At 39.7% G+C, this 144179-nt stretch overlaps 1 protein-coding gene and 1 long non-coding RNA gene across 2 annotated transcripts; one reads left to right on the top strand and one right to left on the bottom strand.

Moving 5' to 3' along the window:
* The first annotated feature begins 38599 nt into the window (after positions 1-38599).
* NETO1 (neuropilin and tolloid like 1) lies at positions 38600-132133 on the top strand. The gene is made up of 11 exons (XM_072152316.1): positions 38600-39357; positions 40142-40195; positions 40291-40428; positions 57946-58194; positions 114713-114754; positions 116047-116174; positions 118392-118620; positions 125136-125249; positions 127383-127932; positions 128828-128902; positions 130591-132133. Exons 1-10 carry the CDS (start codon positions 39330-39332, stop codon positions 128886-128888), a joined length of 1593 nt encoding a protein of 530 aa, XP_072008417.1. The 5' UTR covers positions 38600-39329; the 3' UTR covers positions 128889-128902; positions 130591-132133.
* Positions 78059-87346, bottom strand: LOC140132913 (uncharacterized). Its single transcript, XR_011855743.1, has 3 exons — positions 87272-87346; positions 83709-83850; positions 78059-78254 (listed from the first exon to the last, which is right to left on the bottom strand). It is a non-coding gene; the product is annotated as an uncharacterized lncRNA (long non-coding RNA).
* Positions 132134-144179: the final 12046 nt, after the last annotated feature.

The following is a 144179-nucleotide window of genomic DNA, read 5'->3' as shown; positions in this document are numbered from 1 at the left end:
CTCCTTCTAAAGGCCACACCAATGTCCAGTCATGGAACATACTGATATGTTTTCCCATCCGCTCACCAATACAATTACAACAGTTCGTTTTCATCCAGATACCACTCCACAATAGTGCACTACCTTACCTCTCCTCCCTCATCTCCGTTTCCATCACTGTCTAAGCCTAGAATCTTTTAAAATCTAAATACCATATTCCCTTCGGCACATCTTCTCCCAAGGTGATCTAGTTTTCTGGAATGCACTGCCAGGCACAAATAATAAACATCTGTTTAGATGTATATATAGATCACATTTTACAAGCATAAATTAACCCTACTCTGTACTGAAGAGACCCAACCAGGTCAAAACAGTGCTGACTACAGTTGGGAATCTGTTATTAGAGATGGGTCAAATTTGTTGAAATTCAGTTTGACCCGATTTGCAGAATTTTTTGAAAAAATTTGAGTCGACCCAAATCGAATCATGAAGAATGAAGTTAAAAAACAGGTATTTCCTGGCTGCAGAGAGCCTGTAGGGTGTTGTAGAAGATTGTGCCATGCTCAAATATGCATAGGGAGCATGGTTTGATCTTCAAACAATGCTGTGTTCTAGTATAACACACACATGACAGCCGCCGCTCTTAGAATCGATTCACTCTTCAATTCCATGGGCACTTACAGGGGCCAACTTGACCAAATAAGTGAAGAAGGAACGCAGCCTGACAAGCCAGCTCGAAAGGACTCATCTGAGGGTCAAGATCCCACTATAACATCAAAGAGTGCACTCATTTTACACTGACATCAGATGATTCCATAGATTACGATGATTCCCCTTACTGTGCTGCGACCTGTGCCTGCTCCACCTGCTACCTCTCTGTCTGACATGTGGGGTATAAAGAAACACAAGAACTGACACCCTGGAATAGGAGCAGAAATTACTACAGAAAATATGTGGATTTTACATGCATTTCTTCCTATTCACTTCAGCAACCAAAAAGAACTGCAATTTCTGGTATAAAGATCCCCAAAACGGACACCCTGGGATTGGATCAGAAATCACTCCAGAAAACATGTGGATTTGACACATATTTCTTCCTAATCATTTCAGCAACAAAAGAAGAATTGCTATTTGGGGTATACAGATCCCCCAAAATGGACACCCTGGAATTGGAGCAGAAATCACTCCAGAAACTTTGTGGATTTGACATGTATTTCTTCCTATTCACTTCAGCAACAAAAAATGAACTGCTACTTGGGGTATATAGATCCCCCAAAATGGACACCCTGGGATTGGAGCATAAATCGTTACAGCACAGTACAGTACAGGCAGCTATGAAATACATGTGAAATCCCGCAATTGGAAATGGCTGCCTGCTTTTATAGGGCTATGTGACATCACATAAGCCTGCCGGTCGCTAATTGGCTTACAGGTTTGCACATGTGATCGACAGTGTTCCTTTCTCCTTCCCCGAGTTCTCTGCCCAATGTAACATGTTGTGCTTGCGCCCATTTTGGTAATAAAGGAGAAAAAAGTTCTTTGTTCCCACGAATCACCGTAAACTTCAGATTCATTATGAATAGAATTTTCCCTAAATTTTCCCTGAAATTCGGACCGAATTCCACTTTGTTCGAATCAATTCAATCCTATCCTGGAAAACATACTTACATAAATTAACCTTCTGGGTTTACCATCTCCGCTCCATATTATCCCTCAGGACTTAATGCATTTATCTAAATGTTACCAATAAACTTCAGAGATAATGGGGGTCATTTACGAAGGGCCCGATTCGCGTTTTCCCGACGTGTTACCCGAATATTTCCGATTTGAACTGATTTTACCTGAATTGCCCTGGGTTTTTGGCGCACGCGATCGGATTGTGGTGCATCGGTGCCAGCGTGCACGCGACGGATATCGGGTGGCGTGGCCGAATGAAAACCTGACGGATTCGGAGAATTTAAAAAAAAAAAAGTGTTGCTGGACACGCACTTACCTTCACCAGGAATAGGATCGTGAACTCCGGCGGACCTCGGCAGACTTCAGCGCTGCAGCAACACCTGGTGGACGTCGGAGGAACTGCCTTCGTGAATCGCTGGAAGACCCGAATCCACCGCAGAGAACGCACCGCTGGATCGCGAATGGACCGGGTAAGTAAATCTGCCCTAGTATTGGCCTTATGAGAGACGCATCTTAAAGAGATGTAGAAATGGGACTAGGAGCTGCGACAACAGACACAGCAGTGTTACGCTGCTAGCGCTATCGGAAACCTCTGATAACGCTAGCAAACACTGCCTTGATGTACGCTAGAAATGCCGGACTGCGCTGGAAGCCAAGGTGCTGCTTCTCCCCCGGACCGCCCCTCCTACTCCAAAGGCCGGTGGTGACTGCCGAAATTCATGCAGCAGTGAACCCCCCTTATCCGGTCCTCTCATGCAAACGCCGGATCGCTAGAGACGGAGTTTCTAGTGTACATCACGGCGGTGTCTCCAAGCGTTATCATAGTTTTCCGATAATGCTAGCAGTGTAACACTGCTGCATCTGTTGTAGCACTTGGAGCTGCTTTCTTTAGTAAGCAGCTCCTAGTGCCATTTTTTTACAGGTGACAGGTCCTCTTTAAGTTAACGTATCCATGCAACCCTGGTCAGGTTTAATCAGAAATCATTTGACTGGGTTTCACATGAGTTCACCTTATAATCTGTTTGAGAGTGTAAGAGATATATTCCTCTACAGAGGCCATTGAAATGACCAAAGGGTAGCCATTTTTTTCTGTGAACTGTATTTTATGTGAACCGTTAAAAATTACTGCATCTTCATTTTTTCTACCTTATCTTCTCTGCAGCTTCCGTGCTTGAAGACCATGTTGTGACTTATACAGAGCTAACACAAGAATCATTTCCCAACGATTTCCGATTTGCGTTGAATTGGCGCACGTGATCGGATTGTGGCGACATGCGACATGCGGCATGGCCGTCGGAAAACCGCGGAATGAAAAAAAAAATTGTGTCACTTGACACGCACTTATATACACCGTGACGAAGATGGTGAACTCCGGCGGACCTCGGCACAGCAGTGACACCTGTTGGATATTGGGCGCACCACCTTAGTGAAACCCGGCAGGACGCGAATCCACGTTGGACAACGCGCCGCGGGATCGCGAATGGACCGGGTAAGTAAATGAGCCCCATTCTTTTTATATGAGAACAAGGTCTCTGGAGGCAGCGGTGTATAGTCCATCTACATTTTGGAAGAATGTCTTAAAGAGGATGTCCTGGTATATTCATTATGGCCAATGGCATTGCAGTATTTCATCACCTTTGCACGCCCCTATGAAATTTATCTGCCTTGTTTTATATATGTGACTGCATGTTAATAAAGGTTGGTGTTCTGCAGAGACTGGTGTGTTTTCGTGTGTGCTCTCATCTCGGTACCGGGAGCCATGAAAGGGTTAATACGAAATTCACCTTACAAATGCATGCAGGGCGGTTTAAGCCCTAGATAAAAATCAAAAAAATTGCTACATACGCAGATACCAGCTGGTAACTAGCTCATGTGGTTTTATTTAATTGTTTTCTTTACTGTAAAATGTTTTTTTGGTCCATTGTACAATAATATGTGCATCCTGGGTCACACTTCTTTCTTATAAATTGTAAGCACTTTTGAGCAGGATCCTAATTCCTATTGTTCGTGTTGATGATCAAGTGACTGTGCTGTTCAACAGTGTTCACACTATATACATAAAGATTATTTTGTTTCTACTGATTTCAAGTAAAACATGCAGGTTGCCATATATTAAGGAAATTTGAAATTAGTCAATTAATATACTCCAAGGCTTTGCACAGTTAATTAACATAGAATGAACAATATATTTCTAGTTAAACTGATATGAAGCCTGCAGAGTCCAAACAGTCTCCCCAATGAACATAAATTTAAGTAGCTTAGCTGCTTAGCAAGATACATTCTTAGAGACAGGATTCACTGATATATAAAGAGGGATCTGACTGTGAAAATTCTAAAATGTAACTTTTATTCACAGTTGCATTAAAAATGGACCAATAAATGGTCAAAACCTTAAAATTAGTGTCATTTCCCACAATGCCGCGGAAATTAGTAAAGATTCAGGGTCACTTAGGATAATGTTATACCCTGAAAACAGATAACTGTCGGTGTGCTTTGCAGAAGGGATAACCTAGGGCACAAACCCACACTATGAAGAACCACAGGCTTGCCCCTGATAGAATCAGGCAGCCGGCTAGTCTAAGTGTGTGCATTTGTCCCTCCTCTCCATGACAACACCATTCACTCTTTATTTGACCCAACGCGTTTCTAGTGCTCCTATCATCAGGGGTCACACACATTCACTGTCATTCATGATTTTGTTAAGACAGAGCGGCGTGGGCTCACGCTGTCGCATTGATATCAGCGGCAGCGAATGAGGAAAAACACCCGGTATTTAATGTGGTGTCCCCTCCCATCGGGCGTGCCTCAGATGACCAAACACCCAACCACAGTATGCCCCAGAACCTAACGGTCCACCCACTTGGGCGGGGCCCACGGCTCACCCCCGCTAAGCAGCTGGGGAGAGAACCGCCCCCCATCAGAGATGAGGTGGCCGGGAAAATCCGCCCCTACTGCAGATCACATGTCTCCGGTCATGTGATCGGGCCGACAAGTCATGTGACTTTCGGTCACATGATCACGCCGGAGACCAGCGTCACGTCACCATAGTAACCCCCCGTGTCAAACCCGGAGCATGAGAGAGCTCCAGGAAGACAAACGGCGCCCCGCAGCCCAGAGGGACCAGATCACCACCGTGACAAGCGGCCCCAGAGTATCACCCCAAAGGTGGAAAAAGGGGGTGGAGGGGGTGGGGGGTGGTTAGGGGGCGTACATGGCCAAGGCAGAGCAGAAACTGGGGGACCCAGATCCTGCCTGCATTGTGCCAATGGTTGGTGCGTGTCTCCAAATTATGGAGAAGGATGAGCCAAAACGGTCCATGAGGCCAGTATACCTCAAAAGGACCGAGAGGTCCCAGATTGTCAAAAAAAAGATCGACAATCAGCCCAACTCAAACCTTGGGGACATAGAGGTCCCCCAAGGCTACCCCCCAAAGGATCGAGGTGGGGAGAGAGAAGGAGTGGCCATAGGAAATTAGGGGCAGGAGCTGGAAGTAGGTCACCAGCTTAGGGCCAATGCCTATGGAACATCAAGGGGATCCACGTCGTTATTAAAAAGGGATAGAGGCACTTGTCCATGGTGCCTGACAGGAAATGTGGTACTGACAACCAGTACACTTATAGACAAGACCCAAAAACCTCACACGAATAGGGGGTGAGAGGGGCAAAGTAAGTATGCTCCGAAACTTTAAACAAATAAATAAATAGATGCCTCATACCCTTAGAGAGGAGATACGATACATATTCAAAGAAAGGTTGAGAGGGGGCATATTTAATGGAAATCATGTATCAATGAAACTAGCAAAAGAGAGGATGTCATTGAGACCTCTCGGTGAGACACAGTCCATTCTGAAGATCCACTGTGTCTCCTTGCGTAAAATCAAGTTGTCCCAATCACCTCCCCTTTTAGGCGGTCTCACCCATTCAATCGCCTGGAAGCGCGCCAGATTGTAATCACCATTATGTTGTTCCCTGAAATGTTTGGCGATCGGGGTATCTTTGTTGTTTTTGATATCCCTGATATGTTCCCTGATGCGATTTTTGAAGGGGCGAAAGGTTTTACCCACGTAGTTTAGGGGACAGCTACATGTCAACAGATAGATCACACCCGCTGTGGCACAAGTAACATGGTCCCTGATGTCATAGACCATTACCTGTGCTGACACAATTGAAAGTCGATCCCCTGGTAATATACGGGCAGGCCATACAGCTACCACAGCTGAAAGTTCCCGGTCGTGGTGTACCCAACCAGGTCTGGGGGCGTTGGGTTGGTTCTAAAAAACTGTGGACCAACCTATCCTTTAAATTCTTTCCCCTCCTAAAAGTAACCGTGGCATTCTCAGAGATATGTTCCCTGATATCCTCATCGTGTTGGAGGATGCGCCAGTACTTGTCCAGGATGCATTTGACCGCTCCGTTCTGTGCGTCAAAAGTCCCTACTAGTCTCGTGGTGCCCGGTGCTGTTATCTTTGGCTTCTGAATCAGAAGCGTGTCCCTCACAGTTTCTCTGGCCATAGTTTCCGCCTTTCTAATTACCTGTTTGGGAAAACCTCTGTTTACAAACCGATGGCTCATTTCTTTAGCCTGTACGGTGTAATCAGCGAGATTGCTACAATTCCGGCGTAAGCGCAAGAATTGACCTCGTGGTATTCCACGCTTGAGGGGAGTGGGGTGACAGCTCTCCCACCTCAACAGGCTGTTGGTCGCAGTGTCCTTTCTGTGAACCTTTGTGCGGAGAGAGCCGTCTTCCTCAATGCAGATTGCCAGGTCCAGAAAGGTTAGAGAGGTCTGGTTGATCTCGCTCGTAAAGTGAAGCCCCAGATCGTTCACATTTAGGGCTCCCACAAATTTCTGGAAATCCTGCACCGACGATGTCCAAAGTATAAGGACATCGTCGATGTATCTTAGCCACAAGGCAATCGACGATGACCAGGTAGAGAATTCTTCCGCGAAGACCACAGTTTCCTCCCACCACCCGAGGTACAGATTTGCGTACGTGGGGGCTACTGGGCTCCCCATAGCCGTACCTCGTTGCTGGTGGAGGATGTGGCCGTCAAACGTGAAAAAGTTCTTCTCTAAAACAAAAGTCATCAGACTCAGGACCAGGTCATTGTGGTTTCTATATTGTACTCCCCTCGTGTCTAGATAGAATTTGACAGCTCTTAGACCAAGGTCATGGGGGATCGAGGAATACAACGCCTCAACATCCAGGCTCGCAAGCATGGTCCCTGGTTCCAGGGAGATGCCTTCTAGATGTACATTCTTAGAGACAAACAAGAGTGCCAGCTCATTATGCAAACCATGTTAAATACTTAAGAAATCAAAACATGAGTGCTGCTTTATTCAATGTAGGTTTTGGCACATGGGAAATTCTGACAGAATCTTCAATTTACTTCTTTTACAAACAACCAAGTTTAATTAAGAGTGTATTTACATACAAACATATCACCAGATTGTCAGAGGAATATAACTATGCACAGTCATATGATATATATCTAATCTATAGCTATTTACCATAGACTTCAACTAGTGTTTTCTGATGAATTAGGGAAAGAAAACTTATAACTTATAATAACTTATAACTGAATATGGTCAAAGACCTTCGATGAGGTCATGACCATGTGACTCTTTGTGGGAGCAGCAACAGAAGACCCAGGTAGAGTGTGGTGCCATGTGTGGTGCTGAGGTATGGATTGCAACCTACATGTAATGCGGGGGTGCTGTGCAACATACATGTAATGGGGGGTTGCAGCGTGACATGGATGTTATGTGGGGGTGTTTACCCAGAGGGTAATAAGTACAATTGCTTTCCTGCTCTTATACCCCCAAACCCCTTTAATGATGAAGGCCACTGTATATGTTAGTGGGTCAGTAGCTTAGGGTTGGTGGGGCTGGGTATAGTTGGCTTAGGGTTAGTGGCCACTTTTAGGTTCTTGTTGTGTTCACACACTGCATTTGAATTACATTTAGGAACACAATTCAGGGATGAGCGACTTCCGATCGCATGTGTACAATGCACATTTTTGATCGCAAGTGTTTCACTGTAAATGCAGATGTGATCGGGAGAATCTCCTCCGCACTGCACTGGATTTACCTTCCAAAATGTAATCTTAGTGCAGAGTGTGAACACAGTCAGAGGCCGCATTCTGATTCAAATGCTTTGGGCAAAATGCATCAAACACATCTAAGTTCTGCAAGTAGTAACATGTGTTTTGTCTTTTAACCTCTTCAGGACTCTGAAGGCCCTTTTTCGTTTTTGTGTTTGTTTTTCACTCCCCTCATTCCAGAAGCAATGTCTTTTTTTATTTTTACATTTATAGAGATATGTGAGGGTTTGTTATCTGTGGGACACATTGTACTTTTTAGTGGCGCCATTTAATATTCCATGCAATGCCCTAGAAAAAAATTGCAAGTGCAGTGAAACTGACAAAACAACACATTTGTGGTGTTTTCTTGTGTGCTCTGTTTTTACGGGTTTTATTCTGCGCTTCATATGACACATAATCTTTATTATATTTATATAGGCTTTATTAGATTTTAGTAGATATAAACTCCCATTTTGGGATGCAGCGATAACTATCATTTTTACAGTTTAATTTTATACATATACAAAGCTTTAAAATGTTCCTATTTTTCAGACCCTCCAGGGTACTGGTTGCTTATACTATACTAGAGTATTGCAGTATATAGCAATTTCACTGCTGATCTCTAATAGCCTCCCATCTGATGGCTATTAGAGATCATTACATATGGCAAGCCTACAAGTCTCAATAAGACTGTAGGCTGCCATGGCAACCTATCGCTGGCAAACGATCACAGGAGACAGCAAGCAGCCATACAAGATGTCGGTGCCCATAGAATGCTAGGTTAGGTGCCGCGGTCACGTTCGGCCGTAGCACTTAACAGGTTAACTGTAAGTAAGAGGCAAGAGTCAGCTGTATTATGCTCAGATTTAGTTTCACAAGCTGCTGAGTTCTGATTGGTTGCCATGAACAACTACAACAGTTATGCTCTCAGATTTTTCTGGTAAATCTGCCCCATTGTGTTTAATACTGTACAATGTTATTTGCATGTTTTACATTAGTATTCTTTCTAGTAAAAAGATAGGTGGGGCACCAAAAAGGATTTCCTCTGGTGGGCCCAATGTACTCCAGTCTGACCCTGGCTGGCACTGGCATAGACCATCTTGACACGCATAGACCATCTTGACACTGGCATAGAGGGCAGCGTTAGAATTACTAAGAGGTCTGAAACTCTTAGTAATTCTGATATGTTGCCTTCCATGAACAATGTTTCATAAAGAAAATCTACCACCAGGATCTAGGATTGTAAACCAAGGACACTGACGTACTGGTGTGGACTCATCTGACATGATCCACTATTTTAGCTTGTTAAGCCCTTGTTTAAAGAAAAAAAACAGCTTTAAAAATGATGCAAATGAACTTGTGGGGCTCTGGGCTTCATAGATGTTAATTGAGCCCGGAGCCCTCAGGCTCATTTGCATAATTGTTAAAGCTTGTTTTGTAAAGTCAAGAGCATAAGAAGCTAAAAAAAGAGTGTATCCACCAGAGGGGACACACACCAGTATGTCAGTATGCTCGGTATACAATCCTTCATCCTAGTGGTAGACTGAAGCACAATAATGTTATCTCTACTTACCGTTATTGTCCTTACAAGACATCTACTGAGAAGTGATCTATACAGAACAGAAAACATCATCGGTTCAGATGGAAGAGAAAAATGTTATTATTTTAATTATACTTTTCTAATTTACAATTGATTTAAACAGTACATGGGTCAATCTCTTAAGGTACATTCCCTTTAAGGCCATTTTGCATGGGATATATTTATAGGACAAACTCAGAACACATAATTTTGTTAATGTGAATAAGTTTGTGACTTATTTGTTATATTAACAGATGGGTGCATGTTGCATATGGAGGCCCAATTGAACAAACGAGCTGTCTATGCCAACATTAGTCATCCAGGCATCAACTTAATGTGCTGTCCCATTAATTTCATAATAATTAAAACACATTGTAAAGGCAACAGGAAACAAGAATTATGGTTCTTTGGAGCATGTATCTTGTGTTTGGAACAGATTTTTATAAAGAATACTAATTAATCAGATGTAAGCAGCAGCATCACCTGCTATTATTTAATTTTTGTATTTTGTATATTGGACAATGCATTAATTGTATGAAAGAGAAAAATATAAAAAAAACATCTATGCCCATAGTATTACCTGTAGAAAATAAATAAGAAGCAATAGCTGCTATTACAATTATATCAAATGTGATTGCTCTTACTATCACCACTTACTTTAGTAGAAGTTATGTAGAATATTAATAAAAAACAAAATGGTTACAAATATTTTCTTATTTACAAGCTGACACATTACATTAGACTGAATCATGCAGCGCTTCTTCTCAGATGACAGCATGTTCCATGTGATAAAGTGCCATGTGGTCTCCTGCCTTGGAGCAGCAATGCCTTGGAATGAAATTAGCATGTAAAATATTATAAGACAACTGCTACATTTGTGGAAGGAAAGACACAACTCACAAATACTGTACATTGTCACAATTTGTACAGATTTTTACAGAATTTCTGGTAATTAGGATTTATTTGGAGATTGTGCCTATTTAATAAATATGATGTGGAGATGACTAAAACTACACCAGTACTGGTTGGCTGTGATTGAAAAATTATAACTTACTTCCAACACTAAGAGCCAAAATATTGAATAATAAGAATCAAAATGGACTGATCAGGGGGTATTTATGAGGACTTCCATGTCCCAAAAGTGGAGAAGAAGCTGTGAAATAATCTCAAATGCTATCGTATCCATGCCTAATGTGAAAAGTCACTGGCTGCACTTACTTCTAAGCTGCGCAGCCACATACCGGATACATCAAGAGGCCGGGGCTTTGCCGGAGGGGCGGCAGAACTATCATAGGCCAGAAAACAAGTGCCAGTGGATGATAAATAACCTCCGTAGGCTCTAAGTTCAGGTTATTATATGAAATGAAAGGCCTGATACTGGCAAGAAAGGTTTCTACGTTTAAGTGGAAGGATACAATACTATCTATGGTTTATCAATAAGAATCAAAGAATGAATTTTCCCTACATGAGCAGAGCACCATGAGGCAGTCCTATCCAGTAAGGAACTCAAGTTTAGTATTAGGGATAAGCAGAATGTAGCAGGAGCCACAATCTCTGGTAGATTTGAGTATTTTTATTTCTTTTTTCTCTCCTACATGTTGCTCGGTGAGAAGGATAGGGGAGTAGAATATATATAGAATTAATTATTTACACTCACACTAATCCATATTGTAATATTTACATTTCTGTATGTATATAACGAGTTATAAATGCAATAGCCACGTTGATTTTTCTAGTGTATTCTACAGCCTAAGCTGGTCATACACATAAAAATTACTTTTCAGAAAACACTTGTCTCACAGGCATGCCTTTCTCAGCCAAGTGGCCCATTGCTCCAAAACATTAGAAAAAACTTCAGTCAGATAGATCTGCATAATTTCAGCTGCCCAATCTTCACCTACCCCTGACATCTGGTGTAGGTCAAGAGTCAGGCAAAACTACAAAATTATCCAGTTGGCTGGATACTGAAAACAGCAGACTGGGCTAAGACATATCTAATCCTTTTCTTAATAAACCTGAACATTGGAGAATAAAACACAATTATTGTGTCTCTACAGATGTACAATCATATCTGTATTCCTAACTGTATCAGATCACATACTCCTTAGTGCTCCATTATACTCACCTCATCTTCAATACTTTATAGTATAGGATTTATAACTGCTATAAAACTTATTGCAACACATTTTTATGTTCATCAATCTGATTCTTGAATTTGACAAATACTTTTTATCTTCTCTAGTCATAAAGTACATGATACCTAAAGTGAATTCAGTAGTAATTAAATATTATTGGGAAATGAGGGAGCATAATAAAAGCCAAATAGAGGCGGTTCCCAGACTTAAAGATACCAGACTTGCAGTCAACCCCTAGTCCCACTGTGACTTTAGTCCAAGTCTGCAATGATCAGCTGTAAGGTGTCTGTAATGAAGCTTTGTTCATAATCCCTGCTTCCATGACAAGGAAAAAGCCAAACAATTGCTTACCAGATACAAATTGGGCAAATAATACCGAGGTAGTTAAATATATCTGAAGCACGGGACTTCCATTAATAAAATTTAACGTTTACTTCTTATCATTAAAATTTCAGATATGCATCAAATACAAACAAAAATGTGTATAAAAAGTCTGTGTACCCTTAACACCTGCGCACGGTAAAAAAGGATTACAGTGTTTTGACTCCTCGGGGGGTTAAGCTGTATAACTCCCTCAGCCCATCACCTGGCGACCAGCATTGTAGTTCCCCTGGTCTATCAAACATGGTGGAACAAGTTAATATCGGGTCTCATCTAGTTTTGCTAGACATCTGGGCAATTTACTGCTCGCCAAGCTGATATTTAAATCCCTTGGGCTCCACCTCCTAATTTCACTGAGAACACATGGTGCTGCATCACTCCTACTTCCAGTAACATGTTACCGGTCACGTGACTTTTCCCGCCTTCAGTATAGTCATGTGATTGCGGTCACCCGACTCATCATGTCATGTGACTGGATCCCTGGATTCATGACATCACCCATAGGTGGGTCAACAATCTCTAATGGCTTGTTACAGCTTGTGTTTACAGCTCATCATTGCACTGCCCATGGGGTAGGCTTGAATGAGTCATTTTAACTTCTTAATGGCTGTCATTTGGCTGTCTTTTACCCTCTGCCCGGATGTATGTGTTCACGTCCAAAGAATTAACTATATCGCAGCCTGTTATAATGATGCCTTTTAACCCTTTCTTTTTCTATTTATAGGCATAGCTTCATATTTAGCAAGTTGTATTGCAGTATTTGCTACACAGTCAGCAGGTAGCATTATATAATACTATTCCACCTTACTCCCCGTTTTATCCCACGGTCAGTAGGGGTTAGATCCGGACTAGATAGATACATGTTCAATACAGAATTTTATTACAACTAGGGTGAAAAGTTCGATTAATGTTCATTCAAGACATGTCTAAATCCATTTGTACTTTTACAGAAAACAGCCAAATTCCAATTCCACATTCAGGCCATTGAGGGTCAATGTATTGAGTACAAAGATCCAATAGCTCTCTTTTTGCAACATCAATTTTATCCAATTACCACCTCTTATTAGTTGTTTTACTATATCCATGGCAGTAAATGTCACACATCTTGTACATGTCTGGAGATTGATGTATCTCTTTTGTGTGTGATGTCATTCAGATGTTCTCCCATACGTCTCCGCAAATTGCGGTTTGTTTTACTGACATATTCTTTTTTTGTAAACACATGTTATTTTATAAATAACTCCTACAGTTTTGCAATTTATGAAGTGGTTTATCCCATAATTCAGATGAATATTTTCCCTGTTCTCAATGATCAATGATGTACAAGCCACGCAATTGTCACCACATACATCACCCATTTGTACCACTTCTCTCCAGCCAAGTTTTATTCACCGGTGGAGTGAAGTGGCTGTGTACCACTCTGTCATGTAGGGACTTCCCCTTTCTTAATTTTGTTTGTGGATGGTCCCCTACTACTTCTCTAGAATGTTGTTCCATCATTAGGATATGCCAGTGCTTAAAAATGATTCCTCTAGCTTCCTAATGAAATATTGCAATCTTGCGCATTTGTCTATTTTTCAGTATGTCTTGTAAGATACTCAATCCTTTCTTTGGATTTTGCTAATTGATATGCTTAACTTAAAATATAATCTGGGTAACCTTAAAGGGAACCTGTCACCAGGAGACCCATTTTTAGCACTCCCCCCCCCCCCCACACACACACACACACAGAGCATAGTACATACACTGCCAAAGTGTTTTTGGATTAAAAATTGATTTTACAGAAAAAAAGATATGTTATATTGTACCTTTCATTAGCATCTTCTGTGTAACTAAGCAGTTGCCAATTGAGAGGGCCTGGAAAGGAGCAGCCCCCCCCCCAGCCACCCTTGGGAAACATGTGACCTTTTCAAATATATGAATAATTCCCCTCACTCGGGATTGGCTGCAGAGGAGCAGGGGGTATCACTAAGCCAAGTGATGGGTGTTTTCAGATATTTGAAGCTGTTTCCCAAGGGTGGGTGGGAAACTGCTCCTTTTCACCCCCTCCTATTGGGCAACTGCCTAGTTACACACAGCAAAACCAATTTTTAATACAGAAACTTTGGCAGTGTATGTACTATGCTCTGTGGGGACTGGGGGAGTGCTAAAAAGGGTATCCTGGTGACAGGTTCCCTTTAAGAAGAGAAGTAATCTTGTACATATGGTCATCAAATACCTGTTTCTGTTTCCACCAGCCCAGGAGCAAGTTGGCATATGTTGGTGCACATGAATTACCCATGGCCGTGCCCCTGAGCTGGTGGAAGTGCTTGTGATTAAATAAAAAGAAATTGTATTTCAATAGAAAGGCAATTGAAGTACAAATGCATTGTTTTGGGAGAACTGTATCCCTCGTGTATCCAAAAAGTGTCTTACTCCTCTTAAACCCCACTTATGGGGGATTGCAGAGTACAATGCCCTTACATCAGTTGAACACAAAAGACATTCTTCACCCAGTCTAATTTCTTCAATACTCCTCAATAAGTCAGTGGTGTCTTGTATGTAGGAAGGTAGGGCTGTTACAAATGGACGTAAGACCTTGTCTAGGTATACCGCTATGTTTTGGCATAGACTATTTACATTGGATACAATGGGCCTCCCCTTTAGGGCTGTAAAATGTAGCTTCCAGAAGCTTTTCAAGAAGGAACTCATATTCTTTCTGACTAATCACTATAGATTTTTTTTCCCCAGCAATAAGATCTGTTTCAGCCCTTCTTTCCCCCCACTAGTGGGATTTTTCTCCAATATTTCATAGTTCTAATTTTTTAATGTTAGGCTCCAGGGGTAGTGGACCCACTGGACCACCTCGGACGATGACGTAAGCCAACACCTGGCATAAAGCAAGAAGATAAGGCAGGGAATCCTGGGAGAGGCCAGCTTTTAACCATACCCTGGAATGGCCAGCGCCGGCCCTTTAAGTCTTTGCGAGCCGGCACGCATGCGTGTCACGGGCACCACGCTGGCGGGTAGCGAGAGCCATGGGCGAGCCATGGAGCAGCGATATGGGTTGCGGGGAGCACCTATGACATTTAATAATATATCATAGCACATTTCACATTTTTTGGTAAAGGGGAGTATCCATAATTGCCACGTTCCAGAGGGTGGGTGTGATGTTGGTGTTACACTCCAGTTCCCTAAGGGCCAACATTCCATTCTTAGTGAGATTAAATTGTGTATGGGGTTTGTTTATCTGTTTGAGCTCTATAGTCACCATGTCCACAAAAACGTCAATTGGTGATACACCCGTGGATGGGACCACTTTTACACTTTTATTTTTTAAATCAGTAAATTTTCCCTAATTCTATTGGCAACTCAATACTTAGTTCAAACAGGAGTCTAACATCTTTTAACATATCGAGTGGGATCCCTAAATCTTTACATGTACAGCGGTCCTGTTTTTTTGAAGTGCTTATGCCATTTAAACTTGTGTAAAAATATGTTCCTGTGTGAAGATAATTTCTCATAAATGTAGCTATGTTTTTATTAACATCCAATTGAAGAAATGTTTACATAAGGCAAATGAATTTAATTAAATGTAAATGCCCAGATGGGAATACCCCTTTAATCTAACTTTTCACCCAAGTTTTAAGCAATTCTGTATTGAAAATGTCTATCTAGTCCGGATCTAACCCCCTACTGACCATGTGATAAAACGGGGGTAATGGTGGACTAGTATTATATAATGCTACCTGCTGACTGGTTAGCAAATACTGCAACACAACTTGTTAAATGTGAAGCTATCCCTATAAATACTAAAAGAAAGGGTTAATAATAAAAGTCACCGTTATAAAAGGCTGTGTGAATAATATAGTTATGTGCAATGAATAGCTCCAAACACTGCAGCCATTAGAGATTGTTGGCACCGCCTCTGGGTGATGTCATGAATGGGATCCAGTCACATGATGAGCCGGGTGACCTTAGCCACGCGACTATACTGAAGGCGGGAAAAGTCACGTGACCGGTACCATGTGAGCGGAAGAAGGAGTAATGCCACACTATGTGATCTCAGTGGGAAATTAAGAGGTGGAGCATAAGGGGTTTAAATATCAGCTTTGTGAGCAGTAAATTTCCCAGATGTCTAGCAAAACTAGATGAGGCCCGATATTAACTTGTTCTACCATATTTAATGCCGGTCCATTAGTGTGGACTGGCATTCTTGTTCATATCTTAGCACTCTGTGAAGGTGATGGGCTAAGGGAGTTATGCAGCTTAATCCCCTGATGCGTCAAAATAACACATAAGGAGCGTAGGTATGTTTGCGTTAGGGCCAGAATAGCGACCTACAATGGACGGTACCGTCAACCAAGAATTAGTAGTGAGAGATTTAGGTGTTTATTTTTACCGTCTGCTGTAACCCTGTTTAATAAACTACAAGGCACTAGGTAACGGTATGATATGTATTGTCTGAACAACTTTATTAAATCTGTTTGTATAAATGACACCCAAGGTTTGCATGAGCTATCACTGCTCTGAAGATATGCCCTTTACTTATATGGTCGCTATGGTATTGAGGTGTGACAAGGAGCATGCCTGAAGGAGTCCTCTGGGTATGCCTTTAACCAATATGGCTACCACAGTTTCGGGGTATGCTACGGCACACGTGCCAACTTGTTCAGGAACTGATACATAGGATCTCACTGGTAGGAATGTTGTGATGTAATTAAGTCGTCAGAACACGTGCGCCACAATTCTGTCTGCGCCACAACTCTGCAGCATGAACAGAGAGCACCGAAAAAAAATGGTGCACACTGTCAGAGCAGTGCAGGGCACACCAGGATCGTAAAGAACATGCACCACAATTCATGAATCAAGGGCACCAGTAAGTGTGATAAGTGTGGGCCAGCATATTCTCAGGAAAATGTATGCTTTGAAAATCAGCTAGAATTAGGGCTGGAAGTTTCTGTAATGATTCAGAATTTAGAAATTGTTTCTTAAAATAAACTTAAGGACTGCAGCTATAACACACATGTAGCAACCTTTGTATCCATAGTAACAGACTGCTGTTACCTGGACTTGTGAATACGTTTCCATATTCACATGTTAAAGGGTTAACATTGTTAAACTCCAGACATCATTATGGAGGTACTGTACGTGTAATTTTAATTTCAGACTATTCTATCATGGGTGATGTTATTATTTTGTAAGAATATTTACAAAGTAATGCTATTTATTGCATATGACGCAAATGAATGGCTCAGTTAAGGCAATCTATCTCCTGCACAGACTAGTTTAACATAGGGCACTGTGCCTAGAGGGTTCAATCCTAATATCCCAGTATAATAAGTAGTCAACTGCAAGTGTTCAATTTCCCTGCAGCTCCATCAAAGAAACATAAAGCAGGACACAGTTAATATTGAAATCAATGGGGCTGTTCAGCTGATATATCACTATCCTGGGTTCTTAATAGATGTGTTCAGAGATGAAGTTGCTATATTGTAGATTTCTTTCTATTAAGTCAGGATCCCGAAAATGGGATTTTCAAACACAGACAGCATTTTTGTTGAGGTACAAATACAGTCTGATCTGTGGTCATGATGTATAGAGGAGGCTAAACTAAAAAGTTTGAAATATAGATTTTTGGGAAAAGACTTGATCATAGTTTATTAGACTGTTTTTGCTGTTTTTTTGCGCAGCTAGTAAATTTGTCTCTAATTTGCGACTTTTTTGGATGCAAATAAAAGTCCAGCACTTAGTGGTTTTGAGTCTCAGCACCTTATCTGACATAGTGAATGGCTGTTCTGCAGACATGCGGCAATTCAAAAACTCATTTACTAAGGCAAAACTAGATCAATCATAAATCACAAGCCAAAAAAAGAACAAACCAGGTGCAAAAAATAGGCGAACCTGAGGCACACTATGATTAATATCCTCCCCTGGTTTATCTCTTGTCATTTTTCTTCTTTATAACCAGATATCAAATTATATCACTATCTATTTTTATTTTCCGTTTGTAGATGTTTTAAAATTCCATTTTATGTCCATGATTATGAAGGCTGCCATCTTTCCGAAATTTCTCATCTGCTTTGGTAACAGCATTTAGTGACATGCTTTACAGCAGCAGCCTCATGGTCGTAGGCAGCAAAAGACGGGAGCTAACTCATTGAGATTTATAGGAGAAATTTGTAGACCTGCTCTGCCCTGCATCTACTATCTTGTTTCATAACCCCATGTACATGAGATTGCTGAATTACAAAATTAAAATCAAACAAACAAAGAGCTAACGTTGGGTGCGTTGATGTGGAGATCCACGGATATGCACCAACAATGCCAGTAGGAGAGAGGAGATAAAAGTGCAAGAGATTCAAGTGCAATCTACTGGGAGGGCGATATACATGAAAGAGTGACTCTCACCTTGTCCAGTAGGAAATAGAGCATGTCATAAATAAATTGAGGGAGAGGAGCTGCTGCCGTCAGGACTCCGGTCCGAACAATTAGCAGTGACGGACTTGGCGGTGTAGTGAAGATCCACGAGGTACTGTCCCATTCTGTTGGGCGCTGCTGCACTCAGTGAATGGATCAGACTCTTGTATCCATAAAATGATTTTAATAGAAAGGTAAAACACAACGCGCTTCTTGTATGTAATTTTTCACCTGACGAAGGCTCCAGCCCGGAGCCAAAACGTGTTGCGTTTTACCTTTCTATTAAAATCATTTTATGGATACAAGACTCCAATACATTCACTGAGTGCAGCAGCGCCCACCAGAATGGGACAGTACCTCGCGAATTACAAAATTAGGGAGTGTCAGTCTATTATTAAGTTTAGTGACCAAAACATGGTTTCAATTTTCTGCTGACATATTCCATTTGCTGAGTAATGTTTCCATTACTTCAGCTTTTGTATTCTAATAATTAGATTATATTGGATAATAGTATTTTTTTTTACAATTTTACAATTTTTGGTTACAATTCTCTGTACAAATAGGGGGGGATTTATCAGAAGTGTCTGAGAGCAGAACTGATCTAGTTGCCCAAGGCAACCAACCAGAGCTCAGCTTCCATTTTATAAACAGCGTGGGAAAATGAAAGCTGAGCTCTGACTGGGTAACATGAGCAACTTCAACAGTTCTGCTCTAAGACACTTCTGATATATCTTCCCCAGATGGTTAATTCATACAGTATTTATAATTCACACATTCTTGTCATTTGTGGCTTTCACAGTATATTAATTATGAATATTTTCTAAAAATGCTGAAACAAATTGCAATTCCACTAAAATTATGCATTGAGGAGAGGCTTCTGTTGTCACACTCTGCTATAAAGTCCAGACTGGGGGAGGGCTGCAGTGATAGTTTGTGGAACTTTCCCCCATCTACCTACTGCATCTCTGGAGCTCAGCCACAGTGATCTTGGGCTCCCTCTTTTTCTCTTTCACAAAGGCTCTTCTCCCATAATTTCTTATATTATTTGAACGGCCAGTTCGAGGAAGAGTTGTGGTCATCCCAAACTTCTTCCATTTAAGGATTATGGAGCCTACTGTGTTCTTAGGACCCTTGAGTGCTGCAAAAATTCCTCTGAAGCTTTGGCCAGTTCTGTGCCTTGCCTCAATTCTGTCTCTTAGCTTTTTGGGCAGTCCCTTAATGTGCTCTGACATGCACTGTGAGCTTTGAGGTCTAATATAGACAGGTGTATGCCTTTAAAAAAAATTAGGTAAAATTAAACACAGCTGTACTCTAATGAAGGAGTTAAACCATCTCAAGGAGGATCATAAGGAGATGGGTGGAGGGTCTGAATAGTTATGACCATGTGATATTTTAGTTGTTATTGTTTAATAAATTATAAAAATATCTACATTTCTGTTTCTGCCAAAATGGGGTACACAGTGTACAATAATGATCATAAAAAAATCATTTTTGATCTTACCAATTGGCTGCAATGAAACAAAGAGTGAAACATTTAAGAGGTCTAAATACTTTCCGTACCCACTGTATATTGGACAATTGCATAATTTTTCATCATACAAATGATAGCATAAATTTTCTGAAATGGCAACACCCCTTTAAATATTCTTAGAAGATCATGCATGGAGGATAAGAAATCTTTAACAATGGCCTAAAATATGCAGTCTCTATGAGAAGACATATCACATGCAGAAATTGTAAACCTATTACTATTCTGAAAAATGAAATAATTAGTAAAACATAAAATTGAATCGATATGTAGAAATAAATATTTCAGGTGATTTGACCAGGAATAGACATGTGTGATAGATAGATGATAAATGAATGATTACAACAAATGAGTAAGTTGAAGTTAATGAGTTTCAATGAAGATAATTAAGATGAAAAAGCAAATGAAATGATTAATGAGACATGAAAATCCTGGATATAATCTATTCTGTGTTCATCCAGCTTACAAAATTATATAAGCTAAATTTCACCCATCACGTAGCTCTAGAGAAATCTACACAATACCAACAGTCTCCGAATTAAGGACACGCCACTGACAGACGAGCTAAGTTACAGAGGGACCTCTCTACCCAATGTTAGTACTGATGAAGTTCTTAGGATCCTGGTATTTTAATGAACTTTAACCCCAGGCTGTCAACTGTAAGAGATATCGAAGGTTACTATAATTAATCTTTGTTCAAAAGACAACCAAAAATTTAGAAGATCCAATTGTCACAGAGACAAAAACAATTCTCTTGAGTTACAATTTCAAAGTATAAGACGACCCGAGTATAAGCCAAGGCTCCTAATTTTACCACTAAAAACTGGGAAAACCTATTAACTCGAGTATAAGCCGATGGTGGGAAATGCATTGGTGACAGCCCACCAGTATATAGCCAGCAAGCACCCAGTAGTATACAGCCAGCCCCCTAGTATATAGCCAGACTGGGCAGGTTTTTGTCAGTGATACTGAACATTTTTTTTACTAATGTTAGAGTCCCCTGTCTTCTTCATGCCATCTTCTTTTTTTCCTAAACTTAGATCAGTATTTTGCACCAAAATTGTAGCACAAGCCATATATAAAGTCCATTTTAGAACTCCTCAACAACCCCTTCTATAGTCAGTTTATAAATCTGATCTTTAAGGTGTAAAACACAGAATAAATATCCACACTATATAGCAATTTTCACTAGAAATCTGTCATACTTGGTTATTCTGTTCAGGCTAGATCAAAGAATCATGGAAGCCTTGTGAAAAGCAGACATCCTTCATGCTGTTATGCATTGCTCATTTATTAACAATTTCTTACTCTTTCTATGCCAACAACACATTCAAAATTAAAGGCTAGATAGATGCGTCTATTTTATCTCACTGCAGGTTAGTTTTCTCTGTTGCTGAGAATTCTGTGAGACACAGCCCGTGTGAACTTCTTATTTCTTTCTTTTTAACTGGTTTTCACACTATTATGTTTTTAATATTTGAATTATTATTATTTTATTATTATTATTATTATTATTATTAATATTATGTTTTTAATATTTGAATTATTATTATTTTATTATTATTATTATTAATATTATTGAATAGTAGACATTTTTCTTTTTTTCTCTCTCCATGATCATGGAGGCTGCCATCTTGTCTGAGGTCTAGTAGCAACATATGGTAATATATATTACAGCATGGCCATAATAATCTGGAGATGACTCATTGAGGTCTATGACAAGTTCATTTTCTCTGTGGAGATAGGAAGTGTATTAATCTGTGATATCCCATATTTTTGTAGTGGACGCAAACATGGGGTGTTATCTAAAGGTGTGTTCTATTGGAAACAATTCTGTGATGCTGAACATTTTTCAGCTTAATTTTCTTGCTCTGCCATTGGCCTTCTGGACCTGTTGATATTTAACTGCCCCCATTATTAACCTTTTCTGCACAATGATAATAATTTGAATCAGATATTTATTTTGCTCACCTTCTTCACTTTCTTTTGAACTTGTTCTATGGAATATCAGCTAATATTTTCACTCATAGTGGAGGCCATAAAATCTCAAAGCGACCCCCCAACAAAGCCCAATTTTTGTTAGCCACAAGGTAATTATCATCTTATGTGATAGTGTGCTGACTTTTAGTGTGGATTTCAGTGTATCATTTAGCATTGTTAGGCTAAGTTCACATCTCATTATTTTGCTACTCTCAGCATATATACAAATACGCTTCCTGCGTATACACTGAGCGTGCCAATAGACTTGTACTGGCAGACAGAGGCATAGTGTTTGCCTCCATCTATACAGTATATGTTGTATACTGTGCAAAACACATGATGGAAAACCTGCTGTATTTTTTCCCCTGGTTCCTCGGCAGAGCAATGTATTTGCACAGCAAAGCTCAATGAAGCCTATGGGGGACATATGAACTATTACTGCATCCCCCCCCCCCCCCGTCTCCACTGGGTGTATGCTCAGTGAGGTTCCCTAGTGATGTCGCTGTATATTTAAGGACAGTGACATCACTAGGGAGACACCCAAAGCATTGGAGGAAGCCAATCACAAAATAGGAACAAAATGAGGACTGAATACATCCTTATTGTCAATATTGTTCAGAACCTAGTAAAGTGGGAACTCTCTACCAGAAAAATATTTCCAGATCTATGATATGATGATATTGATGAAGGAGCCTGTTATTCCAAAACTTGTCTTCCACATAGATGGTACCAAGCAATAATCCATACATCCACTAACGATTGCAATTCCTTAAATGAAACTTTTGCTATATATGTTGGTATACAGAGGCTCAATAGCAATGTTGTCTTGACAGTCCACACCAGGTGTGTGCCATTTTTGCTTTTGTTTTAGTACCTCACCTTGAAAAGACATAACTTTTTTATTTTTCCATTTATGGATATGCATGAGGGCTATTTTTCTGCACAACAATTTGTACCTCATAGTTGGTACTGTCAGAATTATCTGAATTTATTTTTGCTGAATTGTTTCTGGGCTTGTTCCTGGGCTATGCTCTGTTTGAGGCTGTGATTGACATCTTGTCTTTGCGTAGTAGTTGTGTCACAGGTGGTACTTGGAATGGTGGATGGTCATATTAATCTGCTCCAGGCAATTCATTTTTACTCCCTTGTCTGTTCATTCAGTGTCTGATATTTGATCATGTGGCTCAGTTGATTCTTCTTGCTCCTGTTTTATTTTGCTTGATACACCTGGTTACCCTGACATTTGTTAATTGACTGACAATTCTTTTTTGTACCTCGCTGCCTTCTTGATTCTGGGCCAGTCACTTTAACATTTAAGTTGTAACCTGCAGTTCAGCGCAGTGCTGGCAAGTAGGTAGGGGAAGAGGTGGGAAAAGCAGGGCTTATACTCTTTTGTGACAGCCAACTACCAAGTGATCTTCTGTAATTTATCAAGAAACTAAAAATAACTAATTGCAATTTAAAATGACAACAACAGTAGCATGTTAAATCATAAAACAGGTAAATATTTTAATTAGGATGTACTCAATATACTGTCCTGCTCTCTTTGCCAGTACATGGACACAGATGCGCTATACTTGGATGACCCTATATCAGTAAGGCATCCCTTGTTCCTGCAAGGCTTGCTTGCTGACTGTTTCCCATGATCCTAATTCTAGTTGTCTCCTTATGCTACTTGTCATATACCTGCTGATTTCCTGTGCTGTTGCCACAAACAATAAATCTTTGCTGCCTTCCGTAATCTACTAAATGAAATCTACGAAATGATGACTCTTTTTCTGATCCCTTTGCACCACTGTCTCTCAGACACTAGAACCACTTTAAAAGCACCTCCGTGCAGCAGAGGTAGGTGGCTGGCATCCTGAATTAGGTGATATAACTTTCTTCTGAAAACACTTTGCTCAAGCAATGGATTCTGCTGAGAATCCTAAGTCAAGCCTCCAAAATGTCGCCAAGAAGTTTAAATAAAAGCACAGTCATCAGGAGAAGTTACTGGCTCTCTGCTTGTTTCTTTTCCTTGAAAGCTCCAGCTGTACTCCAAGCCATGCCTTACCCAGTACAGTGCCCCCATGGTTGCAGCCCCATGTGCCTTTACCACTATGTTTTCATGAAAACTCAAAAACTTGTTGTGATTTCTCAAATCAGTGTCAGATATCCTTTATTTTGAACTAAATGCTTATCAGTTCCCTATAGAATTCACCAAAATTGCCTTAATTGTCTCCCTGCCAACTGGTGTAGCCTTGTCCAGAACAATCCACTGTGAGTAAGAAGGTCGAGGGGGATTGAAATACTCTGCTAAATTGATTATACGCAATACTCATGTGTGCTAAAAATGACAGACTTTTGCATGCTAGGACTGGTTCAATGGGCAATTTAATTAATCTAGCTCAAATTGAATTCATTTAATCCTTACCCTAATCCTAATGAAGTAAAGTAGAAAATGAACAAAGATACAATATGACCTTTTTATTTAAAAATGAACCGTCTTTGAGTGTACTAAAGGGGGTTATGTACTTGTTTCCATTACAATTGGAGCAACATGGGTTTTGTACAAAGCAAATCATAAAAAAAATCGATGCAGTGCCAGAAATTCAGAAGATTCATACTGAATCTACAAATTCACAAATAGATTATTTTTATTATATCCTGAATTTTTTTTTTTTATTCTTTTTCTCATGAATATTAAATAGTTTAGTGAGAGTACATCTGACATTGATTATGTCCTCTCTGGGATTTACAGTTCAATATACCCATATCTGAAAATACTATGGGACCATTCACTAAAAAGCTAATTAACCATAACCTGTTATTGGAGAGGACGACAAAGCCCATTTGAGGAAATGAAAAAATATAAATATAAACATGTAGATATTGTTACGGTTGTTCCAGTACAGTAGTGCTATCATGTATAGTGTATAAAGAATATTGATTCCATTGATGATATTCTCTGGAATTCTCTGGAACACAACATGCTATTTCTTCACTAAGTAGTATCATAATTAGTATTGTTTTATATTTCATATTACTGTAACATTTTATGCTATTTTTATCTTTTACATAAAATAACTGTATGAGACTTCCAAACTCCCAGTACAATAAATATGCTACCCTAACGCTCATTATTTCTTTTCCTTTAGGCAAATATCAATTATTGTTGCCCCTTGGACATGGGGAATTCATTTCCACAGCACAAACAGTGTTGAGTGTTTTTTTACTTAACAAAAATGACCCATGTTTATATAAGATGATCTTCATCACAACATTTCCAAAGCACGGAAGTCAAGGGCTTCCTGAATAGAGGTTTGTCAGCAGTGCTATATTTTCTATCATGATAATAATGCAAGTTATTTTATACGCACAACTAACTGAATATTTTATATATGTAGTTCTATTTTTGAGAATCAGTGTATACATCTATGTTTAAATAACTAGCTGAGCACACAGCACCAGTAGACTGCTTAAGGCATACATAGCCACCAAAAGAAATTGGCCTTGTTAGTACAGTTACTAGGGAAAATTGATCCCATTAACCGCAACCTTACAAAATTCATGTCAACCAGTGATTATCATGGAATCTATTCTTCATGATATTATAATTCAGGGTAATCTGGAGAACTGCATGTGTATACCGATATGCTGTTATGGTAAAAGGTTAGGGACAATACTAATTTTATCTATATTGCCAAAGCATACTATAGTGTAGATGACAAAAGGTAGTGCACAGCACTCTTGATAAAAAAAATGTGCAAGTTATTCGGAAATCTATAAAACAAAAAGTCCACCAATGAAATTCTGCCACGTATATCACAAATTTTAACCCTGTAGTTAAATGGAGGAGCCAGCACAGCTGCCGTCGGTCATACAAAATGTCATGTCATACAGGCTGGCTAAAATAAGAACATTAAATAGGGTACTCAGATCACTAGAAACATCGAAAAAAGACCATAAAAAATATATTTATATATAAGTATTAAAATGGAAATAATGTAATACAAAGGGAAAAGGGAAACACTGTAAGTCCACGGTTCTGCTCTGGATCTAGTACCCCGGTACACGCATCCCCTCCTCCTAGGGTGTGTGCGCACCGGTGCTTGAAGACTTAAAGGGAATGCAATTTCCATGAATTCTATAAAGCCGGCCTCTCCCAGCATTCCCCGCCGGATCATTGTGCTATATGCCTAGTAGAAAGCTTGTTTCGTTGCCTAGTGTCTGTCTGCTGATTTCCCGTTATGTTCCATTTCTGACTTTGACTTCGTGCTGCCCATCCTGATTTTGATCCTGTGCTGCCTGTCTCCACCTCCTACATGTCCCCAACCACGATTCTGCCTCACAACTTTGTACCATGCCTTGGCCACCACCACTGGTGGTACCCTGCCGCAGCCATTCCGTTTTTTGGCAGGCTTTGGTGAAAACCAGGTGCCACTTAGACTCCGTTCCCAGGTGTCGGCTTACGCCATCGCTCACGGTGATACAGAGGATCCACTACTTCAGATCCTGACACTGTATACATACAGTTGTACAAAAAAAACTGATGACATTTATAATCAGATGCATTAGTAGAAATACATAATATCAATTGTCTGATTTAGTCCCACTGGAACTCAGGTTCCTAATCGAAATATCCAAAGTGATTCTTATTTTAACAATATTTTTCGTCACCTCTAGGAGGGTTTACCACACGTTCAATCCCATAATAAGAAAAGTTATTTGTGTCACCCCATGGCATGCCACAAAATGCTGTGATGCACCTGACATACCTTGTAGAGGAGTTTTATCACAATCTCTAAGGTACTCTGCTATACAAGTTTTAAGTTTAGGTATAGTGCAACCCACATATTTAACAAGACAGATTTTACATTCTACTATGTACACAACATAAGTTGTATTACAGTTGATAAATTGTTTGATTGGCTACTTTTTAGTGGATTGGGCGGATGCAAAATTATTTTTATAGGTGGCAAACGGACAGGTTTACATCTCAGAGACCCACATTTGTGGAAACCCTTGGTTTCCAACCATGAATTATGTGTTGTAGAATTGGATTGGAACAAACTGGGGGACAACATGGTACCCAGAGAGGGTGTTTTCTTGGAGACTAAAGAACAACCATCTTCTAAAATATGGTGTAATTTATTATCCTGATTTTTCTTTAGGATGCCTATAATCTGTTGGTATTCCAGACTAAACTCAGTGGAGAATACAACCCTGTTGTGACTGTTATTGTCACAACATTGATTACTGTTTATATACTTGACTATAAGCCGACCCGAGTATAAGCCGAGACCCCTAATTTTAACACAAAAACTGGAAAAACATATTGACTTGAGTATAAGCCGAGGGTGGGAAATGCATTGGTCACAGCCTCTCAGTATATAGCCAGTCCCAGTAGTATACAGCCTGCTAAGCCCTTGCCCATAGTATACAGGCTGCCAAGCCCTTGCCCATTGTATACAGCCTGCCCAGCCCTTGCCCATTGTATACAGCCTGCCCAGCCCCCTGAATATACAGCCTGCCCAGCCCCTGGTGTATACTTAAAGTTCAGCAGCATGGGAACAAAACTTTTTGTAAAATCTCTGATTTTATAAATTATTTCAGTTTTTGTGACTAGCTTTGTTTTTCAAAAAAAGAAAAGTTTCTGTTTTGTTTGTAATAGTTTCAGTTGATTCCAGGAGTTACTGTAGGGGTCAGGAGGGAATGTTTTCCTACTTTGGGCAGTGTGTGGTCTTTTACCCAGGGGAATGAGTTGCAGCATAACCTGCTACTGTGTCCCCATGGCTGTGATGAGTTTCACAGTGCCACCGCAAAAAGTGAGGTCCGCCAATCCTTGGTTGTGAAAATATATGCAGCACCGCTTCTTGCCTAAGGCCCAGACACCAAAAAATTAACCTACAGGGCAGTTAAAGAGATCCAACCCTGCCCTTTTGCTTACTTGTCCACATATCAGTTGTGATGTGCACCTTTCGACTAATGACAGTGCACACCTTATTTTCTCCACAACCTGTTAATGCAGGATTGGATTGTCCTACCCAGAAAAGTAGTGGCAGATCTTAATCCACGTCTCACTGCTGCCCTTTTTGTCGGTCTCCCCATTGCAGGAAGCCACAACAGTTGTCTGCAGAGGTGGAGCAGGTTAAGAAAATCTGTTTGAATTTTAGGCACCCTTTGTGATGTAACTTACCAATGCTTCAACTTTTTCTGACCTCTCCATTCTGAAATCGCTATTGTGGCCTACAAGAATACACAGCAAACCCTGGTGTCTGCTTGCCTCAGAGGAAGTTGTAGCAGATTGCAGAACCAGCTCCATTGCCAGCAGCACAAGCACGTCCCTGTCCCTTATTTGCTGCTATCTTCTTTTTAACACACTCAGAGTTCTTGTCACTGTGCTATAAGAAGGCAAGGGAATAGGCAGGCGTTACTTCAAACATCCTTAAGGAAACTACTTGAACTTTATAGCTGCTACCTCTCCCATGACTAGTGCTAGTGCGGTGCAGGTCCACTCATCACTACCCATACCACTTTCTAGCACAATAATATTACTTAATTTTATTTGTTTTTAATCATTTATTTAATTATTTCTTTATTTCAATTTTTTTTATCTTATTTTATTATTTTTGGCAGGGCAACTGCCCGGTTATCACCCCAATTGTGCAACCCTCTACTTCTTACCACCCCCATTTTACATCCGCAAACCAAACTTTCCTGAGTTTGTAAGAACGCAATGAACCTGAATTTCGATGGACCCGCTCATCACTAAATCTTTGTAGTTTTAGCTTCATAAGTGCTTGCAATGTTTGTGAAAGGATAGTACCAGAACCAGGCTTACTATAAAGATACAACATCAAAATCAAGCTTACTCCATAGAAACAGGACCAGAACCAAGCTTACTCCATACATACACTACCATAAAGAGGCTACATAGATATAGAGTACAGTCAGTCTTGTGCAACTTGTGTAACTGTCCACTGGTTAGAGATTGCTCTAACTCTCAACTCAGGCAGTTCACAGTTGAAGTAAGGGCAGCACATAGAAATGGAGAATGGGTAGAAGCGTGTTCACACTATACAGAGCAAACACCCACGATGTGCACCACCAAAGGATTAAAGTATATATGAAGGGGGGTTTTGGGCGAAGAGGGAAAAGTTGTGAGTGTATCACTTTAAAATGTAACTTTTATTTGTTCTCATATTAAAATTACCAAGACTCGTGTCCGTCTACATTCAGCATGAGGTTCCAGTGTGGTAATGCAAACCACACTTAATCACTGTCACCGTGGCTATATACTGTAAGCCTGGGACAGTAATACAGGAGGAGGTCCCCTTAGTTTAAACAGTCCTCCTGTAATCCAATGTCACGTCCTCTTAATAATTTTTAGAAGAGGACAAGAACAAATAAAAGTTACATTTTAAAGTGATACACTCACAACTTTTCCCTCTTCCCCCAAAACCCCCCTTCATATATACAGCACATAGAAATGGCAGATATGCAATCAGAGTTCTGCTTTTACAAAGTCAATCATTCTACTGCAGATGTCCCCAAATAAAGTTGACATAGCAGCTACACCAAATCCTGAAGCTGTGACTAGATGCCAGCAGTCAGAACAGAAAAGTGTAACCTCAGCAGAACCAACACCCAGCAAAGAACATGTCAAGGAGGTTCACCGCCTAAACTCTTTTCTTTCATGCAATTAGAACAATTTTCGAAAGGGTGAGCAGCTGGACAACTGTTGCCCGATACAGAACACTGTATGCAGAGGCTCTCTTCGCACTTCTTCTCCATTTTCTTTGAACTTTACTGTCTGTAAAAGAACTAATTGTCTAAACTATCCACATATTTAGACTTCCGACATCTATTTACCTAGCCCATAAAGAGAGAAATATTCTTAAGATTGAGTTACCATACTTAATTTTAGTACGTGAGCTTTATATATAAACTCTGTTTGCTTATGGTATGACTATAGCATTTATGTTTACTGTAAAAAATTTTTTATGTTTATCAATATATTTATGATGTGTTATTTTTGTAAGAATTGTATATTTTAAGTACATTGTGAGGTTAGTTAGAATATCTGCAATGTTCGATGGCATTGTGTATATTTTCTTGATGACTAATTTTTCTCCCCTGCCTCCTGACTTCCTTGCAAACATTATGGGGGTCATTTTCAAATGGAAAACAGGCTGAGCTTCTTTTCCTTTCTGCGCCTCTTGCGCCTTAATTTATTAAGTGTCGGCGCTACAATATTGGTGTTTTCTGAGCACTCTCGACTTGTTTTATTTTGGGGCGCTAAATTGTAGCCGCTTGTGAATCCAACAGTTTTCTGGTGCTTCTATTTTTCGTTGTAAAAAGAGAGCTGCTAAGAGCTAGTCTGGGGAGTTCTAAAGCTTTTAGTTGTTGCCCCAATTCATGAATCGTTTTCTCCGCAAACTTACAACCCACTTAAAAGGATAGCAGGTTCCAGCACCAGCCTTCCCCGAATTGATAAATGCCCCTCGATGTGTAGAGTTTCTGGTGTGTGAATAATAGTGCTGTGATTTAAGAATGTTTTTTGTATGGTATGGTTTTGCAATTATTTATGATGACACATTTTCACTGTTTGCATCAGCAACAAAAAAGCTTTATGCACCCTCGGATCCATTTAAAAGATCTTTTAAAAAGGTACAGAATGAATCTTGTATAGATACAGTACCACATCCAAGAATACGTCACAGGTGTCATATTAATAGTAACAGAACTTTCTATGATGTAAAGCCCATTTCTACAGTGACCAGACATGGTATCCAAAAACAGATGTTGTACTGTGCAGTGCCTATATATAAATAGGATATAAGAAGCTGTGCTGTGAAATGCCTATATACTATGTGCAGAATAAGAGCAGGAATATACACAAAGTTCCTCTTTTTAGTGGAGTCTTGTTGATGTACGGGGCATCACCAGCATCCAGTAATCTCACTGTGATGGGCATTATTAGCTCCTACATGTACCAAGGGAAGGCACAGGTGAATAAGCATATGAGCAGGAGAACATGGCTGGAGACTCCCATCACAAATAGGATACTGAGACTTTCCCAACAAGTCCACCTTGCTATGTCTTAAAGGTAAACTATGGCTTCCTAACCATCAAATGTTGTAATTGTAAAAAATGCTTCAAATCATCTACCTTATGTCTGGTAATTGAATTTGCATCATAAATAGTGTTTCATGTTTTCTTCTTTGCACATCAAAAGAGTCTGCAAACAAACAAAAGAGGCCTGAAAAAGTAATGTCATGAGCTTGAACAGTTCACCATAGCAAATCACAAAAAGATTATTAAAACTGAGAAATCATAATTTCAAATGGTATTAATCTTAAATAAACAGATTTAACTTTGATCAAATAATTATTTTACAGAAGGGAAACATTGTGATTTGCTGATTTCTAAGAAATCCTGAGGAATATTACAAAAGCAAAATGCACAAAAGGAACAACATTAGTGATTTTCCTCTATACATTGATAGTAATCAGAAAAAAAGAAATCAATCCCTTTGCAATTCTATAGATTTCTGCATTGATCAGGTGAGCTGATAATAATTGCAGTAAAACTGCCCTATGCATGAACTAAGTTGCACAAAATAATCTTTACCATTTGAAAAGACTCTTACTTTCTCCATGTGACTCTTAGTTCCTCCATGTGACATCTCCTAATTTGTTAATTATGTGAACACCTCAGATATATTGGATACAGAGCTGATGCCAGTCCAGCTCGAGATCTGAGCCGAGACGGCATGGGGATACATGAGGTGCCGGCTGTAACTAACAGCCGACACCCCAGTGTAACACCTGCGGTTGTAGTGGGCGGCATCCGTAAATGCTGCAGTCAGCACGACCAAGGGATTTAAAGGAAACCTACCATTTAGAATGGTAGGGGTAAGCTGTAAGTACCGAGCACCAGCTTAGGGTGAGCTGGTGCCGGTACTTACTTTCGTTAGTGTTATAAACCGCGGTATCGCGGTTTTAACACTTTTTAAACTTTATAGCAGGGGAGGCTTCGGCGCTGTGTGCGCACGATCGTGCGCGCGCCTACATAGGAAATAGCGAAGATGTTGCGCGCGCACGGCCGTGTGCAGCGCCGAAGCCTCTCCTGCTCTAAAGTTTAAAAAGTGTTAAAACCGAGATACCGCGGTTTATAACACTAACGAAAGTAAGTACCGGCACCAGCTCACCCTGAGCTGGTGCTCGGTACTTACAGCTTACCCCTGCCATTCTAAATGGTAGGTTTCCTTTAAACTGCCTTCTGGGGGGTCTTTTCCCCACGATTGCTCCCAGCCTCCCTCCACTGTGCCATCTTTGGGGGGCGCCGATCGTTCCCCTGGCAGCCCTGAGGTCTGATCAGGACCCCAGGGTTATCTGCAGGCCGTCTTTGACGTCATCTTAAAGGCACAGTGGCAGCCTATGTCTGTCACAGCGGACACAGCTAATATTCTGTAGTAAATTTGTATTGTAGAGTATTATCATGAACAAGCAATTAGATGATTGCTTGTTCATGTACCATGGTGGAAATAATAAAAAAGTTTAAAAACGACAAAATAAAATGTTGCAAATTTAGTAAAACGAAAAATATTCAGGTATGTTATCCCCATAATCGTATTGACCCATATAATAAAGATAATATGATTAATAGGCAAAACACCAAAAAAAAGTAAAAAAAATCCAGTATAGAGTTGATGCTTTACTACTCCTGCCCTCAAAAAAAATTCATACATTTTCAATAACAGGGGGCACCAGCCCTACGATTGTAACACTGGAAAATGGGGCCAATGAGATAACTAAAATCCTGGCAGCTGCAGCTCCATCTTTTGGACATGTGTAAATTTTAGGGCTAAATGAGCATTTAACCGACAAAATTTGACCATTCTAAATTTCACCTCCATTTTGATTTAATTACTATGAAGATCTCAAGGGGTTAACCATCTTCCTAAATGTTGTTTGTGATAGTTTGAGGGGTGCAGATTTGAAAATGGGTTGATTATATAGGGGGTTTTAATGCTAAATATTTAAAATGTCATTCAAAACAGTATTTATCCCCAAAATAGTCAATTCTGAAAATAAGGAAAATTGATATTCGATTTGTAAGTCGCGTGACATAAAAATAAATCATCCATACATTTCAAAAATTATGAAAATGTAAAGCAGACATATGGGAAATGTTATTCAGCATCTTATTTAGGTGGTAAATCTATTTGCCTGAAAACACAATGATTGTGAAATTCAAAAATGGCAAATTTTATCGCAAAACTTAGCAACCAAAATTTACCACTCAAATGAAGTACAACATGTGAAGAAAAACAATCTCAGAATCGTTTTGATAAGTAACAGTGTTCAAAAGTTATAACCATATAAAGAAACGCAAGTCAGAATCCAAAAAATGGGGCTGAGCCATAAGCTACAAAATGGCTTCATCCTTAAGCTAATGTGTAAGTATTTGTTATTTAAAATTTTGCTCCCCTTAGCAGAAAAAAGCTGTGGACATACACTGTAGCAAAGAATTAAAATGGTACTTGTCCTTTAATCAGTACGTTAATTTTCTCTGAGTAGAGCAGACACTGGACAGAAGATGGCCGCTGGTCACATGTCCACATCACATGTCCTTCACCTGCTTGATCATATCATGTGATCACCACTATGTCTGGCTGTAGTGGGTTGGTTGCAGTGCATCTGTATGTGTTGTGGTCAGACGTCACTCAGTGAGGTAATGTGAGTGATGGCAGTTGCAACATCCCACACCAGGGCCTAGCCTTTTCCTGTGGGCCTGGAGGCAGCCGGGCCCAGAATACCAGAGTGGCTGGGTTGCGCGGCTTTGGGCACCCTGTGGTCACAGTGCTTGGTATGGGGACTGCAGGGCTGACCTACAGCCCGGCAGGTCTCCAGCAGGTGGTGTATGCAAGTAGTGGAAGCTGCAGTTCTGGGCTTAAGTCTTTGGACTTGCCCAGAGTGCTAGGCAGTAGGCCTGAGGCACTGGAAGTTCCTGGGATTAATGGCTGTGTGCTGCACATATGTACTCATTAAGAGATAACAGCTAAGACCATGTGCTTATGCCCAGCAGGTGTTTTTATACTCCCCCTGGTCAGGTGGTAGCTCCTCTCCAATCCCCATCCGGCTTGCATAACAAACACATGATTGAATAATGACAAACACCAGTTAACTGTTGCCTTACCAGGCAGTATCTACAGCCGCAATTACACTAAGTTCTCCTAGCATTATCTTCTGGATTAGATAGATCCTGATATGGAGAAAGCGCTATTCGCAACCACCACCTTGCCTATGTGATGGCAGGGGTGTTGCACAGTTACACATCATTACTATGATAAAAGAGAAAGAATGTCTGTTAGATCATCACAAGGAGCAGAGCAAAAGAGGTAGGCGGGGTTACTTGTAGTTTTCAGTGGTGGCCTACTTAAAGGGAACCTGTCACCAGGAGACCCATTTTTAGCACTCCCCCAGTCCCCACAGAGCATAGTACATACACTGCCAAAGTGTTTTTGTATTAAAAATAGGTTTTACAGAAAAAAAGATATGTTATATTGTACCTTTCATTAGCATCTGCTGTGTGACTAGGCAGTTGCCAAATGGGAGGAGCTGGAAAGCAGCAGTTTCCCCCCACCCTTGGGGAACAGCTTCTCCATGTGACCTTTTCAAATATATGAAAACACCCATCACTGGGCTTAGCAACGCCCCCTGCTGCTCTACAGCCAATCCCGAGTGTGGGGAGTTATTCATATATTTGAAATGGTCACATGTTTCCCAAGGGTGGGGGGGAAACTGCTCCTTTCCAGTCCCTCCTGTTTGGCAAATGCCTAGTCACACAGCAGATGCTAATGAAATGTACAATATAACATATCTTTTTTTTCTGTAAAACCAATTTTTTATACAAAACACTTTTGCAGTGTATGTACTATGCTCTGTGGGGACTGGGGGAGTGGTAAAAATGGGTCTCCTGGTGACAGGTTCCCTTTAAGAAAACCCATAACATTTTGTGAATCATTAAATCAACTATTTAAACTCCATTTTGTGATTAATGACATTGAGTTTTGTAATATTCATTCATTTATAGCATCATGGGGTTTTGTATCAGACTTCATAAACTCGGAATACCCCTTTAATATTTTATACTCTACAGCTGACTACCCAAGACAAAAATCTCAGAGCTAGTCCTATTTCTTTATACACCTACACAATATGGCTATAATATACTTAGTGGGCTGTTCCCATATAGTTAAGCAACCTACACAAAAAGAAGTTAAGGCCCAAAATATTGTAAAAGTAGTATAATCTTTATTGTAATATAAACAAATTACAAATCACAATAATGATGTGCTGAATCCCTAAAGGGCACAGTTGTTACAATGGAGATACGCCTACAAAAATTACTAAACCTTGACTAAACAAAAAAAATAATGAGGAGGTTACAAACACTGAAAACCTTTATAACAGACCTCCCAAATAGATGGATCTACATATGATAGGACAAAGCACTTGTTCAAATGTCACAATTTCCTCTAACTTACAAAAAATGTGAAAAAGCAGAAGATAAACATGAAGACATGATGCGAGAGCAGAAAAAGACTGATTGATGAACAAATTCAGAAAATGTTTCAGCTATAACCGGCTTTGTCAGGAGGCAAGGCTAAAATGAGCTGCAGTGGATATAAATACTAAATGTTGGGGGAGGCAATGTGGAGATCCATGTGATGATGCATATACTCGGTGATAGTGGGTCATACGATTAGATACTGTGAGAAAGTGAGAGGTGTTGTGTGGGAAAACCGCTATCTGTCTTACAGGCAGATGAAATGCTGGTGGTAAAAGCCCTGGGTTTGTCTGCAGTAACCCAAGGGTTAATGCAGACATGATAAGCAGGAATAGTCTGTTTTGTCTGTGTTGGCCTAGCTAACACAGACACATTTGTAATGTCCGTACTGGGCCTGCTTATTATGGAGTAGGGGTAGGCTGGTAGTGGGACTCCTACTCCACCCGGGCTTCGGTCCTGGGCTTTTGTATAGCCCACAGGTGCAGGTCACAGGCCTCGTTAGGGTCTGATTTAGTCTGCAGGCCAGAAGCAGTAGGGGAGGCCCTACCTGGAGAGCTGAAAGCGAGATTGCATTCTCACAGCAAAGGTAACTGAGGGTCTCCTGTCTTGCTGCTGGCCAAGAGCGTGTGCCAGGCAGCCTGGTACCCGGATAGCTAGGGTCCTCCAAATGTATTAGACAGCGCCTAGCCGGGCAGGAATTACTTTTATAATGTTTTTGCATGTGCCTAAGCCAAGGCTGAATTTGTGTTCTGTTTTGCAAGTGTGAATAAACACTTAAGTTGGACTTTTAAACCTGCGTGTGTCACTGCTTCCTGCACTGCTACCTGTCAACTACCAGAGCAATTCCCCACAATACGCAATGTGGTCCAGAATTAATGTGTACCAGGTATGCAAGATGTGTTCCCCAGTGCCAGCAAAAAGGTAAGTATGCATAGCTACAAAAGAGACACTCCCAGAAAAAAAAATTCTACCGACCACCAGCTTGTAATTATAGGATATAGAATGGTATATAGCAGGGGTAGGGAACTTAAGGTCCGGGAGCCAGATGTGGCTCTTTTGTTTGCTGCATCTGGCTCTCAGACAGATCTTTAATAAAAAGTGATGGCTGCCGTGTGTCTTAGACTGATCACTGGACACAGGCAGCGATGTTACCATTGCCTACGTCCTTTGTGCAACCCAGGCACCATTGTCTAAGCCTGGTTCAAAAAGAAGAGTGTGGGAGCAATGAGGAGCTGGCTGCAGGGAGCACAGCTAGGTTAATATTCTTTTTTTTTAACCTTTCTATTGGGAAGCATGTGCTGTGGCTACCTATATATTCTGGGGCCATGTGCTGTGGCTACCTATATACTGGGGGGCATGTGCTGTGGCTAGCTAACTACTGGAGGCATGTGCTGAAGCTACCTATCTACTGGGGGTATGTGCTGGGGCTACCTATCTACTGGGGGGGCATGTGCATATTGTAGGGCTCTTACAAAATAACATTTTAAACGATGTGTCGTTCATGGCTCTCTCAGCCAAAAAGGTTCCTGACCCCTGCTATATAGAATAGTTGGCGGCTCAGGAAGTCTTTCCTATTGTTATCCACAGGTTAGCTCTTCTGCACACACACGGTGCGAACAAGGAACATCAAGCTCTTGTTTGTGGCCTGTGATGCAAGAGGCCTGGATGTATTGTCTATAGCAAACAGAGGGACTATGACAATGTTTTGCATTAAAGTCTGAGAGGGATCTTTTAAAATATTTTTTTCTTGATTTGGGTGTTATCTAAGATTGTTTTTTAGCTATGCTTATATGTGAGTGTTTTATCTAAATGTTGTACATGTTTCGCTATATTGAAACCTTTCTGCAAGTGCATTCGCTAACTCTTTGATAAAGCTCCTTTTTATCCAGATCCTATCAGTATTTTTTATGTCCCTTTTGAATTCATAAAATACATTTATACTCATACTTTTTCATTTACTTATTTATTAATCGAATGGTGTATCATTTTACATGCACCCTTTAGGGGCAGGAGTCACCATTGTCCAAGCTTAATTTGTGCCAAATACAATTTACCCTGAGTACATTACTTGTTGGGATTTCAAGGTTGCATAGAAATTCAGTAAGTGTGAATTCACACAGGCATCTAGACGGTTAACTTCTTACGTGAATGGATCAATACATATATTAATTGCAACAGCACACATATAGTCAATGCCATTATTGTGAGTTGTGTCATATCCAATATGTGGGCTGTACCTCGGGCCCTTTGAGTGGACAGTGCCCATTCATATTTCTGAATTATCAGGCCATTTTACTTCTGTTGACAGGAGGAGCCATCTGATTTCATCTTCCATGGCATACAAAGGGTGAATTAATGAGAAGGTGAAACCATATACATAATCTGTAATATCAAGAGACCTTCCTGATTTGTTAATATAGTATAGTCACTAGTGAAGGTTTAAAATATAGACAGGCTAATATGATATCATTTAGCATTATTAAACTACATTGTTTAATTGTATCTTTCCCTTATTATCTTGTATTATGTCACCATACATATTTTGGGAGCTATATTTTCACCTGTATATAAAATACTAAAAGTAATTCCCTCCTTCATTTCTAGATCTTATATATTCTATTGTCATATTTCTATCACAATAGATTGATTCATTTATGATGCATTAAAATTTGATGCCAATATAATTTGATGGATAAACATACTAAGTACTAATATAAAGGTTTAACAAAGCAATATACTGAAAATAATTTGGGTTTTCCAGAAGCAATAATGTGTTTGCTATATTTCTGGGGTATTGTGATATTACTATTTCCTCTTATATTGAAACTTATTTGAAAATGCATTAATTTATATCCATTATGGCGTCATTTAGTTTTATATCATCTGTAGATATTGATTCAATATTTTTATTAATTGAGCAGTGGGTTATTCTATGTAATTATTAATTGTAATGTATTAATGTTATGTATTCTATGTAAGTATTACTTATTCTATGTAATGGATGCACAAGTCATCCTGAAAGCTATGTGTATGTAATAAAGCTCCTTTTCATCCAGCCCTTGTCTTGGTGAGCCCTATGCTTTCAGCTGATGGGGGGAGGTGCTGCTGTTGGTTCTGGCTATTGAGGGTCTGCACCACCTGTGTAAGGACCTGACTATATAATGTGTCAATATTTTTCTGCTTTATAGTAATTGTCTCTTTTGTTGATATTGTGATCCTACAGCTAGAAAAGCACAAGCAGCAAGTTCTCCATCTCTTGATGGAGGCAGGGAGTGAGGACTTGGCTTCTCTTCTGCAGATAGTGAGGAATATAAAGAGGACTCCTCACTTGACAGCCCCCCTCCCTCCCTGCATAATATGCTAAGCCCTGGCTGGTGACAGTGTGGTGAGGCAGTCGGGGGAGAGTGGAGCAGGCAGCAGTGCCCCCTGATGCCCGACCATGCTCTCTGCTTAGGGAATGCGCTGGAGGAGCACTACTTTCCCCAAGTCATGGAGGGACAGACTGGATCCCGGTGCCGGTACCTGCTGCACTCCTGTGGCTAAAGTTTGATGCTTGTGTCGGGGTACACAGCACCTGCTGCAGAGGACTGTCCCATCCATTCATCTGGTGACATGTGTGGCTGCCTTCCTCGCATTGCAAGATACTATGCGACAAGCAGAGACTTGGGATTTGCTCCGCAGTCAGGGATTTCGCAGTTTTAATGCAGAAATATTCTTAAACCCTGCTATTATTTGTGAAGCTTGTGGGCAGAAGATTGTAAAGGTGGAGCGAGCAGATGACGGCCCCATTAATCCTCTCACTGCACGGGCAGCCCCGGGAAGAAGCACTGACCATGGCGATCGCAGGATCTAGTCATCCAGTGTGTGTGCAGGCTGCTCCATCATCCTGTGATCCCTGGATGCGATCATGGTGATTACCTGAGAGGAAGTGGCAATTCCTGCTCTCCCATCCTATTCCCCCGCACTGGAAGTCCTCCCGGATCTAAATGGAATTAGTGGAGATCGAAGCCCCTTGTGTAAGGAACAGACATGGTCCATGGGCGCAGCTTGTGTCACAGTGAGTATCCCTGCACATTCCTCTGGATGTAGACATTGACATTCTGGAGATGTAACTCCGTCCATAGATAGCTGGGTGAAGATGCTGCTGTGGTGAATGGAGGTATCACAGTGCCCTTTCCCTTTCTGCAGTGATTAGTAAATGCTGTGCTCCCTAATATCACATCTCCATGTATACCCCAGCCATGTGCCTCATGGATTGCTACTACTACTACACAACTATAGGAAAATCCCCAGGCCCTTTAACTGTGTAGATTTCCAGAACTCATTGAGACCCAAGGACAGCTCCATCTGTGAGTCAATGTATGAGGCTTCTGATGCTGCTGTATATCTGTGTGTGAATATGGCTATCAGTCATTTTTATCCTCTGCTCTTTGCATTACCCTTTAAGTTAGGAATTATAATTCAGTGTATCCGTATCATTATATTGGAGCTCATGATGCCATCAAATACTTTTACCTGTATAGAAGCCATCCGACTTTCTAGATTTTCCTATGGTATAGCCTTTGACAATAGTATTTCTTCATGGCTGTGCCCACATCAACGTGCCAGGAGTTCAGCAGAGCTCACATCACCAGTCACTGAGACATAACGCATTGTCTGACATATCAGACACACTCTATATCCTCAGTGTGTACTATAGAGCAGCTACTATATACCATCTGACCACATAACCTCCTGTCTGCCTATGCCGTCTAGGTAATTAACCTGCAATGCTGTATAGAGACGACACTATAGAATGGTGACTATAAGAAATGCTTCTAAGGTGTCTTCTTTTATTGCAGTTGTAACAAGTCTAATTATTCTGCATGTGTCTTGGGCGACCAAAAAAATAGGAGGTAAGTGCGGCACACAGAAATATTTCATGTTCATGATATAGCCTGAATTAGGATAGACAGTTTACGTAACATATCAAATGTGATTTCTATTCCAGACAAACCAACTATTCCAGAAGGACAGAAATCATTGCAGTGTGGATCCTGGACAAAGTATTCAGATGGAGGAATATTTACCTCTCCCAATTACCCCAACAAATACCCTCCTGACAGGGAGTGTATTTACATAATAGAAGGTAACTCGACTTCTGTCTTCAGAATGGAGCACATATTTCTCTCTGTGATTCCAATTTGGTAGCAGTCACTGCACCCCACACCTAGAGCCAGGGCCAGGTTGAAGAGGTTAATTGTAGATACACAATCAGACAGTAAATATGACTTTTTACAATCTAATCTTAGCTAATTGAAATGTGAAATTATGTCAACATTCAAGTTAATTTTCCCCAGTGTTGTCAAGTCTTGTGCTTCTCTGGGAGATTAATAGATTAGTAAAGGGAGGATTTAGGAAAGAGTGTGCTATAATTTATCAAATGCTTTCAGGCTCCAATCCCTAAGGAGCTATTCAACATTTTGCATTACAGAATGTCTCTTGTTTGTGAAAGTGTGGAATATTATTTCTGTTGTTTACGATAGATTAGGGGTTTTTAAGGGTTTTTAGAAGGTAAAGTCACTTGAGGTATGCAGACGTATTAATCACAGAGAAGAATAAGCTGCATTAGATTGGTGTTCCATTACAAAATCAGTGTGGGTAGAAGTCATCAAAAATAATAAGGTACAATATATATATAAACATGTACAAGGTTATAAAAGAAGCATTTGGTCTATCAAGCAAATGGACCAATAAATGTCTCCCACGTGAGGAAGAGCTTTGACAAGCGTGGAAATGAGGAGGGTCAAGGAGGGTTCATGATGGGGGTAAGGTCAGAGAATGGGAAATCAATGGAGGATAAATCAGTAAACAGATCAAGCTGCATCAGAATCCAAGAAGACTAAATGTCCTACCAAAAGTCTGGGAACTAGACACATATGAAGGTAGATTCAGTTGGCCAATCCCTTAGATTCCAGCAGGACCAGCCAACTACCGTATATAACACATATTGGATGTTTGATTTACATTGATACAGCATATTAAGTGGTAAAAGGATTGAATATGTTTGAATTCAACATGCCCTCTTTTGCTTTGAAGGGAGATATGCCGGCACCGGAGGTGTTTGGTTTGGTAGTACCTTTCTTTGTAATGGTTAATGGTGTGTGCACATGTTTGGGGAGGAGGGAAGTGCAGACATTAACAAAAATAATTATGTATAACCGCCTAAAATATCATTATACAATTTTGTTACAAACTACATGTGGCCTCCTGCTCTTCACAACCCAATAGGTCCATTGAATAGACAAAGGACAAACTCATTACAATGGGGACTACATATTCTTTCACTTCTCATAAAATTAATACTTTTGTGTCCAACCACAATTATTGGCTGATTGTTGGCTTTTCCAAACTGGATAATCCATTTATTTATATTGGTTACTTCTAGAGCAAATCTTGCAAGATTGGTTTGGTAGAAGCATCATGGAAGCAATCCAAAGATTTGTTTTGGGTAGGAATTGAATCAGCAACAGATGTTGCTCTATTTGACCCAGAAATTGGATGAATCATCCCCTTCAGCCCTCTAAAACACAGATTTTTCATATACAGCTCATATCTCATTTCTTTAATTTTTTTAATGAATGTATTAATAGTTCCCCTCACCCTCCCCCGTCTAAGCTAAAGGTAATCTACTCTCAAAATCGAGCAAGATAAATAGGGGACACTTATTCAAAGATCCAGGCACCATTACCAGAGTCCTCCATGCTGCAGTTTCACATGCTGTTACACTGTCTCATCCTCTACTTTGCTCCCTCAGCACATTCCCCTCTCTCCACCTGCTGTAATGTTATGGCAGCAGATGAAGTTTCAGCACTCCTGCACAGTGTAACAGCCTATGAAAATACGGCTCTGGTAATAGCCTTTCAGGATCATTAGCATAATTTTCAAAGTTGCTTTTAGAAGGCAGGATACCATGGATAACAAATATAAGAAGATTACCACAGTCATGGTGTCTGGAGCAATGAGTCAGTGTCCCTGGTTTATCATGCATGTCAGATTTCATTAATGGCAAAACTAGATGGAGGCCATTTTGGAAGATTAATCTAAAATGAGTCAGAAAAGATTTGATTCTGTGCCTGAAAAACTCTAGATCCATAGCAAATTTACAAACCAATGATTAGATTAGCTCACCTCTACTGATCTGTAAGGTAGAGCTATCTGAGGTTCATAAGTGCATGTCAACTATGGAAAGAGGTGGCACAGAAGAGATGGCACTCCTATTGCTTTGAATCACTATATTTATTTAGCATGAGATATTTTTGGATCATTGGCACAGCGCTGTTTTGTTTTTAGATTATCACTGTAACATTGGTAAACTGTGAGCTGGTTTGTACACATGTGGCGTTACCAGTTAGGTACTACATAGTAAATTATTTAGCAGTTATATGTTATGTGGGCAACTGCATGCAAGTGTTATTTATTGTTATATAGTATTGTTATTTTGGCACTTTCTATGGAAGGTCAACCTTGTGGGTAACCTGATCAATCCTGGATACCTTCTTTTAGAAATAATGTGCAGCTTATAGGTATTTTAAATGCACTAAAAGGGAAATGCTGCTTGTTTATCACCCATCTCTAGCACATGCAATATCACAGATGAGAAACTGAGCATGAGATCATAATGAAGCAAAAGAAAGACGTGTAAGGATTCATTATGGCTAAACATGTTCATTTGTGATGCTGGGTGGATTTGGTTTTATAAATGGTTTCAATTACTAATCAATATTGGCAATAACCATCAGGAAGGTTCACAATAAGGGGACAGATCCTCAATTTATAACTTGAAGAAATGACCTCTATTATAAGAACTTGGCTATAGGAATTGAAACTAGATGTCTGCCTGAAAAGAAACACCGAACAGACAACATCACAATCACTATATAGTAATCCTATCACTATTTTGTTGATTTTTTGAGTGGTTTCACTTGGACTAGGTTATCAGGATTTAAAAATGCTCCTAGTTTTAACTTCTGACCTCTTAAGCCTAGTGAAAGGTAATGCATAGGGGCATTGCAAGCACCTGCCCCAATGCTTATGTACCAAATTTTTTGTGATGTCCACTCCTGTACATAGCCGGTCACATGTGATTGTGTAAAAAAGAACTGTACCTATTCATATACAGATTCTTTTTCTAAACAAAGGAGAAATCCCTAACGGTTACAGCCAGTGACTGCAGGTGATGGATCCGCGGATTATAGTTGTTCTATACATTCTTCATTGGCTCCAGCATCACTACATCTCCTCTATCAGCCATGTGTTGTCCCTATGTTTACCACAAAGAAATCTTATGTTCTTTATTGTCCCTACATCTTGACCCCCTAGCAGGGTTATCCTTTTACTACACCTAACACCTTAAATCCCGTAATAGTGTGGCCTCTTCTAATGCCCCCCTCAACACCCGAACACTAAATAATGACTCCCCCACTGAATGCCACCCATAGTCTCCACTAAGTAATGTTCCCACAGCTCCCAATAAACAATGTCCCCACAGAACTCAGTAAATAATATCCTCCACAGCCCCCATTAAGTAATATCTCCCATGGCCCCTGGTAAGTAAGGTCTCCCACAGCCCCAAATATATAATGTCCCCCACAGCCCCCAGTATATAATGTCCCCTACTGCCCTCAGTAAATATTGTCCGCCACTTCCCCCAGTAAAAATTGTCCCCCACAGCCCCAGTAAATATTGTCCCCCACAGCCCCCAGTATATAATGGCCCCTATAGCCCCCTGTATATAATGTCCCCCACAGCCCTCAGTTAATGATGTCCCCCAAAATTAGACCGACATAATGACCATTTATGAACTTACCATATAGGCACTGCTCTATACACATATTACAATATATCATAATGTGTACTTTTCCACAATTTGTTGTGATTGTATGTTCACTGAAATATATTCTAACATATGTTCATTATGAAGATTGATTACATTAGGCTAGTATGTTATGCTATGTACCTGGCTTTGGTGCCACCACTGAAGGGGGAGCAGAGATGGACAGGCAATTGATTTATCTCTGCTGTTCAGCTCCCTGTTCCTGAGCAGAATGGATTGTTCAGCACATGAACAGCATGAACAGGTCAAATAAGGCCAGGGGCTCCTGAATACTTAGAAAATACTAGGTTTATTTCCTATGGCAACTGTAATCAAATAAACAGATTAAAGCACACACATATAATAAAAAGCAACAAAACATGATCAAACAAGACAGTGTAAAACCATCACACACCTAAATATATACCGTACTGAATAATACTGATATTGTTCTTTCCAATATATATCCTTACCACTCACTTCCTCTGTGAATAAGTGAGAAAAGGACATCACATCTGAATGCCCTTCTAGTGCACCCAATGATATAATGCATATCTGCTAACCTGACAAACCAGGTTGGTGCATGCACACGAGCAAGACTGCAGGCATGAGTACTAACCTTCTTGGCACAGTCAGAGTCAGGAAATAGTGTACAGTGGTAGGGAAAATTATGTGATTTTTGATGGTGTCGTGACTCAGGTGCAAGTAGTTAATAGAGTTTAATGTTTGGATAGTTCATGACTGTAAACTGTAGTGTTGAGCGATGCATGCATAAACACTTGCCTATCTCATCCAGTCCTTTTTGGAGAGCTAAATATGCTGATATACTCTTAACAGGACTCAGGACTTTGTAGTGCACTGTTATTATTAGCCAGAGGAATACGTAAAAAACAACAAAGTCTTCCAGCTCCAAACCCACAAGGAATAATCAGTGGTAGACTCAGTTTTACCCAGTGTTTCCCTGTTTAATTAATTCCCTGCTTAAGTAATTGAATTTTTGGATTACTTTGCTTCCAAGTGCCTCACAAATATAAACATTACCCTTCATTAACCATGTTTTTGTAAAGGTAAAATATTGAAATTCTACTCTGTAAACCTTCCATTAGGTTATTATTAATAATGTAATAAAGAAGAGGGGCCAATGCTGATTCCTGTGGTGCTCCACTACTGGGTGTAACACAATTATTGGTCACAAAATGCTAAGTAGGGTATGAAATATCCTTTTTTATGATAAATATACCCCTTGCTCAATTTGGAAGAGAACTCAAAGCATCAAGTCAATCTGAGTAGCTAGAGGAACTTGGGCTCTTTAGTACCTAGAACCATGCTTATGGGGTCATCTCAACCCCTTCAGGCCTTATTTGGCCTCATGGACACAGCCTCTTTTTTCAAAACTGCCCTGTGTCACTATAAGTGGTTTTAGCTTTGGAGCGCTTTAACATATCCAGGGGATTTTGAGAATGTTTTCTCCTGACATATTGTATTTCAAATTAGTTTAAAAAATTTGGGTGCTATCTTTTGTGCTATGAAAAAATGTGAATTTGGCAAAAATGTAGAAAATTCTTAGTTGTCAAAGTTCTAAATTCTCTACTTTTGAAGCAGTCAAATTAATTCCTAAATTACATTTCCCAAATGTCTGCTTTAAGTTGGCATGACTTTTTAAGATTCCACTTATTTTACTAGAATGTTATGAGGCTTAGAATTTAAGTGCCATTTTTCACATGTTTTGGAAAATCGCCAAAATTTGTATTTACAGGCACCTAATCAAATTTCAATTGACTGCGAGAGGCCTAAAAATTACCAAGACTCGTAAATATCCCCATTATGGAAATTATAGGCATCAATGCATGCAAAAACACTGTTAAGAAAGTTTTTAACCCTTTAGGTGTTTTTTAGGGGTTAAAACAAAATGGAGGTGCGGTCTACAGAATTAAATATTTTTGTACAATACATTCATTACGGGTGGAAAATTAAACATTTACAATTGATTAAATTACAAAATCTCCACAAAGTTTTATACCCAATTTCTACCCAGTACACCGATACCCCATATGTGGTGGTAAACTGCTGTACAGCCGGGCATAGAATGGAAGCAGAGAGCAGATCTATAGCTAATTGATGAGATTTTATTAATTCTTTGTTGGTAGAGGAAATGAAAATCATCAATTTTTGGTAAGAAATATTTAGCTTTTTTTGGCAGTTTACCATAACATCTGTTCAGAGCCAATACGATTTTTCTTTAAATCTGGTTAAGGGCTTATTTTTTAGGTGAAAAAAAAACCTTTTTACAGTATATTTTACAGTATGTATGCAGTACAGACCAAAAGTTTAGATGCACCTTCTCATTCAAAGAGTTTTCTGTATTTCCATGAATATAAAAATTCTAGATTCACACAAAAGACATCAAAACTATGAATTAACACGTGGAATTATATACTTAACCAAAAAGTGTGAAACAACTGAAAATATGCCTTATATTCTAGGTTCTTCAAAGTAGCCACCTTTTGCTTTGATTACTGTCACCTGAAATGGTCTTCCAACAGTTTTGAAGGAATTCTCAGAGATGCTTAGCACTTGTTGGCCCTTTTGCCTTCATTCTGCGGTCCAGCTCACCCCAAACCATCTTGACTGGGTTCAGGTCTGGTGACTGTGGAGACCAGGTCATCTGGCATAGCATCCCATCACTCTCCTTGGTCAAATAGCCTTTACACAGCCTAGAAGTGTGTTTGGGGTCATTTTCATGTTGAAAAATAAATGATGGTCCAACTAAACGCAAACCAGATGGAATAGCATGCCGCTGCGAGATGCTTTGGTAACCATGATGGTTCATTATACCTTCAATTTTGAATGAATCCACAACAGTGTCACCAGCGAAGCACCCCAACACCATCACACCTCCTCCATGCTTCACGGTGTGAACAAGGCATGTAGAGTCCATTTATTCACATCCAATATTACAATATTCATATATTTATTCTGCGTTGGACAAAGACACACTGGCTGGAACCAAAGATCTCAAATTTGGACTTATCAGATCAAAGCACAGATTTCCACTGGCCTAATGTCCATTCCTAAAGTAATGATAGTCACTCGTTTTTCTTTACTTAGCTGCTTTTTTCTACCAATAATACAAATTCTACAGTCTATTCAGTAGGGCTATCAGCAGTGTATCCACCTGACTTCTGCACAAGACAACTGATGGTCCCAACCCCATTTATAAGGCAAAAAATCCCACTTATTAAGCCTGACAGGACACCTGTGATGTAAAAACCTTTCTGGTGACTAATGCCAAGAGTGTGCAAAGCAGTAATCAAAGTAAAATGTGGCTACTTTGAAGAACATAGAATATAATTCCACATGTGTTAATTCATAGTTTTGATGCCTTCAGTGTGAATCTACATTTTTTATAGTCCTGAAAATACAGTAAACTCTTTGAATGAGAACTTTTGTGTGACTAGATATGTATAGCAAACAGCAAAATGTGTACCCATTGTGGCAACAGACTGTTTTGGAGTTGGGTTGATTCCAAGGGTTTTATCCAACTGTTCAGTTCTGTCAGTTTTTACCCTCTTACCGATGCAGAGGAATCTGGTTTTAGCTGTGACAATGACACAAATTCACTACCTTCAGAGGATAAATGGTACAGGCCGTCCCCGAGTTACGTACAAGATAGGTTCTGTAGGTTTCTTAAGTTGAATTTGTATGTAAGTTGGAACTGTATATTTTATAATTGTAATCCCAGCCAATTTTTTTTTGGTCTCTGACCAAATTTAAAACTGTTGGATTGTCATAAGAATCAGGATTAACAATAAAGCTTAATAAAAAACACTTGTGATAACTGTTACAGCTGATTATTGTAGCCTGGGACTAAAGTAAAGTAAACATTCACAGGACTGTTTGTAACTAGGGGTCATCTGCAACTCGGCTGTTCTTAAGTAGGGGATCGCCTGTACAGGTGACAGCTGGCTGGTCAGACTAGCTGGTAATAAACACCTGGGGTCAGATAGAGAGTAGTAATAGACAGTACAAGTTTGGGTCTGGCAGCAGAAAGACAAAATCTGCAATGCAAACCATAGGTTAGGGCAGGCAAAAATAAATGAGGGTCAAGTTGAAACTGGGTTGTCACCAAAAGCAGAGCACAGAAGCAAAGTTGAAGTCTAAGAAAATAATTTAGGTAAAAAACGCAGCAATACTAAGGGGGTCATTTATCTTATCTCTGTTTGTTTTGGCTTGTTTTTGCCTGTCCTTTTTCTGTCTGCTTCTTTGGTAATTCTTTGAATAATCTCGCTTTTTCCTTGTGTTAAATTTTTTTTTCAGATTTCTTTTTGAGACATTTGCTACACGTCTCAAAAACGTTGCACAAATGTCTCACTTCTTTCCATTTTCTACGTTTTCCTTAACTATGGTTTCGTCTGGAATTTTTTGCGGCAAAAAATGTCACATATTTTAGACAATATTAAATGATAAATGTCATTTGCGACATTTAGAACATCTGGAATAGAAGATAAATGTGTCTTACTGACAAAAAACAAATGCCTGGCGGACATTTCAAATTGTCCCCAAAAAGGCGCATAAATTGCAATGCACCAAAAAAGACAGAAAAAAATCAGGAAGAAAAAGAAAGATAAATGACCCCCAACAACTGCAGGAAAGCGCTTCTTTGTACAACACTCTTGGAAACCTTAGCACTGAGGCACCTCTTAGTAAATATGCCCCGAATGGCCGATACGTGAAGATTGCACGTCTTCACCTCAAGCCCCCACCTTGTAACTTCTGCAAGCATAGACGTGGCTCAGCATTTGACATTTGCCTCAAGTTATTTCATTGTCATTAATGTAACTTATATTTTGTTTATAAAATATTTCAGCATCTGGGGCCACATTTTATCTGAAGCTTGTATGAATAGCTTATATAATGCAGTGCCACACACCTCAGTGTCAGGGGTGATGATCAATTGGCATGAATCACTTAAAAGAGCTGTTCACATAAGTGTTACTACAACTTGTAATGCAGTAAACTATTGTCAGTCTTTTACACTTTTGTGGGAGTGGATAGTGATGTTTGCAATGAAGGTTAAACAGCTGTATGTAATAGCTTATTCTACAATGTTAGCCTGATTACAGCGAGATCTCATGCTGTTTCAATAGATCTTGTGGAATTTTAAAGCAGATGATTAAATCATTAATGATGAAAGAGATGTTGAGGTGTTGCAGTCATTGGAAAGTTCAAAGCACAATTCTTAAAGAGAATATCTAGAACATGGAAATACAGCTCTGTCATGGACAGTGGGGGGTATATACATAAAGTGTCGGTGTCTGCACTGCCTTGGTTACCAAAAAAGGAGATACATATTTAAAGGGGTTGTGTCACCATAGCAAATGAGTGTAATTGGTCCAATGCATTGTGACAAGTACTTTCACCATTTACACTTATTACAAAATATGCAGGCTTACTGAGATAACTCCTTTTGTTCTGGTTGCTGGCGCCCCCTAGTGGTAGCTGTGTCCCGTCCTGAGCAACAGATGATCTGGCCGAGTCTGCACACAAGGAGTCAGCAGCTGCTCTGCACTACAGATCACTCCACAGGCTCACAGCTCCTCTCCACACTGAGAGATCGCCTGACACACTGCAGCCAATAGGAAGTGAGAGAGGAGGAGGGGCAGAGATTGTGCTGTGATGGCCACTGCTCACCAGCTACACAGGAGCCTACAGTAGCAGATACAAGGTAACTGCAGCCAGACATGGCATCTGCTGCTCAGATGAGTCTCCCCTAACATGGATCATAGCAATGTAGCAGCCCTCTCCTCCCTCCACCATTAGTCAGGTCACACAGGAGGCTGCAGAGATAACACAAGTAACAGGCTGAGCTCTGACCTCTCCTGATGCCGTCCTCCTCCTGTAATCTTCACTCCTGACTGTCCCTCCATGTTACCCTGCTCTCCTGCAAAGGGGCCCCTGTCCCTGACTAGCAGGGAAGTAGCTAAAGATCAGTAACATGTGAGAAGCTGTCACCTATTTATCTATCCAAGTCCTATTATCTATCACCTGTCATCTATCTATCTATCTATCTATCTATCTATCACCTGTCATCTATCTATCACCTGTCATCTATCTATCCATCCATCCATCTCATATCTATCTATCTCTCTCATATCTATGTATCTAGTGATTTAGTTGCAATTCCTTACAAAATACACAGAAAGAGATGCAATAACGGCCCCAAAGTAACATACAAAAATACAAACGTTTATTAGTAAAAGTCTTAAAAACAACTGAAAAGGTCCATGCTAATGCACCTAATTTTGTACAATCAGTGCGTACAAGTAGAGCAAAACAATGTATTCTCACAGCATCATGTTAGGTCACGCGGACCTAAGTGTAAATATTTCGGAGGTCTAGAAAAATGCAGGGACAGCAAACTCCATGCGTATCCTCACTTCGAAGTGACGTCCTCAGGGGTAATTGTCACTTTGGAGTGACGATACACGTGGGGTTTGCCTCCCCTGCACCCACCTAGACTTCCGCCATGCATGTCAGCCTGACCGACCATGATGCTGTGAGAATACATAGTACATGTGTACTATGTGCAGTGTCCTGTGTAGTGTGCAGGGGGGCCAAGATTCAGGATTTTTGGGGCACGTTCTTCATGAATCTGGTGCCCTCTGCACTGCTTTGATAGACTGCACCAACTTTTTTTGTTGCTTTTTTAACATGGGGCGTATGACACATTTCTATTGGACTTCTATTGGATCAGTAAATGCAGGGACTATTTGAGCACAGCAGGTGGAAGGAGACTCTGAAGGCTGGGCGCTCTGTAGCACTGAGTTGTGCAATAACTGCCGCTGTCAGTGCTGTGCATGTGCCTGGCCCCTCCCACATCTGCTTCTGTGTGGAGCAGAATAGAGGCTGAACAAGAATCATAATAAAAAAAAGAGAGGTATCTTTAATCCCAGGTAACCATTACAAATAGATTTTTGAAATATTTTAACCTCTTTGACAGCTTTTTGTAGTCAATTGTTTCGTGCCATAACCCCTTTAATATTGTGGTCCTGTGCTGATATATTTCTGGCACCAAGACCATTTTCTGTCCCTGAGACCAAAATCTGTTCTGAGCTCCAGAAATGTGTGTAGTAGCCGGATAACAAGTTGAGCACCCTGCCCTGGTGTGGAGCAATGGTCACTGAGGCAATACATCAGTGGCTGAGCTTGTCTGACAGCTCGTCCAGTCGGAATTGGACGGCAGAAGGCCAGGCAGCAGATATGCTAATGTGGGGAGTTTTTTGACCCATTTGTCCCATCTACATTTTATAGACCGTCGTACAATTAATCCAACATCTATGATAACCATTGTTGTTGAATGCACTTTGATTTTAAGCGTCACTTTTCAAAAACTAGTTCCCTGCAGTCTGAGTATGCTAGTGTAAGCTAGTACAATAGCACCGTTTTGTGTCCCTACTAGAACAAATTTCTTTTGGTCTACTTTCCACTAGTTTACAGCCCCCCAAAATGTCAACAACACATATTAATTGTATTGGAGTTTAAACTCTCCCAAAGCTACGCCCCTTTTCAGAGCAGAGTTGAAGCAGGCGGAAAAAGTATTTTTTTTCTGGTACCGCCAGCTAATGAATAGGGCAGAAAGCAGAACACGCAGTGAGAGCGCCACAAACTGGCGGAAACACCATAGTAAATGTCCACCAGTGTATGAGGTTAATGGTTACTGCTTACTTATACACCTAGCACCAGAATTATTAACTGCTCAAATAAAAGGAGGCATGCTTGCTATACCATATTTATTAACTGTTTTAATTACCTAAAGTATTTGTCTTTCAAAAGGGTGTGGCTTAATTGGGCAAGACTTATAAAGCACTTTGGTGTTGTAAACTTGGGGTGGACATTCTATCCATGCAGCATAAAATCCTTTCACACTTTTATTCAAAATAGATAACGCAGGAAACGTGGTCTTTTGTTGCTTCCTGCTGTACATGCACCTCATAGAGATCTCACGGGTTCAGTTCAGGAGCCGAGCTTTGTATGAAAGGTGGGCTCCTGCACTAACAGCTGGGATTGCAATATTCACAATCCTGGCTGTCTAACCCTAAAGACACCGTGATCATCATGACGGCAACCTCTCTCACAGCAAATGCTCCCTGTTATGACTACAGGGGTGCCAATGGGTGCACTGAAAGCATACGGGTATCAGAATTCCTCGTTTATTGCACAAACACAACAGACATGTCCCTCTAAATGAGCCCTTAAAGGAAGCTGTATGTCATTCTGTTTTCTAGGGAGCCTGAAGCAGTGATATAACAGTAAAGAGATAATTTACATAATTACATTACAGTACATTACAGTACAGATATAACACACAGTGATGGCACAGTACAGTACATTCACTATTATTTTATATATTGTCTCTTTTAGTATAACTTTTCTATTTTAAAACAATTGACTATCACCTAGGGACTAGTGGGGTGAACAATTTAGGGGTTTAAGTTTTAAAAAAATATATTTTATTTTCTGTTTATATTTTTGTTTTTTTAAGTTATTGTGTGTTGCTCCAACCTCCAAGAAAGAAAGTTGGAGAATTCATTTCATTTAGCTTATTTTTTGCTTTGTCTGCTGTGCACTTTACTATAAACAATGGCACAATGTCATTTTTTGGGTGTGTATCTTTGCATGGTTAACCATGTGACGTCACGAACCAGTAGAGGCAGGATTCCTGTAGCTGCGCAATTCAGGGGACTTGACATTTAGCTGCCGGTTCATTTGGATAATCAATTAAAGCCAAATAGAATAAGACATTAAAAAACATAATCAAACAGAGCTAAAACAAAGTCATACGAAACAATAGGAATAAGGACCCTGCTCACAAGATTTTACAGTCTATGAGAATGAGGAGGTGGTCCAGCCATTCTTTATAATCGGACAGAAAAAAAAAAATTATTTAATAAATTAAACAAATGCTGCAGCTTGAACCAGTCGCCAGCTGCCATCTTAGAGTCCAAGGTCAATGGGACTGCAGAGAAGGCTGGAGCTTAGTATTTAGTGTTTGCCAGACAACAGACTTGGAGTGCACACAGGATTGGTTTGTAAAAAGAGGGTTGAAGTTTCATGCAGTTAGGAAATGTGATAGGCTGCCTTAAAGAGAAGGGCTTTAAAAGCATATGTGAAGTTTTGAAAGTTGGGTATTAATCTGATACTCTGGGGTATCGTATTCCAGAGAACCGCTGCAGCTTGGGAGAATTCCTGGAAATATGAGTGGGTTTGAAATAAGGAAGAACACTGGGCTGGGCGTATTTGCTATTTTGTAATTATTTATTAAAAACATATACCTGAGAACTTGGATGTGTGGGTTTATATACTCAGAAAACATTTCAGTGGTATGAGAGTGGTGCTGGAGTGTAACCATTGTTTACTTATGATGCACCCCATGGATCCATACGTGAACTTGGTTTTCTTCCAGTTCCATATCACGCTTTCATGAAGTATCATCCCCTGGCTTTGTCCTAAAATCTGCTGTGAAAATCCATAGGTAAAAGTAACAAAATCTCCATCACATCTGATGTTTGAAATTTAACTTCAACTATTTGTCCAAAAAACACAAAGGTTGTTTGATTACTGTCAGTTTTGCCTGCTGCTTTTATTTCAGGGATGTCGACACATCATATTTCAGATCTGTTACACTGTTGCTAGTTATACAATGTCTGTTTTAGAGGTTAAGATTCTGTACCTTTGCTGTTGTCACTATGTGACAAATATCCTTTCTATTGTTCTGTTACTTCTGAAATATACCAAAATCCATGAAGTTCATGATGTCCAGTACAGAAATGTAGCAATAAAAGGATAAGCACAGTTGAAGTTTATCTGGATCTGTTAAACTCCACTCAACATTTTTGCGTTTTTGTGTGGCATTTTAGTGCTCATACACCATTTTATTGGCCATCAGGTGAGCCAGCAGACATTATTTCTCTAATTCACTGTTATTAACTTCCCAGATAAAATTCTAACCTGTCTCTATCATCCCTGGTGTACACAATTTTGGGTATTCCTAGAAATGACCGTAAATCTTCTGACTATGGTTGGATTCTTCTCATGAATAGCTTCTCTTGTCTGCACCATGCAGTGCGTTCTGCCTTCTGCTACTCCTCTCTGCATTACAAGACCAATTCAGACGCAGGCACTTCCCGCCTGCACACAGCATTACTAGCGACAGACAGGTTAACTTAGATAAGGTCTTTATCCATGGGAGGGGGAGGGAGGTATAGCAGAGCTGATTTTGTGTGTGTGATAGTTGAGATAAAGCTGAATTGTGTCAATGTGTGTTAAATCCATCTCATGGATCTCATTATCTCTCATCTCTGATCTGTTTCATCTCTCTTTTTCTATGTATCAGATACTAGCAAATTTATCAGAAGCTAAATAAAAGTGTAGCTAAACCCTGCACCCTGATAATCTAAGCACACAGCATCTTATAGCACAGAGGAATCATGATGTGCCTGCTTAGAGAGGCACTGCCCCCATTCTAGAATTTTACACTGACCATGACTGAGTGATAGGAGTTTAAACAGCAATAGAACTGAGCAAAATTGTAAAGTAAGTAGTTACAAATGATCTTTATTTTGTAAACATCACTAGGGGATTCAAATTTGAGAACTTCCTTTCATGGACAAACCCCTTTAAACATAACTTAAATGATGGGCATATATAGTTTAGTTTCTTTATCTGGTGTATTGGATAGGTTATTTATGATATCTGTTGAGAATTTCATGTCAATAGCAGAATTAGAAATCTATTTACTTAGAATTGTAAATTTTTTGAACACTTATTTCCCCTGTTGCATATGCATAAACAGCTGTATATATACATATAGCACTAATTTGATATTGATAACCTAACTCCTTACCAACGTGTGATGTATCTGTATGTCACACACCTCTGCGGGTGTATGCAGAGAACTTACGGGCTAAGGTCTTTCCATACATATTGCAACAAACAGCCACCGATAACACCACCAATCGCATGGGTGCTGCCATCTTGTCTGAGATCAGACAAGCTGAATAGATATGAAAAATTCGCAAGTCACTGGAGAACCCCTTTACGGATTTTAAACTTTTATGAAGTGATTTCTATAAAACTCACAACCAAAGCAGCTGGCTACCAAAAATAGATACATGGACATGTGGAATATTGATTTGTAAAAATATAACAAATAGTTCTTCATAAAGCAAATTAGCTTTTTGACTCCTTCAAAAGGAGGTGTAAGGAAAGGCATAAGTAAAGGTTGTCTATTTAATTTATCTTTCCAGTATAACAATACCGGATGATGAAAGTTTCTATAAAACACACTTTCTACTTATCAGTTGAGTGGAATGGAACTGTTGTAATAATAAAAATCCAATGTTATAGGTGTTTGTTGTGTTATGCATACATAGCCCAAGGTAATGTATAAAGTAATGCAGAATGGTATTCAGTATTCTCATTTCTTATTTACCTACTCATTCTTGACATTTTCTAAACATGAATAGATATTTTGTATATGGTAATTTCTATTTAATATTCTGGTGAAACATAAGAAACTGGGTAATATGGGCAGTTATTCCGTCTCCATGCCAACAAAATTCTGGACTTAGGACATTCAGGCGTTTGCCTGTGTTTTAGTAAATATAAATATTAGAATGAAACTATAAATAAAAGTTGAGAGTCCTCAGTTGTTGATACCGTTTGTTGGCTAATTAAAAAAGATGATGACAATTGCAAGATTTTGAGACTACTCAGGTCTCTTGGGCACATTAAAGGGGTTGTCCGAGAGTTCTGAAAAAAAACTAAAGGTGGTCGGGAGGGGGCTGCTTAAAAAAATTAAGTCCTACTTACCTTCCGGTGCCCTCCGGCATCCAGCGCTGCTGTTGCTCCGGTCCGGGCGCCATGTAAACAAATGTGAATCGTGAATGCGGGCCGGAAGGTTGTCGGGTCCAGCTGGAAGCTGAGTTACCGGAGGGTGCTGGAAGGTAAGTACATTTTTATTTTTTTAAGCAGCCCCCTCCCGGCCACGTTTTTTTTTCAGAACTCGGGCAATCCCTTTTAAGTGATAATAAACTATTACCATAGCATTACTGTGTCCATTTTTGTATAAATTAGCGTTCTATTCATATGTTGTCTTATACCATGACTGATGAAGAGAACACGGTACAAAGAATATTTTAGCTTTTAAAATGAAACTACATATTTAGGGGATTTTTCTATAAAAGAAGGACTGTACATTATTTGTTAGAACATTCAGTCTGTATAGCTTAATTGGTTATGCAGGTAAAGGTTTATCAAAGGGTTTATTAACTCTAAGAGGCTGCTCTAAACTTTGTAGATCAGCTCTTATCATTGGTGGTAGTTCTGTATTACTACTATTTTTTCTACATGTAAATACATGTGTAAGCATTTATAATCACATGGAAAAGAAAGTCCACTATCTATGAATCATTGTGTTTAGAATTTGTTGAGATTAAGTAAATTAAACCTTAGATAACAACACAACAGATGCTGCTAATTAAAAGCCACTTTTTAATTGATCATCAGCAAGTGTAACCACCTCTATAAAAGCAGTGAACTGGTCCGGTGCATTCAGATAACACAAATGATCATGATTTTAGCAATATTTGCTAAAATCATATGGTTGAGAAACCAAAACACTTTCCTTTTGAGGAAGAGTTTTCTCCAATCTCCTCCTTAAGTGGGACGATTGACCCTTTCTATGTCAAAGAAAGAGGGCGAATGATAAATCTCTTTGTATTTCAATAAAGTGTCTAGCCACATGTGAAGCACATTTGTTCCATTCTTAAAGGAAACCTACCATCACGGATCTACCTATTAAGGTAGATCCGGTGGCATGTTTATCTAATCTATAGTAGGATAGCCCTTTTTAGGGATAATCCTTTAACCCCTGTATCTTTTATCATTTTTAATTGCCTTAATATGCAAATTTACCAAAGAGGCTACTGGGTCGCCAGTAGCCGGAGCTGACACTACATGGCACGGCTACTTGCATTCCGTATACCAAGCCATCTTCGGTGGGCAGCTCCTCATAGCTGCATGCACTCATCCGTGAAGCTGGATTTTCTTTGCATGCGCAGAGATCAGGCTGGTTTCTGTGCGGTTTTGGCTTCGAAGCCATAGCTACTGCTCATGCACAGAATTTCGGCTTTGGGAAAGAGTGGGTTGGTAGGTGGATTGCAAGAGGCTACTGGGGCGTGGAGTAGCTGGGCCATGTAATGTCAGCTCCGGCTATTCTACACCCCAGTAGCATCTTCAGTGAATTTGCATATTACAGCAATTAAAAATTATATAAGATCCAGGGGACTAAAGTATAAGCCCTAAAAAGGGCTATAGATGAACCTGCCACTGGATCTACCTGAATGGGTAGGTCCATAATGGTAGGTTTCCCTTAATGCTAGTTATGTGTTGGGCTCTCCTGGTTTTTAATCTGCAAACAGTGCATCCTACATAAAGAGAAAAACAGGTGCAACAAAGTGATTTCACAATTAATAAAAGATCTGATGTTTTAATATTTTGCATTCAAGGTGTACATATATCCAGCTTGGGGTTTATTTGTTTATTTTTTTTTAATAAAAGATTTTAGCAAAAAGTCACAACCTTTCAAACACAGCAACTTTATGACTGCAATATACAGTTGTCATTTCAATATTTAGATAAATTTAAATCAATACATGTAAAATAAACTTTTTAAAATGTAAAAAGTCAGTTTTTTAGTATTTCAGATCTACTTTATGCTTTTTTTTCCAGCGGCCCCCAGACAGTGCATTGAACTTCATTTTGATGAAAAATATGCCATAGAGTCGTCTTGGGAATGTAAATTTGATCACATTGAGGTACGAGATGGACCTTTTGGCTTTTCACCAATTATTGGACGCTACTGTGGACAACAAAGCCCTCCTTTTATAAAATCAAGTGGAAGATTCCTGTGGATTAAATTTTTTGCTGATGGTGAACTAGAATCTCTTGGGTTTTCTGCACAATATAATTTTACACCAGGTAAGTTTTATCAGCTGTATTTTATTTTTCTGAAAACAATAGAAGGTATGAAATATTTTGAGGCATCCTGGTTATTGTTTGTTTAGAGCCTGTATTCAGAATATGCACGCACTTTTGTTTATGTAACCTGGAACTGAAAAATTGTTCTATGAATTTCATGGTTCTCTTCCATACACCTTATCCAGATAGATGGTCCAAACCATCAAAGGATCGAATCAAGCTCCTGTTTTGATGGAGTTAGTTTCCGTCTGCCATCTCCTATTTGTTTATGTGTATGTTTATGTCTCTATTTGTGTTTCTGTCTCATTTTGTGGGCTCATGTTACTTGAGGAAAGAAAATAAGAAGAATACAGTCTATTTTGTGATGCTGTTTATTCCATTATTAATATTATGTAGCCCAAATATTTATCAATTTATCCTTAAATGCATCAAAATTGTCAGATATGTATACATTGTATTATAATGTACCACAATTTAAACTCCTAAAGGCAGTAAAGAAGGATCAGAGGTAATTATTTTATGTTTGACATAGCATGGATTTTGCTAGAAATCTTGTGATGCCTGATCATGTAAGAAAGTGTTTTGTATGCAGAATCTCGAACGTGGGTTGAAAGTGATGTGTACTTTTTTAGAGGATTGAGATGCTTTAAAGCATAACTAAACTTTTGCAAAAAATTGCATAAATGCAGACAATATAAGTGAACTTTGTAATATGCCTTTTTGCCTTTGTGTATCTTTTTCCTAACCCCTTTCTGCTTTCAGCAGTTTCTGTAAGGCCTCATTCAGACAAATCAATTTAATGGAAGTCGTTTTTCATTTTTTCTGCAGCTTTGTCCCTTTTAAGTGAATAGGATGTCATCAATGTCACTAATAATTACTGTAAATTGCATGTGGGTAATGTTACCAATGTAAACGTTAACCTGTTCCTCACACATGCTATTAAGATGCAGAATCGGGTCGGTGTATGGAGATGGCTCCCCGGATGACCCTCTCCATACATGGTTGGTGTTTGCTGCATAGTGCGGGTGTTAAACCTTTATATGCCACCGGAAAAGCCGCCAGCGGCATGTAAAATCCTGTGAGAATGGGTGCCACCATCTTGGCTCACTGGAAAAATCGCCCACATAAAGCTCTGTACATGGAAAAAAAAGTGGGGGGCAAAAAACCGAAACCCAAAAATGAAAAAAGGTCAAATCGTTAAGAGGTTAAAGTTACAGTTATGCTAAGCATATTGGTACCTTTAACCAGCTGATCTCTTCACCACTGTGACACTGATGCCTATCCTAAGGATCTCATAAAAACTTTATGAGAAATGGTTTAAAAAAAATAAGGATTAGTTAATTAAGATACATTCTTTATCCATGGTGGGGGAGGCACAGGAGATCTCATAGTGTGCAAACAGAAATGTAGCAGAGCTGACACTGTGTAATAGGAATATTAATCTCTGATCAGTCTCATCTCCTTCTATGTGTCATATACTGCAATGCAATGTTCAGAAGCTAAATGAAAGTGTATATATGCTTAGAGAGTCTCCACCCACACCCTGGGATATTGTACTGACCAGACTAGGGAGTGATAGGAGCTAAAACAACATCAAAACTGAGGAAAAAGTGTAAAGGAAAGGGTTAAAATTATCTTTATTGTATAAACGTCACTAGGGGATTGATATTTGAGAATTTTCTTTTGTGGGAAAACCCTTTAAACTTCATATAATTCTATTTTTATTATTATTGACTTGCATTTATGTATTTTACACGTTCTTATTCGGTATCCATTTGCGTATTCTTTTACTCCTCCTCCTATTCTACATAGACCCGCCAGTCATTACAGAGTGGTTACATGAATGAAAACTATTACAAATCATGTTTTTGTTTTTTGTTTATATCCTGGCATCACGCTGACGCTATATCTACCCCACTCTTGCACCAAAAACACCAGTTTATAATCCATACATGTTTTAATGCAGTTTTATCCTTTATGTAACTGAGGAAAAGCCCAGTCCGAGCTCGAAACACGCATTACAAAGCTTACTAATAAAGAAATCGAATTATGAAAAGTATTGAATTCAAGTGATTGGCGCAGTCAATAACCCTGGAAACCGCTGTCTACCAATTTTACCTGCTTCCTTGGCAAAACTGTTGCCAGTAAGTCCTGGGCGGCCGATTAAACCATTTAAAAGCCAAAGCTGTTTTATGTGTTATACCGGCTATACAACTAAAAAAGTTGAGCACATTTTCAGCAAAATTATAAATAATTTGAGCATAATTTGGTTTCACACATGTGGCCTCCATATAGTCTTTCTTTCTTTCTTGATTCTATTGATCAAGTGATGATAGACACTCAGGGTATTTGGGGATTTACTTGACTTTTTGGCATCAAAACGTGACCAAAAAAATCACATTGAGGTTCTTTGCAGCTTTTTAGTGCTGAAAAAAATCACACTGGCCTTCACGCCTCTCAAAAATACTGGCTTAGACATTAAATCGCTGCAACATCAGTCATATTGCATACAATATTTTTCAAACAAATTACATATAAAGTCACATGGTTAATCCTCTCCTACCCTAAATATGTGCAATTTTTTTGATATTTATCTCTGCACCTGTTTACCATGTTAATGCCCATGGTTTTTTTCAATGCCTTCTGCAACTTATAATTTTGTAAATTTTTGGTCATTGTAGCTGTATGAAGTCTTGTTTTTTCAGGACAAAATGTTTTTAATAGCACAATTTTGAGTTTCATATGGCCTACTGTTTCTTGGTAGTACTGTATATATTTAAGCCCTTCCCGACATTTGACGTACTATTACTGCATGGCGGGAGGTGCGTACCCGCAATATGCAGTAATAGTACGTCATGCTTCTGGCAGTGGCACCTTAACGGAGCCGGCGCCAGAATCTGCAGTATATATGTATGTCGGCAGTATACGAAAGCGGACACCCGGCTCCAACACCCGCAATCGGAGATTTCTCCGATCGCAGGTGTTAACCCCTAACACAGGCGTGTCAGGGGCATTTAAATGGAATCAGGCCCATACATCTGTATTACACTGTATTAGGTGAAGAATAGCTTGAACAAGCAATCAGAGGAGTGCTTGTTCAAGCCAACCAGTAAAAGTAAAGAAAAAAAGTTAAAAACACTAATTAAACACACTTTTTGATAAAAAGAATTAATTAAAGTTAAAGTCCCCTAAACACAAACATTCCCTAAAAAAAATCTAATAAAGTAAAAAAAAAACCTGAAAATCACCAAAACCCCCCATATATTTGCTATCGCTGCGTCCATAACAATCGTTCAATAAGTCAGAAACATTATTGGACCCTTCACAAAAATGTTCCAAAAAGTGATCAAAAAAAGTTATGTGCGCCAAAATGGTATCACTGGAAAGGACAACTCAACATGTAAAAAATAAGCCTTAAACCAGCTCTGTTAACCAAAAAATATTAAAGTTATATCTCCGAAAAGAAGGCAATGCAAAAACAAATGAGATTTTCTTTATACTCATTTTTTTTCAAGTAAAATTTTAAAAGTATATAAAAAACTATATAAATGATATTGTTATACGCCGGAGGGATTGGGTATCAAACTTTGTGGAGCGTTTTGGTATTTTATCCACTGAGAACTTGTACATTTTATGAAAAACACATTCATTTAGCCAAAAAAATTTTTAATTTCATCCGATTTTGTTTTAACCCCTGTAAAACAATTAAAGGATTAACAAACTTCATAAAAGTTGTTTTACGTACGTTGAGGGGTGTAGTTTCTATAATGGGGTAATTTATGGGATATTACTTTTATTTAGGCCTCTCAAAGTGACTTGAAACCTGAGCAGGGCCCTCAATAGCAGTATTTTGCGTTTTTTATGAAAATGTGAAAAATTGCACCTGACGTTCAAAGCCCGATCACATCTCAAAAAAATGAGAGTATGCATAAAAAAACCATGTCCACATATAGTAGACATTCGGTGAATGTTAGTTATTACGTTTTTTGTTGTTATGACTATGTATGGAAAAAGTAGAACATTTTGAATTTCGAAAATTAAGAATTTTTCCAAATATTCACCAATATCTGATTTTCTCATAAACAAATGCAAAACATACCACCAAAAATTTTTAACTAACAGGAAGTACAATGTGTAAAAAAAAACAATTTAAAAATTACTTGGATATGTTAAAGCGTTCCAGAGTTATAACCACTTATAGTGACACAGGGCAGATTTAAAAAAAATGGGCCCTGTCAGAAAGGTGAAAAGTGGCTTTGGGGGTTAAAAAAGAATGCAAATCTGACTTAAACTTTATTTATTTTTTTTATTTCTCACCGGGCACTGACAGGAGATCACCTGATCTCTTTTTTAGTTACAATTATGTAGTGCATTACTGAAAAGCTTACTATTAGGCCATACCTACAATGTACTGTATCTTCTGCAATCTTCTTCGGTTGCATAAAAACAGCTTAAACGGATGACATGAAAACCCAATATGGCTGTTGTTAAGGTATTAAAGGACATCTACCACTAGGATGAAGGATTTTAAACCAATCACAATTACATACTGGTGGGTGCCCCCACTGGCAGGTTCCATTTTCTTTTAGCTTCTTAGGACCATGTTTTTACAAAAAAGGATCTATGGAGGGGCTCCAGGCTCCATAAATGTCAATGGAGACTGAATTTGCATAATTTTTAAAGCTTTTTTTTTTTAAAACAAGGGCATAAGAAGCTACAAGAAAAGGGGTGCCAGTGGGACACACACTAATATGTAAGTGTGCTTGGTGTACAATCCTTCATCTTGGTGCTAGATGTCCTTTAATAAATCTGAGAGGCAGTGTAGCTCCAAAGGCCGTCATATAATGCTCCCAAGGAGACTGCCTAATGGCAAAAACACTCACAGAATATTCCCTGTAGGGAACAACACTGTATCTTTTGTCATTTCAGTAACTTTCCCGTTATGTCGATATTGCATAAAGAACAAACATCTACAATGTTGTCCATAATCCAGATTCTTTCCAATATAATGTTTGGGGAAGAAAAGCTGAAAGCTGGACAGAGTTGGCCAACAAAGGTGGTGTTTTTTTTTTAAAAAAAACCATAGCAATGATTATTACACTGCTTGTCATAACATTGAAGTCAAGGCACATCTAAAAACATTAACTCCAACAAAGTACAAACATCCGTTCAAGTGGGTTAAATGGCCGAAAAGTAGAAAAGGCTATATCCAGAAAGTAATATGGGTTGTCGTGCTAGCAACAGCGCCCATAGATACCAATCGCTATATTCTAATTTTACCTTCCAGTAGTTTTCTCATTTTTAGAAGCAACTGACCAATAAAGGGGTTCAAAACTATTCTTAATTCTTTAGTATTTGTGACTGTTCGCTCACCACAACTACATGTATTTGGACACTCACTGTTGTATATTTATCTTATGTTACATAAAGAGGGCCGAAAATAGGACAAGGTATTTGCAAAAAACTAAGTAAATACATAAATTAATAAAAGCTTTAATGCAGACCTGAACTATAAATATCTTACAAACATGCCAAACCTCGTAAATGCCATCTCCATTTTGGAGGCCACTGATCTCCAAAACATCAGTAAATGCCACAAACACAGGGGAAGATTCTCATATTGTCGAAAAATAATAAAGTTAAACAATGTAAAAGTGTGTTAATTTCGTCACAGATAATAAACAAAATTTACGCCCCCTATCAGTGGTGTAACAAGACACCAGTGGGCCCCGATACGAACTAAAATCACGATTCCACCCCTGTCCCACACATTATTGCTAGCAATTGCGATTATTCAGCCCTCTCCGCCACATTCACACCAGTGAGGCATGAATGAGGGGGGGGGGGGCGTGGCCAGCCGAAAAGGAGGGTGCGGCAGGCCATGAGTGGGCTGGCGTGGGGCGTTACTGTCCCCACGACTGTACACTCGCTGCAGCCGGTGACTTTTCACATGTGAAAAGACCGCTGCAGAGGGCCCTGTCTGATACAGCAAGAGGCTGAAGCCTCTTGATGTAACACGCTGTGAAAATGCAGCAGCGGGACTATCATATGCGGGTGCAGGTGTATGATAAATATCCCCCATATACTACACTGACGTATACATCCACTCAATAAAATGGGCCTCCACTGAGTAAACTGTCCAGAAACCTCCACTCAGTAAATAACCAGCAGCAGCCAACATTCAGAAAATGTCCAGCAGCAGCCTCCATTCAGAAAATGTCCAGCAGCAGCCTCTATTCAGAAAATGTCCAGCAGCAGCCTCTACTCAGTAAATGTCCAGCAGCAGCCTCTAGTCAGTAAATGACCAGCAGCAGCCTCCACTCAGTAAATAATCAGCAGCAGCCTCTAGTCAGTAAATGACCAGCAGCAGCCTCCACTCAGTAAATGTCCAGCAGCAGCCTCCACTCAGTAAATGACCAGCAGCAGCCAACATTCAGAAAATGTCCAGCAGCAGCCAACATTCAGAAAATGTCCAGCAGCAGCCTCCATTCAGAAAATGTCCAGCAGCAGCCTCTACTCAGTAAATGTCCAGCAGCAGCCTCCAGTCAGTAAATGTCCAGCAGCAGCATCCACTCAGTAAATGTCCAGCAGCAGCATCCACTCAGTAAATGTCCAGCAGCAGCCTCTAGTCAGTAAATGACCAACAGCAGCCTCCACTCAGTAAATAACCAGCAGAAGCCTCTACTCAGTAAATGTCCAGCAGCAGCCTCCAGTCAGTAAATGTCCAGCAGCAGCCAACATTCAGAAAATGTCCAGCAGCAGCCTCTACTCAGTAAATGACCAACAGCAGCCTCCACTCAGTAAATGTCCAGCAGCAGCCTCTACTCAGTAAATGACCAACAGCAGCCTCTAGTCAGTAAATGACCAGCAGCAGCCTCCAGTCAGTAAATGACCAGCAGCAGCCTCCACTCAGTAAATGTCCAGCAGCAGCCTCCACTCAGTAAATGACCAGCAGCAGCCTCTAATCAGTAAATGTCCAGCAGCAGCCTCCACTCAGTAAATGTCCAGCAGCAGCCTCTAGTCAGTAAATGACCAACAGCAGCCTCCACTCAGTAAATAACCAGCAGAAGCCTCTACTCAGTAAATGTCCAGCAGCAGCCTCCAGTCAGTAAATGTCCAGCAGCAGCATCCACTCAGTAAATGTCCAGCAGCAGCATCCACTCAGTAAATGTCCAGCAGCAGCATCCACTCAGTAAATGTCCAGCAGCAGCATCTAGTCAGTAAATGACCAACAGCAGCCTCCACTCAGTAAATAACCAGCAGCAGCCTCTAGTCAGTAAATGACCAGCAGCAGCCTCTAGTCAGTAAATGACCAGCAGCAGCCTCTAGTCAGTAAATGACCAGCAGCAGCCCTCACTCAGTAAATGTCCAGCAGCAGCCTCTAATCAGTAAATGTCCAGCAGCAGCCTCCACTCAGTAAATGTCCAGCAGCAGCCTCTACTCAGTAAATGACCAACAGCAGCCTCTAGTCAGTAAATGACCAGCAGCAGCCTCTAGTCAGTAAATGACCAGCAGCAGCCCTCACTCAGTAAATGTCCAGCAGCAGCCTCCACTCAGTAAATGACCAGCAGCAGCCTCCACTCAGTAAATGTCCAGCAGCAGCCTCTACTCAGTAAATGACCAACAACAGCCTCTAGTCAGTAAATGACCAGCAGCAGCCTCTAGTCAGTAAATGACCAGCAGCAGCCTCCACTCAGTAAATGTCCAGCAGCAGCCTCCACTCAGTAAATGACCAGCAGCAGCCTCTAATCAGTAAATGTCCAGCAGCAGCCTCCACTCAGTAAATGTCCAGCAGCAGCCTCTAGTCAGTAAATGACCAGCAGCAGCCTCCACTCAGTAAACGTCCAGCAGCAGCCTCCACTCAGTAAATGTCCAGCAGCAGCCTCCAATCAGTAAATGTCCAGCAGCAGCATCCACTCAGTAAATGTCCAGCAGCAGCCTCTAGTCAGTAAATGACCAGCAGCATCCTCCACTCAGTAAATATCCAGCAGCAGCCTCCACTCAGTAAATGGCCAGCAGCAGCCTCTACTCAGTAAATGTCCAGCAGCAGCCTCTAGTCAGTAAATGACCAGCAGCAGCCTCCACTCAGTAAATGACCAGTAGCAGCCTCTAATCAGTAAATGTCCAGCAGCAGCCTCCACTCAGTAAATGTCCAGCAGCAGCCTCTAGTCAGTAAGTGACCAACAGCAGCCTCCACTCAGTAAATAACCAGCAGCAGCCTCTAGTCAGTAAATGACCAGCAGCAGCCTCCACTCAGTAAATGTCCAGCAGCAGCATCCACTCAGTAAATGTCTAGCAGCAGCCTCTAATCAGTAAATGTCCAGCAGCAGCCTCCACTCAGTAAATGTCCAGCAGCAGCCTCTAGTCAGTAAATGACCAGCAGCAGCCTCCACTCAGTAAATAACCAGTAGCAGACTCTAGTCAGTAAATATCCAGCAGCAGCCTCCACTCATTAAATGGCCAGCAGCAGCCTCTACTCAGTAAATGTCTAGCAGCAGCCTCCACTCAGTAAATGACCAGCAGCAGCCTCTAGTCAGTAAATGTCAGCAGCAGCCTCTAGTCAATAAATGTCCAGCAGCAGCCTCTAGTCAGTAAATGTCAGCAGCAGCCTCTAGTCAGTAAGTGACCAGCAGCAGCCTCTAGTCAGTAAATGTCCAGCAGCAGCCTCTAGTCAATAAATGACCGGCAGCCGCCTCTAGTCAGTAAATGACCAGCAGCAGCCTCTAGTCAGTAAATGTCCAGCAGCAGCCTCTAGTCAATAAATGACCAGCAGCCGCCTCTAGTCAGTAAATGACCGGCAGCCGCCTCTAGTCAGTAAATGACCAGTAGCAGCCTCCACTCAGTAAATGACCAGCAGCAGCCTCAACTCAGTAAATGACCAGCAGCAGCCTCCACTCAGTAAATGTCCAGCAGCAGCCTCTAGTCAATAAATGACTGGCAGCCGCCTCTATTCAGTAATAGACCAGCAGCAGCCTCCACTCAGTAAATGTCCAGCAGCAGCAGCAGCCTCCACTCAGTAAATGACCAGCAGCAGCCTCTAGTCAGTAAATGACCAGCAGCAGCCTCCACTCAGTAAATGACCAGCAGCAGCCTCTAGTCAGTAAATGACCAGCAGCAGCCTCCACTCAGTAAATGACCAGCAGCAGCCTCCACTCAGTAAATGTCCAGCCGCAGCCTCTAGTCAGTAAATGTCAGCAGCAGCCTCTAGTCAGTAAGTGACCAGCAGCAGCCTCTAGTCAATAAATGACCGGCAGCAACCTCTAGTCAGTAAATGACCAGCAGCAGCCTCCACTCAGTAAATGACCAGCAGCAACCTCCACTTAGTAAATATCCAACAGCCTCTACTCAGTAAATGACCAGCAGCAGCCTCCACTCAGTAAATGTCCAGCAGCCTCTACTCAGTAGATGACCAGTAACTGTATAAATCAACAGTACCAGTAAAGGAAATCTTTTTAGGTTTACATGTATGGTGGTAAATAATAGAGACTCAAAATTGGCAGGTTTATTCCCATGTAAATGGACTCATATTGAATTTATTGCAACCAATTGAAATGACAATTTCATATATACAGTACACACAGTGGTGTATCTAGAAGAGACTGAGTCCTAATAGAAGAATTCTGCATGCCCCCACACATATACAGAATATTTTATTACACCTATACAGTATACACACATTTAAATATACTTATATATGCACACACATTCATACACTCTTACAGTCTTATTCAGTCATATTTACATTTATACACTCATGCATACAGTATATACACATTGACATATTTGGAAATATACATATTGTATATACACATCATATAAATACACTTTATACTAATCATATAGACACACATATAGTATATACACATCCTATACACATACAGAATATATTCACCATACATACACAGGCTTATAAAATACAGACACACTCACTATATAAACACTCACACACATATACACACATAGTATATACACGCCATAATCACATATATAACATATAAATAACATATACACATAGCATATACAAACATACAGCTTGTACATATTCACACACATTCATATACTGAAGTTTGCACTAACACACAGATATTTTCTTTCACACTTAAAGGGGTATTCCCACGAATATGTACTAAGGATAACAAAATAACACATTCTCTAATTCACGGTTATTAATAAAAATGGAGCATTTCACAGATATAAGTCCAACCTGTCAGTCCTGCTGTACACAATTTCAGTTGCCCCTAGACACGACCCTGTAACTTTTGACTTGGGGTCAGGCCACCATCTTGGATTTATCTTGTGAGATCCTGCAGATGAGATTTCTATCTCTCTGCTCTGAGCCTGTAGCTACGCCCCCTGTAAAGAGCTCACACTGATCACTTCCTGTCAGGAGATCGTGCTCAGAGAGAGAGGCTGCAAACAACAAACTATAAGCAGATGAGTAAAGGGGAAGGGGGAGGCAGGCACATATCTGTGAGATGTAGAAGAGCTCACAGTGTAACAGCAGAAAAGTCAGTCAGCAGTGTCTGTCAGTCTCTTTGTAATCTCTCTCTTTCTAGTGTGTTAGAACAATGTCAGAAGCCAGATGAAAGTGTATATACACCTTTTACTCGGATAATCTAACCACATTGTCACCCCACAGAACTAGATGGATGATGTGATGTGTCTGCTAAGAGAGTCCCTGCCTACACCCTGGGATTTTGCACCAGCCTAGGTAGTGATAGGAGCTAAAACAACAATAACACTGTGTAACATTGTGAAGTAAGGGGTTAAAATGATCTTTATTCTATTAACATTACTAGGGGATAAATATGTGAGAATTTTCTTTCATGGGAAAACCCCTTTAAATATTCACTCAGTACAATATCTTCTCATACACAGTCACACACATACAGTAATAATCATTGATTTGACAGATGGCATCACCCCCACCACTCAGGGTATTGATAGAGGTGGTCTGTAGCACATGATGTCTCAACAACATGAGAGGAGAAGGATCAGATGATTCCCCCCCCCCATTTTTCTATTTATTTTTCCCTATTGTTCCTTCCCTTCCCCCTCCCTTGGGATTCTGATATTTGCTGCCTTTCTCTTGTTCCTTCCCTTCCCCCTCCCTTGGGATTCTGATATTTGCTGCCTTTCTCTGTTTAAATAAAGAATTTATTAATAAAAATAACTACAACAGAATCATTTTATGTTAATTCAGCAAATAGAGACACACCCCATAGAGAATAAAAAGTTACCGGTCCCTTAAAGGGTTCGGCCACTGTACCTTATGTTTTTTGTAATGTGATGTATAAGTGTTGGTGGTGTTATATTAGGTAATATATATATATATATATATATATATATATCCATTATTAGTTCTGTACCAGTTTCTTGATATGTAAAGTAAACCCTCCTGTCTTTTACCTCATCAGTTAGACATTCCTGTCCATAAAATGGCCGCAGATGGAGGGTCATGTGATCTCTGTGTCTGTCGATGAACAAGTGATCACACAACCTTCCATCTGCAGCCATTTTATGGACAGGAATATCTGGCTGAGGGAAAAAAGAAGGAGGCTTCACTTCACATATCAAGAAACCAGTGTAGAACTTTTATCAGATAGGTAAATTACCTAAAATTCTTCACTTACACACCCCTACACTTACACACACATTACAAAAATCACAATGTAAAGTGGCCAACCCCTTTAAAGTATGAGATAATTGACATTTCCGTTTCTGAGGACCACATCTTAGATGGAACTTCAGATGTGTCAGTATATGGAAACATCTACCTAGAGAAACAGTTTGCACTGGAAGCTTTGAATCCCTATTCTCTTACATTTAATCAATACAGCATTCATGCTTAATGCTTGTGTGGGGGATATGAGATGACAAATCTTGGTTTATTCCAGGAATCTCTATGTTATAAGCTAATGAAAAAGTTTAATTTATGCTTGATAAACAAACATTTACCAAATGTGAGCATTCTGCATGATATTAAATATCAATCAATCTCAAAAACACTGGTAATTAAATGGATTCATCACCAAAATGGTTCCCCAGCACTTTCCCATTCTCTGTAGTATTGGTTTTCTATGTGACATATATTTATATTGTGGAGATGTAGAAAAGAGACTGCATTAATATGTACAAACCCATCTGCATTAAATAAAAGTTTATTACACTTCTGCTGTGTTGGGGAATCCAATTGTAACATTTCACTTGGCTGCCTGGAAAACATTTTGTCATTCAATCCTTTTGGCTTGTGGTTTTGATGGCTTGTGCCAGGTATAACACATTAGCCTCTTTTCTACCTTTTTAATCTACTTTACTTATATCAATAAGTGAACCTTTTAGCAGAAATCAGTCTAATAAACAAATTAACATCCTTCCAGGTGATTTTTTCATGTACAACCTTGATGACATCATGCATGTAAATTGGAGTCTTGGAGGCGAGAGATCAGCATTGAAGTTAAACTCTCCCTCCTCTTTACTGTGATTCAGATCATGCACCAGACTAACGGACATCCATAGAATGCAGAACCGTAAATCACAGTGAAGGGGTATTTCATACAATCGATTTTGATCTCACTTCAAAGTCAATGCTGGACCATAAAAGAAATATGATGTGAAAGGCGTTAACCTGCTTGACAACATTCTGGAAATGGTTAATCAGACAAATTTCTCATTCTTAAATATTAATTTTCAATACTATTTTTGCCATCTAGCAGTATATTTGAGTAGGAATCTACATTTTCTTTTCAATTAAAGGGGTTTTCTAAGGCTAAACTAGTGTTCAACGATCACTACCATAGGATATGAATATTAGATCAATGTATAGTGGCACCTGGTATCTCCACCGAATAGGCTTAGATCACAGTGTGTGGTGAAGAGCTCAACTCTGTACATTGTATATCACTTGAATTGGACTAAGATGTAAACAGGATGTGTAACCAATGAACATGATGTCACATACCTGAAAAACTGGAGCAGAACTCTTTGGAGAGCCACTGCCACTGTGAACAGCTGTTTGGTAAGGGGTGTCCAGTATTGGAATCACATTAATATGAAATTAGCTATCCTAAAAATAACTCATCAATATTTTATTTGTGCTGAGGACAATCTTTTTTTTTTCAAAGGATCTCCAAAAAATAAACTGATCACAGAGCATTGTGGGAGAATATCATACAAGTGTTAAGTCTCCCTGTAACATGATTTAAAGAGAAATTGCTGCATAAATTTAAGAAAGGTTAAGCATTAGGTATTGGGGGGAATTCACAGTCACTCTGAGTAAATACGGCTCTGAAGTCTGCCAGTTCAGACCTTTGAGCATGTACACTATAGTAAATGTAGGGGGACAGGCATTCATGACCCTTCCCACCCTATGCCTGCCCAGTTCCCCACCCACTCTCTGCCTTGACATGCCCAAAGTGGCGTGCAGGTGGGAGAAGCCAAACTGGCAGAGAGGGGGAGATTCTTCTGCCTTCTCTGGTAGAAAATTGGCGCATACATTGCACCATTAACAGACATTGATGTTAGTCAATCTTATTGGTAAACTAGTGAGAAAGAAATGTTGAAAGAAGGAGTGGGATACTATCCTGGAGTAAAGGGGATTAGTCTATCTATATAAAGGGTCTGTACTTATTTAAGATTAAATGACAACAGAATTTTATAAGCATAGGTCCCGTTTGTTGTAGAAAATCTGGCCTGTGTTTAGTAAACTTTATTTACAAACCTATTGGTCCTTTAGCACTACCTAGGCTACCAAAATATTTGTTTTCAAACTGTCAGAAGACAGAACAGAGCTTTTTTGGCCAGGTCTATTAAAATGTACTTTTAATTACCAGTATTAAAAAGAAAACTGAGTATTTGAGTTCTGATACTTCCCTAAGCTTAAGTCCCAGCGTAGATGCGATCCTTAACCTGTTGCACATGTGATAGGTTTTTGCACATGCACAATAACTTGTTAACTGTAATACACAGATGTCTATGCTGCGCATGCGTGAAGTTTTGCAGCTAAAAGAGAACATTTATTTGATATCAGCCCACACCACATGATTCACAAGCACAATGACATAAGTTGATGTTGTCTTCCCTTATTCTAGTCCTTGCCAGTGACATTAATGTTGTACTACTTATACATAATTTCCAGAGGTACCTATGACAATTATTGGATCGGTAAGGTGTAATCACATAAATTTGGGCTCATCCTATACTAGTGGCTGACCTGGTTTTTCTAATGGTTTGCTTCCGGTATGTTCCACCCATAAATGATATAGTGTGGCTGTAACTCTTCCCATTTATAAACCCCTTATGCTGCTAGTTTCCTGGGCAAAACATGCCAGGGGGCTTCTAGGGAGGGAACCTTAAATTATTTTAATGTGAAACATATTGCTTAGTAGTGTGTATAATCGCAGAGTAGACTGAATCAATTATTATCCTGATTTCAGGGAGCTTATGAGTTGGTGATTGCCACTTCTAGATTTGTGAGATTTTTAAAATTCATTCACTGAAGTGTAAATAAACACAAAAATTATGGTGAGGGCTCCAGGAGCAAGCCCCTGGGCTCCCACCACTTTACTCTTGTCTCTTGAAGCGATATTCAGTGGTGGTGCTACCTCGCTGCACATGCACCTGCCTCCGCACTGTGACGATGACCCACTAGCTCTGTCAGAGTGTGCCTGCATAGCTTGCTATATTCAATCCTCAAAGATCACTCAGTCCACCTGCCACCCACCTGCCGAGTGATCTGTGAAGAGAGAGAACTCTTAAAGAAGCAGTAGCTTGTGTGATTGGGACTACAGTTATATTGAGTAGTACTGCCACTGTGCCAGCCAGGCCAGCTGCTAAGCTAATATTTAAGTACGAGAAAGTTTAGAATATTAAAGATAATTTAGAATGGTAATGTGTACAAGTGCGATCAAAACTTATTTTCATAGCATCATAGTATATAAGATTGGAAAAAGACTCCGGTCCATCAAGTACAACCTATAAGAATTACCATAACCTGTGATATTTTTGCTCTCAAGAAAGGCATCCAGGCATCTTTTGAACATGTACAAAGAATCCACCATAACAACCTTCTGTAGCAGAAAGTTCTACCTGTCTATAGCAATAATAGAACCTCCTCTCCTCTCCTAGGATGGTCCACTGTTCTAGTTACAGGCCTAGGTATAAAAAGATCTTTGCAGAAAGCATATTTGGTTATTTGTACTTTGTACAAGTTATGTAGTTTATCATTATATTGTAGTCCACCCATTCCCCTAATAAGCTTGGTTTATCTACTCTACTCCTGTTACAGTTCTACCATGTCCTTTTCCTTACACTATTACATCCCATAATTGTATTTGCTTTATTAGCAGCTGCCTTCTACTGGTCCCTAAAATTAAGTTTTTATCTACATTAAACCTCATCAGCCATAACTCCGCCCATTCATTTAGCTTCCATAAAATCCCTCTGTAATGTTATACTATTGGCCACTGTATTAATTACTTTACAGAGCTTAGTATTATCTGCAAATATTGAAACTCTAGAGTGTAAATCCTCTATGAGGTCATTAATAAAAATATTAAAATGAATGGGGCCCAATAAAAAAGTTCAAACACACATAATTCACAGAAATAGAACTTCCCACCAATAAGATAGGTCTGACAGGACCTATCCCTAATAAACCCATGCTGAACCTGGATTTTAAGGTCATGTACAGTGAGATAGCATCTCTAATAAACCCCTCAAATATTTCCCTCACAACAAAAATCAAACTCGCAGATCTGAAGTTTTGCTGCTGTTATTTCAGTAGATTTTTAGGTAAAGTTAAAGGTTAAATAATTTTTTTTGATTGGCCGTAGACATCACATAATCACATGCCAGTGTACATTGTGAAACCTGCTGGAAATGTTACACTTTAGGTTTCCACGACTTCCACGATAATTGTTTATTGTTTTGTTGGTATGGTGTTTTGTTTCCATCACTTTTGATATTTTTTCTTCCCAGGCCCCACTTAAAAATGTACAAATTATCAGCCATTGCAACATCTTGTGGCAGAGTTCCACAGTCTCACTTCTTTTACAGTAAAGACTCCCTGTCTATAGAGATCACAAAAACACGTCTACTCTAGCTGTAGAGGATGTCCCCTTGTGTTGGCCACAAACCTAGACTATTTTATTTTTCAAATCAATATGTTTAAAAAAATATTAGTCTAGTTTTAAAACTATCATCCTGTCACTTCCACATTTTCTTTGCAGTTGTTACCTCTTCACCTAGATCTCTTTATTTTTTTTTTCAACTTACTTTTTTATTATTTTTTAACAATACAAACATTTCTATGCAAGCAACATATTACAGTAACACAGTATTACAGAAGTGGTATAAGCATATACCACATTTCTATAAAAGCAAATATGGAGAGATCACGAAGGACCTCTAAACATGACATAAAAAGTGAGAGACAAATCAAGTGTCTTAGTTACAGATATAATAATAAAGAGCAAGGTCTCTTTATACGTAGATAACTTAGGGTTCTCTTTTCACAGCTGAACATTTGTAAATTATTTTAGGAAATTTAGCAATCTGTCACAGGATACAGTTCTCAGTTGTGTCTCACAATATGGCACATCGTTTATTTTTTTTGGTGCATGAACAATTTTTGTATGACCACACCCCTTTTTCAGAAACCACGCCCCTTAGTCAGACTGGCTGGGAAATTGTCAAAAACAAAGAAGGTCTAAGAGCTTTGAAATGTGGCACAAGGCATTCAGGATGCCAGAAGTCTGGCCAAAGTAGATTAATACATCCCCTCGTTGTGTCAAAGGTCCATGTGGCTACTGTAAAACACATGTCTAAATTATGGTTACAGCAGGTAGCGGCTGTAAGCATGAGCAGCATTATTTTATATTATATTATAATTTATGCGCTTATCATATGTACAAAATAAAATCAGTAAGTCTACAATCAGGAAATAAAAACATATAAAAAGATATATTTACTGCCACATGTTAATTATTAACAAAAATGTACTCCATATTCTGTATGGGCAACCCAACTCCTATTCCTTGTGTATTGTACGGTATAACATATATCATTTTATTATCAGTTTGAAACAACTTGTCTTGTATTCCTCAGTTGGTCAAACAACCTTTCATGTTTCTACAAAGGTTAATTTTTGCATGTTGACTGTGTGCACTGCTAGAAGTATTGAGCTGAGAAATATATGACCATACGAAAGTCTACAGTCAGATACAAAATTCTAATAAATTGATTACTGTGTCACAGTCATTATTAAAAACTCTTTTGAAGCGTGACAGAAGCAGACTGGCTCCATTATTATTCCAGTCACAATCTAAAGCTCCAGATGAAACTGTGAAGCCGCCATTTGTTGTGCACGAGAACTAACAAACATCCATAGCCAGATGTTATCTAATATTTAATGTCCAAAGCTTGGATCTCTGACTTTAATATGTAGGTAATTATTATGGTAATAACATATCAAGCAGCATTTCTTTTTTTTTCTTTTTGAAAAATATTTATTCGGATTTCAGATTATAAGTATTGTTTTATTACCATCTCTAACTACTATATATAAGGCAATAGAATATAGGGAGAAGAAAAAAGACACCATTCTCTAGATAACTATTCAAACCTATTTTATTCTGAAGATGAAAAATGCACAGAATCATTATATACAGTTTATACTCAAGTATGAGCTGAATTTTTCAGCACAAAAAATGTGCTGAAAAACCCTAACTCGGCTTATACTCGAGTCAAGAAAAAACCCAAACCATGTACTCACCTTCCGACGCCCCCCCCCCCCTCCCAGCAGGTCCTCTTCAATCGAACGATGCTCCAGTATCTTCTCCCTGTCCCCACGCCGTTTGTCACAGGGATCGTGACGTTAGCCGCTCACTGACATTCTACTATGTGCACCGGCATCGGCACACAGAATAATGTCAGCGAGTGTCTGACGTCAAGATCCCTGTGACAGACGGTGCGGGGACACGGCGAAGATACTGGAGCATTGATCAATTGAAGATGACCTGACAGGGGACGTCGGAAGGTGAGTACACTGATTTTTTTTGTTTGCAGGCTACATACTCCAGGGGGCTGGGAGGCTATATACTACAGGGGGCTGGCAGGTTATACACTACAGGGGGCTGGCAGGCTATACACTACAGGGGGCTGTCTGGCTATACTCGTGTATATACGGTATATACACAGGGAAACACACAGCTCATATAAAACAGGTGGTTATTTCACCATGTGCAATGGTATTTTAGAATATCAGGTAATTCACCAGCATACATCTATTAAAAGTTGTGCCCCGCTTTCTCGAAACGTAAAGTTGACTAATCCCATTCACTCCATCAGTAGCCATTCCTGTCCTTAGAATAGCCGAAGATGAAGGGTCATGTGATCCGACTTTCATGACCAATCTACCTTCCTTGACCTTATGATAGTATTCATGAATCTAATCACAAGGTCACAAAGGTAGAACATCTACCTATTGTTCATAGACAGAAATCACATGACCCCCTCCCCGCCATCTGCTGCCATTTTATGGACAGGAATTGACAGCTGATGAAGTAAAATACATTTCTGAACCAGGGTCTTTACTTTACAGAACAGAACAGAATCCTTTTGCATTAATTCAGCAAACAGAGACACACCCCATAGAGAATAAACACGTACAGGTCCCTTGAAGGGGTCAGCCACATTACCTAATGTTTTTGTGTGGGTGGCAGGATATTAGGTAATTTACCAATATAAATATATTAAAAGTTCTGCTCCACTTTATTGATATGTAAAGTGAAGCCTCCTGTCTTTTACCTCAATAGCCAGACGTTTCTGACCATAAAATTGCTGCAGATAGAGGGTCATGTGATCTCAATCTTTCCATAAACAATTGCCAGAAGAGATCACATGACCCTCCATCAGCTGTCATTTTATGGACAGGAATGGCTGGCTGATGAGGGAAAAGAACAGGAGGCTTCACTTCACATATCAAACTTCTGCATTACTTTTAATCTAATATTTAAAGCTGAGTGTGTGTGTGTGTGTGTGTCCGCTAAAGGACTAATGTCATACATTAGGTTATGAGTCAACATTTTCACCCTGCATTTTCCAAAATACATTGTCTGCTGCTTCTGTGGCAGTTAGAAGCTGAGCTGTGATCGGTTGCTGTTTGCCACAGGTCATTTATATGAGCCCTGAGTTTTGATTGGTTACTATAGGCAATGACTATAAGACAGCTTATTTGTGAGGTAAGAAGGATAGAGAAAGAGACAGAGAAATAGGCAGGGAGAGTGAGTGAGAGAAAGGCAGAGAGAGATTGCGAGACAAGCAGGGAGAGTAAGTGAATTAGAGACAGGCAGGGAAAGTGAGTAACAGAGAGACAGACAGGGGGAATGAGTGACAGAGAGACAGGTAGGGAGAGTGAGAGAGACTGACAGGGAGAGTGATAGAGAGACAGGCAGGGAGAGTGGGTGACAGACAAGAAAGGATAACGAGTGACAGAGAGACAGACGGGGACAGTGAGTTACAGAGAGACATACAGGGAGAGTGAGTGACAGAGAGACAGTCAGGGAGAGTGAGTGACAGAGACAGGCAGGGAGAGTGAGGGACATGGAGACAGACAGAGAGTGAGTGAAAGATAGGCAGGGAGAGTGAGTAACAGAAAAGACTGCCAGGGAGAGTAAGTGAGTAACAGAAAGACAGTCAGCATGAGGGATATTTTAAATAGACCCCAAGCTTTTATATAGTCATCAGACCATCGAAGAGCAATAGGGAAGGGTCAAAGTACCTGGATGGTACTACACTGGCTTTTAATTCAATATTCAATCTTCACTCATCAAGGAACAGTTCACACATCTCACACAAGCAAAACTCAACCCTGTTTTGTGGAGCTTGGTGCTACTTGTACTGATTTTGTACTGAACATCTGCATATACCAATCTGTCTTTCAAAGTGGCATTCCTTCAATAAGAAAATAAGAGAGAATAATTTAGTTCTAGATTCTGTGGAATTGTCCCCCAACATATGCCAATTCTTCAGGATGGCCTTGCCCATCTGTTTTCTAGACTCTGTAAGGGTAGAAACAAAAGAGATTATGTATTTTCACATTTTTTCTTTTGTTACCATGAAATTCCCTCTGCCTAATCCAAGTGTTGTGTCCCTGTGGTATGTAACTGAGAAGTATACATGACAACCAATAGTGCCCCAATGTAAAGTGCATAAACACAGCTCTCAATAATTTAAATAGCTGAGAAAAAATATCAGAGAAAAAAGAGCTAGACAAATCATTACTTAGAAAAAGTCCATATATTTTTATTCTTAGTATTCCAAGTCATACACATATCAATATACAAATAATGTTTAAAAATATACCAGGGGAACCGGGTGTCCCAGATGACAATTGGGACCACACAGAATACCAAAACGGCAGAACATGGAGACACCAGGGAGCAGCACATGGAGACACCAGGGAGCAGCACATGGAGACACCAGGGAGCAGCACATGGAAACACCGGGGCAGCGCATGGAGACATCGGGGCAGCTCATGGACACATCGGGGCAGCACGGAGACATATGGGGCAGCACGGAGACACCGGGGAGCAGCACATGGAGACACCGGGGAGCAGCACATGGAGACACCGGGCAGAAGCACATGGAGACACCGGGGAGCAGCACATGGAAACATCGGGGCAGCGCATGGAGACATCGGGGCAGCGCATGGAGACACATCGGGGCAGTACGGAGACACATCGGGGCAGCACGGAGACACATTGGGGCAGCACGGAGACACATTGGAGCAGCACATGGAGACACCGGGGAGCAGCACATGGAGACACCGGGGACATCTGCACATCTGCTAACTTGTCGGGAGATAATATACGTGCGGAAAAGTGAAGAATAGATTGCAGATGTTTGCATACATCTGCTAACTTATCAGACGACATTCTTTTTCAACTAAATAGCACATTTTATTCCTGAACCATGGTCCCTTTGAAAAATGCTCGAGTCTCCCATTGACTTCAATGGGGCTTGTTATTCGAGACGAGCACTCGAGCATCAGGAAAAGTTTGTCTCGAATAACGAGCACTCGAGCATTTTAGTGCTCGCTCATCTCTACTCCCAACCTACCTGACTCAGTCCCCCGGGACGTATTAGCCAGATTTTCATTCTACCACGTAAAAGAAAGACTACTAGCGCAAGCCAGAAAAACCAAAACTAGACTTTATTCCAGTCACCTCCATGCTAAGAAAACACGAAATCCCATATAGATGGGGTTTTCCCACCAAAGTTTTGATCAAACATCAGAACTCTGTGATAGCGATAAAATCGATAGAAGAAGGAATGGAGTTTCTTGCATCTTGGGGCATCCCCAAAGAAGACTTACAAGGAGCAACCCAAAGCCTCCATCAAGATTGGATCCAGAATGGCGTTCATAGAATTCTTCTGATTTCCTTGGGCTGACCCGCTACCAAGGTGGCGCTCGGTGGATTATCTTGGACTCTCTCACGTTTCCACAGAATTAGGATCAGTACCCGACTTAGTACTAACATGTTCATGCTTAGTACCGCTCTAATGTTTGCCACGCCCACCAGAACAAGGTTGGACACCTATTTGTTTTTTGACCTGAATGCTAATTTTAAGTACAGTTTTGTGGCAGTTACAAAATTCTTTATACCTGTGTATAGATTTAAAATTCAACTTCTACACCTAAGAGGAGACTTCCTTGTTTATAATGGGAGTTAAAATAGTGTCATTGAATGCCAAAGGGCTAAACAGACCCTTTTAAAGGGCAATGCGGTGGAAAGAAGCCATGCAATGTGGTGGAGACATCATATGTGTGCAGGAAACTCATATTGGCTCAAGAAACCCCCCTTAAATTAATTCATAACCGTTTTCCTCAGATAGTATTTTCCTCATTCATAAAAAAGAAAAGAGGAGTCCTAATAGCGTTAAAAAATACTTTAGTGGTGAACATTCTACACACTGTAGTGGATCCGCAAAGCAGATTCATAATAATAGTATGCTCCATAAATAATGTGGACTATACAATAGTAGATCTATGTCCTCCCAATAGCAAACAAGGAAAGTTTCTGAGAAAGTTGCTCCGCAGGGTGACTGAAATAAAAAGAAATTGCTTAATAGAATCATTACAAGTATGCTGTCAAGCGGCTGAGCAACTTCTAGATCATGTATCTTTCATGACCTGGTGTGGTGGAATCATCCAGAAAATCAACTTTGAAGTGAGGTTGTATGAATTCAAGGAGGCGGAGAGATTAACACTAATGTCCTGCCTTAGAAGACCCCCTTCACTGTAATTGATGGTCCTGGAGTCAGCGACATCATTGTCAAGATCTTCTGAAGTCCGAAGAATGATGTTAGTCACAGGAGAGGAGTTATTAAGAGGTAGGAGAGTTTGACTTCAGTGTTAAATTTTTCACCATCCTGGTTGTATAAAACCAATTTACACCGCACCTGTCCATGAAAGAAACATTATCTAGACGCTGCTCAGTTGCTTGACAACATAATAGTTTATTAGGCAAATTTCTAATGACATGTTACCTTTTATTTTGACATACACTCACCGGCCACTTTATTAGGACACCATGCTAGTAACGGGTTGGACCCCCTTTTGCCTTCAGACCTGCCTCAATTCTTTGTAGCATAGATTCAACAAGGTGCTGAAAGCATTCCTCAGAGATTTTGGTCCATATTGACATGATGGCATCACACAGTTGCCGCAGATTTGTCGGCTGCACATCCATGATGCGAATCTCCCGTTCCACCACATCCCAAAGATGCTCTATTGGATTGAGATCTGGTGACTGTGGAGGCCATTTGAGTACAGTGAACTCATTGTCATGTTCAAGAAACCAGTCTGAGATGATTCCAGCTTTATGACATGGCGCATTATCCTGCTGAAAGTAGCCATCAGATGTTGGGTACATTGTGGTCATAAAGGGATGGACAATGTCAGCAACAATACTCAGGTAGGCTGTGGCGTTGCAACGATGCTCAATTGGTACCAAGGGGCCCAAAGAGTGCCAAGAAAATATTCCCCACACCATGACACCACCACCAGCCTGAACCGTTGATACAAGGCAGGATGGATCCATACTTTCATGTTGTTGACGCCAAATTCTGACCCTACCATCCGAATGTCGCAGCGAAAATCGAGACTCATCAGACCAGGCAACGTTTTTCCAATCTTCTACTGTCCAATTTCGATGAGCTTGTGCAAATTGTAGCCTCAGTTTCCTGTTCTTATCTGAAAGGAGTGGCACCCGGTGTGGTCTTCTGCTGCTGTAGCCCATCTGCCTCAAAGTTCGATGTACTGTGCGTTCAGAGAAGCTCTTCTGCCTACCTTGGTTGTAACGGGTGGCAATTTGAGTCACTGTTGCCTTTCTATCAGCTCGAACCAGTCTGCCCATTCTCCACTGACCGCTGGCATCAACAAGGCATTTCCGCCCACAGAACTGCCGCTCACTGGATGTTTTTTCTTTTTCGGACCATTCTCTGTAAACCCTAGAGATGGTTGTGCGTGAAAATCCCAGTAGATCAGCAGTTTCTGAAATACTCAGACCAGCCCTTCTGGCACCAACAACCATGCCACGTTCAAAGGCACTCAAATCACCTTTCTTCCCCATACTGATGCTCGGTTTGAACTGCAGGAGATTGTCTTGACCATGTCTACATGACCAAATGCACTGAGTTGCCGCCATGTGATTGGCTGATTAGAAATTAAGTGTTAACGAGCAGTTGGACAGGTGTACCTAATAAAGTGGCCGGTGAGTGTATGTCAAAGTATTGCTCGTATGAGCTGGTTTTGATTTTGTTATTTGTTATTATCTGCATACGCTCCATTGTTTTTGACTGCAAATTGAAGGCAGAAGGAAAGTAAGATTTTTATCTGTTACTGTCTTCTGTGTCTCTAGACCTTATTTCATAATATACATACAAAATTTGTGAAAAGAGTGGAATAGTCAACAGCTCAAATAACAGATCTGAGGGTCCTGCTCATGAGAGCTTACACTCTATGAATCCTTATCTGTGAAGCAAAAAGCAAATCTATTATCGAATCCAAGCATGATAAACCAAGGACACTTGGTACTAAACTGATCTGGAACACTGTGACTGTGGTAATCTTCTTACATGTATTATCCATCAAAAATGAAACTTATGGTAACCTAACCCCTCTGTGAGATTGTTTTACAGATTGTTATGCTGTCTAACCCTCCCATTTGCTCCCTCAGCACTGTGAATACAGCAGGAAGTTGGGGGGGGGGGGGCATAAGACTTTGTAACAGCCTCTAATGCCAGATCACAGAGTGGCTAGGGTAGCCCTTCAGGCTAATTAATATAATTTTAGAAGAAAGGAGGCCATGCATAACAAATATAAAAAGATCATTACCGTCACAGAGCCTGGATCTATGAGTAGGATTAACTGGTCTATCATGCTTGATTTTGATAGTGAATTTCCTTTAAATAGGTTGTCAGGTATTTTTTTGTGGATAGGGCATCAATTCCTTTTCACGGGTGTTATGTTGTATTGATGTTCACTTCTTCATTAGAGCTCTACTGCTCTACCAGAAACAACAATTAGCTGATGTGATGTTTCTGGGGAGAATACTTGTCTTTCTTTTTTCTATTACTGGCAAAAAAATGTTTATTCCAGGATTTTAAAGCAATTTATGACAACTATCTAATCAGAACAGAGCTGGTGTGATAAACCACTTCAACAAGCCACTGAATAAAAAAAAAAATCCATATTTTATTGATATGCACTAAAACACACTTAAAAAACACACTAAATAGGGCTTATTTACTAAGGGTCCACGGAACGCACTTTCATCAGAGTTTGAAAATTTTTGGGATTTGCGCCGCTGTGACAGCTATTTAGAAGGGGATTGTCTCGCATGCAATTGGATTTTTGCGCATCACCGTCGGCTTTCATGCAACATAAATTGGGGGGCGGGTGGTTGGACGATCCTACTGATTCGGACTGAGCGCAGGATTTAATATGTACTTACATACACCGAGAAGAAGATGGAGAACTCCGGCGGACATGAGCGGGGAAGCGACACATACAGGAAATTGTGCGCACAATCTTTGTGAATCACGGCACAGTGCATTGTTGTTGGACAATGCACTTCGGGTGAACTCCGTTGAACAGGTAAGTAAATGTGCTTCAATGTGTGATTCTCTCCTCCACTGACTACAATAAGAGTGTGGGCTCCTATCAGCTGCCACATAATAGGCTACCTGTAAACATGGACTGTCAAAGTGCAAATAAATATGCAATGTTTTAAACAAGCAAGTATGCAAACCAACAAATAAGCCTCCCGGTGATGTAGTATGTTTATATATGTAGTATAAATTAGATGCATATGACTATATTCCATGTAGCTGATGGAGATTCCTGCAATTTATGACAAATAACCACAGCAGGGTTTTATAGGGAAATAAATAAATAAATAAAAGAATCCTTATTTCTTTCCTGAAATTGTAAAATATGTTGTTCTTACCGATGCACTGGCTTTGCTTTCGCTTCATTGGGTTGCCATGGAAACACGTGACATCACAATAATTCACTGTATAAGAGGGAGGTGATGGTAAAACATCATCTGTGTCTTCTCTGATACTTTAAGCCCAAGTGCAAATAAAAACCTTATGTAAAGGAAAAAAGAAAAATAAGCAAACATGTTATATATTGTTTTTTCACCTCCTGGTAGATTACAGTACATGGCATTAGGATCTGATGCCATATTAGTTGTCATTTTTTTTGTATTGGCTTCTTATCAGTTGATGACAAACTGCTCCATTATCAGCAGGTATTGTCAGAACAGAACATCATCGGTTGTTAAGGAGCTAATTCAGATGTGTCATCGAATGTGGAGGCAGATGTTCCTGGCCATGAAGGAGAAGCAACATTTCAATATCTCTGTAAGAGAAGCAAAGACACAAAAGAAACATTTTGCTTTGCTCTAACGATTTCCTGAATGCTTGGCTATTTCCTCTTGTCTTTAAAGAGGAAATGTCATAGTTCCTGACATGTCTGTTATAATACATACATTGTAATAACTTTAATGAGATTAAAATGTTCTTATAAGTTATGCCAATCTTCTGTTATTCATCCTTGAACCTTGTAAATAAATTGACAAGTATTTCCATCCCCATAGTGTGTGTAATACATATATATAGCATTTAATCATTTACATTTTTACACAGATATATTTTTAATTTTTAGTTTTATTTGCAGTAAACATTTAAAAAAGCCAAAAAATAGTTAAAAAAAATTATTAAATGATCTTTCTTCTTTAAAGGGAACCTACCACCCCGATTCTACCTATAAAGGTAGATCGGGTGGTAGGGGGATGAATGGAACGTGAGGATAGCCCTTTTTTTGGGCTAATCCTCACGTCCCGGCTATCTTTTAGAAAAATTTAATGCCGGCATATGTAAATTTTTTTATGCGGCTACTGGGGCGTGGAGTAGCTGGACATGGGGCTACTAGTCGCGGCTACTCCCCGCCCCAGTTGGTGGCGTTCCTCCGCCTACCATTTAATCTTCTTGTCCTAGTCCCCGGCGTTCTGCGCATGCGCAGAACGTAGGCCTTCGACTGCGCGGCCGTGGCTTCGGGGCCGGAGCTACTGCGCATGCGCAGAATGCCGCAGATGCCGGGGGACTCGGACGAGGGCGAAGATTAAGTGGTAGGCGGAGGAACGAGGCAACTGGGGCGTGGAGTAGCCGCGACTTGTAGCCTCATGTCCGGCTACTCCAAGCCCCAGTAGCCGCATAAAAATTTACATATCCCGGCATTAATCTTTTCTAAAAAAAATAGCTGGGACGTGAGGATTAGCCCAAAAAAGGGCTATCCTCACGTCCCATTCATCCACCTACCACCCGATCTACCTTTACATGTAGAATCGGGGTGGTAGGTGCCCTTTAAATAGGAAATCGAAACCAACATAATGTAAAAGTCATCTCAATCTCAAGCATTTTTTTAAATTCTTTTAAATAATTATTAATTTATTAAACATTTTTTAAATTATTTTGATTTCTTCAATTTATTATTTTAACTTACATATTATGTTCCTCCTGATACGCTATAATCTACTAGACCTTTGTTACAGGGAAGCAACCCCCTATGAGGGCAGGAGTGAGTTTGGGTACTGAACTAGGTGTGATAAGACCTATTAGCTCTGGTATTCTAGCGCCTGAGATTTCATGATCTGTGAGTTCTGTAATACCATAGAAATGAATAAAGACATGTTTTTATATAAAGAAAAACTGCTGGATAGAAAACATATCACCAGGAATGTCATTGTTAGCTGATGACAGGTTCAAATAGCTGATGCTATGCTGATTTTAAAAATGCCTTTGTCGGCATTCTGAATTGTTTCAGTACTTTATAAAACTATATTTCATATTACCTGGCTCCTTGCCAGCAGCATGTGGTGAGTTTTGGAGATGATGGGAAAGTGGTTTAGCAGCTACAATTGCGTGTTTCTCAGTCTACTCGATGCATTATTCACCCATCCAGCTCCCTGCCCAAGCCCCCCTTATTCCCCACAGATAACTACTGCAAACTCCCTATTCCTGTCCTGTGCATTGAGCAGACAGGGAAGGCAGTTGGATGAGTGTTGAGGAGAGTAAAAATACATTGAGGAGATTGAGAAACAGTCTCTTGCAGCTGCCCTCCCGACACTCACCACATGCCATTGGCAGGCAGCCAGGTAATTTGAAATCTATTTTTCTAAAGTACTGAAGTAATTCAGAATGCCTACAAAAGCATTTTTAAAATCAGCATAGCTTAGACTATTGAAAGCTGTCACCAGCTAAAATTTACATTCCTGGTGATAGGTACTTTCTAAAACCATCACCTTTACCCATACCTCCCAATATTTCCGGAAGAGAAAGAGCGACAAAATGTCGGCACGCGTAGACACAGGCTCCATGCACTGGTGTATAGAGATACATAGTCGTCTCAGTAATTACTATTGTAATTATTGAGACAACCATTATTATTTTTATTATTATTATCATGAAGACTATTATTATTATTATTATTATTATTATTTCAATAATAATAATAATAATAATCTCAATAATAATCTCAATACTAATAATCTCAATAATCATCTTAATAATAATAATAATAATCATCATCATCATCTCAATAATAATCTCTGAGAAGATCACCCTCTATATATCAGTGTCACAATGTAACAGTGAAACTCTAAGTTACAAAAAATCCTCTCACTGACATCCTCAGAGCTTATAGCCTAATGTGTAAAGGCACCTATCTCTGTTGCAGAAGGTCTGGGGGTTTGAATCCTTGCCTGGGCACAAATTTATTTAATTAATTTAAATAAGAGCTTGTGTCTGGGGAAGCCCTAGGAGACCATATATGGACAGATGCTGATCTGAACCTGATGACGGGGTCCCTGCTCTCCACTAACCGACACATCTCTCAAAAGGATTCCTTGCCTGATATCTGCTCTGGGAAACCCTTAGAGATGTTACCATATATGGATAGAGATCTGAACCTGATGACGTGGTCTCTGCTAACCCGACACTTCTCTCAAAAGGATTCCCTGCCCGATGTCTGTAGAAGCCATTCAGTATAGCAGGTTCTGGCTATGAAAGTGTTTACTAGGTGGGACACAGAGCCGGAACAACCCCAGCAAGTGCAGGAGGTAAAATCCGAGACAATCACACAGCTTCCCGTGACACAGGGCAGAGGTATAAAAAACGGGACTGTCCTGGCCAAACCAGGATGGTTGGGAGCTATGCCTTTACCCATACAGTGTCATATCTCCAATGCATCTTCAATGGACATTTTTATATGTGTTAGGCAAGTTTTAGACAAAGTGGGGCCCTGTCACTGTGGGCAAAATTAAAGTGGGGCCCCAAAATAAAAAGATTTTATGAACAGTCACTTGCTAAAATAGTGCTCTCTTTAGTTCTGTACAACCATAACCATAACTTTGTAGTTTCTGGGCAGTATGCATGCTCATAATAGATTGAGAGATATAGACAGATCACTGGAGATAGGTGATAGAAATCTTCACTTTTATAAACTTACTTTCTGTGGATAGCTCTCTTTCTTTTTGTCTCCTGTAATGTCTCCTCCGTGTGTCCTAACTGCTTAATCCTGACAGTTATGGAAGGAGATGGTGGTGGCTGCTTGAAAAACCCACACTATGACAGTGCCCCTTGCAGTATGAGAGGACTAAAGGCAGGTGGATGTGGCATCAGCAGGAATATAGTGCAGGTGTTAATGAAGCAAAATGAGAAAAGCAATTGGGCACTGGAGCTACTGCATAGAAACAATAAATCCTCTCCCCACCCAAGTCTACTGACAGGACGAGGCGCCACAGGCAAGTGCCCAGTTTTGCACCCTCTAATGCTGGTTATCAAAAAGATATCACGAGGAACACAAATACTTACTAAAACCTGATAGGACTGATGTTAGATCATTTTAAAATGAATCTCTTTCCAAGTAAAAAAAAATTTATTATTTCCCATGGAGAATAACGTTCTAATCACCCCTTCCAAGTAAATTATTCATAATGTGAAATCTTCTGTTTTTACACCAAGCTCATTATTTTTCATTTGGCATGCTCGTCATTTTCGGTTCATAATTCATATTGTGGCCAAGTAATTGTGGCCCTTTATTCATTTGTATGTCATATTGTGGTCAGGTTACTGCATCATCACTTTATACACTTAAAATTCATATTGGGCTTAAATATTCATTCATGTATTCCTTCGCTATTCACATTGTGGCCATTTGATCATTATTTCATCCCTAACAGATCCCTGTTTCACATTCATCATTTAGCATTCTCGTCGCTATTGTAAAATAGTAGTCTATACACTAAAATCAGGGCCTTTGTCTAAGAACAGTGTCTGGGACCCCTGCTGCTTGCACGACCCCCTCTCCCCAAAGAGATAGGGTAGGATCCAGGGGCAGGAATGATGTAGAGCCCCATTTGATCCATCCACAGTGAATTTTATTAAAGCATAATTTTATGTGATTTTTCTTGTAGTGACTTGTATCTATGACCTCTCCTCAAAAAGATGGGGTAGGATCCAGGAGCAGGAATCCACCCCACAGTAATAATAATAATGTTTTTATATAGCGCACACAGATTCCGCAGCGCTGCAAGAGCTTGCCAGATCATTCCCTGGCCCATTGGGGCTCACAATCTAATCAACCTACCAGTATGTTTTGTAGTCTTAGAGGAAACCGGAGGACCCGGAGGAAACCCATGCAAACGCGATGAGAACATACAAACTCTTTGCAGATGTTGACCTGGATGAGACTTGAACCCAGGACCCCAGCACTGCAAGGTTGTAGTGGCAACCACCGTGTTTTAATTAAGGCATAATTTTATGCTATTATTTATTTTTAGTGACTTATATCCATGACCTATGTGAAAGAATTGGCTTGAATTTTAACTAGTTTAAAATTGGCTTGAATCAAAATACCATATTTTTCCATATCTCTTTAGTAAATGGAACTTTGGCACAAATTGCCACAAATTGTACAAAAAGTGAAGTAAATACAATGCACCAATATTATTATGTGTTTCTATACCTTTTTTATTAATGGAGTTTCCCAAATTACTAATATTGATCATGATTTCTCTGCCATTCTTCCTTGCACATCCTCTCTAGTTCCCTCAGGTTGGATGGTGAACGTTGGTGGACAGCCATTTTCAAGTCTCTCTTGAAATGGTCAAATGGGTTTAGGTAAGGGCTGTGGTTGGGTCAGTCAAGAATGGTCACATAGTTGTTCTGAAGCAACTTCTTTGTGAGCTGTGTGCTGAGAGTCATTGTGTTGCTGGAAGGTGAACCTTTGGCTTAGTCTGAGGTCCAGAGCACTCTGGAAGACGTTTTCAGGGATATCTCTGTACTTTGCCACATTCATCTTTTCTGCAATTGCAAACAATCCTCCTGTCCCTGCAGCTGAAAAACACCCCCATAGCATGATGCTGCCACCACCATGTGTCACTGTTGGGATTGTATTCAGCAGATGATGAGCTGTGACTGGTTTTCTCCACACAAACCGCTTAGAATTAACAAAGAAAAGTTCAATCCTTGTCTCATCAGACCAGAGAATCTTATTTCTCATAGTCTGAGCCTTGTGTGGCTTTCCTATGTCTTGCACTGAGGAGAGGATTTAATCAGCATATCCTGCCAGAAAGCTCTGACTGGTGGAGAGCTGCAGACTCCCATCTCCCTACTGCATCTCTGGAGATTAGCCACAGTGATCTTGGGGTTCTTCTCAGTTTGACAGGACGGCCTGGTCGTGGCAGAGTTGTGGTCATCCCAAACTTCTTCCATTAGGGATTATGGAGGTCACTGTACCCTAAGGAAACGTGACTGCTGCAGAAAATAGAACTACTTAATTCTGGAATTATGCTCATCCTGGGTTGTTAATCTGTAAAGTGGTTTTTCATGATGGACATAAATTTTAATAATATGGTTAGTAAGGACATCAAGCCTGACAATATGACTATCACATATAATTCTCTGCAGGCGACTTTTTTCCCTTGAAAATGTAAAGGAAAATATGATATGAAGTATTGTGATTTTTCAAGACATGGCAATCCTTAGGAAAGGATCAAGATTAATCCTATCTGTGTTTTCTATTATCTTTTCTATTTCTACTCTGATACAGTATAGTGACATTTTGGAAGAAAAGCTTTTGGGAACCTGTGGCATGTTATTTCTTTCTAAGAGCAAAAAACCTATTGAAGTATTGTGTGTCAACGCCCACTGTAAAAGACTGCTGACATTTTCAAGGCTACTGGTATTAATTACATCTTCTAAGTACAGGCTGAAGTGGAAGGAGCCATTTCTGATCAGTGCTAGATCTACATGCTGCTATTGTTTTTACCCTGTATTTCTATAATACGGAGAGCTGTCAGCAGCATAGTTCAGACATTTCCACTCCATTTCCTTCTCCATTGTCATAGCTCTCAAGAGAATACAAATTACTGTTTATTAAGATCATGTTCTTGAGACTAAAGGCCCGTTTCTTTTTGTAAAGTGAAAAAAAGAAAATTGCTGCACTACATTGGAAGTTAAAGGTAAAAGGAGGTGAATGTTGGATTTTTGATTTATGAAACATATGTCTACAAAGCACAGGTAAACCCAGTCCTTCATATCAGAATATTCAGCAATTCAATAATACATTTACATTCTTATTGAACTCATAGAACATTATCCTAAGATTTCCATGCAGGACTGTCAGCAGAATATAAACTAAATTACTATATAAAGGAAACCTCTAGTAATTGTGCTGAAGATAATCATAAAATAGTCTCTCTCAAGGTGATTAATCCTTTCCTATTTACAACATCAGACTTTGTTCCAATCCCGGACTGATTTAGTAGCACCTCTATAAAGTGAAGGTGCCAGCAAGTAATGGCAATAGTACTGTGAAAGGAGTTTTGTGGAGGTTTAAGATGTCCAGCTACGTCATAAAATGTAAAGTAGTACTACTCCCTGCCACTGGGGCACTGCTCTTCCTGTGTCTCTCTCTACAGTTAACCACAGAGCAGTTTGCTTAGCCAATTGGTGGCTGTGTGGCTTTCTGCTTTTAGCCAATGAGGAAAATCCTTTTAAGCTGCAATGCTCATAAACTGGCAAAGTAACATAACAACAGTTTGTGAGGCTTTATTAAACCATCCATCAATTTCGGTCTATGAACCTGCATTGGCAAAAATATGAGATGCCTATGTTTGTTTATGTGTATTTCCTTTCTAGGAAAATCTATTATAATGGTGCACAGTTAAGGGGTTAAAGCGATTATTTTATTTTCATTGTTCAGTTCCTAATATGTAGCAGAATCGTGGAAAGGAAAAGCAGAATTGAATGTACACTAACATGCAAGACATGTTAGAAGATCCCCGAGTAGAAGTCACTGGTGTTAACTGGCCATCATAGTACTGTATATGGAGGCCCAATAGCCCACATAGAGGGGCCTAGAAATAGTGAGGCACAATGATCAGAAGAATGATACTTTTACAGAAGATGCTTGATGTGTGAGGACAGTGCCAGAGTGTAAGGCTAGCCCAAGGAGCCATAAACCGCTGCAAAATTACACACGATCACATGGCTGATGGTGCCACAAGTAACACAGATTTAGGAGTATGGTTGCTAAGACACTATACAGAAATTCATAGGCTTCCTGTGATAAGCTGCATTCATTCAATAAAAAGCTGTACGACCTATACCTCTCCATGTAGATGAGTATCAGTCCATTTTTACATATTGTGAGATGTTATTGCTGGATGGCAGGACTGTCATTGGGGGCAGGTGATAGAACAAGGGTTATCTTACAGAACATAGTAACATAAAGGGAGGGAGGACAGATAGGACATCCATTACGGCTTGCACTTCTTCCGGTTAGAGCCTGTTCATGTTCTGTCTGTCCTCTCTCCCTTTATGTTACCATGTACTATGAGGATGTTTACGAATAAATGTCGGTATTGAAGAAACAAGCAAAGGGTGAGGGCCATTTATTCTACTCTACCTTTTAACGGCCGAGTGCCCAAACTGCAACCCAAAACCCCCCTTATTTATTGCCAACCAAAAATTAATGCAGTAACTTATTGCTCCCTGTTCTTCAACAACTTTCAATCATACTGGCCTCCTGATGACAGAAACACAGTAGAAAGAAAGATGGAAAATTTGCATTATTGTAGCTTCTTTCCAGTGTCCTCCTTACTCAGAGAATCACAGGGCCAGCAGGAGGTCCTCCAAAGACAATTCGGCCCAGTCCCAAGTAGCGAAGTAAGTATCACTTTAATATATGACTGAAAGCAGCATCTTTTAAGTTGCTTGGAACTGCAGGAAGATTCTTTGAGTTCTGTGGTGCACTGGGGAGATGGCGGGGTGCCCACAGAAAGGGCTCAGAGTGCCGCCTCTGGCACCTGTGCTCTAGGTACGCCACCACTGCCATATTGCTTGTAAAAGTATCTTTTGAGGTATGGATTTTTCATTTCAAGATTAATTTTCTATAATTTTGTCCAGTATTTTTTCCTTTTAAGAAGACAGCTTTCAAATGACATTAAAGGGGTTTTTCTGGAATGCAGTCAATAGAAGCAATTAGTACCACTGACACAATACTTCACATTTTCTCTGCTTTCCACAGGTAAATACTTTAATTTTGTGTAAAAAATGTTTTTCCATAAAACATTTTCATCTTGCAATCAGCAAATATATGATGAAAAATTTTAGGGTAATCATCTTAGTCCATACGTCCATAAATGTTAAAGCGCCACACTAGACACAATAGCAGGCTGTTTCACTGAGGGCTCCGCATACCGTGTGACGATTGAAGGTCACACCTCCTTCCTCAGACATGCATGATTGAAACACAGGTGAGCTTATATAAAGAAATCTCATGACATCACTTTCCCAGAATACAGTTCTATAAAAACAAGACTTCCCTTTCTACATATATTTTCCTGAATGCTTCTCTAACAACCAAATAACCCTATTACAAAAAAAACATTAAAATTACATAATTCATTAAGCCCATGCAGCTGCAATGCTTCCATCTTATCAATCCAGAATTCCTTGCGTTGTAATAACTTTTGTTTAGTCATATTTATATCTGTCCCTGACACTTGTTCTAAAATTAACCATCTGAGATCATACACTCTGCCCCTTTTCCTTGAAGTGTTTAGCTACACCCGTGTTATGTCCATCTCGTTTACTTTTCTCCTCTTTTCTAAGACCCTGTTCACAACTGTCTTCGCTAGCAAGAATTGTTTAATGTTAGATTTGTGTTCATTTAATCGGATTTTTATGCTCGGGGAGGTTTGCCCAATATACACCATTCCACAAGGGCATTTCAACATATAAATGACATTTTGACTATTGCAAGTAAAAAGCCATTTATTCAAATCTCATAGCCTTTTCTTGGGTGACACTCCCCTTAATAATGCCCGTGCAATGTTGGCAAGATAGACAACCATATGTACCTCTCCGTTGTATACCTAACACTTGTTGCGCTGTTTTCTTTTTCTCACACATGTCAGTTTTGATCAATGTATTAGCAATAGATTTCCCTTTCCTGTAGACAAACATTAGTTTCTCCTTAACCCCTTAAAGACGCAGCCATTTTACAGCTTAAGGCCTCTTCCACACTAGCGTTGCGTTTCACGTCAGGGTGCAATGCGTGAAAAACTGACGTTTTTGGCTGCGTTTTTGTTCCATTTTTCCTTGGAGTAATTAGCGTTTTTGCGTTTTTCACGCGCGTGTTGTTAGCGTTTTTTTTTGCGTTTTCGGCGCATTTTTCACGCGCGAGTCAATGGGAGAATCGAGCATTTTTCAAAGGGACCATGGTTTGGGATAATAATGTCTTCTGATAAGTTGCAAACATCTGCGATCTATTCTTCACTGTTCCCCGTGTATATTATCTCCCGACAAGTTAGCAGATGTGAAGAACAGTGAAGAATAGATTACAGATGTTCGGCACATCTGCTTACTTGTCGGGAGATACGCGCGGAACGGTGCGGCCAAAATAGCATGTGAAGAACAATATATATGTGTGTGAAGAACAAATTGCAGATGTTTAAATACATCTGCAATGTGTTCTTCACACATATATATTGTTCTTCACATGCTATTTTGGCCGCACCGTTCCGCGCGTATCTCCCGACAAGTAAGCAGATGTGCCGAACATCTGTAATCTATTCTGCACTGTGTTCTGCACTGTGTTTTTCTCTTAAATGATCCTGTGGTCACTGTTTTCACTGTGTTCACTGGTTTTATTCTATTCTTCACTGTTCTTCACTGTGTTTTTTTAATTAAATGATCGTTCTCGAGCAGGGGAAATACTGTTATTCTGGTCACCTAGCAACCCTTACGTTTAAAACGCATTGCACTCGCATTGCACTTGCAATGATTGCGAGTGCAATGCGTTCTTGATGCATCTCCATAGACTTGAATGGGGCGTGAAAATTGCGCGTGACTCGCAAAAATAGAGTATGCTGCGATTTTGACGCGCGTGCAAACGAACGCAAGCACGCGCGTCAAAAACAACGCTAATGGAGAAAGAGCCATTGAATACAATGGGACAGAGTGCAATGCAAGTTCTGCGCGTCAAATGCACGCGCAGAACTCGCGCGTGAAAAACGCCAGTGTAGAAGGGGCTTAAGGCTCAGCCCCATTTTTTGGATTCTGACTTGCGTCACTTTATATGGTTATAACTTTTGAACACTGTTACTTATCAAAGCGATTCTGAGATTGTTTTTTCCCCACATGTTGTACTTCATTTTAGTGGTAAATGTTGGCTGATAAGTTTTGCGTTTATTTTCCAAAAAAAGAAAAAATGATGAATTTTTTGAAAAATCTCACTTTTTTGAAATTCAAAATCATTACATTTTCAGGTAGATAGATTTACCACCTAAATAAGTTGCTGCATAACATTTCCCATATGTCTACTTTACATTTTCATAATTTTTGAAATGTCTGGATAATATATTTTGATGTCGCTTGGCTTACAAATCGAATAGCGATTTTCCGTATTTTCAGAATTTACTCTTTTGCGGATAAATACAGTTTTGAATGAAATGTTACATATTTAGTATAAAAACCCCCGTATATAATCAACCCATTTTCAAATCTGCACCCCTCAAACTATCAGAAACAGCTTTTAGGAAGATTGTTAACCCCTTGAGATCTTCATAGTAATTGAATCAAAATGGAGGTGAAATTTAGATTGGTCAAATTGTTCCGGTTATACGTTCATTTAGCCCTAAAATTTACACATTTCCAAAAGATAAAAATAGAAAACCCACCATACAATTTGTTCTGCAATTTCTCCCGAGTGCAGAGACCCCCCACTCGTGGACGTTACTTGTTTTATGGGCGCACAGCGAGGCACAGAATGGAAGGAGGGACCTGCAGCTGCCAGGATTTTAGTTTCCTCTTTGGTCCCTTTTGTAGGCTATAAATTTTCGCTTTTTCGTTATTGGGGCCATGTGCTGGCATTTTTTTTTTTTTGCGGGATGAGATGCTTTTTCCAGTGTTGCCATTTTGGGGTTGGTATCACCTATTGTTGAAAATTTAGGAACTCGTTTTTGAGGGTATGAGTAGAAAAGCATCAATTCTGTACTGGATTTTTGACTTTTTTTTTTTTCGTGTTCACCATTTAGCCTAATAATCATGTTAGCTTTATTCTATGGGACGATACGATTACGGGGATACCAGACTTGAATATATTTTCTTATATTTTACTAAATTTGTCAAATAAAACCGTAATGTGGGAAAAAATCTATCATTTTTGCATTGCCGTCTTCCAAGTGGCATAACATTTTTACTTTTTTGACTTGGGAGCTGGTTGATGGCTTGTTTTTTGCGGGACATGCTGTACTTTGCAGCAGTATCATTATGGAGTACATATGTTTTTTTGATCACTTTTGATGGCATTTTTTTGTAAGATTGAATAGGTAAAAATCATAATTTTTGGTGGGTTTTCAATAGTTTTTTTTAACGGCGTTCATCGTACGGGTTCAATAATGATTTACTTGTATTCTACGAGTTGTTACAGACGCGGTGATACTATATATGTGGGGTTTTTGTTATGATTTAGACTTTTTTGGGGTTATATGTCTCTTTATATGTTATGGGGCTTATGGGCATTTTTATTGATTTATTACTTTATTTTTTATTGAATAACATTTTTTTTTACTTTTTCACTTTTTCCACCATGGGAAATGACCAAGCAATCATCTGATTGCTTGTTCATGATAATACTCTGCAATAATCATGTATTGCAGGGTATTATCAGTGTTAGCCTATGCACTTGCATAGGCTGGCACTATGCCAGTAAGATGACGTCACAGACGCCATCTTACTGGCAGTGCCTGCAGGCAGTGCTGGGGACCAGATCGGACCCCAGCACTTCCATAGCAGCGATCGGTGCCCCCCGAAAACGGTTCGGGGGGCCGATCGTGGGGGAAAGACCCCCCAGAGACATGTTAGATGACCGCGGGTGTTACACTGGGGTGCCGGCTATTAGTTACAGCCGGCACCCCGTGTTTCCCGATGCCGGTTCGGCTTTCCCGCGGATATATCCGCCACTGAGCGCTAAGTCACTGCACTCCGTGGCAGATATATCCGCAGCGGAGCGTGAAGGGGTTAAATAAATGGCCATATTTAGGGTCATGTTGTAAAATCCCCCAACTCTTTAAGATACAGGGGGTCATTTACTAAGGGCCCGATTCGCATTTTCCCGACGTGTTAACCGAATATTTCCGATTTGCGCCGATTTTCCATGAATTGCCCCAAGTTTTGGCGCACGCGATCGGATTGTGGCGCATCGGCGGAAATCGGGGGCGTGGCCGAACGAAAACCCGACGGATTCGGAAAAACCTCCGCATTTAAAACAAAAAATTGGTCGCACGGGCCATACTCACATGCACCAGGAAGAGATCAGTGAACTCCGCCGCAACTCGGCGGACTAGCGCAGCAGCGACACCTGGTGGACATCGGGCGCAGGACCTTCATGAATCGCCAGAAGACCCGAACGCTCGTCCGAGAAGCCGCCGCTGGAACGCGAATGGACCGGGTAAGTAAATGTGCCCCACAATCTTTAACCATTTTAGCATAATGGTCATATGTGGAACAAAATATAGCAGAATGTTTCTTGTCTTTCTTTTTAGTGTTCCTAATTTCATCTATTGGGATTTCCTGTACTTTCTCATTGCTACTGCAAATGCGCCTCACCCTCATGAATTGCCCCTTGGGTATTCCTCTAAACACTTCTAGAGCATGTTGACTGTCCCTTTTTAATAAATAATTCCTATCTGATGGTATAAAATAAAGGGTAGTGGCAAACCTACTTGCACCTTCTTCTTTTCTTACTTCAACATCCAGATAATGTATCATATTTTGATCTTTTTCCTTTTTCCAAGAATGAGCATAATTCATATTCAATAGGTCAATAAAATATAAGCTAATATGTATTAGTATGTATTAGTTGTCATTTAAAATTTTGCTCCCCTTAGCATAAAAATGCTGCTGACATACACTAATGAATAATTAAAATGCTACCGGCCCTGTAATCAGTTTGTAACATCCCCCACCGGGGCCTAGCCTTTTCTTGGGGCCTGGAGACAGCCAGGGTCCAAAATACCAAAGTGACTAGCGGTTGCGGCCTGGTGCGCACTTATGTCACGGCGGTGTTTGGGCATCGGAGGGCTGTCCTACTGGTTCTCCCTGGGGCAACCTCTGAGTGTCTGTTAGATAAGTCCCTGGGTAATGGATGGGAAAGCCTGTGGTGCTAGACCGCCGTATCCAGGGATCAGAGGGAGGAAGCATTATGCAAAATAAGTCACAGTTCTTTATTGAACAACAGGTAGAAGGCAATGGGCCAAAACGGTCTAATGGCAGATTCGGATTCTGGTACTGGAATGGTCATGGAGAGTGGTCCTCAGGAATAAAGCACCAGCCTGGTAGGAGCTGCAAGCTGGGATATTTGAGATAGATCTAAGGGTTCATGACTCCCTCCAACAGCTCCTAACCTGGAGAGGGCGCTATTAGCAACTACCAACCTGCCTATACGTTGGCAGAAGTGTTGCAAGTCCATTGATTTTCTCCGTACGGAGCAGACACAGGACAGAAGATGCTGCTGGTCCTATGTCCACATCACATTTCCTGTTGATAACTCCACCTATTTTAGAAAACCCATAACTTTTTGTGAATCATAAAATCAATCTATTTAAGCTCCATTTTGTGACTATGGCATTGAGTTTTGTTGGATTCATTTATTTAAAGCATTATGGGTTTTTGTATCAGACGTTCATATTCTCAAAATACCCCTTTAAGCAATAATGGCCAAGTTAAGATTTAAAAGGGACTAAATGTCTATAGAAGAAAGCATCTGGCATTGCATAATCAGGTGCATAGTCATATGCTGGCGTTGCAAAATCTTGCTGTGTTGGACAGGCCGTTGCTGAAGCTAGGACAACAGCGGGTGCTTATTCTTAAATTGGCATATGCTGCATCTGTGCTTTGCTAATTTGCTTAAAATGCACGTGAAAGGAGCTGGAATCTGCAGTGCAAATAGCATCATACTATTGTATAATCAATTCTTTATGCAGAATAGCTCCTGAAACGTACTACTCTAAAGCTTTACATTGCAAATCTGTTTTTTTTTTCCTACTGTTTAGTCCTTCATCACATTTTCATGATACTACCCCATACTGCTCTCACTTGACTATAAATCCTAGAAATAAATCCTAGGAATTACCATATATACTCGAGTATAAGCCTAGTTTTTCAGCACAAAAAATGTGCTGAAAACCCAAACTCGGCTTATACTCGAGTAAAAAAAAATATAGGTTTTACCAGGTTTTTGTGGTAAAATTGGGGGCCTCGGCTTATACTTGGGTCGGCTTATAGTCGAATATATACGGTAATGTGTTTTTTTTTTCCATATGACCATGTTGGCCATCTAGACAAAACAAAAGTTACCATCTACCACTTGAACATCCTAAGTGTAAAGCTCTTCTTTGCATTAATATATAAGAAAAAATGCATCACATTCATGCATCAAATGTTCCAAGAATTAATAGTAGTCAGTTTTCTTCCCCAGGGTGATGGCATTGGGGTGGGGGATATAGAATGGTACTGTTCAGATGCACTTAAACGAAATTGTGTGCTCTGTGTGCTGTTCTTACTAGCAAGTGTATATATGAAAATTATTTTGACAAGATCTGCAAAGGCATGTAAATTTTATCTACAACTGTCCAAGAAAAATGTGAAATTGGTTATCATTTTGTAGCTTTCCATTCCAAGGATATGTTAGGGGGATTCTTGATGTACTCTTACAATGGAAGGCTAAGACTTTTCGCACGGTGTGCATATACACTGGTATATGTCCTTCTGCTCCAACCCTCCCACCTGTTATATTAAAAGGGACATCACTTGGGACCTCCAAGAGCAATAACTCAGCAGAGTCTAGGGAAGAATGAAATACATTTGGCCTCCACTGAAGAATTATATGTAGAATTTTGTCTACTTGCAGTTCCAATCCTGGTGAGGGAGCTAGGGCACAGGTGAAAGTCACTATAGTGAAAAACCACCTCCTCTTGTTGTCCAGATTGATCACAGAAGAAAACACACTGGGGCATATTTACTTACAAAGTCACTAGAGTTCACTAAAAGAAGATTGTCCATCTATAATCCCCCGTGCGGTGATTCACTAAGATGCGCTAGAAATCATGAATTTGTCACTTCCCCGCACTGGTTTGATAGAGTTAACCATCTTTTTTGCGGAGCACGTTTAACATAGGACATGCAACACAATTTGCAAGTTAAATACGGTGCTTGGTCCGAATAAGTCGGACCGTCCGACAGCACGCTCCCTAATTTGTGATGCATGGAAGCCAAGGCAGCTGCGCCACAAAAAGGGTAGCGTGCCACACAATCACAAGGCAGACACTTCTTAAATATCTGTGCAAGCCATTTTAGCCATGAAGAATGTGCATGGTCCGACAAAAGTGCAGCATGCAACCCTTAGTAATAGTGCCCCACTATCTTCTTTATGTTACAAATAGAACACAGACAAGTTTACAATCTGCCCATCTTCTCCGGTATATTTTCTTGTGTTCTGTTCACACTGATGGAGATCGAGGAAATGAACCTTCTCTGTGTCAGCAGGATCTCCAAGCTTTGAAAACAGGTTCATGGCATAAATCTTATTTTCAAAAGTATAGCTTTCGTTTTATTTACTCACAAATGTGATAGTAAAACAGTGCTTTTCATTTAAAAAAAACCTTGAGTCAGAAAGGCATATGCACAACCTTGGGTTTAGCTGATTCTAGCTTCTTTCAGTGTTTGCATCCAAAACATCTCAAAAAACGTTTGTATATGTTTATAAAATAGTACTTAGAGTAAGACTGCATTGTGTTCTTTCTTGAGTCTATATTATTATATTTAGGTGGTAGCTTGATTGTTCACTATACTGACCTGAGTGTACATACCAGAAGGATGAAAATGTAGCTTGCAGCTTGCCTTGTGTTTATACCCATTGTTTTTTGCAGGATACAATGTATACTGAGGCATAAAAACAGAGGCATAAAAAAGTTGATAAGCTGGGAGTGTTCCTTCCGTGCACCCTAAACGGTAGATGCACATTTCACCCCCGCTGGAGAGGAGGAGGGATGACATGTACTATATTTCGCCATGCACGGTCGCGGTGAGACAACGTGTGCTCACCACATTGTGACCAGGCACTATAGACTTCAATGGGGACTGATATGCGCCCGCAAATGGTGTGGCTGCAAATCAGTTCCCATTACATTTGTGGGAATGAGCCCTTAGTTAGGAATCACAGAAGACATGCAGCCCAACATGGCTGGCACCCTGACCTAAATATATTTTTATAAAATAAATAAAGCTGCATGAAGCATATACCCTTTACCCAATATCTCAATTCTGATCTTAGAAACAGAGGATGCCTTGCATACATAGGAGGGAGGGGCTTTGCTACTTCAATCTGTGTAAAGCAAGGTGAACAATTACTGAGCCATTAGTTGATTAACCAAGGTCATTATTGTAGTCAAGGGCAGGCAATGAATTGTGGTTACAGTAGATATCTTTAGCAAGCTATTCTCTTCCATGTATGAGAAGAATGTAAAGATCTGCTGTTCAGCATCATGTATTTTGTAATAAATTGCTTCTATATTTAAGGGGGTTATATGACACAATTTAAAGGAAAGCTAGAGAACATACAGTGACCCACCCTGTAATCCTTTACTTTGTCCTATTTCCACAGTTTGTAGGGATTCTGGTTTTTGTCAGACCAGAAATTATATTGACTAGGAAAATCATATAACGCTCATTTTCACATCCAATGCCAGATTAAGGGTGGTGGGAGCAAACTGGGCCACTGGGCGCCAACTGGTGGGGGCCCCGTACCCCACAATTTCTTCAATAAACTTAATGTTGCTAGTAATTTATACACACTGCCCCCAGTACACCCCCTCATCTTCACTTGGGATGTTGGCGTACTGGCGCAGGGTGTGACATCACTGTGCCACCAGTGCTGGGACGTCCAGGTCCTGTGCGCTTCGAGGTCTATGACAGAATGGGGAACATATTGTTCCCCAACTCCGCCATAGACACAAGTCTATTGGCTACCACCTGGGTCTCTGTTCCGGCTGCTATTTAAACAGCCAATTCAGAAAAGCCAGAACTGTAGTGAAAGATTCGGGCAGCCATGCGCCCGCACAAATCGCCAACACTTGGTGGAGGCCCCTTTAAGGGCAAAGTGGTTGGGACCTCGGGGCACACCCCTGGAGCTCTACCCTATGATCCGGCCTAGTTCACAGTACAGTATCAGTCAGCTGAACAGCACAGACTCAGCTGATCTATTTGGAATAATAGAAGCTATCAGGACAAGATTTATGTTACTGATGTTTTTAACTCCTATGATGTATTATTAGTTGCACAATGGAGAAAACTTGCCCAATATTTATTATACTGTCAGGGTTTATTCACAAGTTGGTTTTATGCCGCAGATTGTGAAAATCAATCTCCAAATTTAAGCAACGTGTCCTATATTCCAAGGAGAATCCAGGTGAACGCAACTTGAGATATAGAGCATGTAGTCATAGGCAAGCCCTGCAATACATTTTGAAATGGTTTTTCTGTCAGTTTAATACAAAACTGTGAACTGACCCCAGCTGTGCAAAAAAAGTTAGCACCATCATTTCTAGTAAGTAAAAAGATATTCATTACCAGAAAACATATTTATGACATACTTGGAAAAAAGCTGAATATTTTTTTATGATGAAAAATTGGATGATAAAAACTAGGTGTAATTGGAGACTAATGTCATAAAGGAAGCCCCAGTTTTATGGATGCCCCAGCTGATAAGCTCATCAGCTTTGGCCGGACATGACTAAAAGATTTAAATACTACTAGTGCCCCTTTATAAAACATTTACTATGAGGGGGAACTTTGTGAAAAACTTCCCTTCTTCTGCTCTATTAACCCTAAATATGTTCTCCTTACAAACAGGGGCCCAGAACTGTATCACTTCAGGTGTGGTCTGCCTAGCGATTTGTATACAATTTTTCAGCAATCCCTCGATTTTATTTGCCCTTGCAATAGCTTCCTGGCACTAGTTGCTAAAGTTACATCATCTAATATATAAAGCTGAGTGTATGGCTCCTTTCACACAAACATATGCCCGCCAAGCCATAGCGTTGCCCACCCCCGCCCCTCTCCACAGAGATACATGGCGTATGTCATATCTTTACCCTGGCAATGGGCGCACGGAGTGATATGGTGCTGCACACTTGCGGCACCTTACTTCTCCATGCGCCCATTGCCTACCTATAGGGGGCCTATATACGGTGGCTCTCTGTGACTCAGGGAACTTCATAGACTTGGTTTTGAGCCAAAATTTTTGCCCTGCATATTCCAAAATGCAGTTATTAACCACAATATACAGGAGCCATTGGCTGCTGCTGTGGCAGTTGGAAACTGACCCGTGATTGGTTGTTGTTTTGCCACAGGTCATTAATGTGAGCTCTGAGCTTTGATTGGTCACTACAGGTAATGAGTAAAAGACGCTTATGTGTGAGGTGGGATGGATAGGGATACAGAGATGGGGGAGATTTATCAGAAATGTCTGAGGTAAATCTGTTCCAGTTGCCCATGGAAACCAATCAGAGATTAGCTTTAATTTTATAAACATAAGTGGGAAAATAAAACTTGAGCTCTGATTGGTTGTCATGGCCAACTAGAGCAGTTCTGCTCTCAGACACTTCTGATAAATCTCCCCATAGACGAAGTGACAGAGATGGTCACTGAAAGAGACGGTCACAGACGGTCCCTGAAGGAGACAGTCAGAGGCAGTCACTGTAAGAGACAGTCAGAGACAGACATAGTCAGAGACAGAAAAACACAGAGAGAGTCAGAGAGGGAGATAGATACATATAAAATATATTTTGTCAACCCATTCTATTTTGTTTTATCTAAGAGCAGTTATTACTGATCCCAAGCAACGCCGCGATCTACTGCTAGTATGTGTATAAAAGACTGTGCTAGGCAGGAGTTTCATTTTATACAGAACATAGACACTTCTGCAGAAAAAATATGGTTGATACCTTTTAGGCTAGTATGAGATAATTTACATATAAACTTATGGTTCTATATCTTTTAAATGAGTGGAAAAATAAAAAACAAGGTATATCATTCAGAATGTTGGTGAAATGTATTCTTTAAATGTGACACCCTTTATCCTTTGCAATTTTTTTTTCTTTTTCTATAATTATTGAACAAAGTGTAAAAGCAAATGGGCTCAGTACTGACTTTACACCATTGAGCTTATTGTTAAAAAACATGTCTACACCCTAAATGAGGGCTTATCTCCATGGTCACTAAAGGATCATGCAATAGAAATCCAGCTATCAGATTCTTATGTCCCTCGACATCTACCACTGGGTATGGGTTAGGAGGATCCTATACTAATTATGTTCCTCTTGTCCCATGAAGCTTTAAGGCAGTAGTAGATTAGAATATAGGTAATTTGGGTGGTAGCCCAGGGTCCAGGTCTTCTAGGGGCCCATGGCCACCCATGGCCACCGGACAATTTGGAAACTGAGAGGAACCTTCATCCATGAAATCCTCACACATCCATTCCTGTTCTCAATACACATGTGCACAACAGACATTTTAGGACCTCTGAAGGTCCTCCAAAGATCCTGACATTACAGATTGAAAGCAGACAGTAGGGACACATCCTCCATTCCCCAAGCAGCTTGATTCTAGTACCATATGTAGGAAGTGAATTTCAGGTATGTAGAGGCAATAATACTCAAAACCAAAAATACCCTTCACAAGGAAGGGAAAGGACTAGATGGTATGCAGTGCAAAACTGGATGATGAAATACAGAGAAGAATCGCGGCCACACTTTGGACGGGGAGGCGGTCTCCCTGGACAGTGGAACAATCTTATCTCTCTCCACTAGGTAAGAACCGGGATATATTGGGCTAGGTCTCCTCCTCATGCTATGGCACGGCAGGGTGATCTCCCCGAGCTGCATATACATCCTTATTGATTGACAGCTCTGCACCAAATGTGTCGCTAGCATTTGCCCAGTTGCTTAGGCATTACTTTGTACTGTATATACTACAGTTCCACAGTGTCCAGAGTGTGGCTGCCATTCTTCTCTGTATTTCATCATCCCGTTTTACACTGCATATTGTGGACACCTTATCATGGGGGCATGTTCTGTCTGCATGTTTTTGTATGTTTTTAACTAATTAAATCTATTTTGTGTATGTCATTGATAAAACAATTTCTTATTCTTAACGAGTATATTGTTAGTCTAGTCCTTTCCCTTCCTTGTGAAGGGTATTTTTGGTTTTGAGTAGATGGTCTTTGTACGTACAGACTAGGTGCAGTTACTTAGGGGATTTTACCATTTAAGTAAGCTATAATCTTTTATGTGCAATACATCATCTATAAGTACAAGTCATTTGTGACCCCCCTCTTGATCTGTGTCCATTATTCATTCTATATTGAGGCAATAATACTCATACAGCCCAAGGCCCATGGTAGTCTTAATGCACCCCTGCTTGTAGATACTTCAAACAAGCGTCTAATGTGAATGACCAGCTTTACACTGTGAAGAGACTGTGCTAGCAGTGGCAGTGAAACAGCTATGTATATGGAAAGTGCAATCTATTTTATTTATATAAGATTAGACTGTACAAAGTGGTTTGTGGCACTGTGGTAGTTTTCCATCTTACCAGGCCTTTTAATATTTCTAATTAATACAAATCTGTTTTAAAGAAATCTACCATCAAAATCGAGTATAATAAACCAGGGACATTTACTCCTAGATCCAGGCACTAGATCTTGTGACTGTGGTAATCTTCTTATATTTGTTATCCATGGCCTCCTTCCTTCAAATTTTAAAATTATGATAATAAGTCTCAGGGGCAATACTAGCCCCTCTGTGATCTGGCTTTACAAGCTGTTACACTGTCTCACCCTCTCCTCTGATTCACCACTTGTGCTGTGAGCACTTCCTGCAGTTGACGAAGTTGAGACAGTGTAACAGCCTGTAAAGCCAGCTGACAGTGGGGCTATGGTAACCTCTCAGGGACATTGGCATCATTTTAAAAGTTGGTTTTAGAAGGAAGGAGGCTGCAGATAACATATATAAGAAGATTACCAGTCACAGTACCTGGATATATGATTAAGTGTCCATGGTTTATCCCGCTTTATTTTGATGGTAGATTTCCTTTTAAAAATCTAAAAGATAATAATGTTAAAACTTAAGATCTAACTTGCATTATATATATATATATATATATATATATATATATATATATATACACAATATCCTTCCTTGCCTTGGTTCTTGGGTCAAAAACTCGATAAGCATAACAGCACATGTTTTTTGTTTTTTTTTTTAAAGGGTCAAGGTAATGAAAGGTCATATTTGTTTGACCAATATGTAGAACTACAGTGTAATATGATTTTTCTGTTTGTAATATTATTATTATTATTATTATTATTATTATTATTATTGGTACTGTAGAACTTAGAAATTCTAAACAGGCATAGAATATATGAATACAGTATATGAATGTTTTTATTTGAAAGCAGAGGTTCACATTGCTGCTTAGGTCAGCCACTGTAGGAAAAAAGCTGAAACAAAAAAAATTATATGTGTTTAAATAGTACACAGCTATGTATAATCTCTTAGATCTCACTAGTTTTGTGCTTACTCCTGTGTAATATGTTGGCTCAATCATTTACAGTGATTTTAATATTTTCCTCTTAAAACCATCCAAGGGGTTGGGGGAGGTTTATGCTGTGTACGCCTATGTCATGCCTTCTCTTCACAATTTTAAATTCTGCCTATCAGCAAACAAACCATAGGTAGCAGACCTATGCAGAATGTGGGACAATGAGTGACATAGAGTACAAGCAGGCTTGACAGTGAATGATGAAGTGTGCAAGCAACTGTGACGGAGAGTGCAAGTCTGACAGTAAACACAAGCAAGTCTGATAATCATACAGTCTTGGGACCACCCTGCAATTACCAATACATATGTGTCCTAAATAAATGGTACACGATAACACTTAATACTGATTCTCATGTTAGCTCATAGCTCGAAATAGAAACTGTACTACCAATGGTGTTCCACTGTTGAGCTACATCTATTAAATTGAAAGCACTGATATAGCTCATAGCCATTTTTCCTCTAAAACGGCAGTCGCCTTTTAGACTGCCCAATATACACATTGTGTGGATAGTCTGTGACACTTCTCTCTCTCCTGAGTAGACCGGTCATAAGTAAGGGTGTGTCTTTATTGCTAAATTACAGCCTACTACTCCCACCTGCTAGTGAGCATGTGCACCGGCTTTGTGAGATTTAAAGGGCCAGCATGCCTGATAAATTGGCCGCCCCTTCCTGTGTCCCTTGCCGGATTTTTGTGCCCTTATGCCATTGAGAAAGTGTTGTCTGACTGTCTGTGTACTATCCGTTGTGACCTCCTGCTACATTCCTGTCCTCACCTTCCGCTACATCATTGACTCCGATCCCGTGCTACCTATCCTGAGCTTCTGACTGTCCCGGACAATGATTCTGCCTCATGACTGTGCACCTCGCCTTGGCTGCCACCGCAAGCAAAGTCACGCCTGTGGATCGACCTGTTGGTATCCCGCCGCAGTTCTCTGCGCTGGATTCGGGTCCGGCCGGGATTTAATAAGGCAGTTCCTCTGCCGTCAACCAGGTGGCGCTGCTGTGCTGAAAAGCATCTGAACGCGCCGGAATTTACCGAGGCCGGCTGAGTGAAGGTAAGCGCGTCCCGAGCGACACATTTTCCGTTTTTAAATGCGGCGGTTTTTCCGAATACGTCGGGTTTTCGTTCGGCCACGCCCCCCCCCCCCGATTTCCGTTGCGCGCATGCCAGCGCCGATGCGCCACAATCCGATCACGTGCGCCAAAATCCCGGGGCAATACAGGGAAAATCGGCGCAAATCGGAAATATTCGGGTATCACGTCGGGAAAACGTGAATCGGGCCCTTAGTAAATGACCCCCTGTATGTCTGAAAACGTTATAAAGTGTCCTAATTAATTTTGGAATGTATAGGAATAATGCGAAAGAGAAGTCATCCAATAATGCTAGTCATCCAATAATAACATGAGGGAAATTGGAAAATTTGCACATTAGAAAGATAGACAGCAAGATAAACGTAAAGATACAGTATGTTCTGTTCTTCTTGCTAAGCTTATTAGTATATCCAAACACAGACAGAGTGAAAGGATTGTTCCGACTTTGCAAGTTTTTCCTAGTCATAGGATCAGAGATAACAAGCTGATCACCGTGGGTCTGACTGCTGGGGCACTGAACGATTACAATAAAGGACCCCCAGGAATCCGGAGAATGGGTGTCCCATTCTTACTATTGGGTAAAGCAGCAGGGTGAGCATATTTCATGCCATTCCTTCAATAATACCAGAAAAGTAGAGCTATTTCCTGAGCTTCAAATCACAAATGATGGGTAAAATGCATACTTTCCTCCCACTCCACACATAAGTGAGAACAGGACCCCCATTGTGTGATAAATCTGGTGCATCTTTACATATTTGTCTTAAAAAATTTTTTTTTGCCATTTGGGTAGAAAGGAAGTGCACACTGTCTCACAAAACCACAACCAAGTTGTCTACACATATTTAAAAAATGTTAAATGTGTCAAACTTTTTTCTGGTACATACTTTTAATAAATACAATGGGGGACATTTAAAGGGGTTGGCAAATCTTTAACATAAATTGCATATGTGCCTTTACTGTGTTAATAATATTCCCTGAATGTTTAATTGATTCATCATCCCTTCCTTTAAAGCTATGTGCAGACTCTCTGTGCACTTGTTTACATGTCTTAACACTGATAAATAGGAGGAACCTGTAGAAATAGATTATGGGGCACATTTACTTTCCTGGACCGCAGAGTTCACTGAAATTTCATTATCCGATGATAATATACTCTGCTGCAATTCAATAAGCTTGTGCGCCTGATATCCTGCATGTGTCACTTCCCTGCTCCTTCTCCTTCCTGTTGCATGTAAGTGCATTGTCTTGCGACACAATTTGAAAGTTAAATCCCACGCTCAGTCCGAATCAGTCAGATCGTCCAAAGGCACGCCTCCCAATTTGTGTTGCATGGCACAGCTGCGCCAAAAACTGATTGCATGCAACACAATTCCACTGCAGACAAGAAAATCCCGAAAACTGTGCAATGTCCGACGAAAGTGTGATCCGCAACTTTAGTTTATATGACTTATTCTGCTACTCTCCCTCCCCTCTCTCTGTGTGTCAGGCACCAAGGGTAGTTAACCCACTGGACCACTGCGGACAATGATGGAAGCCGACATCTGGGACCAGAGTCTAAGTGGTACCCGATTTTCACCAGAGCCAGCCGCAAAGCAGGTTTGACTTGTTTTGGCGTGGTACCACCAGGTCATTCCGCAGGCTTGTCTGCAGTGGTGGCCAAGGCAAGGTACAGAGACGTTGAGCAGAATCATAGTCAGGGACTATCAGGAGGTCAAGACAGGCAGCACAGGATCAGAGAAGCAGGAGGTCAGGGCAGGGAGCAAAGCAGCGTAATCAGGAATGGAGCCGTGGTCACAACAGGAATTCAGAACACGAGCACAGGGCATCAGGAACAAAGCTTTCTCAAAGGCACAAGGCAGAAAGATCCGGCTGGCTGTGCAGGGAGAGGCTGGATTTTAAGGGATTCTGGCAATGGTCAGTAAAAATCAATGGTGCGCTGGCCCTTTAAATTTTCAGTAGCCGGTGCGCGCATGCCCTAGGAGGTGGGGTCACATGCACCTGACCGCCAGAGCAGACACAGAAACGTGGACAGGTGAGTCAGGGTTACGGAGGACCGGGGCACAGAGAGGGGCACGGGTGAGCCTGCGACACGAGACGGGAGCCCCCTTGTCCCTATTTATGTCAGTGAGACGGACTGAGAGAAAAAAACACACACCGTCTCCGTCGAGTGCAGGTAGTCTAAAAGTAAGCCACAATGTTTAATGTATCCAGCAGATGTGTAAAGTCATTATATATATTATATTATATATATATTATATATATATAATAATTTATGTTTCCGGCTGATTATCTTAGCTTGTGTAAAACACTTTCTGTTACATTTCAGCCAATTTCATTTCTTTGTTGAAAATAATAGAAATACACCTGAAATGCCTGAATTGTAATTATTTGATCTTTGTGAATAGGTCTGATACCATTGTGCCTTAAACTAATTATTGTCTCTTAAGGACAGTTTGTGCTTTCAATAAAAATAAGTAAAGCATAATGGATTGCTCTACAATGCTGCTGCTTTACAAGTATTTTGCCGTGCAGTGCTACTTCTTGAACATTTTTAAAGTAAATGCAATATTCTCTGCTTAAGGGGAAACTCAAAAACTATGGCATATGTGTCTGGCCAGAATAATCAATCAGCAGACACCATCAATTCTGTATTGGAGGAACCTTGGTCATAGTACTTTGTACCTAGGGTATTCCACCCTCTTACAAAAATAAAACCTCAAACTTAAATAGACTCTTTTGTTAAACTCTTTTCATATATCTTTTGATGATGACATGGGTTACATTAGATCATGTTGTGTTGGCAAGAACCCCTAGTTACTAAAACTTTGTTTGACCAAGTTATTCTATGCCCATTTAAGACTTCCAGAATAAAGCATGATAAACCAGGAACACTTACTCATAGAACCAGGACTGTGGTAATCTTATTATATTGATTATCCATAGCATCCTTCAATCTAAAAGCAACTTTTAAAATTATGCTAGTGAACCAAGCTTTACAGACTGTTACACTGTCTCCCCCTCCCCACTCGGTTCTTCAGTAGTAGTGCAGTGAACATTACCTCTGAGTAAATCCCACTTTATGCCATCCTGTCTATACCTCCAGTAAATCACATATTGTATGTTTTCAAGTTAGGATTTGGCATAGAAGAATATCTTGGGTGCTGTTGCAATTCTTGGATTGAGCAACTGGGTAGATATAGATCTAATGTCGCTTGTGTCTCCAAATATAGAGGGCACATTGATAAGATTATGTATAACTGTTAGGATACTCAACAGCCCATGACAGTTGTAAAAAGCAGACAAATACTTTAAATAGTCTACAGGGGTAAAGGCATTTGGTTTAAATGACAAGTTTCACTTGAACTGTGTTTAATACAAAAAAAAATAGTGACCATGAATGTATCAAGAAACACCTACAACAGTTGTGTGGCCAGAGAGGAAGCTCCAGTTATGGACAGTTTTTCACAAAGCCCTTGTGATATTTTGCACTAAAAGGTTGTAGTTGCATGCTAGGTCAGGTCATCAAAAAGCCACCAACCAGCACAAACATCATTGGTTGTCTAACGAAAAAAGTAGAAAATTCAGCACACTTTGCCACCCTGGAGTTGTAAGCGTGCTTCTTTATTTAGTAAAAACCATGCTGGTGCAGTAGCAGATACATGGAATTCGTCTGGAACGAAGCGTTTAAACACAACATTGTTTTGTTGAAACCCGTGGATCCACACGAATTCTATGTATCTGCTACAACCATGGTTTTTGCTAAATAAAGAAAGAAGGACGCCTACAACTCCAGCGTGACTAAGTGTGCTGAATTTTCTACTTCATTCTTTCTTTGCTATCATTGGTCCGTAAACTTGGACAATGTGTTGTGCACCTGCCGTTACCTGGAATGTGTGCTCCAAGAAGAAAGGGTCCATTCTTTAAGGAGTTGTTTCTTTTTGCTTTATCATTAGATATCTAGTACAAGGGAGGGAGGCAATGGTTATAAACAGCCCACATGCCCCAGAACATAGCTTCAGCTTTGATCACCCCAAATAACCTCTGCTCACACTGCCATCAGTATCAAGTGGTCCTGAAAAACAAAGTTTGAGACAGCATCCTGTGGATAGGGCCTTACTGTTCTTCGTAGGAAAACCCCTTTAAGTAGACTATTTAATCAGCACCACGCTTGTAAAATATTAATAAAATGAATCCGTCTCCTACTTTCACCTACCAAACTGAACTTGTAGTTCCCTGGAGGTAGGGTACAATACCCTTTCTAGCAATGCCTCTTTTCTGTGAAATATTAAGACTAATTATTAGGGCCTAGCAGCTGTAAGCTTTATTATACCCTTGTGTTGTATGTTTAGTGATTAATTGAAGGGATTTTCTTGGCTCACAAACTAACCATGTCACACCCAATTTATATAGTCTGTGCTATTAGCTATGCATTAGCAAGGGATATAGATCCATAAAGAAATACCATAGCTTCAGTTATATCCTGTAATTCTAGTTATATAAAAGCTTGGGATCTGATGAGATCACTGTGCTTTATGCTATGGAGAACCTCCTCTTGTACTGTCAGTGCAGATGACTGATTTATGGTATGCACTTGTGTTGGCATTGCTGTGGTGGTATTCAATTTGATGAACTGAATAAGCCACTTAGAAGCTGCAAGTTGGCAAACAATAATGCGCACTCATATAATAATCCAGTTACTAAGCAATAGTACGATCTCCTCTATACTTATAACATATTTCCCATCTCTTGTCATCAGTCCCTTATCACAGGCTGCCCACGCTCTTCTCATGTATAGTGTGGGTGTAACATATTCATTCATTCTCACACACATTCATCTAACTCCCTTTTGATGACTACCATGAAGAAGCCGCCAGTTACTGTGGTATGACATTTTGGTTTTGACATTTACTCTACTATTAAAACCACTGCTTTACAAGATTTTGTCATTCAGAACAATTGACTGAATTGAGCAAAATTCAGGAGAACAGCTTCGCCTCTCTGGTTGTGTTATATTTCCTAGTCCCTCCCATCCAACCGACAAAATGACATAAGTCCGGCTCAGACAATGAGGTAGTTAGCACTGAGTGGGTAATATCTCTGTCAGGCCCCTTTGGTTTATCTGTAGTTTCTCTTTGGTGAATCACTATGTGGTCGTAAATTCTTGGCAGCCATTTCTGTGGTATGAGTGGTTGAAATGCTCTGTGGCTGGCGATTTGGTGTACAAATATGGCTGACAAACCAAGACCTGGCAGAATCTGGCATACAAAGTGGAAGGGATTTTTCAACTTCCAAAAATAAAACTGTATTAGGCCACATGTGTCTGTGTCACATGCAGAAAACATCGTTTAATTTCTGCACCACTTCTCAATACCATGAGGCTGCTCACATCTGGGTTTCTTCTGAAGCTTGTCAGTGCATCATACCTGGATTTTATTTCACACATTTAGGACATATGTAATGGGTAAATGAGCTTATTGTAGCATGTTTTTTTAAAGACGGGTATTCCCACCTAAAATATTTGTGACAGGTCCAGAAGCAGATAAATATCTTATAGATGTACTGTATGTCCACCTCCATTGACCAAAACTAAATAGAAATTTGGAGAACTGCATTTTATTCCCATTTCAGACCACACCAATTGTTGTTTTTCTACAATTTATATACATTGTTAAAAAGTGGAAAGACCTATTCGGTCAAAATGTCAAAAGGTTAGGAAATGAAGTCACAATAAAATATTTTTTCTAGTCCCATAATGTACTTGTATCTTCTTTAGGTGTGATCCCTGTCAGTAACCTCATTCCAATTGGATGACTATGTTTTTTACACTGTATTGTCCTTTATTATTTGTCCCCCATGATTTGTAAAGTGATGCAGAATATGATGGTGCTATATAAATAAAGATTATTATTATTACCAAATACCCACTTTGTTTTTTCAAAAGTAGCACAATTAAACCACATCAACTTCTATTGCAAATGCCTTAAAAATTAAGTATGCCTGGCAAAAACGGAAAAAGGGAAAATGAAAAAGTGCTTTGTAGATGGTGTAATAAATGATTGACAGCCATCACTTACCATATAGTACATAAATGAAATGCATGTTATGGGTTCACAATTAAGGAAAAAAGAATAAATAGTGCCTGTTACTTTTTTAATCCGGTTATGAACACTCCAGATTAAACCAATGAAGAAGTAGTCTTAAACAGAATATTTAACAAGAGATATCCTCCAAACAAAATTCCTAGCTTTCCAACTAAAAATGTCCACCAAAAGCTCTTATCATTGGGAATACCCTAAGCAGTGGTTGTAACCTTCTGGTCAACGATAGCATGCACCATCAAACTACAATAAGTAAATATAACCAAGCAGCAATGGGCATCTTACCACTAAGATGGGGGAGAGTCCTCATGATGCTTGCCCAGAAATACACTAGTGGATATTAGTCACCATTAGGTTCTTGCTCCATGGTCTATTGGTCTCAGTCTTCTCCGGTTCCTCTATTATAGATTGTGCTGTATTGTAACCGCAGGACCTAGAAAATACATGTTATACAGAATATTTCCTCACAAGATTATGTATCAATCTGCTTCCTCTGCTCTATAACATGCTGCCTGAAGAAAGGGCATTATATACAGTTTGCTCAGCTCCGCTTGCATTGTAACATGCTGCCTGCAGATAGGGCACTGTTTATATTGTCAGCTCTTTCTGCTCTATAACATGCTTCCTGAAGACAGGACATTATATACAGTTTGCTCAGCTCCTCTTGCATTATAATATGCTGCCTACACATAGGACACTATTTTTTGCTCAGCTCTTTCTGCTCTATAACATAACGCTTGCAGATAGAACACTATGTACATTCTGCTTAGCTCTTCATGCTCTATATGTTGCCTGGGGAAAGGACTTAATATATGATCTGCTCAGCTCCTCTTGTTCTATAACACGCTCCTATGCCCCACACAGTTTCTACTGATCTAATGAACTGCAGGAAAAGATGGAAAGGTTTTAGTTGGTTACCTGAAAGAACATAGAAAGGACACCATAGGATGGGTAATAGAATATTTAGAGGAGGGGAGATGTTTTTTCATTTCAGTATGTCCTACCTCAGTTAATTTCCATTAAATATATTATAGGTGCATAGATTCCGCATATTCACTGGAATTATATTAGACAGTGGAAGATCCCCGGCAGATACATTATTTGGTTATCGCTTAATTGAAATATGTTTCTTTTAGCCATCTTCATCATTGTCAAAATAAAGCAAAGTCTTACAAAGACTAATGAAGCTTTTCCTGGTGTAGCCTTCAGATTTGCTTCCAGTCTTTATCTTAATAAATATAAATATAATAAATATAGATTGATGCTAAAATAATGATGGCTTGTGTGAAGGTGATGGGAAAGCAGTAGCTGGTAGAAAGATGTGTTTATGCAGGGACATGCTGCCCTCTACCGTGTGGCCTGAGCCATTCCACACTGGCTACAAGATTCACTGTGTAGGGATTGACTCTAAAGGACTCAATTATATTTGTTCATCATCTAAATCATGTAAAATAATATAATTCTTTAATCTAATAATTCTAAAAAATGTGTAGTGCAAAAATATTATATATTACTATTTATTTTAACAGATCCAGATTTCAAAGACCTCGGCGTTCTTAAACCATTACCTGGTGAGTACCCTTATTTCTATCTATCTATCTATCTATCTATCTATCTATCTATCTATCTATCTAAATATCTAACATCTCTCTCTATTCAGTATCCAAAATGTATCTATATGTCTATTAAGCTTTAGTTTTTCACATCAGTTTTGGTACCCCTTGTGATAGAGCAGGGTGCTAGATCATAAATTTGGCCTCAGCCGCCCTCACTACAATAGGGGACTGGAGTAATTGTAATTGTAGCTTTCATAGCAGTTTTCTGGCATTAAAGCTTTGTGGATAGTCTTTACCTTTTCCACATCAACTATTGGAAAACATGAAGTAAGACTACAGTGAAAAATGTTATACCCCTGAAGCAAGGTGGGCCGAATTTATGTAGAGACGCAGACATTGTAATGGATTTGATTCAGATATGTACTCCAGCATGGGGCTGGAGAAGATTTTAACAAGCTTTGATGACGGTTTTCTGGTGTGGAAGATCATAGGCTGGAAGAGAAGGTGCCAAATTTCTAGCAAGGCAAATGCCTCATCATACATTAAGTACTTGGGTAAACAGGCCAAGCACCCGTTTATGCCGGCTCATTGCTGGTGTAGATTGTTGCCATTTTTTACATCAGAAATCCATCTACCATTATAGCATGGATAAACCAGGGACACAGGGGCACTGTAAATCTTTTTATGTTTGTTATCCATTGCTTCCTTCCTTCTAAAACCAACTTTAAAAATGATTCCATTGAGCCAGTTCTGCGGCTTCACAGGCTGTTATGCTGTCTCCTCCTTCCCCTCTGCACTTGCCCCTGCATCTGCTTGCTGTCATCTTACATGAAGGGAGGGAGGAAGTGCACCTGTACAATTTAACAACCTATGGGACTGAAGCACAGAGGGGATCTGGTAATGCCTCCCAAAGCCCTTCCAACTAAGGCAGAGGTAGGAGGAAGTGCATAGGGGATGGAGGAGACAGTGTAGAGGCCTATGAAGCTACAGTACTTGCTCATTGGAGTATAAGAAAGCTATAAGAAGATTACCACAATCACGGTGCCTGGATCTATGAGTAAGTGTCCCTGGTTTATCATACTTAATATTAATGGTACATTTCCTTTAAAATGGTTCAATCCTGGGGACAACCCCTTTTATTATCTATCTTCCTTTATGCTATCTTTCCAAAGAAAAGTGCAGTACACTATTGAATACCAATCAAAAATTGTGATTTTCACTTTAATACTGGACTTTTCTTTGAGCCAATCAAAAATATTTCCAATGTATGATTTTTATGAATCTACTTTTTAATTTTAATCCTATAGTTTGTGAATTTGAGATGGGGGGACCCGAAGGAATAATAGAGTCTGTGCAAATCCTCAAAGAAGGAAAAGCTTCCGCTAGTGAGGCAGTTGATTGCAAATGGTATATCCGAGCACCGCCACGGTCAAAGGTAACTCGCCGTTCTATTTGTCTGAAGACTTAAATGCTGTTTTCATCTCAAACTAAAGAAAAAACAGGAGTGCCTCATATTCAGCAGTAATAATAATAATAATAATTCTTTATTTATATAGCACATGCAGATTACGCAGCGCTGCACAGCTTGCCAAATTGGTCCCTTTCCCCAATGGGGCTCACAATCGAATCAAAAGACATGGTCTTAATTTGTCTGCCATCAGCATATTGCACGCCTGATATAATAAGAGGCTTAATCAGGTCTTCCGTAAATATGACGGGCTGTAATAAAGCTTCTTGCATGCATGTGTTTCTTGCCATATTCTTTATCACTTCTTATTTTGTAGAGCAGAAGACTTGAACAGTAGGCTCGGTTGCTTAGTCATGGCAGGAAGAAAGTGATCTGCTTCACTGTGACGCCCAATGCACATGAACGTATGGGGGCCTGTGATCAAGCCACTGGTCTGTGGCACCGATCACGGTTCTGTGAACTGTACTGTGGCCAAGCTGCTCAGCTTTTAGTGGAGAGAGGAGGGGTGAGGAGTGCTCACCCCCCTCCCTTCTCCACCTGGACATGTGCTACATCCGCTTTCCGGTACAGGCGAGCACAAGGCCCTGTGCATGAGGCCTGAGGTAGAAAGTTCTCTATTTCAATCACTCTTTATATTTATATAAGCCTGTTAGCATTTATGCCTTCTAAAACCATATGGCCCACACCAGACACACAGGTACTATTTATGTGAGGAGTACTCTAGTCTTCATCACTGCTATATATCTGTTGTAAGAGGAGTCCTCAAATGGATGGAAACTAATTGATGGAGCCAGAAACAAGGATTTTAATGACTTTGGAGGGGTTGGCCACTTTAGCTCTTGTTTTTGTAATGTGTGTATAAGTGTGGGGGAAGGATATTAGAAAACGTTCTAATATAAATATATATATTACAAGTTCTGCTCTGCTTTCTTGATATGTAAAGTGAAGCCTCCTGCCGTTTACACCTTTAGCCGCCCATTCCTGTACATAAAATGGCTGCGGATGGAACTCTCTGACGTGTGATCTGTCCATGAAAAATCGCCATGCAAGGCGATGATAGTGATATGATAGTATTCATGAATATGAGATTAAGGCCTTGGCAGGGCAATTGCTAATGGACAAATCATATGACCCTGCATCTGCGGCCATTTTATGGACAGGAATCTCTGGCTGATGAGGTAAAAGACAGGAAGCTTCACTTTACATATCAAGAAAGCAGAGAAGAACTATTAATACATGTAAATTGGTAAATTACCTAATATCCTGAAAACATAAGGTAAAGTGGCTGCCCCCTTTAATGATAACCATTCTAAAATAAAGTAGATGGAAAACTAAAACCAGTATAACACATTCAGTACATAGTTCATAATAGCTCAACTTATGGAATGATATAGCTACGGACAGAGGACGCATAGAGCTAGTTAAGGCTTTTAAAAATTTAGATTTTGTATGGATCTGAAACATTTATGTCATAAAGACAAATAAGAAAAATGTTGGATTTGGGCAGTAAGACTAATTATAATATATATATATATATATATATTATATATATATCTGCAACCTCTCCTCCATTCAGATTATGTAAAATCTTAGTGGAAATTCGCGATTGGCAGAGATGTTCATAATAGGAAAATATTTCTATACAACAATACATCCTGACAAGTCTTGAGAATTACTGGAGACTTTTAGATTTTTGTTGCTTTAAGCAATAATAATAATGCTTTGTGAACATAGCTTTATACAGTATTTAATGTGAGGTTAGAAAACTCAGCAGTTGATTGCATTGACTTAAGCCATTTTAGTGCCTAAGATTCAGCAATTGTCTATAATTCAAAGTGTTTATAGCAGGGGAATAATTTTCTCAGATACAAAGCCTGTGGCAGAGAAACTAAAAAATCCATGCTGTATGAATTCCTGGGGCTGCCTAATTCAATTCATCTTGGTTAAGTGACATAATATTTCCTCGCACTTTTGTTTTTTCTAAGAAAAGTAATTTGACATATTCTGTGGAAACATTTCTCTAGCATGTACTAAGAAGCCCCGGCTCATCAATAATGGAAGGGATGTGCAGTTTAATAAATGCTTTGCTTTGAATAGCGGATAATTGGAGTACTTACTGATTGAACTGCGAATGCTCAATCAATGTGTAATAGTGCTCACATAATGGACTTTCTTTACTTCCAGATATACTTGCGATTTTTGGACTATGAAATGCAAAATTCAAATGAATGTAAAAGGAATTTCGTGGCTGTGTATGATGGAAGTAGTTCGGTGGAAGATTTGAAAGCAAAATTTTGTAGCACTGTTGCTAATGACGTGATGCTGAGAACAGGACTTGGAGTAATCCGAATGTGGGCAGACGAAGGCAGCCGTACCAGCCGTTTCCAGATGCTCTTCACATCTTTCCAAGAACGTAAGGCACATTATGTATCATGTTGCACTGATGTGCCATAATAGCTGAGTATCTATTATGATCAAGTTAGTCTATACTAAATGTCTGTGTTTTTTTCTCTCCACCTCTGATATCAGTAAGAGAAACAAACACTGTTAGATGAACAGAAAAAGTAGAACCAGCACTACCCCAATAATAGTGTCTAAACCAATGCATGCAAAACTCACACATTATACAACAAAGAAAACAGAGGTATGCCATATGTCCAAGAAAATACATTCTTTATTAAATATAATTGCAAAATGTGAACAATGTCACAAACCATATCCAAACCAGAAAACAGCTCAGCAGTCCTGAAAATACCAGCTCCCCCTACTGACCACAGCCCAATTAGTTAGTATAAGTGTACACCAATGTGATTGACATTACCTTGGGACACAATTAACTCAGAATGGCACACGCAACCTAATAAACCAGAGTATGGACATCAACAAGATGTATAGTCCAGTCCCGGCTATACAAATCACAGTTAGATGAGTTTTTAGTGTAATTGATTTTAAGAACGAAAATACTGTACAGTCATTGACAAAAAAAAATAATCCACCCAAATAGAAATGTAGGATTGCTGGAAATCTCTATTGCTATCCTATAAAAAGGCTTTCTTAGGCTACATTTGAGTAATGTATCACAGTCAGAGCATTTGCATTAGATACACTGCATCTACTCCCTATCTAGTTCACATGCTCAAATGATCTCCGGCTTTGATATCTGACTGTCTTCTGAGATCTGAGTAAGAACATGTGTATTGGATACATTGTTATGGACATACAATGTATCCAATACACACGTTCTTACTCAGATCGCTAGCTGGCTTACAGAATGTGCCATTTTCTGCAAGTGTGACAACTGGATGCCTAGTTCTTTCCCCCTCCATCCACCTGCTCTTTTCCTCAATGGCCGTCACAGTCTGTAAGCTATCTAGCCAGTACATACAATGTATTCAATACACATGCTCTGACTCAAACTCAGGTGGCAGAAGTCAGGCATCAGTCAGGTGTCACAGTTGGGCATATGACACCATAAATGACTTCTTTGACTGATAAATGTTTCAGCTCAACCCCTGCCCTTTACACTACTGCAATTGAGCGCTCTCCACTATTTAAATACCGGTGGCACTTGTACCCCCCATTTTCTTAAGAATTGCCCCTCGCAATTGTTCCACTCATTCTTACTAGTAATAGTCAGAACATTAGAATCCTAAATACCATAACATTTTATAACTCGCCTATATTCACAAGTCAATATAATATCAGCCATGTGGATGTCTCGTTGTTATATGTTATCATCATATCAATGTTTTCTCAATATCAAAAATACATTTATTAATAGTTCAGGTTAAGTTCAAGTTAAACTTAAATGTTACCTTATTTATGTGGCCAGATCTTCTGTGCTCTTTGTAGCTTATTTAATTTACCTTTGATTTATTTTGTGTTTGTATTACAAAAGAAACTTCTACCTCCACGTATTGACATTTAAGATAATTTAATAGCTTTTGGTTTGTCCTAGTATTCCAGTGTTTAATAACATTGCACTGTTACAATACATCTGATCTGATATATTATGATCTTAACGAAGCTGAAGTTAATGAGGTCACTTGTTTGAGCTTTTGGTGCCGTAAACTAATACATTTAGCTTGTTTTCCACACAGCGGCTTCTAAAAAGTATTTATTTGACCTAAAGCACAGAATTTTCTTTCCAACTAGTCACCTATAAAACAAATCTATCACCCTGTAGGTAAAGTATATTGAGTCATAAGAATGTGTTTTATGAGAAATTCTCAATTTTATTGATATGCAATTAGGCATTTCTATGCACCTCTGGGCTTGAGTGAAGATGCACCAGATTTCAAAGACACAAGCACGGTACATAGACATGCTGAAGGCTGTCTATATAAGACACTTCAATTTGAAGAGCTAGCCATAGTCTTTATGTATCCAAGAACATGACACATACAAACATGGATTGTTTGTAGATCTTTTGTCTACCATGCACATTATGGGTTTAAGATAAGGACTGCCTTTGGTCATAATGTAGATGAGTTTGTAAGCAGTAAGCAAATTTCCAGGGTTGTATAAAGCAAAATAATCGTTGTGATGGTTGCCTTTGTTTTAAACACTAAGATACAAAGATCTTCACATTTCAAGACTGAACAGAAATTTGGACTGCGTTTAAGGACTTTTTGCATCATCTGCTGGTGAAAAATGATCTAATTAATAATCTCATAATTGAAGGAGTCGTTAGGGTTTCTGGACATCTGATAGCTTCAGTTCTATCCTGACACTAATCACCCTATCCTCATGATATCACCCTGGTCAGACCACACATGGAATATTGTGTACAGTTTTGGGCACCAGTGTATAATAAGGATATAGTAGAGTTGGAACGGGTGCAGAGGAGAGCAACCAAGATTATTAGAATGGGGGAACTAGAATACAATGACAGATTACAAAATTTGGGATTATTCAGTTTAGAAAAAAAAGACGACTGAGGGGAGACCTCATTACAATGTACAAATACCTGAACGGACAGTACAAGGATCTCTCCAAAGATCTTTTTATACCTCGGCCTCTGACCAGGACAAGGGGGCATCCTCTACGCCTAGAGGAGAGGCGATTTTACCATCACCATAGACAAAGGTTCTTTACTGTAAGAGCAGTGAGACTATGGAACTCTCTGCCGCAGGAGGTTGTTATGGCGGACTCTATGTACATGCTCAAGAGAGGCCTGGATGCCTTTCTGGAGAGAAAAAATATCACGGGTTATCGGGATAAAACATTTATTTAATTCTTAAAGGTTGGACTTGATGGATTTGCGTCTTTTTCCAGCCTTATATACTATGATACAATGAAATTGCTAGTCAGATGCCCCATACAGACTAATAGCACAAGTAAGGCCTTATGCACACTACAGTAATTGTGTGCAGTGAACTAGCCACAATAATGGGGGTGATTTAGCATGAATTCTGGAGTAATTTGCACCTGTAATGGGTTGCTCCACAATTATTAAGCATTTTAGATCATTTTCAGACAGTTTTCCAAACAAGACCATGGTCTCTGGGGAACAAGGCTTAGTATTTCAGTTAGAAACAGTTAGAAACTAGACCAATAATAGCTGGTCTAATGTAGACTCCACAGTCAAGTACTCCATATATGTCATCCAGCATGATTTAACTGGTGCAGAATACGACTATGAAGACTAAACCTACACTGGCCTAATCACAGTTTCAAAGGACATCAGCAATGGGATAATGGACTTTCTCTTTATTATCTCTTAAGGGCAATATCAAGATTGGTGGGTGTTTTGGTTCCTTAACTGCCAGCAAAACCACCCTTAAAGGGGTGTTCCCACAAAGACAAGTTTCTTATATGTACTTAGGATAACAAAATAACACATTCTCTAATTCACTGTTATCAACAAAAATGCAGCATTTCACAGTTATAACTCCAACCTGTCTCTATCAGTCCTGGTGTACACAATTTCAATTGCCCCTAGACACAATCCTGTAACTTGTGACTTAGGGTCGGGCCGCCATCTTGGATTCCTGTTTAACGCAATGCTGCTGAGATTTCTGTCTTTCTCTGCTCTGAACCTGTAGTCACGCCCCTGCAGTCCTAGCACAGAGTTTACAGACACTCATTGATTGCAAGCTACGAACTACAAGGAGATAGTTGATCTGGGGGTGGCAGTGTAAAAGTCAGCCTCTGTCTGTCATTCCTCTGTGTAATAGGCATCTCATGCATCTCATCATCTCTCATCTGTCTCATCTCTCTTTCTATGTGTCAGTGTGTTAGTACAATGTCAGAAGCCAGATGAAACTGTATATACACCTGTACCCTGATATTCTAAACACACTGTCACCCCACAGAACTAGATGGATCATAATGTATCTGCTTAGAAAGGTCCCACCCACACCCTGGGATTTTGCACTGAGCAGCCTAGGGAGTGATAGGAGCTAAAACAGTAATAAAACTGAGTAAAATTGTAAAGTAAGGGGTTAAAAAGATCTTTATTGTATAAACATTACTAGGGGATTGCAATTTGAGACTTTTCTTTGGTGTGAAAACCCCATTAATATAATCCACGAATGTAAATCACCTGTATTCCTCCATGCCCAACCATATCTCATCTTACATTCAGGCTAGAGACAACCCAACAGGGCACTGGAATCAGCTTTTAATTGTACAGTTTTCCTAAATAAACCTTCTTCTCTAATCACGTATATCATATAATTACTGCTGTTATTAACTGCTATATTTGCCTAAGCAAATATAACACTTTCTGTTTGCTCTCTGCTTCCTTTTTCAATTTCGTTTTCTAGCAATATTTTCTACTTACACAACATAAAAAACACATGGAAAACATGAAACTTACAATACAGTCCCTGCACCACAATAGATGTCTTGTGTGATCCAACACTGCCATCTGCTGTAAATGTCTTCCATTGCAACTTGTGGTTTTACTGTTGTATTTCATCCAGCTTCACTAATCCATCGAATATATACTTAATCTTGGTGTATTAATGCCTTACAGTCCTTACAATGAACATATGATGACAATCATTCAGAAACTCAATAAAATGTTAACTATTATTTGAAATTGCATCACCCTTAGACTTCACTGCACTTAAGTGATCAAATGAGAATAACCATTGGCTTACATTATATATATTGAATTTTAAAAATGTTGTAGTATCTGATCAGCACATAACAATATGGCTTAAAAGCCATTTATTTCCTTCTGACATGCCCACAGATTTCTCTGAGAGGCGATATTTAAATGCAGTGTCGGACTGGGTTTCCTTAGGCCCACTAGAGAAAATCAATTTGGGGGTTTACTCTTCATTATTCCAGGAAATATAAATTGTGGTGTTTTCTGATGGACCTCTGGGGTTCAGTATTGGGTTTAGCCAGGGCCCACAGGAGAATCCTCTGGTACTCTGGTGGGCCAGTCCGACGCTATTTAAATGACCTGGCCTATTAACCCTTATGAAACTCTGTGTACAGACCTGTATGGGGGCTTGTTTTCTGCTAAACAATTTGTACTTTCTGGCGTCAGTGCTTAATATTTCATTCTGGATACTGGAAGTGGGGAAAAAATTGCAGTGAAACTGACAAAAAACTAATTTGCCACATTTTTCCATTGGGCTCTGTTTTTACAGATTTCAATATCCACTCATATGCACATCTCCTTTATTCTTTATGTAGGTACAAACATGAATGTACTAAATTTATACATGTTAAATAGATTTTTTTAAAAAAAATTTGTACAAAAAAACCCCCATTGCAGTTAAACAATATTGCGCCACAATATACTATACCGCTGCAACGAATGAAAGATGTGGCAGAGCAGGAAGCAATAAGTTGACGGTTACCTCTGCACAAATGGCATACGGCTGATGAGGCTGGACAATGATGAGCAACTAATAGGTGGTGCAAAGCAGGACTCCACAGTTTTACACTGCACCAGATTTATCAATCGTTGCAGCAGAAAACTAGTCTTGTCTAACTCTGCAATGGCATATCCTGAGACCCATCCCCCAATCTGGTCTTGCCTATAACATAAAACATCTGTTGGTGCACCAGTAAAGTGAAAGTTTCTTTACCAATGAGATTGGATACGTTGCCTTTTCTCTTATTTCTTGTCTTTCTACTAAATGGGAAATGTGATCACTACCCTAACATCTGGAATGTGTTGGTGCCACTGAAACAATGGGGAAATGTATCCATATGAATCTGGTGCAGTGTAAGACTGTGGAGTCCTGCTTTGCACCACCTATTAGTTGGTTAGGTGCCTGTAACAAAATATCGTGCACATTCATCAAAATCAAGCATGGATAAATCATTGACACTTACCTATAGATCCAGACACTGTGGCCAATCTTCTTATATTTGTTATCCATGGTGTACTTCCTTCTAAAATTACATTTTAGATTAATACATTTTAGATAAGAAAATATTTTTCCTCCATCTCAAACATGTGGAAAACCCAGTCCTAGCAGCATGGATCCTCAATTCACCTGCGTTGAATCACACCATCAGCATTTCACGATTATGCATTAAGGACGTATTCACGTCTGGGACACATTGGAGGAGGAGGAGATGAATGATGTATTCTTTTCAATCTAATGAAATGAAACCGTTTTTTACTGAAACATTTGCCTGGACCTGAAGAAGCTGGGTCGGGAAATGCTGATGGTGTGATTAATAAATTCTCGCCCATTTGTCTTTTAGGAAAAAACATAGGTAGGAGGGCACTATTGAGTTTTTAATTTAGAAATTAACTTCAAAGTGTTGCTTGGCAACAAAAACTATTCTTCTATTCTGTAAATAATAATAAATGATTTATGGTTTACTGTTTTTATCATGAAATTTTACTTTTTCTATGATTGTTTTTGCCTTTTGCAATGAAAGCATTTTTAAATGTACATGAAGTAAACATAAGTATGACTCTGTTTTAATGTTTCTTTCTCCTTTCAGCTCCATGTGAAGCAAATTCATTTTTTTGTCATAGTAATATGTGCATTAATAATACATTGGTCTGCAATGGAGTTCAGAATTGTGTATACCCCTGGGATGAAAATCACTGCAAAGGTAATACATAGAGTATAAACTGATTTTTGCTGCTCAATATGTCAAGTAGAAAGAATTGTTAATAAAAAAGAAGGTTCTTTCAGTGGGTTAAAACCTCCTTTCCAGGAGCAAGGATAGGATACAATGGCATTTGAAAACACCAGTGGAATCCCATATACCTAAACTCCCCAGCAGCCTTCCTTAATCACAAATGAAATGTCCAGCACCAGGCTGGCATCCGTTCGAAATTTGCAGCAGAAGCCTCCTCTCAGAAATGAAATGTCCAGTAGAAGCCTCCCCATAATAATGAAATGACCAGCAGAAAACTCCCCATAATAACGAAATGTCCAGTAGCAGCCTCCCCATAATATTGAAATGTCCAGTAGAAGCCTCCCCATAATAAGCAAATGTCCAGCATGCTACCTTCACAAACAAAATCTTCAGCAGCAGCCTCTCCTCATAAATCAAATGTCCAGCAGCTTCCCCATAATAATAAAATGCCCAGGAGCAGCATACCCTCATTATTGGAATTTCCAGCAGCAGCCGCCCCTCATTAATGAAATGTCCAGCAGCCTCCCCTAATAATGAAATGTCCAGCAGCAGCCTCCCCTCCTTAATGCAATGTCCTGCAGCCTCTCCTCACAAATGAAATGTTCAGCAGCCTCCCTCTCAAATGAAATTGTCAGCAGCAGCCTCCCTTCACAAATGAAATGTCCAGCAGCCTCCCCTCTCTACTGTAGTTTCCAGACACAGCATGTTCTCACTATGTTTAGCAGCCTCCCCTTACTAATGAAGTGTTCAGAAGTAGCACCCACTCACAAATGAAATGTCCAGCAGCCTCCCTTAAATAATAAAATTCCAGCAGCAGCGTTCCCTCACTATTGACCCCAAAAGGCCCCTTGTAATATATATTTTAAAAAATTATCTCATTATATACCTCCCGCACCCAAGCCATCCGGGGGCTTCCTCTTCATCTTCGGGTCTGTGTGAAAAAGCTCTTGATTTCAATTATAGATTCCATTATAGTCCCATCTATTAAGACTCTAGTCACTGTGCTTCCTTAACACTGTACTCGTTAACAGCAGTCCCATAGAAGAGGAATTGACAATGTCCCTTTCAAGAAAGAACCATGTTCTTATAACACTTCCAATGACAGAGCCCTTAAATGCATGGGAAGCACAGTGGGTTTGAAACAGTGGCTGGTACACTAATATGTGTAGTGTTTCTATGCATTTTTTCTGTATTAATAAAATTTTACTGGGACTCATGGCTCCAGTAACTGGGTGTTGTTTTCCTGTGCGGTCATTATATAGCATCTCTCCATATAAATGCTATATAAGCCACGGGCCATGGCTGGCCTACTTTTATTTTATACTGCTCTCAGACTTATGAACCCTCCAGAAATCCATATTTGAAAAAGGTCTATATGACTGAAACATTACAGATGGTCCCTTACTTAAGGACAACCAACTTAACAATGACCCCTAGTTAAAGACGGACTCCTCTGCCCACTGTGACCTTTGGTAAATCTCTCTAGATGCTTTACTTTGGTCCAGACTGCAATGATCAGCTGTAAGATGTCTGTAATGAAGCTTTATTGATAATCCATTACAGCAAAAAATTTTGAAACTCCAATTGTCACTGAGGCAAAAAAAATTGTCTGGAAATACAATAATAAGATATCCAGTTTTGACTCGCATACAAATTCAACTTGAGAACAAACCTATGGAACCTATCTTGTACATAACCCGGGAACTGCCTGTATAATTTTGGATTGCCATCAAGTGTTTCTGCACATAAAAGAAATATACTGTACTCCACTGCATAAAATTTGAGGTCCCAGTGATTGTTGGATAGACTCATGAGTCCAGTGTCTGGTGGCAGCTGCAAAACTGGAATGGCGAGCAAGAGTGGAATAAATATGTTTAATGTTGTATTTTTTGCCCCTTCCTATCCTCCAAAGGCTTTTCCCATGTCACTGGCAAAATCTGTCTGGCATATTGCTTCTGCTAAGACACAAGGGTCGCTGATGAATATTGTGTGCAGAGGTGACATATACCTCCTGATTTATAAGCCTGGAAGTATACTTCATTAAATCAAAACATTTTCCTTTTCATGTCAATGACATTTCTCTTTGATTTTATTATCCAACAGAAAAAAGAAAATCCAACCTTTTGGACCAGCTCACAAATACCAGTGGGACAGTTATAGGGGTCTCTTCTTGTATTGTTATCATCCTCATTATTATCTCTGTAATAGTACAGATCAAACAACCTCGTAAAAAGTTCGTCCAAAGGAAGGCAGACTTTGACCAAACAGTATTTCAGGAGGTGTTTGAGCCTCCACATTATGAATTATGCACTCTTAGAGGTTCGGGAGCTGCAGCAGACATTGCTGATGTTGCAGATGATTTTGAAAATTACCATAAATTACGGAGATCATCTTCAAAATGCATTCATGACCATCACTGTGGATCAAGCACTAAGGGCAGCCGTAGTAACCTTAGTACAAGGGAAGCACCCTTACTAACAGACACACCAAACCAGCCTGCTAAGCCCAATCTACAGCCTATGAATAGAAGAAATATCCTGGTAATGAAGCATAGTTATTCACAGGATGCCACAGACACATGTGACATTGATGAAATTGAAGAGGTTCCCACTACAAGTCACAGGCTATCCAGACATGACAAATCTGTCCAGCGGTCAGTATCAATAAATTTTTGATGAAGACATTTACTTAAGGACTTGCTCGTTCCTCCAAATCTTTACTTTCATATTTTTATGTTTCATCATTCATTTCATTACCTTTTTGTTTTTATGGAATTTTTTAAAAATATTTTAGATAATGTAAAAATATAATAGTATAAGCTCATTCTTACTTACAATGAAGCATATTTTATCATCTCATGAAAGATTTCTAACAAACTCATTGATTCTAAATTCTAAATGATAATGCACCCATAGATGGTAAAACTCTTACTAACCCTCCTTCCTCTGTGAATGCTTCTACTTCAACTACCAGATTGCATTTTTTACTATCTTGAATTTTGTCATGCCCCTAACATGCATGCAATATTACATTAACATATACAGTATGTATGAAACAAACAGAATTGTAGTTATTATAACCAGTTCTTCAAAATACAACTGTTGATAAAATATTACTAGATATGATATGCGGTTCTATTTTATGAATCAGTTAAAAATCTAGCAGAACATTTTAATAGAAAAACAAGCAAAAAAAAAGAAAAAAAAACCTTTTTTTATGTAATGCATACTGAAAGACTGTGAATAGGATTTGTATACATATTGTCAGGGATATAATCGCTCCATATACCATTGGATGTTATAGCACTACTTGTATGTTTATTGGTGTTTGTATTGCATGCATTCTTGTGCTTATGTGTTTGTTTACATGCACTACATGCTTTCTTTGCACATTAAAATCACTAATATCTCTCTAAACTCTTCTCTTGTTTTAGTGTGTTTTGCATGCCTGTGTATATTTTTGTACTGTGTGATGTGTTTTATATGGTTATTTTTTGACGTAATCTGTTTTATGCAAACACATTGAATGAAATAGCCATAACATTCCAGGTTCTGCCTCATTGGGTCTCTAAACAAACACGAAACTGAATACAACACAACTAGGGTATGAAAAGCAGAATTAAGGTAAGGCAGTATGTGGCATGTCTTGAATTAATATTTTCTCAATATTGATACGATCATTAAAGGGACGCTAACATGTAGAGAGAAACTAATTATATTTTGTTGATCTTGTATTGTGTATGAAGGATTGCAATTTAGTATAATGATGTAGTTCTATATTCTGGGAGATTCTCCAGTATAGGGAAAAAGAACTTAAAAATCTCTTCAAATTACTTGTAAGGAGTCTCAAGGTTGGAGGAGAGTCACAGTGGCCTGTCCACTCTTGCCTTGAATTTAGTTCCTTGGGTCTAGTAGGTCATTTGAATACAGTGTTCCAAGTTCTCTTTCCTGTATAATGCAAAATATTCCAGAATATAGAAGGATGTCATCGTGAACCTTTCAATAATAACAAAGGCGTAAATACTCAAAACAAAGCTACTCAGCTCCTGCTGCTTTACAACATACTGTCTACAGTAGTAGACTCACTAGTTGAGCTCTGAAAAAGCATCTTCTCAAAGACTAAGATAAAAAAACAGTTATCCATTTTCAGCAAATGAATGTGATTGGTTGTGTGATGAAAAATTATACAATTTTTCAATATATTTTGTCTATTGATTCTCTCTGCTTGTGGTCATTCAAAGTTTACCCCCTATACAATCAGTCCATGGTCATGTGATGGTTACACAGATTCACAGCTCATTGCAATACAGACCTGTTATACTGCATTTTTAGACACGGACCTGTGTCACATGACCATCAACTTTTTCTTATTAACATAAAATAACCAATGAGTAACAGCAAGCAGAGATCTAAGAAAAACCCAAGGAAGTAATACAGAATGTATATTGCTGAAACAGGAAAACTCCTTTAAAGGGGTTGTACCAAGATGTATGTTTTTCCTAATCCACTGGATACCATAAACAAGATGATCAGTGAGAGTCCAACTGCTGGACCCCCACCTCTCATGGGAATGAACCCCTACCAATCCAAAGAACAGGGATCACAAGCATTTGTCCTGCTGTTTCATTCATTATTTTGGTAGTGTCAGAAATTGGCGAACACAGCACTTGACTATGTACATAGACATTGATTGGGAGTGCCATGGATAGCCGATAGCTTGGCAATTTTTTCAATTCCGATCTTATTGAATGGAGCACCATAACACATGTTTGACTTGCCCCTCCATCTACTAGTCAGAATGGGACCCTCAATCTCCTTATTGCTTTGGGTTCCGTTCTTGTGATCAATTCTCACCAATCAGATTGTTATCTTCTATCCTGTGGATAGGGATTAACATGCCAACTTGGTACAACACTTTACTTTACATGAAACAGAAGAATAAGTTGTATGTTTTTCTCTCGATTTCATATATACAAGCATTTTCAATGAGACATGATAAGCTCCCTGTTGCAACAGACATAAGATGACCATTAGTAAAATACTCAAAATTATTACTGATAATAAATCGCCTTATCTAATTATAATTATTGTAATATCCTCAGCCTCCCATTATGTTGTGATTTGAATTACTTAAATTTAATAACATTTTGTGTAGACAGTACATTTTCTTATATTTAGACATGATAAAGTTTTTTTTTATATCAATTTTCTGTGACTATATTGTTTAAAGTAGAATGTGTGTAGTGTCTTTTTTGATTGATACAATCTTGAACGGTAATAACATGTCTATATTTTTTTTCTTTCATTTTTAGGATGGCCTGTTTAATTATTTATTTTGCTTTCAGAGAAGAATTTTTACAACTTTAGGACATAAATGAGTATGTTCCATAGATAATTATTTCACCCATCTTCAGAGAGTGGACTCTGTTCTAAACTCATTCCACTGCCTTCTTACTATAGGATATACAGGCATTCCTGCCCTCAACACCACGTTCTCGCTACTCAATGACATTGTTGTAATTTGGTTGCTGGCCACCAAGTGCTCCTTAGTTTTTAAATACATTTTGAAAAATACTGGATACTTGAAGAAGAATCTAGTTACTGATTGCAGAATTCCCAGCAGTATTTGGTATTTTACTTTTGAAGAGGTCATTTTTTTTTTCGTTTACAGAACAAAACTGATGTGTAAAATAACCCTCAATAAAATTTCTTAATTTGTGTATTATTTTTCATTTTACTAATTACTTGAAGTGTTCCTAAATTTTAAAATTTATGAATAAATTTAATTAAAAAAAGACCATGACATTACTATTATTACCTTAACAGATATCCCATAAAGAACAATTGATTAAAATATTAAGTGGCAATAAGATGTTTTCTTCTGTCTTAATTGATATTTACTGTTTTGTTTCATAATTTTTTGGTCAAACGTTATTGGCATTTGCAAAAGATTTAAGTTGGTATTCTGTGTACTAAATGGCTAGACCAAATTGCTAGGTGCTGCTTTTCAGTCTACTGTTGTAATTCAGAATCTGGAGCAGGGAAAGATATGTGTTATTAAACCTTAACAAAATGCATGAATTATCTTTTGTTAGCATCAATGCTTTAAATTCCCTTTTTGCTTGCATATTATTTTTTAATTAAAGAATCAATACATTATATGATATATAATTATTCTCAAAAGCTCAAAATAGTTTTATTACCCATCAAATCTATTTTTGAGCTTATAAGAAGGCAAAATCTTGAAAATTCTAAATAATTTACTCTCGCTGTTAAATAGATAAGGCTCTAATGTCTCTCCGTAATTAACTAAACATTTTATTATTCACATTACACTTTTATTTTAATGTACAGTATTGCAAATGAAACCATACATTTCCAAGCAAAGGAGAACTTTCAATGGGCTTGTGTTAAGAATATGAATGAAGTATTAAATATACTTGTTTTTATGTTATTTTTTTAAATAAACTAACAAAATGCATATTGTATCCTATAATATGTATTAAAATTTACTTTAAACAAAATCTACAAATGCTGATCTTGATGACTGATGAATCTTTTAATGTCTTTGAGTTTTTAGATTATTAGAATAAAAAATGACATGATTTGATTTTGGGCTGGGAATAAGGGTTGTATGATGCTTCTATTTTATTAACAGCATTTGATGTAACCAGTTGAGTTTTTTCTAGGAAATTTTTTTTGGATTTTTGGAAATGTACTGGTATGCCCAACACAGAGGCATGAACGATTCTCTTCCCAATTACATGATTGAAAGGGTTAAAGTGCCCTATAATGTAATAACAATTACATACCATGTTATGTTGTTTTGTAGGGTAAAACATGAACTGATGAATAAACTTAAATTAAACACGAGGATTAGCCCATTTAGGACTGCCAAGGCTTTCTATAACCTTAATAAACTATTCTGCCCTGAGGCAGAGAGATGCCTTCTCGGTCAGGCCTAAAACTTAACTTTTAATAATTAAGTAAAATTGTAACTTAAACTAAATTCACACACATTTTTAAAACTGCAGATGAGGGTTGCAGATAATGGTATGGTGTCGCCTGTGAGGTGAGTATCAACTCAGAATATATTGTATGTTAGTCGATCCCTGCAGTGATCGTACTCATTTGCAACCACACACTTGCGCTTAAAACACACACTCTAGCCCCCCCGACATGTTTCGCCGGTTAGACCAGCGTCATCAGGGGATCGGGGCTACTGTGTTTTAAGCGCAAGTGTGTGGTTGCAAATGAGTACGATCACTGCAGGGATCGACTAACATACAATATATCCTGAGTTGATACTCACCTCACAGGCGACACCATACCATTATCTGCAACCCTCATCTGCAGTTTTAAAAATGTGTGTGAATTTAGTTTAAGTTACAATTTTACTTAATTATTAAAAGTTAAGTTTTAGGCCTGACCGAGAAGGCATCTCTCTGCCTCAGGGCAGAATAGTTTATTAAAGATGAATAAACTTAGGCACTTTCTGCTGTTACATCTTCTAACTCTTCTATGACACATTTATTAAAATATTCTAACACCTTAGTTGGTTGTCTATTGGTCTTGCACAATGATATTTCTAGTTGAGCAATTTAAGCATTAGTAAGCCCACTAAAAAAGCTTCCTACTCTCAAAAGCCAGAGTAATATTGTTTTTCACTATTGCCCCTTGCAAAAGTGCTTAGGCCTGGCAGCAAAGGTCCCAAGGGTACGTGTGCCAGTGCACAGCTAATACAGCCTTGAACAGACCTGACAACACCAGAGAGTAAATAATACCCTTTAGACAAAGGATTAAGACTAGAGATGAGCGAGCACTAAAATGCTCGGGTGCTCGTTATTCGAGACGAACTTTTCCAGATGCTCGAGTGCTCGTCTCGAATAACGAGCCCCATTGAAGTCAATGGGAGACCCGAGCATTTTTTTAATAAAACTGAACAGTAAAAGAACAGTGCAAAAAATTTTTTTTCAGATGTTTGCAGATGTTTTACTTGTAAGAACACATTGAAATAACACTATTCTTCACTTTGCAGGTGTTTGCGCGTGTCTCCCGCTAAGTTAGGAGATGTGCACGAACATCTGGAATGTGAAGAATAGTGTTCTTTCAATGTGTTCTGCACTTAAATGGTCCTGTATTCACAGTTTTTATTCTATTCTTCACATTGCAGGTGTGCGCGCGTGTCTCCCGATAGGTTCGGAGATATGCGCGCACACCTGCAAAGTGAAGAATAGAATTAAAACATTAAAAACAGTGAATACAGGACCATTTAAGGGCAGAACACATTTAAATAACACTATTCTTCACTTTGCAGCTGTGCGCGCGTATCTCCGAACCTATCGGGAGATACGCGCGCACACCTGCAATGTGAAGAATAGAATTAAAACATTAAAAACAGTGAATACAGGACCATTTAAGTGCAGAACACATTGAAAGAACACTATTCTTCACATTCCAGATGTTCGTGCACATCTCCTAACTTAGCGGGAGACACGCGCGAACACCTGCAAAGTGAAGAATAGTGTTATTTCAATGTGTTCTTACAAGTAAAACATCTGCAAACATGTGTAATATTTTTTTTTTACAATAAAAATACTTTTATTCAATTTATTTTATTAATTTACTGCTCGATCTCGAGCCGGCGAGATACTCGTCCGAGTAACGAGCCGGTCTGAGTATGCTAATACTCGACCGAGCAGTATACTCGGACGAGTATACTCGCTCATCTCTAATTAAGACCAGGATTGAGCCAGACAAGAATGGGTAAATCCAAATAGGCAGGCAAAAGCAAATTTGAGGGCCAGGAAAGCACAATACTCAAGGAAAAAACTGAAGCTTTAGTTACAGAAGTCATCAGTTAGGCAAGGGAACCTTTAAGTAAAGGATTTTTTTAAGAATTAACATTAACAAAATTAACAATAGTCCATCCCAGGGCCATAACTAATCATGTGTCCTGCCATAAGAATTCATTTTAGGCTCTCCCCAGGACTAATCCCCTCATTTATTATGATTACATAAAATCTCCAAAAAACCCCCACACCGCAATAACAAAAACTGAAAACCTTAATAATAATCATAGCCCACATTTGGAGACAGACATGGCTCACTGACACTCTGGAGCAGCTCCCTCATTTATTTTAATTCATTATATGACCCTATATTATACAAAGAGGAAACTAACCCCAATTATATACATCAGCCTATCCATACGTATATAAAGAGAACCTGTTACCATCAACCCCACCCCACCACAATCCTCACACAGTACATTTTTGCTGTCTTTATACATGTGACTCTACAAATGTCACTCAGTACCTTTTAGATGTCTTTATACATCTTCTACTAGTTCCCCTTTGGAGCCACCATTCTTCTAAAAAAAGACCTTAATTGATGTCCTCTGTACCACTCATGGTGGCAGGAGGCTGCAGCATACAGTCAGGCTATCCTGCCCTCTGCACTGGTGAACACTGCTAACCCAGCCCCTTCCCTCATGAATAAGAGAGACATGTGACTCTCAGAAGAGAATTAATTAGGGCAGGCGAAGGTTGATATCTCTTCATATAGCCAGGTTTCTCTTAGTCCCCACCTTTCTGAAGGAAAGCTGATGTAGCAGTGCTGTGTCACACACAGTCCCCACCTCTCTATCTCTCTCACCTTCCAGCAAGAACAGTGTAGAATGACCTACAGCCCCTGTAGAGGAAAGTAAAGGAAGCTGTATATTTCTGTAGTTGACTATTGGCAAACGGCCCCTAAGTACTAGCTCCATACAGCAGTATGTGGGAAGCAGTGAAACCTGTCAATAAGTAACAGAGAAGCAGGGCAGTGCAGTGAATATTGACTACACATGACTCACTTACTGTGATTGGACTCACATCAGGTGAGTTGCATATAAGTGTACAATCTGATTTTTTAAACCATTAGAAAACCAGATAGAAACCATTTAGGGATAAGGGGAATATATAGCAGCTGAAAAAAAATATTTTTACTTACCCTCCCCTGCTCACATGTGTCTTAATGAGCTGCATGTGCAGGAAACAGCCTCATCCAAGTCAATCCATGATCAATTAAAGGGGCTGCTACAATTGATTATTTTACATCCACAATAATATTTGATAGGCTGATTTTACTATGTTGTTATGTTGTTATTGAAGGATACCTTTTCCTTAGAATACGTAGTGAGGGCATTCTGCAGACTCCCTGGGTTAAGGGACTTACCCAACCCTTCTGTTTTTGATCAGATCCTTTTTATTAATCTCCAATCCAATTTTTGGAGCACAGAAAGCCGACAGAACTAGGAGGAAAAGCCTCCTGAAAAAACTAAATAAAATAACAAGCAAAAGACAAAAAAACCCTCATCCCACCAATCAGTTCACCCTATCACTAATTCACCCTATCAGTTCCCCCTTCCAATAGATTTAATGGCTGTACCAGCAGCCACAGAAGACATAGCAAGAGTACCAGAACATTTAATAGAATATCCTAAAGTAGAAACATGAAAGTGTATAAAATACATTAATCGGATTCTCACAAGGACCTGTATACTTTCACATTACATCCCTTCATACAGTTATACAAAACATCTAAAAAGGGCTCCCAATGGCAAACAGAGCGCCGCTTTCCTGGATTGGATTTGTTTGTACTTCTGTGTCTTGAGTCAGACCTTTGCAAGCTCTTTGGATTTAGTCCATTTTTTCATAGTGTCGCCCTTTTTCTTTTGTGCACACATATACAGCATTTATACATGACACACACATACTGACCAACACAGAGCATATTTACAGCCATACATTTATACACTTATAAACACATATGTTTATATATACTCACTCTCAGGGAGTCTTATTATCCCAGGACGGTGTCAGAGGCCACAGATCTGTCCAAGTGACTGCTGACCACTTGGGAGAAGTAGATGGCAGGAAGTAGAGATGAGAGATCCGGACCTGTTGTTCTGCTGTTTGCTCCGCCCTTCCCCATTATTTCTTCTCTGAGCTGTCGACTCATGTGTGTACTGTGGAAGATGTGCACTGTTATTTACATATTTTGCTGTACAAAGTGCAGCATAACATTTATAATGGTGCACATCCTCCATTCATCCTCTGTAACACTGTGGCTGCTACAGCTGCTTCCACTGTAGTTATGTCCCTGGTAGTAGTTCTGGATACCTTACCCACATGCCTCACATGTGGATTACTTTGGGGTCATCCCAGATTATCAAATCAGTCTTGTTCTAGAAAAGGGTCAACCTCATACTTAGACTTTGCTGGCCTAGGGAGTTTATGTAATTACAGGCAGTCCCCAGGTTACGTACAAGATAGGTTCTGTAAGTTTGTTCTTAAGTTGAATTTGTATGTAAGTCAAAACTGATTAATTTATAATTGTAACTTCAGACCAAATTTTTTTGGTCTTTGTGACAAATGGACTTTAAATGTTGGAGTTGTCATAAGAACCAGTATTAACAATAAAGCTTAATTCCATACACCTTTGATAACTGTTATAAGTGTTTATTGTAGCCTAGGGCTAAAGTACAGTAATTTACCAATTACCCAAGGTCCATTTGTAACTAGGGATTGTCTGTAAGTCTGGTGTTCTTAAGTAGGGGACTTCCTGTATGTATCTAACAGCAACTGATCAAGTGTGGCTATAAGGCCTCTTGAATCTCCTGATGACTCTATATGTACCAGTATTGGGTATATCATAATGTCCCTAACCTCACCATTCGTTTGTTTCTACCATGCATGCCTACATTGAAGAAACAGGTAGAAGTAACGGTGTGGTGGGCCAAACAACGCTTGGAGTTGGTCAACGGAGTGCAGATGACTATTCTCCAGGATGATAATTTACTGTACTTTAGTCCTAGGCTACAATAAGCAGCTATAACAGTTATCATAGGTGTTTGTTATTAAGCTTTATTGTTAATCCTAGCTCTTATGACAATCCAACATTTTTAAAATTCAATTGTCACAGAGACGAAAAAAAAATTGTCTGGAGCTACAATTATAAAATATACAGTTCTGACTTACATACAAAGTCAGCTTCAGAACAAACCTACAGAACCGTTCTTGTACGTAAGCCGGGATTGCCTGTAGTTACACAAGCCGTTATCCAAGATTCATACATCTATGCCATTGGTTTATCCTCAGAGCCATTTAGCTGTTTATCCTGATGTACGCAGGCAGCATATAGATGGGTTACTTGGTTTTGGGCTACTGCATCTTCCATAGAAGTGAAGCAACTTTGTGCTATCAGTTCACACCAGATTGAAAAGATGATCTGTGTAGAGCTAGGCATCAGATCCCCACTGATCAGACACTGATGGCCTATGCCAAATTTGGACCATCAACAATTAGTTCCAAGAAAAAAAATAACCCTTTAGTGTCAAAGCATATATTTTCTTTGTAAAAGTCTAAAAGCCACACATTTTTCTTTTTCTTAACATTTGTGGACAGTTCTTTGAACGTTATTTTCTCTTTCACTCTCAGTTGGGAAATTGAATATACAAAAGGCCTGAACATTCATGCAGTATACACCAATATTTCTGTATTGTACATGTCAGTGTAACATTGAGAGCCAGCCTATGGCTTTTGTTAAATACAGTAGGCAATGGTATGATAACAGAATAGGAAACCATTGTTAGACCACACAATGTCATCTCTCAATGTCATCCAGAGAATGTATTACAAAAGTTAACAGTACAACTACCAATCCTCTTAGATGTTACAGTCACTATTGATCATGTCAGTACATGCTCTTACATAACTCGCTATGAGCAAATGTCGCTATACTTGTATTGGGTATTGTATTGGAACCCTGCAACTACTATCTGGTGGGCAACTGTGCCTTTGCCCTCATTTCAAAAGGAATGTATCATGATAATGCATGGCAGTGGTGGGAACGTGGTAAGATATGTTTTCTTTTTATGATGTAATATAGCTCAGTATTAAATAGTATGCTTACACTTATATAAAAGGATATTTTTATATTATTTGGCCCACAAAGCCATTTAGGGAATGATAATACTTATCATAATACTACATAACACAATATTAGCTTATGGACACTCGGGATTAGATTTCGGGGAATGTTAATGGTATGATAAAGAACATGATTTCCCTTTCTCCAAATATGGTAAGTTATATGGTTTACATAATCAGACTACTATCATGCTTTAGAGTTGGTACTTGAGGAACAAGGAAATTGCATTCATCGCATTGGGCTATTGACCTGTTCTTAAACAGACATAGCAAGAAGAAAGATCATAGGCATGGAGACCAACATTTGTTATAGTGGTTCTCAGGAATCCACAGGAAGAGTTACATCGAAAAAGAGCCTAATGCAGCCCTTGGTGGGCTACCCAGAACTGCAGGGGATGCCATGAGTCGCTCCACCAGTCGGGTGGTCTCTGTGGTAGTGACTAAGGGTGTGTGGTTTTCCCTTTGCTCGAAACACATGAGCTGCTTAGTATGAATAGTCATGTTGCTGTATTTAAATATGTTTCAATAAAGGAGGTTTTTATTATTTTTTTTACAGAGCTGGGACCTAAAATCTTTTCAAGTCGCTTACATTATTTTCCACCATATAAATTGATAAACCCTTAATATTTTGTGCCCTGAAACAAAAAGGTGGTTAGTGCTCTTTGCAGTACAATAGATAACACCAATCGTGGGTGTTGAACCTCAAAACGCATCCTTCTGCAGCACCACTGAAATAAAACAAAGAATAGTTAATGAATCTTTGAGTGCCGGAAGTCAGATTACATTTCAGTTGCACAGCATTTGGGAGTTCTTTCCAGACTCCCAGGGCATTGAAAAGAATGTCATATACCGTATTTTTCGGACTATAAGGCGCACCAAAAATCCTTTGATTTTCTCAGAAATCAAATGTGTGCCTTATAGTCTGGTGCGCCTTTTATATGAACCATACTGCAGACAAAATGTACTGTACATTTAACAGTGTTTAAGAGCTCCGCCCCCAGCAATATACTGCACCAGCCCCCACTGTACACAGGGTCCATGGCTCCTGAAGTGTCCTGGCACCACAACCAACATTGTGTCCATCCTGCCCACCCCTAGCATGGAGAGACCGGAGCTGCCATAGCGCCGACCACAAGGCAATCCTCAGCAACAGTAAGCAATCTCCCATACCTGCCAGCCCTGTAACTGGGGAAAGAGAAGGAACCACAGGGAACCCCACAGGAATAACACCTGTTAGGAGGGAAAGAGAAGGGGCTGAGGGAGACAGCTTAACTTGTAGCAAACTTTAAAAGTATAAGTATACTGTTGGAGGGGCATGGGAAAGACATTGCTTGCACCTCCATCAAGACCAGTGGCTCCTGGCAGCAGAGGGGAAACTTTATCAGGGTCGGTATTATATGGGTTATCCTAGTACTACCGTATTTTCGGACTATAAGACACTTCTTACTATAGGACGCACCTCAGATTTAGGCTTCCAAAAAAGGGAAAAATATATTTTACACCAATTAAAATATCCCTGTTGGTCGCACTAAAGCACAGCACACACAGACATACATTTACACACTCAACTCTGCATGATCCATAGTTACCCACTCAGCTCTGCATCATCCATAGTTACACGCTCAGCTCTACATCATCCATAGTTACACGCTCAGCTCTGCATCATCCATATTTACATGCTCAACTCTGCATCATCCCTAGTTACACACTCAGCTCTGCATCATCCATAGTTACACACTCTGCTCTGCATCATCCATCCAGATACACACACAGCTCAGCTATACACACAGAACCCCCCCCCCCCCACATATACTTCCCCCATTCCCCTTCTTCCTACCCTGTCCCAGCACTACAAGGCAGTATCAGACCTGTGGTGATGTAAGTAGCATGTGATCAGTCACATGATTCTGACATCTCCGCAGGTCCTGTAGGCAGAGGGAGAGAGCAGTGCGGAGGATCTCCTTTCTAGGAGATCAGGCTCAGCTCTATATCAGGGCATCACCCCATCTCCATTACAGCGGTCAGGAGGGTCTGGCAGTGCTGGATCCTCCTAACCTTCAGTCTATTAGACGCAGACACTTTTTAGCAAGATTTTCTTGCTAAAAAGTGTGTCTTATAGTCCAAAAAATACAGTATCTTACATTTACTCTATTAAAGTTGCTAGCTCCTTTAATAGGAACAAAACATTTTAAAAACTGCATTCCACAACACAACCCCACCCTTCCACATACATAATATAATTTTCTGACATAACTTCATAAACAATACAATAAATCGGAAACATTATTGGACCCGCTTAGTGAACGCTGTAAAAAAAAACTGAAAAAACTTGCCAAAAATGTTAATTCCTCATAAAATCCCTTTCCAGAAATGTTCCAAAGAGTAAAAAAAAGTTATATGCACCCAAATGGTACGACTGAAAATAACAACTCATCAGGTAACAAATGAAACCAAACCATCTCTCTTAAGCAAAAAATACTATTAGTTATACAGTAAGTTAGTAAGTTATGTCTCTGAAATGGTCAAAGTAAAACAAATGAGATTTTCTCTATACTACTTTTTCTTAAGTAAAATTGTAAAATTATATGAAATAGAATAGAATAAAGATGACATATTTATTTTATGGTACAGTGAACAGCCCAAAAAAATGCAAAGATCCCAAACCAAATTGGCGCACCTTCCCTATAATGCCATGGCGTGTGCCCATACAGCAGGTCACCACCACATATGGGGTATTGGCATACTTGGGAGAATTTGGGTATCAAACTTTGTGGAGCTTTTTGGTATTTTATCCACTGAGAATGTATAATTGTTTTGAAAAATACAATCATTTAGCCAAAAAAATGTACATTGCAAAATTGCACCTGATTTTGTTTTAACCCCTGTAAAACAATAAAGCGTTAAAAAACCTAATAAAAGTTGTTACATACTGTATATACTTGACCCGAGTATAAGCCTGGGTACTTAATTTTAACACAAGAAAATGGGAAAACCTATTGACTCAAGTATAAGCATAGGGTGGAAAATGCATTGGTTCCCCAGAATAAAGCTGGCCAGCACCCTGCCCCCCAGTATACAGCCAGCCCCTGCCCCCAGTATATAGCTAGCCAGCCCATATCCCCCCATATATAGCCTGCCTCTGAATACCGCCAGCCAGCCGCTGCCCCTAGTATACAGCCAAACCCTAGCCCCATTATATAGCCGGCCAGCCCCTGACCCAAGCATATCACGCTTCTAAAAATTTAACAACCTACTCACCTTTCCAACAAAACAAGGAGCCGGAGAAACCCGAGGACAGAGCTTGAGCACTCTAAGCAAGAAGAGGACCTGTAGGGGACGTCGGAAAGGTCACAACCTCCCCAGTATATAGCTGGCCAGCACCCTGCTCCCCCAATATATAGCCAGCCCATGCCTCCAGTCCACAGCCATCCCCTAATCCTAGTATGTAATCGCAGTATATAGGCTTCCAGGCCATCCCCCCAGTACATAGCCGGCTAGCCGCTGCTTGAGCATACCAAGATCAAAAAAATAACACTGTACTCACATTTCCGACCCCACCTGCAGGTGCGATTCTTGCTATATATATATATATATATATATATATATATATATATATATATAATGATTGTTGATAGAGACAAAAGCGTGTATGGACATCAGCCTGTACGATATAATTGACATAGCTAATCCAGTTTTGTTCAGATTACAGTTGCGTGACACACATACCATATACATTTTCTGTCTATAAAGGCAATCGGGCACCGGCCTATTAGAAATATCCCACATTGGGCAGTATTTAGCATATGCCGGCGCTTGTGTGCCAGCATATGATAGTCCCACTGACTCTCCCTACATCAAGAGGCTTCTGCTTCCCCATGCCGGCACTTGTAGAAGTACTATATGGACAGATGATGTGATTTTCCAGATGATGATGGTTCCTGCTGTGCCAGCGGCTGACACATCTACTCAGAGAGGACTCTCTGGTTCTGCCCGACATCTATTCAGAGAGGATTCCCTTGAGCAGTGCACAAACCAATGTCGGACAGCTCCCTAGAACACCAGATCACACAGTAACACAAATGGCAGGACCCTCATATTAAACTGTTTTAAGCTTTATAGTATTAAAGTTTTGATGTATATTGTAACTGTAGTCTGAATGCTGCTCTATTCCATTCCGATCAGTCTTAATTGAATTTCACGACAATTGTCTGTCTTCTGCTAATTTTGTTCTGGGCTGCAGAAAGCTATTTATGTTGGACAGATGCTTTCTGCATCTGGTCTGTTTTCTGTTTGGGTTAGGTGTTAGAGACCTGAATCAGGACATTGACATCCAATAAGAAGTTAATTTTCCATACTTTAAGTCTTTCTAGTGCATTCTGTATTGCTCTATTTTGTTTTTTTCTGATCTTCATTCCCATCCTTATCTTCTAATTTATTCTTTACTTGTTCTGAGTATTCCTCTTTGTTTTAAACCATATTGGTACATTCTTTTACCTTTATTTATGTCCCCCTTTTGTCTTTGTGTTTTACTTTGGCGTAGGAAGGGAACATCACCGAGTTGTCACCTAATGTCTAGGGTAGGATTGGCATGTAGGAAAGGGCAGTTGGTTGGGTTTATTGTCCATTAGGTGCAACCATTTGTGTTTTGCCATACTTTTTCCCTTGGCTGCATGTCCCCTATCAGCAGCATTACATATACAATTTTCCATTTGTAATAAAATGTTTAGATTTTGATATGAGGCTTTTAATGGATTAATGGAATACCTAATATATATATATATATATATATATATATATATATATATATATGTGTGTGTGTGCATATATATATATATATATATATATATATATATATATATACACTCACCGGCCACTTTATTAGGTACACCTGTCCAACTGCTCGTTAACACTTAATTTCAAATCAGCCAATCACATGGCAGCAACTCAGTGCATTTAGGCATGTAGACATGGTCAAGACAATCACCTGCAGTTCAAACCGAGCATCAGTATGGGGAAGAAAGGTGATTTGAGTGCCTTTGAATGTGGCATGGTTGTTGGTGCCTGAAGGGCTGGTCTGAGTATTTCAGAAACTGCTGATCTACTGGGATTTTCATGCACAACCATCTCTAGGGTTTACAGAGAATGGTTCGAAAAAGAAAAAACATCCAGTGAGCAGCAGTACTGTAGGCGGAAATGCCTTGTTGAGGTCAGAGGAGAATGGGCAGACTGGTTCGAGCTGATAGAAAGGCAACAGTGACTCAAATCACCACCTGTTACAACCAAGGTAGGCAGAAGAGCATCTCTGAACACACAGTACGTCGAACTTTGAGGCAGATGGGCTACAGCAGCAGAAGACCACACCGGGTGCCACTCCTTTCAGCTAAGAACAGGAAACTGAGGCTACAATTTGCACAAGCTCATCGAAATTGGACAGTAAAAGATTGGAAAAACGTTGCCTGGTCTGATGAGTCTCGATTTCTGCTACGACATTCGGATGGTAGGGTCAGAATTTGGGGTCAACAACATGAAAGCATGGATCCATCCTGCCTTGTATCAGCCTTGGTTCAGGCTGGTGGTGGTGGTGTCATGGTGTGGGGAATATTTTCTTGGCACTCTTTGGGCCCCTTGGTACCAATTGAGCATCGTTGCAACACCACAGCCTACCTGAGTATTGTTGCTGACCATGTCCATCCCTTTATGACCACAATGTACCCAACATCTGATGGCTACTTTCAGCAGGATAATGCGCCATGTCATAAAGCTGGAATCATCTCAGACTGGTTTCTTGAACATGACAATGAGTTCACTGTACTCAAATGACCTCCACAGTCACCAGATCTCAATCCAATAGAGCATCTTTGGGATGTGGTGGAATGGAAGATTCGCATCATGGATGTGCAGCCGACAAATCTGCGGCAACTGTGTGA

The sequence above is a fragment of the Engystomops pustulosus genome, chromosome 5 (genome assembly GCF_040894005.1).
Source record: "Engystomops pustulosus chromosome 5, aEngPut4.maternal, whole genome shotgun sequence".
Classification (NCBI taxonomy): Eukaryota; Metazoa; Chordata; class Amphibia; order Anura; family Leptodactylidae; genus Engystomops; species Engystomops pustulosus.
The sequence above is the reverse complement of the archived record's forward strand: the minus strand, read 5'-3'. Positions and strand labels throughout refer to the sequence as shown.

Excerpts from the sequence above, each read along its gene's own strand:
- NETO1 (XM_072152316.1), top strand. The coding sequence starts at position 39,330 with ATGGTCCATGGGCGCAGCTTGTGTCACA. Across the intron at positions 39,358-40,141 it reads TGGGCGCAGCTTGTGTCACA|TTGTAACAAGTCTAATTATT; the intron begins GTGAGTATCCCT and ends CTTTTATTGCAG. Across the intron at positions 40,429-57,945 it reads GTGTATTTACATAATAGAAG|CGGCCCCCAGACAGTGCATT; the intron begins GTAACTCGACTT and ends TTTTTTTTCCAG.